General features: G+C 41.2%; 5 protein-coding genes and 1 long non-coding RNA gene across 16 annotated transcripts; 2 read left to right on the forward strand and 4 right to left on the reverse strand.

Moving 5' to 3' along the window:
• Positions 1–15,310: 15,310 nt before the first annotated feature.
• Positions 15,311–37,390, forward strand: XG (Xg glycoprotein (Xg blood group)). Its single transcript, XM_075094643.1, has 9 exons — positions 15,311–15,708; positions 26,731–26,772; positions 27,113–27,169; positions 31,041–31,076; positions 33,384–33,449; positions 34,396–34,452; positions 35,109–35,147; positions 35,436–35,555; positions 36,691–37,390. Exons 1-9 carry the CDS (start codon positions 15,651–15,653, stop codon positions 36,705–36,707), a joined length of 492 nt encoding a protein of 163 aa, XP_074950744.1. The 5' UTR covers positions 15,311–15,650; the 3' UTR covers positions 36,708–37,390.
• Positions 23,886–26,445, reverse strand: LOC142057840 (uncharacterized). The gene is made up of 4 exons (XR_012660771.1): positions 26,349–26,445; positions 25,730–25,922; positions 25,336–25,516; positions 23,886–24,534 (listed from the first exon to the last, which is right to left on the reverse strand). It is a non-coding gene; the product is annotated as an uncharacterized LOC142057840 (long non-coding RNA).
• A 3,051-nt stretch (positions 37,391–40,441) lies between the features above and the next one.
• GYG2 (glycogenin 2) lies at positions 40,442–63,966 on the forward strand. 4 transcript variants are annotated; one of them, XM_075094767.1, is made up of 9 exons: positions 40,442–40,830; positions 46,411–46,552; positions 48,285–48,459; positions 49,104–49,266; positions 49,825–49,951; positions 50,880–51,102; positions 51,688–51,828; positions 53,316–53,440; positions 55,305–63,966. In XM_075094767.1, coding segments are annotated over exons 1-9 (1,317 nt in total). In that variant the 5' UTR covers positions 40,442–40,610; the 3' UTR covers positions 55,306–63,966. The 4 variants fall into 4 exon arrangements, with proteins under 4 accessions (XP_074950868.1, XP_074950857.1, XP_074950849.1 ...); XM_075094748.1 differs by having other exon boundaries at positions 40,443–40,830; positions 53,330–53,440; XM_075094776.1 differs by lacking the exon at positions 40,442–40,830 and adding an exon at positions 42,599–42,623 and having other exon boundaries at positions 53,330–53,440.
• On the reverse strand, positions 60,305–85,814 carry LOC142057866 (arylsulfatase D-like). 2 transcript variants are annotated; one of them, XM_075094724.1, is made up of 10 exons: positions 85,739–85,814; positions 84,637–84,777; positions 83,800–83,921; positions 82,768–82,890; positions 80,846–81,269; positions 79,641–79,777; positions 78,705–78,839; positions 71,448–71,610; positions 70,513–70,634; positions 60,305–64,320 (listed from the first exon to the last, which is right to left on the reverse strand). In XM_075094724.1, exons 1-10 carry the CDS (start codon positions 85,789–85,791, stop codon positions 63,950–63,952), a joined length of 1,791 nt encoding a protein of 596 aa, XP_074950825.1. In that variant the 5' UTR covers positions 85,792–85,814; the 3' UTR covers positions 60,305–63,949. The 2 variants fall into 2 exon arrangements, with proteins under 2 accessions (XP_074950825.1, XP_074950835.1); XM_075094734.1 differs by lacking the exon at positions 60,305–64,320 and adding an exon at positions 68,105–70,376.
• LOC142057843 (arylsulfatase D-like) lies at positions 85,738–106,883 on the reverse strand. 7 transcript variants are annotated; one of them, XM_075094710.1, is made up of 11 exons: positions 106,332–106,626; positions 103,607–103,683; positions 100,809–100,958; positions 99,403–99,524; positions 98,091–98,213; positions 96,960–97,383; positions 95,903–96,039; positions 95,558–95,692; positions 93,535–93,697; positions 92,770–92,891; positions 85,738–85,808 (listed from the first exon to the last, which is right to left on the reverse strand). In XM_075094710.1, the coding sequence occupies exons 1-11, from the start codon at positions 106,350–106,352 to the stop codon at positions 85,798–85,800; spliced, it is 1,485 nt and encodes a 494-aa protein (XP_074950811.1). In that variant the 5' UTR covers positions 106,353–106,626; the 3' UTR covers positions 85,738–85,797. The 7 variants fall into 7 exon arrangements, with proteins under 7 accessions (XP_074950811.1, XP_074950777.1, XP_074950769.1 ...); XM_075094676.1 differs by lacking the exons at positions 85,738–85,808; positions 106,332–106,626 and adding exons at positions 91,186–92,322; positions 106,737–106,883 and having other exon boundaries at positions 103,607–103,672; XM_075094668.1 differs by lacking the exon at positions 85,738–85,808 and adding an exon at positions 91,186–92,322 and having other exon boundaries at positions 103,607–103,672.
• Positions 106,884–120,383: 13,500 nt separating this feature from the next.
• On the reverse strand, positions 120,384–135,881 carry LOC142057888 (arylsulfatase D-like). The gene is made up of 12 exons (XM_075094789.1): positions 135,782–135,881; positions 133,325–133,656; positions 132,990–133,091; positions 132,285–132,434; positions 131,161–131,282; positions 129,629–129,751; positions 126,852–127,275; positions 125,975–126,111; positions 124,593–124,727; positions 123,786–123,948; positions 123,369–123,490; positions 120,384–122,761 (listed from the first exon to the last, which is right to left on the reverse strand). Exons 3-12 carry the CDS (start codon positions 133,013–133,015, stop codon positions 122,391–122,393), a joined length of 1,773 nt encoding a protein of 590 aa, XP_074950890.1. The 5' UTR covers positions 133,016–133,091; positions 133,325–133,656; positions 135,782–135,881; the 3' UTR covers positions 120,384–122,390.
• Positions 135,882–143,197: the final 7,316 nt, after the last annotated feature.

The raw sequence follows: 143,197 nt of genomic DNA on the forward strand, positions 1-143,197 counted from the left end.
CTGGCTTGATACTCAGGAGGTAGAAAAAGTCTTCCAGCTTCTTTGGGGCTGGAGCAGTATATTTGGATGTCTTTTTCTTGAATAGCTGGTATCTGCTTTCATAGCTTTTTCTTTTTCCTAGTTCATCTTCCTACTTTCACTGAAGTATCAGAAATATTCCAAGCAGTTGTTATAGCTGTCCATTTGTCTTACAAGCCTCTGCTGCTGAGATCACAGTACTATATTCTGCTGTGAAACCAGTTTGTATCATGAATATATTGAGTTCGTGTGTTTGCGGTTGGCTGGGTAAGCAGCAGTAGCTCTAGTAACTGACCTAATACAGCAAGATAGAATGTTCTTTTCCTAAGGGCTGACAATGAAACTTAAGCTACCTGCAGTGGAGAGCCCAGAATGGTGACAGCTGCATTTCGCTGTCTTTTAGGAAGTTCAGGAGACTGGTCAAGATCATCTGTGCTAATAACTTAACCACCTTTATCTTGTTAACCGCTCTTAGGGGAAAAGATAAGTCCTATAAACCCATGAAAATTAATTTTTAATGCCAAGGTATTAAATCCATCACTTGTTCATATAACTTTCATACCGGCTTTTGTGCTCCAAGGCTTTTCTTCACACTTGAATCTTGTAAATTCTCAGGATTGGAGCTGTACCCCTGCTCATTTTGTGGTTCATTGGAAAGAAGGCTGGGAAAGCATATTCTGTGGATGGCACTAAGAAAGCATGCAATAGCATTGGCAAGAATAACAGACTAAGTGCATTATATTGACTGTAGCAATATATGTTCTGGCCCTCCAGATCCTTTCTGTAGAGACAATTTTTTGTGCTGTTCCTTTTTTTTCCAAAGAGCTGTGTGGATGGTGGTTGGAGAAATAGAGAAGAATGTCTTCAGCCCTGACTTAAAATATTCTAGTCTGATGCAGGAAGCAGAAAACACACCTCAAGATAGATCAAAGACATGTTTATGGCTGTAATAAATATTGGTTTTGAGTGAGAAAAAATAGTGTTCTTACTGTTGCTTTCATCTTCTACAGGCAATGTTGACGACTTCAGCTTAGAAGATGCACTTGGTAATTATTACACTCTTGCAAATTTTGGGGAGGTAGGCGGGAAAATAGTGGCTGTTCTTATGACTTGTTTGATTGTGAGTATCACTGCATGACTGAGCACGACACCTTCCCCACACAGTTTGTTTAACCTCAGTGGAACAATTCAGCTCTGGGTATGTCAAAATGTTAACTGCATAGAACTGAAATTTGTCTTTGGGAACACTCAGGGATTCGTCTCAAGGGGAAAATGTCTTGCCGATTAGACTTGATCTTGTTCTTTTCATTGTATATACATAGGCTTACATTTGTCCTTCATGTATCTTCTGAACAGTGTATTAAATAGTATTTAAACTTTTTTTTTTTTCCTAACCGTTCCTGACAGAAGCTACAAATGAGCCTGTTCCATCTCAGAAGCCAGCATCATCGGATTCTGGTGAGATCTAATTGTGTTGTAATGCCTTTTACTGTGAAGTCAAGTGTAGCTGTACATACTAATTTGAGAGCCTGAATGTTTCAATTTAGTGGCACACAAAGTTGTGATATTTTTATAAAAGATGGCAGTTCCCTAACAGCATTTTGGTCACAAATTTACTTTGTGATTTCACAAGCTTAAAGACCCTGTGAGAATCCTTTCTGTTGGCTTTCAATCTGCATGTTTTGAGCTTGGTTACCTTGAGCTGGCCCTTTGTATGTACCACAATCATCAAAAGCCACGTGGAGTTTGGCAGAGAATGCCCAGTAACTCTGTGGTGGTTTTCTATGGGCCTTTACATTCTTAGTGAATATATTGTGAGGTGCATTTTGTGTGAAAATAGTCTAAAACTAGTTCATGGAGTTGATTAAGGTAACAGACGGCACATAAAAATAATTGCAGTCTAATTATGTTTATTTACCTTCATTTTTAAGGGTCTAGATCACAAAAACTGGGTGTATTTCACTCATTTCATAGCCAAGTCCTACTTGATTCATTGCTGTGTCTTCGCTAGATGGCACTAATTCTGTAAACTATTACTTATGGAAGTAGTTTATAAATCTGAAGTAATCTCTTCCTTTCCAGGAAGTAATTATAGTAGCACAAGGAAATACTAATCTGTTTGAAATAATATGAGGGAAGGTATTCTTTCTAATGCTCTTCAGCTCTGCAATGTGGGCAGCAGCAGAAACTGCTGTATTGTTTTCACTTGGCCAGTAAAAGGTGCCTCCAGTTAGGGAGATAATGCACAGTAGCTTTTTGAGAACCATCACTAGACCTGTTGCAGTATAGACGGCTTTCCTAACACAGGAGATACAGCTGTAGGACTGTAGCGCTGTTTGCTGCTCTGTTTGATTTAGCCCTTTGAAGTTTTGTCTCTCTTAAAGCAGTCTGTTTCCAACTACTGACATTTTTGAAATCGAAGTTGGCTAATTGAGAAACAGTAGGCTGAATGAATCAGATGGTTCAGGTAAGTGAAGAGAGAGTAGCCTTTATAGGATGGCAAGCCTAAGTTGGGGTCTTAGAACTGTGCTCTGGAGGTGCCTGTCTCTTTACTTTGAATATACCGAGAACCTAAGGAGAACTGATCTGACTTGTACTAGAGCTGGGAGGAGACAACACCATGCAAAATCAATAAGTAGCACATGGAAGAAATGGGCCACTGGACTGGTTCAGCTGTTGCTGAAAACACAGTTTTAGAAAACTTCTGTTGGTATATTAATTTGATGTAGGCAACAAAGACTGTGAGCAAACAGTACACAGATAATCACTAAGATCTCTTATTCTTCACACAAGTAACTTTGGCCACTTTATTCTTGTCTGCAGATGACCCCAAGCCAGGTCCACCTGCAAATCCCAGAGACACTGGTAAGACTGACCTAACAGGAATTTCTAAACAGTAGAAAAGTATTTGCTAATCTTTCCCAGTCCCTTTCAAAGTGACTGTATTGTAGACTGCTTTTGATCTTTTAACCTTTTTCTTCCTAAATCTCTCTTGTGTGTGTAGATAACCCCAAGCCAGGTCCACCTGCGCAACCTAAAGACACTGGTAAGGCTTCTAGGACAAGTTCCTGAATTGTGACATGGTTTTACTATCTCAGTTAAACTTACAATAATTGCACCATGTTAACTGGCTGCTATGTATGTCAGATGTTGCACTGGGTAAACACTGAGGACTGAGGAAAAAATGTCGTGCAAATAAGCTTCGCAGCAGTCTTGAAATTCCATAACAAACCTGTTGAGTCACTTTCCTTTCACTTAAAAGTGGGATGAGATGTGGAGGAGGAAGGATGGGACAGAGTGTGTGTGCTTGGGGCAGTGCTGCTCTTAGCTGCCTGTGGTGGAGCACCTGTGTATTGGATTGAGTCCTTTCATCTTTACATACTGAATCCCTGCTAGTCGTCCTAGAAAGTCAGTAGTAAAAAAGCCTGTGAACTGTATTCTTAAAGCATCTAAATTAAAGGTAAAGTTCAAAGTTAAAGGTTGGTTTGTTTGGTTTTTTTTAGTTTTTCTTTTAAAGGCCCCAGTCAAGAAATACAGTTCTTTTGTGTTTGAAAGGTAGGCTTAAAATACATGTCATTCCCTGCTTGATGCACTGTAGAGGTCTTCTCTAAATCAGAACAAAACAGTTTCAGATGGATGCAGCTGTGATGATGCTATTACCCAGGAATATGGTGGTAAAGGGTCCTTACCTGAAATGCAAGCTCTGGTTCTTGTTCCTTCTCCTGCCTGATTTGCAGCAGATATTTGAATTCAGGTCTTGCATGCAGTGCTTTTGCCACCCAACTAAAACATCCTCTGATGCAATGCATTTAGTTTTGCTGCTTGAAACAAATTTGCTTTGCTAAACTAAAGATTCATTTGGTAGCAGAGGGAAGGAGGAGAACTCAGGCCCCGTGAGGTAGGGTCCAGTGGAAATGGAGAGGGACTGGTTCAATATCCTGCAATAAACAGAGGAGGGAATTACATTTGTATCTTCCCATTGTCAGGCAAATACAGCAGCCAGCGGAGTGTGGCATGTAGAACTCTTGGGGTTTGTTTTGCTGGTTTTTTTTAATCTCTAGCTACTGTGTTGTAAAGGTTCAAAAGATTGGTTGTAACTTAGAAGCCCAGTTCTAAAGAAATGTTCACGGGTGCAGCCTTGAAAAGGAAGGGTCCTTTCCTGCCCATGTCCTTTCTCTGCTTTAACAGGATAATGAGACTTGGGCTGTTTCACTTAAGTATCTTACAGGGCTTTTCGCTTGCTTAGCCTTTGACTCGTGCAGTACTACCTGCTCTTGGACACTGACTTCTTGCGGTTGTTCAGGAAGTCCAGAGGCAACAGTGGTGCTATCAAACTGTATAGTGCTGAGCTGAAGGGACTTGAGATTGGTATGGCTTTTGAAACGTGAATGTGTTGAGATTATGACGCTGAGCCTAAAACCACCACAAACTCAGCTGAACTACCTAGAGAAAACTTCCATGTCATTATGTGCCTTGAGGTGTCTCTTCACTGAACTTAAAACATGTAAGGTAACATTATTTTTACTTTTTTGTAGGCAACCTTGATGATTTGGATCTATTAGATGGCAGTTTACCAAAAGGAGGAGGCGGTGGTAGTGGCAGCAATGGTAAGATAGTGGATTGTGTTTCATATTGATCCTATCAATATGAAGGATTTGATAAAAGCTTGCTTACAAGCTGGTTAACATGGTCTAACTTGTAACACTATTGGTTCTGGTATCTGAAACTTAAGAGCATACCTTCCAGTTCAAAAGGAATGTGTTCCATCTGTGCCAAAAAAACCCAGATAATGAAGAGGTAAAACTGGTCTAGGAATCTTCAATGACTTTCACTGTTATGCTAAGAAAGATGGGTTTTAAAACTGGGATGTGAATGTGGTACTTATTTCAAAATTCACCACGAATACAGTTCTTAAAGGCATCCAGGTGTTATTTTCAGACCTTCTGTGATATTCTCAGTTTCTTTTAATTCTTGTGGTTGGGAAGCCCAGGGGTAGGCCAGAAGAGGATCCACCTTGTGTTCTCAAAGATTTCTTCCATCCCACAGGATGAATTGATCCTTAGACTTCCAAGTGATGTAGGTTATATCTTCTCTGAGTAGTATAAAAACCAAGCTTGTTTTGACTAACCTGCCATGCCTCATTGTTACGGCACAGCTCAGTACAGAGGTGGTCACTGGGACCAAGCTGTGGTAATGGTCATCATTAGGATAGGGTTAGTTGTCCCTGTGTGCATTACTGCAACTTTATTATTTCCAGATCAGAGTCAGGTTAAGTATCTTGATGTGACGTTGAGACGTGCTGCTGGTTACTGACTTCGTCAGAGAGTTGTCCCAGACAGAGATTACTGAAGCTAATTTTTTTGGAATCTTTCACCTTCCAAGGTTCATTTGGGGCAGTAACTTGAAAATTGGCAGGAGCAAGAAGCATCTGTTGAGACTTGCGTGGTGTTTTCATCTGCACAGGTTCCTGCTTCAGTGGTGGAAGTTGCATATTGCCCATCTGTGTCTGAAACTTCTGTCTCATTTGTTAAAAGAATTGCAAAAATATTTAGTAAATACGGCTGGGAATTTAGGAAAAGATAGTTGTTTCCGTGGAAATACAGTTGAATGTTACTCTGAAATTGTATGCTGTTTCTCTCCACTGAGTATTCTGTGGTGGTGGGCAAGCTGATTAAACCAGATTTCACGTGTGCTGTGCTCATTTTGTAGGAGTACCAAGCTCCCAAGGCTGGAGTTGGCATCACCATGAGCTGTGCTTTGAAAATAGAATGTTTTAGTGCCAGAGACCTTAGCAGTACGGATGTAATAGATGGCTCATATTTTTGCATGATTAACTGACAAAAAGGTTGTCAATTATGATATGACTGTTCTTTAGACATGTAAAATCTAAACCTTTTTTCTTAATTTTTACAGAACGAAAGGGCCCAAGTCCAAATAATAATGAAGACACTGAGGGTAAGTGCATAACTTTAGTGTATGATGGTGTTTGCATGCCTGACGCTTATTTTCTGGGTTTTTCTGTATTGCTAATATTCTGCTAGAATGGCCACTGCTGGTAGTGGGTTTCAGCTTAATAATTTTTGTGGAATCTGGAATTTTACTTTCAAGCTCTGCTTTCATAATTCTTTAAAATCTCTATGTGGCAAATGATTCAAAAGTGTTAAGGTCTCAGAGGTGCTGGTGCAGTCACTGCATGCGTACCGCTTAGATTTGGCTATGAAAGGATAGCTGCTTTTAAGCAGTGGAACTTACAACAGGCATGCTTAAGTTGTTTAACAATAGGTATTGCTAACAAATCAATGGTTATAAAATTAGAGGATTCACTTTTCATTATTCACAAAAACAGAAAGAGTCGATTACTACAGTTTCCTGTAATAATTTCAGTTTATTGTTTTATTGGAAGAATTCACAGGGTTTACAAGAGAATACAAGTTTGACATTGCTTTCAAATCTGAAAATATATGCAAACCTCTTTTCTCAGCTTCTCAGGGAGCAATAGCTGGAATTGTAAGCGCTGTGGTTGCTACTGTAATTGGAGCAGTATCTAGTTTCATTGCTTACCAGAAGAAGAAACTCTGTTTCAAACAAAGCGGTAAGAATTCTAAATTAGTTTTGTTTTCTGGTGCCTAAAGAGATGTGACTTTGTATTTATATGGGGGCTAGAAATTAATCTTATGCATAAGGTACTTTTAATAGCACAGTGAATTTGTGTTCACAGGGAGTAACCTCTCTTACTAGTCATCTAAGACAGGGTGTCTGAACTGAATTAGAGACCGTTTTCATGCTGGAAAACGCCTTGTCATTTCTAATTTTGTAAATCATCTTGCCTTTGTGTCTTTACAAGGTACTTGCCTACATATTAGGTTTCTGACAACTACCTGGATGTTCATCCCCAAATGATTCTTTCTTCTGAAGTTGTCTATTGCGTGCTATCTACATCCTTTCCACTTAAACAAGATATAACTTGGATCAGAGAACTTGGGGTGTACTGTGGGATATAGGTGGGGCAGAAGCTTTGTTTTTGCCCTTTCTAGTCTTTCTGAGTGGTTGATGAAGGGAGATGATAGAGCACCTGTTCAGCCAGGCACTGCTATTTTGTAATTTGGGAAGGTTGGAAACTAAGTAACATCTATCATGCACATCAACATTAACATGCAGGCAACACAAGTGAAACTCAACTACTCTCAGCAGCCCAGTTTTTTCCGTGCTGTTTCTGCTCTCAAATTATCTCTATTAATGAAGAACTTTGAGGATAAGAGAATTCGAATGCTAAATGCCTTTATTTCCCAGCAGATGAAGAGAATGTGAATATGGACAGCCATCGGGGAGCACAATCTGAGCCACCTGGTAAGAGAAGGGTCTAGATGGAAGTTCAACCTTTGGTGGGGATCCTATTAGATGCACTTTATAGACATCTAACTTAGTGGAGAAAATTAATTGCACTGTTTTGTTTTTTTTTAAAAAAAAAAAGTTTGTAACTACCATGACAACTAACTTAGAACTGAATCAAGACTTCAGTTCTGATAATGGCCACTCTTCTCTGGTTTTTTTATTCTTTGAACAGATTGGTTTATTGCCTTGAGGAGACCTTGAAATACAGGAGCTTAGAGAAAGTAAAGAACTGAATTATTTCTGCAAAAGTCTTATTAAAGACAATTAGGAAAACACGAGCCTGATCCTTTAGTGTGATTTATAACTGCAAGTAGCTGACAGGTGTTTCATTAGCATATGTTATGTCTGATCAGAATCTGATATCTTTTTTGATTGTAAACCCATACAGAACCCTGCAAGAATCCATATTAAAAATGTTAATAGTGTTTGGGCAGAGATTAAACTACACTGAAGGCAAGGAGGACTGAACTTACTAGCGTGTTGTTGTAACTAGAACATTCTCTGTCGTGTACAGAGAATGATTCTTGTATGAAAGAATCATCAAATAACAAATCTTTCTACAATGGTGACAGCTGCGGAAGGATCTCTATTAAAGCAACAAAAACCCTAACAACCTCACCCTTCCAAGTATGGTTGCTAGGGCACTTGGCTGATGGAACAGGTGATTATTTCTAGGAAAGCCATTGATAGATCTGGAGGAAACAGTATAGGTGAATACTTGGCCTTCTAGCCCTTGTGACTGGTCAACAAAGGAAGAAGCCATACACCCTCATGCTTAAGTTTGTTGAGTGTCTTTGAGACACTGAATATTAAAATCTCAAAGCAGTATAAATTTTCAACATATTCTTCTGTAAGCTTAATCTAAAACCCACAGAACTAGGGTTTTTTTGTTATTTATTTATTTTTTTTAATAATGTAACAAAAGAATTTTTATACCTTACTTCTTTCAGGTATTTCATCAGTTTGCTAAAAGCTTCCATCTGGCTCATGATCCTTTTTATAGAGGTTTTCTCTTTAATCTGTTAAATAAAACCTCTCAGGGAGAAAGCATTTTCTTGTGACTGGCTGTTGAAGTCAGGACTGGAGATAGGCATGTGTCCTCAATTCAGCTATGCATTAGTGAAGCAAGCAGTATTGTCCAAAGACCTCTACCAAAGGCAGTTAACATATGAGTTGGAGTCAGGATATGCTAAAATTTTGGCCAAGATTCACCAGAGCTCAGGTGTGAAATGCATCAAATGACGCATCCTTTATTTTAACTGATAAAGTCAAACGTGGGGTATTATCATAAGTGATTACTCCTGCCTATACATCCCAAATTTCATACCTCTGTTATATTTTGCAGGCAAGCATGAGCATGTTTTGAGCCAAGAAACTGGGTACCATGGTCAACATGGTGCTAATTCTGATTTAAGTTCTCGGAATCAGCAGACATTAGCTCTGCTTTTGGTAATACAGTGTTGAGGTACCTACATAGCTTCTAGTTAGAAGCAGTCTTGCATTCAGGCAGGTCAGGTGGCATGAGAGAACAGGTTTGCGTTTTTAAAATTTTATGTAGACTTATCTTTGACTTCCTGAAAAAGTGGATAACCTAGGCTAGTACTTTCTTTCAATAACCCACTTTTCCCATCAGCTATGCAGACTGTACTCCATTTCATTTTTGCATCCACAAAACTGCAAGTCTGAAACTGCATGCTGGGTTATACTGCAAGTGTAGATAGCTACACAGATCTAGTAGGATGTGGTTATTTGAGTGAGAAATCTGGGATGTAATATACCCTTGGTATGCAGGGTACTGGCTACACAGAATCAGGCCTCTGCTTGCCTGAATTTAATCCACAGTTTCAAATGCCTACTGAAAAAGTCTGCTGTCCACATCTATGGTTATATAGTAATATATAACTTAAAATGTATACTAACTTAGCGTACTAATCTTGAGTTCTTTTTCACTTCTTAGTTCAGCGCACACTTCTGGAGAACTAAATTGAAGACAACGTGATGAAGAACTGGCTATTGAAACTGAATAGAGAACGTGCATTCTGCCTGAAAAAAATAAAGGAAACAAAAAAGCATAATAAAAAAGCAGAGTCTGAAGTTGCATGCGAAAACAGTTGCTGTATGAAACACCTCTGGCAGTGTGACTTAGACCTGAGTACTCCTGTATGGTTAGCCCTGTGAAGCATAGTTGCACACCAAGATGTGGCCTTAATGACAGGAGTGTAGAAGTATGTCGTGCCTTTACATTCTTTCCTGTACTCCTGTGACAAATGGGTGTGTCTCAAGTGCATTCAGTATGTTTGACTTTTCCTTACCTCTCCAAAAGCAATAAGTGATTAATGTTTTGTTACATCATTGCTTTCAGGCAGTGCAAACATTGTTTTAATATCCTGTATGCAGTGAGCTTACCAACCAACCAACTTGCTATATGGTGTGGGCACCTGAAAGCACATGGCTCACTGTGTGTGTGGGGGGTGCTGCTGATACAATCTGTGTAGCTGCCTGGGTCAGCCACCAGGGAAGAGATACTTGTTCTTGCGCATCCAAGAGACAAAAATTCGGAGTTGTGTTTTTGCATTTTTTTTTTGTTGCATCTGTCTGGTACAGATTCAGAACACCCAAACTAGTGCACACAGACCCTTCATCCTTTCTGGCTTTTTCTGCTTAACAAGTGCTGAGCTGGTCAGATGTGGAAAAGCCTGATTAGCAAATCAGAACCGTAACCGGATTTTGTACATCTGATGTGATTGATATTTGGCAGGTGTCTGAACAGTTGTGGATGAAATAGTGGGGAGTGGGGATTAACATCTTCAGACTTCCATAAGCGAAAACTTCACAGAAAATAATGTGATACTTTGAATTTGGAAGGCTTATCGTACGCATTTAAAAGGCAGAAACAGTACTACAATTCAAAAGTACGTAACAACAAGACTGATGAGAACAAGCCAGCCTCACTCCACAAGCATCCATTGAACAGTATAAATAACGTATGTGTGAAGACTGCTTTTGGACTTGTGAAGGATTGCCATCGGGATGAGGGCCCATGATTGCATCCTCAACTGAAAGCACTTGTCAGCTTTGCTGTGGCTCTTGAAAGCCACAGGAAGGTTTCAAGGATCTGTGGAAACATGGAAAACTGTGCAACTCATAACTCATAAGTTAAAGGACTAAGTCTGGAATAATAACTAGTTCTGTCTGGAAGGGATAGTCTGACCAGTCCTGTTGGCTTTCATTCTAATTGTTTCCAATTTACATGCAATTTTACAGTCTGTCTTACTAATGTGCTTCAGCCACCTGGCAAAGTTCTACCGAAAGATGACATTTCATGGAACGTCTTGGAAGTCATTATGCATCTGGATATTAAACATGTAAATATATCTGTGCATTCAGATATGAATGTATGCCAAGGATAATTCATTTAAGAATTTCTTGTACATGTTTCTTAGCTTGCAACAAAGCTTTACATAGATTTTAGTATTTTGTTATGGAATTAATTTGTAAACCTCTTTTTGCCCCACTTCGGCTTTTAGTATAAAAGTACTAAAACCTCTAAGTGTGTTTGAGGGTGGAAAATTGATTTTTATACAAACATTTGATCTATGTAAATGCACAGAAATGAAATGTACTGCTTACCGGCTTGAATAAACAGGTATCTCATATCAATGCCAAGTGTAGAGAAAACAGAAATAAGCCAGTGTTTGTTACGGATAGAATGGCAGGGGAAGCTCAAACGAGCTAACCAGACTCTTGAATCCTTCTTCAGCTTTTGCAAGCCTAAAAATTACTTATTGAAACCTCCTACCAACATTGTGATTTTTCTAGAAATAAATAAAGAAAGAAAGAAAGAAAATGTTTGTATATTTTCCTTCTTAGTAGCATTAGAAATACAAAATTTTGTTGGTCTACCAGCAAAGCAGTCTTCAAAGGGAGTTTGTCTTCCTGCTCCATCAGCAAGTCAGGTTTATTTCTTAAAGACATTTTAATCATTTTAGGAGGATGTTGGCCAGTAGCAACGAAGCTGTGAGCTGCTTTCACAAGGCACTTACCAGTGCAAAGTGCAGAGAAGACATCTGTCTCTGTGAAGGACAGGCGTGGCTTTTGGCTTTTGAATTTGGTAACACAGAATCTACTGAAAATATGCAGAGCGATAGAAGGCTTAGTACGGGCAAACTTAACCATGTGTGTGTTGAGAAGGAAGAAAGACTGGCTGCTGCCACCTAGGAAGCCAGGCTAAAGAGAAGGCTTGAAATTTCAGGCTGTTCTTTTGCAGTGGGCAAGAAACTGGCAATTTATGGGTTTCTGTTACTTATCTGTGGATAAATCTGTTCACTTATTTTTCAGTTACCAGGGTATTAATCGCTACGTTACTATTTGTCTCTCTACCCCTTGATACTTTGATCTTGTGCCTTCCTGGCTCAACTGCTCTTGCATTGCTTTACTAAATATCCTAATTCATTAGTTCTCACATTCATTGGGTCAAGAATCATGATCAATTAACAATTATTCATCATCCTACTAAAATATTTTTATGGCCATCTCCCACGGATCAGCTGCTGCCCACTGTGGTCTTACGGGCTGTCGGTGACTTTCAGATCCCAATCTGGGAATTAACATTCTAGTTTCCGTACAGGTTTCAATCAGACTCTGCAGTGCGATGAAAAATTCCTGTCCTTTCCAGGCCCAAACTGCAAGTTCACTCCTGGTGAGGCACCTTCACCACTGAATTGAGTTTAAATGGATGGCAATGGAGAGCTCTGCAGTATTCCTGTGGCACACCCTCCCCGGTTCCATTTTTTTCTCTAGCCTACCTCCTTTGAGGAGGAGGAGTTACCTTCAGCTATAGGAGGAAAAAAGCAAAGCAGGGTCTTCTTCTAGGATACCGTATCACTTTAGCTTCTACAAGGGAGCTGAGGTGGCAGTTTAATTCATCCTAGCTCTCAGTGAAAAGGACTGCTTGAAAAATGTTTTGACGGTTTTCAAACGCAATGTCCATTTCAAATGCTTATCTAAACTTATCCAAACAAATCCACTGGGCTGTGGAAATGAAAGCAGGCAGTTCTTAAGCATAAAATTTGGCAGATTTTTACTGTAGCTCCTATTCATGCTCATTTCAATACCTGTGCCAAATTTTGAATGCTGAGGAAAATTCTTTCTGTTGCACTCAGCTTTCAGTGTACTTTGGGCTGAATTACACTCCCAGTTGTCCATTTCGGTATTTTTCTCGCTAATTGTTTTAAGCCACTATCTAAGCGGTGTGTTTTTCACTTGACAAGGTTATGAAACAAACCTTGACCTTTTTCCCAAACTGAAAAGATTATTTTCTTTTTGCTGTTTTCTGTTACACAGATGTAAAAGACACATTTGAAAGAAAGCGGAGAGGTGATTAGGAATAGGAAAAAGACTTGAATGGAGCAAAAATACAGTTTTTTTTCAAACCCCTGCATTTGAAGTACTTTAAGAACCACAAGGATAAAATACTAAAATGCGTGTTCCTCCATCTGCTTATGAAAAACCATTGAATTTTTAGCTAGCATGTAGTGATTTTATTCTTCCATTGCCAAGAAATTGTATCAGTGATTCACTTGTGTATTTGGCTTATATTTACATTAATGTCTAATATTACCAGATGTTTCAATATTTTAATTAAAATGCTTCCGTTTTTATGACAAAAGATGAATGCTGTAGGATATTAGTGGATTCCCCAGTAGTTCTAGTGTGTAATTTGGTTCTTTCATCTCCGATAGACTCATACAGCAGGTCGCCGTGCCAGAGAGCGCAATGGCTAACCTCTGCCCACAGGAAGGATGGGGCTGTAACTGTGGTCAGCTGTGACTGCCCTCTTCTTCTCTTTTAGCTTGTCTTACCTAAAAGAGGCCCTGATGAGCTAAAAACAGATGGTGTAGAGAATAGACAGACACACTGGCTCCATTTTTCCATCCATTTGCTATTTCTTAAATATATGCTTTTTTCTTGACAGAACAAGCAAAAAAACAAAAATAGGCAAGTCATCCACCTTGTCAAGTGAATATGACGCAGAACTGTTTTCCCTTTAAATAGGAAAAGATGAGTCAATGATTTCTCAAAGTGATGATACTGCAGTTTATGGTCAGGTGTAAGGCCTTATATTTGTTTTTAATATATAATATTGTTCACTTGATATCTCGGGCAATCACTTGCATGTCTTTTGACAAAGGGAGCTGAGGTTAAGAGGTTCCTGCAATGCCCCAAGAACAGAAGCGGGGTAAGTATTTGAGACATCCCGACTCCAGTGCAGGTCCACTCCTTCAGTTTGCCCTGCCTGTGCCACCTTCATACTGTTTTTATGCAGTGAGACAGAGCAGTAGCTGGCTTCAGAAGAACTAGCTTCAGAGGAACAAGACAAGGGGTGTATCAGCTTCAAACTTAGTTTCAGAATCTTCAATATCCCAAAGAACTAGTATCAGCAGAGAGACAAGATTAAGGAGATCTTCTGGGAAGACTTCACTTACAAGCACAACTGTTTTGAAGGAAAGGTACTGAACATTCGTGAGCTGCTTGGACTTGCCTGGGACTAGTACATAGCCTGGCTAACTTTCCTGTTCCCTTCAGGCAAATTCATCACTGATACGAAGATTAGCACATGTGTGCCTGCTAGTATGGAAACAAATAAACAGTGGACTTATGGGATTGCTCATGTCATGGTATAATTCTTGTTTTCCCTGGCTGACAAAGTCACCTCTTAAACCTAAATCTCCTTAACTGTTCTGAGATTGAGCAATTGGCTCCGACAAGGAGAATTTTGATGCATAAAATGAGCTATAGAGCATCTATTACTATTTTAAAAATAGCTAAGCAGTGTGATACAATAAGCTAGGCCTTTAGAAACAGTTCTACTGGTTCAAATTTGGCAGGGGAGGGGAAGCTGACCCACTTGAACATCAAGCTTCGTGAAGATCCGGTATCATTGGGTTTTATCAGTCTAGTTTATGCTGTTGCATCAGTTTTCTTGTAGTTAGCATAAAAGGATGAATTCAGTGCACACGCTGTATGGTATGTTCTAGGTAACTCAACAGAAATGCACTTGGGGCCAGCCTGTGCCCCACATCCGACTCGATCACCCAGCAACACCACGAGCGCACAGATCGGCCTTTCATGGTAGCAGAGTATTTGCTGCCCTAGTCAAAAGAGTGCTGACAAAAACGCCTGCAGCTTACCCCGCAGCAAAAGGGAGGACGCACGCCAGCCTCCTTGCTGGCGCCAGGCGATAGTGTGAGGGTGGCAGTCCAGTTCAACAGACAAGTGCGCTGGCACACGTTTGCTAGAGAGAGGCTACAACAAAACTGGATTTAAATCACATCAGTGATTTTTAAGTATGTTCATGTATGGATGGGTACATGATTTTTTGTTCACTTTCCAAAGCTTTGTGTTCTGGCACTCAGCACTATGAGACGTTTCTCCATGTGGGATATGCGTGGATGTTTATATTTGAAAATATATCTAGATCAATGCAAAAAATCATGGCAGACAACATTTACTTTGTGGAGACAAGCATCCAACAGGGAGCTGAGCGCTCTTCACTTTGCTAGTCCAAAATCACATTTTAAGTTTCTAAAATTAGGGGGTTTTGTCATCCCTCTGTGGACAATTCCCAAGTCTCTGAAAAGGACTTCCTTCACCCAACAGCTTGAGTTAGCAGTTAGGACTCTGACAGGATTGCTTTTATCAACAGTTATTGCTCAGCCAAAAACTGAGCAGGGAAGCAGCACTTTGAGGAGAGAGTATATCTGAGACATGTTTTTTCAAGCACTCTTCAGAGAAGGCTGGTCTCCTCTCACAAGCTACTTGAGCTCCCACAGCACCACACCCTGCTTTGAAGGTGAGGATGTCAAACAGGTTGGCTTTCCCTCCGGGGAGGAGGCGGATTCAGGGTGTGCTGGCTCCCTGCTCATTGGGTGCTGCCGCTGGTTCCCTGGCTCTCCATGCTCCCTGCCTGGGAGATAAATAGATTTCTTAGCGGGCAGGTGGCACCTACGGTGCTGCTCAAGGCTTGGCCGTAGAGGGGTCGTCTGCTATCGTTACTTGTCTAGCAGAGGTTTTTAGGGACTTCTCTCTCTTCCTTGCTTAATTGTGATGGTGAGGGAACTGTTTGGACAGAGCTGCTGATCCCAAGCATCTCCCTCAAACCTTGGCACTGCAGTTGCAACATCTACCGTCGTTGCTTGGAGAAAAACAACCAGTACAATCAAGGCACTGCAGAGAAGACCATGGGGAAATTCAGAAGTATTCTTTTGTGCCTTGGCTTTCTTCTAGTCCAAGTAAGAGGTAAGTGACTTTTGCCTTGGCTTATGTCTAGTGTGAGATTATTAAAAATGAAAAAAGAAATGCCAGAAACCTAAACCCAACCCCTAAAAAATATGCTTGTTTATTTAGAAATGCTTGCTGGCGTTACTTTTGTTGCTACTCTTTCAGAAGAAGCATTCAAGAGTGTTTAGTTAAGTACTTCTGCAGTTTCTAAAAAGATATATATCTTTTGGATGGTAGCTCATAACAGCCATGCTAGTTGGAGTTTGTTTGTCATAATTTCTTATTTTCTCTTTAGTGTTGCTCCCCTACAATTATTCACAAGCTTGGACTTGAGTATAAACTTTTTAAATGGAAGTTGTAAAACAAGAGCTTCCAGGGGAACTTAAAGTTTCCAAAGAGATCCTTAGTCAAATACTAACTTCATGTTTTTAAAGTTTTTCTTTGTTATTGGTATTTTGAAACATAGTAGTTATATTGTTAAAACGAATTCTGATTCAGTTTAAAGATGCTTATGCTTTCATATCAGTGCTCATGTTTTAATTATTATAAATTAATAATTTATTAACCTTAGCCAACATATTCCTGAATATATAAAATACACACACACACACACACACATTTTTTTTCATGCAGAATTAATGAAGAATTGAATACATTTTGTATGTATTTTTGATGAATGAATAGCAATTGGGAAAATGCAGTCCCTTCATATTGAGTTGTTTTTCTATATTCTAACATAATTTTCTTTTACCAAAACATTGTGTAAAACTTTTTTTGACATCAAACCAAATAGGATCATCCTCGTGTGCATCTCCTATGTAGTGTGCTTGTAACCTTTTGGCTTTTGTAGATCAGCATTGCTTCAAAAACTTGTAGCGCAGTGTTTGACTGCAGGAAGAAATCAGTCATTAACCACTAGTTCCAAAATTGCTGCTGCTGCTCATCCTCCCACCACTCCTGATTTAAATGGAGTCCTTAGGAGATCTTGCAGTGATGGGCAGTGAAAAAAACCTTGCATTAAATTAGTGCCATAGTTCCATTTTAACAAATGAGGAATTATTTGGAGGCCCCCAGCAAGTAACGTGGAATAGAAACAGCAGAGCAGGACTGTGCTGGCCTTGTGAACAGCAATGATTCACCTGGTGTCTCATCACTGGCATGCAGACTTTCTGGTTCTGGAGGACTGTCTTATGTTGAATATTTCTGTTCAAACAATCTGAGCATGGGCAAGCCAATTTCCATACACTCTATCACTTTAATTAGAAGGACAGTCAGCCCAACCGTTCTTGCTTGACACATGTGCTAATTTAGAGCCAGTTCAGGCCCTGCTTGGCGGAAGAAGTCATTGCTGAAGGCTGCTGTGGGCTTTGGCCACAGTCTTATGACTGAGGAAACTATTTAATCCACTTTAAAAAGCAAAATGAATTCTCTTAAGTCTATGGCAACAGCCACTGAATTTTATCATCAAAGTATTTACCATGTTTCAGGGGACATTTACAGGAACCACTTCTCAATCCTAATGAAGACAAGATATGAGAAAGGCTTGACCATGCTGGTGAAAAGCTGGTCTAAGTTCTTACGATAGGAAGGTCTATGGCATGATCCATCTTTTTATATGCAGCCTTAATTCTTATTGAAGCTGTACCCATCTGTGGTAGCTTCTAGAAACTACTGTGCCACCACGGCCAGGCCAGGCCAGGTCACATCACTCCCCTTACCATCTAGCATTTCCTTTATGTCTGGCTATCTTCAGTTAGTTGGCTAGACTACCTTGATGAACACATCTCAACAGAAGGGTGGCACAACCAAGGACCACATTGCACAAGGAAAGTGAGACCTGGTACAGTTCAGAATCTTACATGCTCACTCCAGTCTTCCACACTTTCATCTGCACTCCTGGCTTTTGTTACTTCCAAGCTTACACAGGTTACATGACATCTCCCATACAAATTGAGCTGCAACAACTAATTGTCAGAGCAGCTTTTAGCCCAACCCAAATGAAAGAAACTTCATAGAAACCTCTTCCACTGAAGTTCATGCTAACGCCCCACATCGGTTACCGCGGCTCGGCTGACCTGTGGCAATTCAGCCTTGGCTGCGCCCACACTGCCCGCTTACGGTGTGGTAAGGCACAGCTTAGGGCCTAGTCTCCCAGTAACTGAGATCGCGCACCTGTTTGAAACATACTGCAGGTCCCGTTTGGGCCATGCACCTGTGTGTGTACCTGCAGTGAGGAAGCAGTGTGGCCTCAGGGCTCTCTCCTACACGGGGCTGGAAAGCAGCGGAGACTCACTCTGATCTGACTGCTCAGAAATGCTCCTCAGGTTCACAGTATAGATATAATCTACATATCCGTGGTCTTTAAGACCAACTGATAGGTCACATGTTTAGTCAGTAACAAAACCAGCACAAAGGCTGATGATGTTTAAGACACGCCGACTTTACTGCATCAAGCGTTGCATGCTACGCAGGTAAAAGGAACAGCATTTATTGCTAGCCAGTAAACAATGTGCCACTGTCCAGCTAAGGCTTATGAAGATGTTGACTCAAAACTAATTGTGTTCTTGGTTAATTAGCTAGGCACTTTATGGGGAGAAAATTACAGACCTGTTTGGATTTGAGACACTATATGACTTAGTTTTATGAATAATGTCGTTTTCACTGGAGTTAAAAGACAGAATGGGAGAGATGAAAAACACAGTCCTGTTTTTCTTATACCACTCCATCGAGCTCCAGTCCTTGCTGTTGCTCCGTGTGAGGTCCCTGCGTACATGCCGAAGCACTCGTGGTATCAGCAGGGATGTATCAGACAATGAATTCTCTTGTTGCTGGGTGCCAAAACTCTTCCACTCCCAGTACCAGAGCTGCTGTCATCTGTAGGCATGTCAGCGCTATCGTCCAAGGTTCTGATTACAGTTTGATAAATAGACATACCTGAACTGGTTGAAACACTAGCAACAGCAGAGCTGTTGCCACACTAGAGCTTGGGAAGAGCTAACAACCGTTGTCGTTACTCAGCTTCTCGGGTTCACTTTCCACACATTGCTGCCACATTGCACGCCTGGCAGCGGTGCCCAAACTGCCTGCTTCCAGTACGTATTTCTCCCTCATTTGCATCAGCGATTGTCAATCCCTTTCCATCCCATTCAGGGTAATAAACAAACAAAAAAATGTCCTAATTCTTTCAAGATTAAAAATCAGTAAGAGTATGCCTTTCTGTGGCATTTTGCCTTGTGGTTAGGAGGAGAGAGATTGAGATTGTTTTGATCAGTGCCTTCCTGCTTTTCCACAGGGGGGCTGACATCTATGAATGCTATGGGAAAATGCTATCTAAATTCTGATCTGTAGCACAATATCTCATGAAGGCAAATAGGCCATCCCAACTGAAAGAAAGGGCTCGAATGGTTATGAAAATATAACAGTTCCATTTCCACTGTATAAGCTTTGCCTGTCACCAATGCATTTTTTAATTCCCGAGGAATTTATTTAAAAAGCTAAATTGCAGCAAAATATTTTCAAAGGGCAACAATGCTCCAGATTAAATGAAAACAAAGACCAGAGCAGGCACTAAGATTAGCAGACAAATTAAAGCGAAGTCCCTCCTTATGTCCTAGGTCTTATAACAGCAGTGGTAAAGGAACCAGGAGTATACACTCCACACCAGGAACCATCCTGAGTTAACAGCAACAAAGCCTCCTGGATCACAAACTGTATTGCATCAAAACTGCAATTCTGCCTTGCAGGTTACCATTGAGATATGAGCAGGTATTTCTGTTCACAAAGATCATACAGACCATTTTGTTTCCTGAGCACGATGGTAGCAAAAAGGCAGCTGGCTCTTTCTTCAGAAATCCAACCCAGATTTGCAGAGCATTCTGCATGCCAGCGCTCTTGATTTCTGTTTCCTCCAAAGGCTGAGCCGCCAGATCCTCTTCTGAGTCTCCTGCTTTTGAAGTTCAGATACTAACTGAGGCTCCATCACCCTTTGCCCAGGGTCATTCAGAGAGGCTTCTCTGTGCACTCCGGTGGCATGTGCAGAGGCTTCTTCAGCTCTGCAAAGGGAGCCTAATTGCTTTTCTCAGTCCAAATGAGATGATAGGTGGCTTCTGAGAGTCCGCAGAGACTTTGTTGCTTAACAGACCTGCTTGCTGATGTCCAGCAACTCTTTCCAGCATTATTCTTTTCCAGAAAACACGTTCTTGATGGCACGAAACAAAGAAGATTCGGGCCATGCTTCTTCGCTGTCTTGCATCTTAAACGCATGTGCAAATAATGTGTACGAAATGCCCTGATCGTCCACTTTGACTTGGCGTTATTGCTAACCCCCTTGGGAGCAATATAAATAATTATGCCAATGGGCTACTGACTTCAGCGGGCACAGGATTAGTTATACAACAGAATTTCTGAGACAAATTCAACTCGATGTCTGTTACAGAATAGCACTACTGAGATCTAGGCTACCCGTACTGAGGAGCTAAAGGTATTTTGCGTGTATATTACCAGTGTACTTGGGATGAAGGTGGGATGAGGAACATTAAAAGACACTCTGTGAGCAACAGAAATAACAAAGCCTGGCATCTGCCTGACCTCTCGCGTTGCCATCAGCTCCCTCTTGTCTCTAAACTACCAGCTGGGGAAAGTGTGGATTAGCCAGCTGGTACTTAGGCAGTGAGCGGTCACTCAGAGAGCGCAGCACAGCTGTTGCTTGTGCCACACTACAGGGTTTCAGTAGGAAAACTCATATAGGTATCTTGTCTGAGCCTATCTACGTGCACAGTTCTCACGTAACGTGTCCATCACTAAGCCTGACACTCTCAGACCGAATGGCTGAAAAGGGCTGACAGCTTCCCGAACCCCACAGGGACAGAGAGAAGTTTTGGCTGAACAGCCCAGGCCGTGGCCTAAGCTCTGCTTCCTCGTGACAGGAAGCTGAAAACCTGAGTATCAGTAAGGTGTGTGGACATAATGTGTTCATCGAAGACCCCAACACCTTTGCTCTGCCTGTAATTTTACAGCACACACCAGCTTCTTCTGCACTCACCCTGAAACAAAATATAGAAAATTATATATATAATATATATTATATATATATAAAATATTTTTAATGTATTTTTTTTATGTATGCAGGACATATCCTACCATAAAGAACAGCAGCTACCTTTGAACAGCTGTTGTTTGTCCACAGCAAAGCAAACACCATCGAACTATAAGATTTTCTTTCATGTTTGATGAGACCATGCTGCACAGACCTAAAGCAGTACTGCCACTGTTGCTTTATTAGTCCATCTTATTTGCTGGTAATTATTTAAATGTGTTCTTGTATGAATAAGTGAGAGAGACCTTCTAATTTCCCTTTAATTCAAACTATAAACAGAAGTGGCCTAGAAAAAAACATGAAGCCAATAATCAGCTCCATATGCTGTGTTTGATGGACTGGAACGTAGATCTTAATTGCAGATTTTAAAGCATACTCATTTTTAACCCCAACACCAAGGGGTTATAATGGCAATCATTGTTTATAGAACAAAAGGGCCATGATGGGAAAAAAAAACTACAGCAACCTTAACCTCACCAGGAAATACGGATCATGACAGTATCACATCAAAGAAATAGTACCGCTCATTGAGATTTTGTCCGAAGTGTCCACTCTGGGGCGTAAACCCTTATGTTCTCCCACAACTCTTCTTACGTGAGTAATTTCCTTTAAACAAATGTAATTGCTTCCTGAATAAAGTTGGACCAGTAAATGGGTATGTTCTGAATCACACACCTGGGAGAACACATCCTATTTTCTCATTACATGAGAAATATGTCTCATGATTGTATAATAATCAGAAATGATCTATACAAAGAATAACTTACCATTTCAGCTGAAAAGAACATAAAATGGCTCCCATGAGCGATTTTGGTAACATATTGTTCCTTTTTAGAAATGTTTTGTTCTCATTTGTGAGTCACCCACTTCTTCCTCAGTCTCTGCCAGCTTTATAACATTTAAAGCTCATTGTATTCACAAAACAATTCTTATTTAGTTACACTGAAGAAATATTTTTTGTTCTTGATTTAAATAATGTAAAATCAACTTATTTTCCCCTTCTATCTAGCTCACATTTCTAAGTTAGTTGCTTCTAATTTATTTGTAACACAGGTAATCTCATCCCAATCATATGACTGCTAGCAATGCACTCAAAGCCCATTAATTTCGTCATATTAATGTTGATTTATCTAACACTCATGTGCATGTATGCATTTAAGATGTATGCCCACATACATGTATATACAAAGAGACACATCTCCTCACAGATCTTAGCTTCATTTTTAATACTAGACTATGCATCTCAAATGCCTGACAAGTTCTTCTCCTTTGTTGCAGAACCTGACTCTCATTTATCAATATTCATACCGTCTTATTTAAATGTGTGTCACTTTAATGGCCACAAGCTGTATTCATATGGATCCACTGCAGGACTGAGCCTACTTATGGAGATTAAAAATTGCAGAGTCATTCCATGGCAGCCTTTTGTCAGAAAACATCTGACTTCAGTTGTAATGACGAACAGGTAACATCCACCTGCAGAATCCAGCCTTGTTCCTTGTAAACCCTCCTCAGAAACTGTGGGACCTCAGACCCTTGTGATCAGGTGGCTCACAGTTACAGGGCAATGGATCCATTTAACATTTAGGTCACGAATTCAACAGTAGGCAAAAGACGCTGCTGACTGCATTTTAGTGACGGGATATTTGGGTCACGTTTTCAGAAAACTAATACGGGCAAAAGTTTGCAGACATGAAATGTGCATGTTCCTGAGGACACGACTTTGCAGGGGACTGCCTTGGTGGGGTAAGATGACCTCAGCTCTATGATGCTTCAGAAGGATATGTCTTATAGTCAAGGGAAGTTACTAAAAACTGGCTCCATGTGTCTGTGGCAAACAACAACCATAACAGTCTCCATAGTAGAGCAAGAGGACTAACAATGATTTTATATCACCAGCCTTCCACAAGTTATATTTGAAGGGCTCATAGAAAGTATGGGCATTAGTGACAGCAAATGTCCTACCTGGAAGAATCATGCCTGTAAAAATAAACATAGTAACTTTGAAATTTAAGCTACTATGTTTTGATGCTTGGCTTTATGGAGTCTGTTCTTCCCTGACTGGCTGCTACAGAGAAGTCTACTGTTAGCTTCTTAGGCCAGGTCTACACTTCAGATTTTTATAGGCACAGCTACATGTGTTGGGTGGAGATGAGGAAATTACATCCTAAATAAGGCTGGCAGTGCCAGCCAAGGTCCTGCTGTTAGTATAGTTCATTGTGTTTGAGCAGCTAGTATAGATATAACTAGACAGGTCCTTTCACGATACAAACTGTATATCCATCTGAAAGGCTTGCTTTCTTAGCTTAGCATTTTCTCATTTGCAGATGAGGACTGTTCTGTGGTGTCAGGAAGGAGCTTATAAGCATTTTCTCACATTCTCTGTTATGAATCGTTGTGGACCACCCAACCAAAACCACTATAAGAATAATTTTATTTCTATGTAAAAAAACAGGGACACTCCCAGAAGAAAGGCTAGAAGTGATGCCAAGAAATAGCATACTAGCCCAAAGCAGTAACAACAGCGATAACGCTGAGATAATACCTCCTGCACAGCTGAATCTCTTCATAACTGTATCCAGGTTAAAAAAACCCCAAACAAACAAGCAACAAAATCCACACACATACACACACAGCCCCACCCCCCAACCAAATAAAAAAACTCGAAGGAACAAAGCTGTTTCCTCCCCACTAAAATTTCTTTTGCTCTCATTTTCATCAGTATATTTCCAGCTGTTTCTATTATGCAAGTTAGTCCAAAAAAAGGCCATTTTTATATGTGGAAAATTAATTTCTTTCAGTCTGTTCTGCGAAGAAACTTGACTAATTTATTTCTGCAGTCATTTATCTCCAGAGTTCCCGGAAGTGACTGTAGTTCCTACCGAGCTAAATACTCTCTGAGTCTCTAATGTTTTTGTTTTGACACCCACCACTTTGCGGATGAAATCTGGGCTGTTCAGCTATTTAACCATCTGTTATCCTCCCAAATTAGATTCTTAAAATGTCTCAGAAACAGTAATGAGCGTTCAAAATTCTGATCCACAAAACCTTACTCCTTGTGGTCATTTGACATTATTATCAGAAAAAGTTGGGACGGAAGTCCAAGCAATGTTTTGGTTTACTGGAATACCATTTACCATGCTGCACAGATACCCACATACAATCTGCCCGTCTGTCAAGGTGAATATTTCCACAGCCAAAGAGATTTAAGTGTAGATTCCTGTCTTATTCTCAATCAGGTTTCTGTGTTGGTGTCTGTTAATTTTATTATTTGGTTTATCATGAGAAATAATAAGAAAAAAATCAATCTGAATCATTTTGGCAGGGGATTTTCAGGCTTCTTACTTCTCTTCTTAGATTTTCTGTAGTTGTCTTCTATTTCTCCCTTGCTGTCTCAGAAGAACACCTCTTGTTTCTTCCCACTTTTTCAGTAACAGAGCAGACATACAATAGGAGAGGGAGGCGTTGGTGTTGTCCAGGAGAAGGGCAGATGGTAGTAACTGTTTCAGTATGCTGTTTTGCTTTGGTTCTTATGCAATTGGAAGCATCTGCATCATCTTGTTTGAATTCCATAATCTCTTTTGATTAGATTCCTCCTTCTATTTTTTTCTTTCCCTTAACTTCAAAGAAATATTATACCTGGAAGTTTTCCAAAGTCATCCTTCACAAGACGATTTTGTCACATTCTCTTTACGGCATTAGGACCTTGGTAGCTGCTTTCCATATCGTTAGTTCCTGCGTGTCAGGACCTGTAACAAAGGAGCTGGTTTGGCCAACAGCTCTTAGGTGTTATTATTTTTGATGACTCAATCTGATGAGAACTGGTTTGAATCCTGCCAGGAGTATCCTGCAGCAGCAGGGCTCAGGTCAGACAGCCTCCTTCAGCACTCAGGATGCTGATGAAGAATTAAGGTTTATCCAGAGGGCAAAATCAAAGCACAGTCAAACTTAAGTTGCCTGTATTGTTGGTACTGAAGGAATGCTTAGGGAAAATATAATTTGACCATGTAAGTTGAGGCAAGGCCAGGCTGTGGGTAGGGGTCTGCGTCAGGATCAAATAGCCCCATGGCTGGGCAGCAGCATGGCTGTGACAGCCCACAGGCAGGGGCTCAGGGCCAGTAAGGGCTGGTGATGTCCTCAGGGCTCCGGCAGGAATACCTCTGAGGAAGCCACTTGTCAGTTGTATGTATTTATGTATTTTGTATTTGAACAAATTCATATAAAAAAAAAAACCTGTCAGGATTTTGTTACCCATCTCAGGACCCAGTCCAGAGGTGGACTTAGCCAGGTTGGCTGAGCAGCCAGGACAGGGGAAGGAGAGGTTCTTGGATGAGGTGACACTCCAAGATCAGTTCAAATAAGAGAGAAAATGCTACTCTAATAACACTAACGGGAAAGCTTTATGCTGTTATCTGCTTTTCATTTCCAAACACAGGATTGTTATAATATTTTATAGGGACAGGGCTTTAGAAGCCATTCACTATTTTGCATTCCAGCCTCATTTTATCTTTCCCGTCAGACACCAGCTATAATTAAGTTAACAGACTTACGTGAAAATCCTCATAGGAATCAAAATATTTCTGCTTTATGTTCCTGTGCTGATTTTTATCTGAGGATCACAGAGTGTTTTGCCACTGATAATTAATCTTTCCAGGAGCTCTTCGACACAGACAAGAGCTATTATTCAGGAACAGTAATTCATGTGAAGAATGCCATGAAGATGGACAGCACCTGTCAAGAACGGAGGGCAGAGCTGAACTCAGAGTGCTGTCATGCTGGAGAGCTTCTGATGGCCTTTCTCTGTCCCTCAGTTTCCCTGCTTGAACAATGATCCCTTTGTTGCTGTGAAGCGTTCAAGATTTACCAAGATAAACACTTCATGGAAGAGTTAGGTATTAAGCCTTTTAGACAGGGTAGTAAATAGATGCAGATCAAGAGGCTTACTTGATAGGGCGCAGTAAAACATTTCTGCTTAGGGAAGCGACGGCACGTCATGACTTTTTGCGGGTTCGTGCAGGCTGATCCTTGGTGTGCAGACACGAGGATGGTGAAGTTTCAGTCTGGATGAAATCTAATGGATACGTACTCTGCAGAGAGGTGTTTCACGGAGGCTGTGTATTAAAAGGGAAGTGGCAGACTGTAGAGAGTGGAAAGTAAAACTCACATGAATAACTCATGAAACACCTGAAACACTCTCATGTGTTTGTTCAGTTCAAAGTCCTATGCTTCAGTTTATACAGTCTAAATATTTTCCAGTTTTATTTACCTGCTAACTTCAAAGGTCAGGATGCTAACTGCCCTGCTGAGACATTTAAAGACATCATTGTCACCTAACACCGAACAGGAAGGGTTCTTTGCTCCCCTCTCAGATTTTTTTGAAGTACAGTGGAAACTAAGTTATGTAAACACATCTTTATGTATTTTACTGCTGGCACATGTTACAGGAGGAATAAAAAAAAAAAGTTGATTCGTGTTACAAGTGATCACAAGGCAGGCTTGCCAGTAAAGCTGCTCTCTGAGGCTGAGCTAATAAAACAATAATGAAGATATTAAAAGTTCTCACCTAATGATTCTGGCTTGTAAGTACCGTGCTGAACACTACTTTCTCCTGGCAATAGCCCTTGTGCCCTGTAACAGGCAACGTGTGTTCTTCAAAGGCATGTTTGCACAGCGGCTAAATATGGATAACATGAGATAGCAGCTTCTCTTTGCTCTACCTGAATGAATAGCTTCTTTGATTTACATGAGGCCATCTCACATGGTCATTCAGGACTGCATGGCCCAGGGACAACAGCTGACATCCTGCTCTGCGCCTGCTCCTGTTTGGATGGATTTTTCTTTTGCCTCTTACTGGTGTTCTGGCTCTGTCCAGAGCCCTCAGACCAGGAGGTCATGGAAACCTGCCCACTGACTTAGTCTCTTTCCTTCTGTCACCTTCCTTCTAGGTCAACATGATTTTGATTTAGCTGATGCTCTTGATCACCCAGGTAGGTAAATCTCCCACCCTTATTTTACCATGGCATTTAGACCCTATAATGAATCTTAGATCCTTTTCCTTGAGGGCCGGAATATGAATTTGGCTAGTACTTAAGTTAATGATACACAGAACTGAGAAATGCTAGGCTTCAATGTTTCTGTTATAAAATTAAAATTTTCTTTAAAGCAAAAAAATAATGGTTTTGAAAACATATCCCTTCATTTTTTGCTCCTGTTATGATACGTAAAGGTTTACTGAATGCATCTTTCTAGATTTGCAGATACCTTATGCTGATAAGTTGAAAAAGTTTAAGCTGTTATTGTTTACTGGTATGTCGTTGTGTCCCACAGAGGACATAATTACGAGGAAGCCTACAGTGATCAGAAGACCGACAAGGCCTGTGCTGAGTGAGTAATGAAGACAACGGGTCATAACTGATTTTAGATATGCAGAAACAGTCTCCCATGAGATTCTTGATGACACTTGCTAATGTACGGTAGCTGAGATCATTTGTGTGAATCCTAGCTGTCTTCTGTATATAAAGTAAGTGCTTTTTGGACAATTACCAATTACATGCCTTTACTGCTTCCAGTAAGGTTTTAGAGCATGACTGGCCACTGATGGAATTTATTTCCTGAAGATCTTCTTAACACTTTTCCAGCCTGTGTTGAACTCCCTGGGGAGTATAACTACGGGTAACTGTTGCTAAAAATGGGTAACTGCTCTTCTACTTCTTTTGCTATTATCTTTTCTTTTAGCATAAATATTCATGATGCCTGATAATGGACTTGGAAAAAAATGAGAAGGAATTTGGGTATTCTTTCTTCTGCCTGTGTATTTACTTAATATTATCTAGTATTGATTGCTATAAAGGCCTGTGTCAGCAGGGAAGAAAGGCTCTGAACAGCAGAAAAGATCAAAAGGTTTTACCTGTAGTCCTGAGGATGACAAATTACGATCTCCAACAAACACTTGTTATTGTTGAAAAAACCCAGACCCCAAACAACAACAAAACTACACATGCATTTATGATGGAACATTTTATGATAACATAGAAGTTTTTCAACTAAACTATACCGAAATAAATTTGTGGCTGTCAAACAAAATGCTTGAATCAGGAAATGCTGGATAACATTAGCCCACACAACAACTTTCAGACTTTTTCTGGTTAAACATTGCAATAAGTCTTTAGGTACACAAACTCAGTTACATTTTCCACATGATTCTCTAGCTTGGTCTTTGAACAAACAAGGCAGTGTTTTGCAAATGTGGTAGCTACTAATTCCTGTAATGGTTGCATTCTTCCTTCCCTGCTTCATTTTGCAAAAACCTGTGTTTTGCCTAAACCAGAAGTGTCTGTTGTAAAGTAGTGCTAAGCCACTGCCCTCTACTCAGCTAACTGCCCTGGCTTCCTTTAAAGTCTGTGGGAAGAAATCAGCATGTCTAGGGATGGCTCATATCACTCTAAATGTGGATTTGTTTCCATCCTAATATAGATATTTTAAGTAGGTTACTTGAACTGTGCCCTAAAAGACTCTGTCCTCAGTCATGTTTAAAGGTAATCTAGGGATGCCAGTTTCTACAGTGAAGCTGCCTTAGTCCGGTGAAAGGAATTTGAGTTTTAGGAACTCCTTAATCTGTTAGAGATATGACTGTCAGACGACTACTTGTCCTACCTGAATCAACTTCATTAATCCTCGGGAGTGAAGAACTCCATGTTTTCCAGACTGTTTTGGAATCTCTTTCTGTACTGAAGTGGATTGCAGGGAGTTTAAATGCAATTAAAACTAATTTGAAAAAAACAGTGTTAAAAAAATCAATTACTGGATTTGGAAACATGTGCAGAAAGATGATACAAAAGTATGTCCTAGCATCTGCCTGATGCTTCATCTTAACCTCAGGGTTTCCTCTATGCCTCATTCAGCCAGTATCATTGAGAAATGAGGCTGGCTGAGATGATGATTTTGGTTGATCCGGGGCCAATTACTGTACAAGCCATGTCCTCTGGGCATCACTTCCCACACAGAAACCTCTGCCTGAGTTGAAGCTCTCCTGTAGGCACCTCCCATCTAGTGTAACAAAGTTCAACACAAAACTTAATGGAAGGATGTGATGTTTATTTACAAAATCTCTAAATAAGTTGATTTTACCCACTCACATTCATCCTGCCATTGATTTAAGTCAATTTTGAATGAAATTCATGAATGAATTAATGATGAAGTTTCATGAAAATGAGCCATACTCTCAAACCCAAGATATGTGCGCTCTGGATGTCTCGTGAGTATGATGTGCAACACGGGACAAGGTATGCCAGATGCTGACACTTTATCCTGTCTCTGTGGTTCTTCTCAATCAGAAATGACAAGCTAGTTTATGTATAGAACTTTTATACCCTTTAGGAGTCATCAGCTATTATGGAGAGGTCCTTTGCCTCATAATCTTGCTTACTTCAGCGCCTCTGAACCCTAGGCCAGGATGCTGCCCACTATCTGGTTTTGCTTGTCTGGGGTACACCGAGTATGCCTACAGTCTATTCTCTGGGTGGGCGAACAGGAAAAGTAATGGAATAGGTGATATGCTGCAACCCTGGGCTTTAGAGCACCCTTCTGTTTTTCCTCTGCTGACAAGCCATCTGTGCTGTCATCTTATCGGAGCACAGGCCTGCTGGTTTTGACAGAAACAACACGTTCCTCAATTTTACTGCTGGGAATGGTGACTTTTATTGTCTGTTCTTTTAACCCTTTGCTCTGCTGTTTCTTCTGGTCCCTATGGACATTTGTTTTCCATTTGTATTTAATTCATACCAACCTTGGCATTTCTGCAACAAATACCTGCATGAACCCTCCAGAGTGGGACCCTGCATTTTACCTGAATTCTTCATCTCGATAACAAATTGAATCCAGTTTGCAATTTATTGCTTGTTACAGTGTTAGTATTTGACACATAAAGGTACTTTTGAAATGCAACCCTCTGCTGGCCAGACACAGACATTATCAACACCTGGCTTGACAAGAACAAACCGAGTCATGAATTTGATTATCTTGCTGCCAGATTTCCTGGCGACATCAAAGCGTTTCTGAGTTGTTACACAAATGAGACTAGATACTGTGCAAAAGCAGCTTCCCACTCCCTCTGGATATAAAGAACACATGAAGGCAGACTTCTGCACAGTGATGCATTTGGATGGCTTTTCCTGGGTTTCGGGAATTCTGACACAATTATAATGAAAAAAATATATTTGACTGAGTGTCTATCTAATTTTCTGTGGCAATAAGCATCGGTATAAAAATGTAGGTAGATTTTGCTGTCCCTTCTGATTCATTCCAGCACTCCACATTTATACGGAGCAAGAAAGGCATCCTTGGAGTTGTGACATCCATCTAATGTATTTCTGCCTATTACCTGGAGACCTTTCAGAGCTCACCGTCATTCCACACGCACCCTAACATATCACCCACATGCTCATATCCACACCTGCGTGTTGGAAATGGAGTTGCTCTTGTTTATGCATCTGCAGCTCACTGACAAACTGTTTATTGGAAGGAAAATTCCATCCCAGGTACAGTGAGACACGTGTACAGTGCTGGGGGAATGGCAGTAGCCTGTTGTTTCACTGCGTAACATGCACATGCAGACATTTAAGTATATTTTAAAACCTTTATAGCTCAGCCAAAGAAAAACCAGACTGTCACCCAACCTCAGACAGGCACGTATGATCAGTCGAAGCAAAAATTTTTATGTCACCATGACCCTTACATAAACTAGTTGATTCAATTCTCTCTCCCTAACTAGGTCTATTACTTTCCAATATTTGTTCTTCAAAAGGGTATTCAGTTTTTACAGTTCAACAAATTACACTTGAGCCAAACATGCATATACCAGTTTCAACCAGACACAAATGTTAATAAGTATATTTAAACAATAGCTACATTTTAGTATCTTAACGTAGCTAATTTTACTAATGTACTTGCAAATACATTAAGGAGGTATTGATCTTGTTTCCATTACGAGATTTATTCTCAGCTTATTTAAAGCAGGAATAACTCTATTGTATTTTGAGTAGAAAATACTGTATCATTTTTCAGTTATTCTGTGGGCAAATATTAAAATCTATAAGAATTTTCAAGAAAAGTGTAATACCTTATTTGAATTTGTGGGACTGACCTGAAAAAGTTGCTTGTCAAACATTCAGTTGTACGTTTTCGACTAAAACTAACATCTCATTCCCCACAAGAATTGTAACTCAGTTCTCTACATCTTCCTCCTTTTCATTTTTAGACAATGATCTGCATTTAGGAGATGCTCTTGGTGGGGGTGAGTACTCCCTCATTTTCTCAAATGTAATGGCTGGGGGTTTTTGCAGTCTTTTTCTGAAGTCTGCTTAATTTGTGAAGAGAGATTTCAAGACTGCAGGAGGAACTGTACTAATGGGAGGCATTACAACTCATGTACGTGCAGCCCTTTTGCCAGAGGCCATCATGCAGAGTGGGGAGAGCAGGCTGGGCTGTGTCTGGTGGCCAGCTACGGGAGCGTGCAGGCTGCCCTACCTGTGTGAACTAAGTCACCTACAGTTTACACTACCATGCCAGGCTACCACAGTCATGGCTGAAGAGGGGATGTTCTGTGAATGAATGGTCAGCTGTGATGGCTCAGGGTGGTGGCCTCTTGCAGAGGTTGAAGACAACAGGTGACGGCCGCAGTTTCTTCAGATACCAAAAATGAGTCTGCCTAAGAACAGGAATCGGAGGTAACAGTGGATAGAGAGAGGTGTGAGCTTGTTGTAGCTCTGCTGACCCCTAATCAGAAATGCAGGAAGGAAAGTTTCAGAGACGAGAACTGATGGACAAGACATAGCTTAAGCTTGAAGCGTCAAGCTGTTGTAACCTGCTATTACTTCCAGGTATTTCTAGAAACATCCAGAACTGACTCGGGAAGTACTCACCGTACTGTGCTGAGCTGTGTGGATCTATGAAATCCTTGACTTTGGGAATTTTTGCACCACATTTTGCTTAGTGTGTTTAGAGGGATACCAAGGATGTGAAGTACTCTAGAAAGGTTCTTGTACACCAAAATCACCTAAAATGCAAGTAGTTCTGAGCCAAAGCCTAAAAGTCCTCGTGAATCAAAGCTACACAAAGGAAAAATTACTTCTCAGCCCATTGCACAGAACCTCTCAATTACAACTCCAGTTGCAGTGGTCTGGTTTACTCATGTTCCAGTCTTAGAGAATCATAACTTTTGTATTATTCTTTCCCATTTCCAGGTTCCCCTGTGGCATTTCGTAACTGTCTTTGAATGACATGTTAACCCACACTTTATAAAGCTGAATCTAATTTTGTTTATAATTCCCATGTTTATACTTTCACTTCTTCCTGACCGTTCTAATTGTTCCGTTCTTGCAAGTTTTTAATGGGTACTTTTATGAGACGATGGGTTTAGTATGTTGATTAAATTATTCATGAATAGCTCAAGTATCTTCAGAAACCCCACCTTTTCATTCAGAGAATGGCAAATGATGTTTTTGCTCAGTTTTTATTTCTTTGCTCCATTTTTAGTTCAGGTTCTTAACTGACATTCATACACGGTATAATGGGATTAATGATATGTACTTCATTATCAATGGCCCTAAAGACATTATTTCTTCACTAGCTATGCCATAGCGTATATCTTCTTATGCTTAGAGAAGACTGAATAAGTGCAGCATCATAACAGAAATGAATAATGGGATCAGTAGTTTTCTGCTTTTGTGGCATGGTGAGTCTTAGTTTGTTACAGAGGGTTCTGGAATAGAACAAGTCTCTTATTCCGTTGACTGGAATTAATTGGGCAAAATCTGATTCAGCAAAGCTTTAAGACTCTCCCTAAAATCCATTGACTGCAGTAGACTAAACTCACCTGAAGCTAAACATATATCCAAATGATTTGGTGAATCATAATGTAAACGTTACTCACAAACAGAAGCATTATATTTAGCAGCTAAGCAGAAGTAAACATGATAAAAGGGCATCTGGAAGGTGAAAGAAAGATTCAAGGAGAGGGAGAGAAATTGGTATTTGTTTCTGTGACCTAACTTTGATTTTATTCAGAGCTAATTTCACTGTCTGGCTATAAGAGCAATTAAATAGGCAACCGAACTGGTTGGAGAAAAGACAGCAACAGGGGACATACTCTATATACGCAGAGCAACAGCACTGGGCATTAACTTTGGCAGGTTTTGACCTGAGTCAGCTCTTGCTACTCCAGCACCGTATGTGCAGTTTGGAAACTGCTATTAGTCATCAGATCTCCCTCTCTACCCAAGGTATCTCTTCCTAACACTTTGGCAAAAATTAAGGCCAAATAGTAGTACAATGTCCTAAACAACAAAGCTGAAGTCTGAGTTCATTTTTCACTGTTCTCATTTTAATTTTGAAAATATTCCCTTTTCACTTTCTAATTAGTTTTAGTAGCTAGCTATTTCTTGATATAGTGCTGGAGACTTTTTATCTAGTGACAAGGTCCTTTTCTTAATTCATCGGAGGACAAACTAGAAGTAGGTATAAAATCTCATGTTATCATACTCTTTATTTCCAGCTCTCAGTTTTGCCTGTCCAATTACCTAACAGTATTAATTATCAACAGGTGACATCCCAAGAAAACCTTTATACCCACCTCTTCCACCACGACCAGGAAGCCATATTAATTCTGGTAAGAATATTTTCTCCCAAGAAAATCTAGCGCTATGAGCTGTTCAGAGCAGATATTTTGAGTAGTTGACTCTCTTATTTTTTTTATTAATAGTTTTTATCATCCCTTCCCTCCATCTCCCTTTTGTAATCGCTCTTCCTAACCCTGTGTTTGGAAAGATTTTCTGAGTTTTAGTGTTGGTACCAAAAAGCTTTTATGTCTGCCCAGAATGTGAGACATTGACTCCTAAGTGGTACCAGACTAACACTCATCTTCTTTGCCTTTTCATTTTGGGTATGTATAGACAGAATCATGCTAAGGTTCAAATTTGACATCTAGCCACAGGGCGTGGATAAGCCTATATTCAAATCCATACTGAGATGTGCATCTAAGATGGCCCTGGGCCATACAATGGGTGGGACTGGGGAGATGGATGTATGCTTGTATTGCTTTTGAGAGTGGTCCCAGACACCCACTTAAATAAAGTGGAAATGCCACATCTGTCCCAGCTACCACCTCGTACCCCGTATATTCTTCTGGTATGATTGCAGTGGTAAGCTGTGGACAGGTCCTTCTGGAGTCCTTCTGGAGTCTTTCCTGGAAAGCATCTACTGAATTCCTGCTCCAGGAACCGCTGGGATTTGAGATGTCCATATTGCATAAGGATTTGTGCTACTGAGAGCTCAAGCTCACACGTCCCACAGGTGCTAACTCAGATCATCCCACAGGTGCTAACACAGATGCAGAATGAGTAGGCACCAACAGTTTTAGCACTCTAGCTTCCTGGTGAATTTGAACAGGTGAGCATTCAGTGGGAGAGACCTGATCCATTCACCATGTCAAAGCTGGGATTTCAAAGGTCCCTCACCCCTCCCTAGTACATTACAAAAAGACTGGACAAGGGAACTGAAGGGGTTACCATTGCTCAGATGATTTTACAACAGAAATCCTAATCTTTATCCTGCAGGAGGTTTTGATGACTCAGATCTCCTTGATGGGAAGCCTTTACCACCGCACATAACAGGTAGTATTTGCCAATTCTCCTTGCAGCTTCTCCCTAATACTCGTATCTTGCAACCGGCTGGTTGTGCTTTAGTGCTAATCTGTTTGTCACTGAAGGTATAGGACAAGACTTTGCTATTTTTATTCAGATTAGTTATCCTTATCCACAAACCATGGCTTTGAGCCTGAAGCTCAAACCTGAAACATAGTCCTAAACTTTTTGTAGTGTTCTGGCATATGCCAGACCCTTGCAGGATTAATCCCTTTGAATTCACCTAGGAGTCCCAAAGAAGGGGCTTCTGCCGAGAACTGAAAGTAGATGCATTGGGCCTATGATCTTAAGTTATTGGTAAATTATCTGATTGTCTGGCAGTAGAGAATAGCCAGAGTATATTGGCCTCCCACTCCCTGTAAAATCAGCTTGATGTAGACTGCTAAGTATTATCATTTTCTTAGAAGATAATATTCTTCTCCAAAACCAAAGTGTCAGGAGGATGGACGGTTATTCCTCCGGCCAGCGCAGCTGTCAGCCAGGACTAGAAGGGGAGCTCCTCTCTCACAGTCCTGCTGAGCCACCCCCTTTCGCCTTCTGTATGAAATCACACTTTGCTGAGTAAAGACTTTGTTCTCAAGTCAAGATGAAAACATTTCTTGATGAAACTTCACCCTCTGTTCCAGGAGAAGATGAGTACCATTTCAATCATGGAGGAAACACGGGTATAGTAAATAATTTATTCTATCATTTGTTTCTGATCATCATAAAATAGTAAGAAAATGTTAGTCTTATAAAAGTAGTACGTATACTAAATTAGGCTTTAAGACATGATTTTCACACCAGCTGTACTGTAACATAATTTATAGTCTTCTGCTAAATTTTATTTAATGAATTTCCAATGTTTCACTAAACAATTCTCACAGTTTGGCAAAAGCATACCTTAGCAGAGAATATGCTTAAGTCAAACCATTTCACTACCTCTGAAGAAAATTCTCTCACTCTTTCCACAGATTCAGGATTAATAGCTGGAGTTACGTCTCCTATAATTTCTGCTTTTGTAATATTAGTTGTTGGATCGATAGCGGCCTACTCTGCTTATAAGAACAAGAAACTTTGTTTCAAACCACATGGTAAGACCAAACTGGTTTCCAGTTTTCTGAGGTGATTTAGCACTGGAGTAGATGGGAATTTTAAACAATTTCAGTAGGGGCAGAAATAGGTCAGGGATGACGGCATTTGAAAATCTCATCCTAAACAACCTCACTGGTCTGTAAGAGATACTGGTAATTCATGTTCTTCATCAAGGACAAGTATAGGAAGCTGTAATTTGCCCGGAAGATGTTTGTACCTCACTTTATGAAGGAAATCACATGACGTGAGGTCTCTGCCATGGCTGTCATGGCCCTGTGTGTGGAAACAAGTCAGTGTGGACCAGATCAGCCCTGCCTGGGGCATTCTGATGTATCCTTTGGCCAGGGCCCCATTTCAGCTCTGGCCTGGGTGGACACATCTTCCCTGGCTGTGAGCCCAGATGGCTGGCTGGGTTTCCTGGACTGGCCCTGGGACAATGACTGGCCCATCCATGGGGCCCATTTGCCATCACCGCCCCTCCGTGTGTGCCCACCAGTGGGGAGGCGCTGGCGTGGGGTTCCCTGTGGCTGCCCTTGGCTCCTGGCTCTTCAGGAACAGCCCAGCCCTAGCCCTTGTCTGCCACAGAAGTCAATTTAAAACTCTTATTCATGTTATTTTTTCCATAATGGGTCTAACGACTAAGACATGAGTGAAAAGCAGGAGGTTGTGGGGAAGCTTCACAGTAATTTCTGAGAGATCTGGGATCCCCCTGTGCTTCGGAAAGCCTCAGCCTGGGGCTGCCATAGTGGGCTGGGCGCCGGCTGCTGCTGGCTGGGCGCCAGGAGAAGGCTGGGGCAGGGTGACACAGGACATCCAGCCAGAGCACGGCCCAGGGTGGCCCAGGGGAGGCCAGTCAGGACCCCTCCAGTGAAGGCTGTTTGTGCCCTCAAGGTCTGACAGTCACTTATTTTCCTCTGTTTCTATGGCCAGGGCATAGATAACTAAAGCATCAGGTCAGTGACCCTGTGGCCCTCTGGAAATGGGGAGTGAGCCAAATGGGGAAGGCTGTCTATATGTCGCTGGGGATACGAGGTTCCCACATGCTGCCTCAAAAGGACTGGAGAAAAAAAAAAACCCAGAAGGGCAAAGGGCATCTGTGGTGGAAATGCTGAATGTTCAATCTTCATGTTTCAGGTGGGGCTACAGTGTAAACCGCTGAATGAAGAATTGCCCTCTGATCACAGGCTCCTTTGGTTGGTGACATTAGGCCCATAAATCCAACACTTTTTTTCTACTTTATCATTCTGACAGAAGAAAATCTTCCTGTAATGAATGTTTTGTTGAGACATTGCAATCCTACTTTCTTTTACCTGACATCGCTTTTGCATCTTGAGATTTATGTTATAAAAGACGTGTTTAAAACATCTGAGGATGGTACTGAACTATCCGACCTGCATTCATAAAGGTTGGATATACATTTTGTTTCAGAAGTTATTTTAAATAACAAAGAAATCATGTTTAATACAAGCCAAAAATTGAAAGATTTTAGTTTGTGAGTATTTGAGTCACTGAACAATTTTTTTTCCTGTTTTCAAAATCGGCCAAAATACTTAGTCCTTCTGATAGAATAGGAATAAGGAAACTGCTGTTTCCATTCATGCATGTTGGGCATCTTTAGTGTATTTCTGTATTGTCTACAATGTTTAAGGAAAAGTTGGAAGTTGTATAAAAGATTACAAATTTTAATGCCTTTACTTGGTATTTATGTCTGAATTCTAGCAAAGTGAAAGGAGCTATAGATGGAAAATTCATTCTTAATTTGAAAGTATACCATGAAAAGAATATGTACATTGATGTACCACTGGTTAAAAAAAATAAAAATAAGAGAAACACATGCTGATTTTATTTATTTATTTATTTATTTGTTACTTAAATGGTGTTTAGCTCTTCTCTGAATCTGGAACTGGCCATAAATTTTGTTTCTCTTCTTGAAAATTTAGGTCCTGCTCTAGGACCCTTAACAGGGCTTAATCTTGCAGGCTGTATTTTTTTTAAGAACCACACTATTCATAATTTCAGTTAAGGGAAAATAGGTACGATGTTTTCAGAGTGAGTCCTTTAGAATGAGTCTGTGAGACTTTGTTCCATAAAATCTACGTCACCAACTTTTAAACTTCATACATGTGCAAAGGAACGGTTGATACAGTTTTGCTACCAAGGCTGTTTAATCTTTTTCCCTTGTTCCTGATCAACCTTGCTGTGCTAATGAATGTCCCTATGTAGACAAATCTATCAACAAAAGCTAACACTTTTGCAGCCTCTCTGCCTTCATTTAGCTAACTGAATCAGAATACTAGCAAATGAATGAAATGCAGATGAAAGCTGGCAAAACTAGTAGTTTACTGACATAATTCTGCAATACAGCCATTTTACCTAACTCTTTAAAGCATAGAGGAAATCTGTGGTTTTATCTTCATCTTATATGTGAAGCACGCTTTTTCTTACTGAAATTCCATGTAGATGGGGTAAATATCACTTTGTGTTTATTAAGTTGTCGAGAGAAAGACATAATTTTGAAAAACACTCTTTTCATAAAGTAAAATACTCTTCTTTCTAAGCTGTATTTGAAATGGATATATACCAGTTGCTAAGGAGACTACCACAATCTTTATTTTGATCCTGAAAGTAAGAAAAGATAATGTACATCAGTTTAAATGTGGAAATATCTTGACAACACACAAACAAATGAGCACCTTTGTGGCTATCACTTTGAACTTATGAATGATAACATATTTTTAATATGCTTTTCAAGGACACTTGATATTTCTTTAAAAAATACAATTTTCCATGTTAATAGTTAAAACAGATTGACATATATTTTGCCAGGCAGATGTAAAGTTTTGATTAATGGAATATTGAAGTGTTTTGTGCTTGCCACTTCCGTTGTTTAACTATGAAAATATGTATTTTGCTTCTTTCTCTTGAAAATTTTCAGTAAACACACACTGTGTTTTATCTAAGATGAATTGAGTTTTGTTTGTTTTGTTTGATACTTTCTGGGATACATGCCAGCTGATACCTTTTAAATACAAATTCACCTATGTCCCGCTAGGGAAAAGGAAGAAATGCTTCAAATTAAAGACTTGAGGGAAAAAAAGAAAGCAGCTTAAGAATCTTTTTTTTCCAGGAGCAGTGTCCAGAGAACGATCTATGTGCATTATTAATGTTTTTGCTTCTGAAATTTTATTACTGTTTATTTACATTTTTTCATAGGCTTTTCAAAAGAATTTCTTACTTGTGTTAATATTAGTAGCCAAAAAGCAGATTTCAGTAGGGAGAATTTGAGCAAAACCCATGAACCTGAATTGGTAAACCCTGGTCACCAAAGTGTTTATCCCTCTGAAGATTTTTGTCTCATTACATCAACACGTGACCAATATACCAGTGTGCTGGCACACTCTTCAGGGTAAATTTCCCTTTTAACTAGTATGATGATAATTTTGTAATTGTTGTAACAATTATTAGTTCAGACAATTGGGGGTTTATGTAGGGAAGCTCTAAGGTATTTAAATCTGGAGAGGAAGGAAGTAATATAAACTGGCTGTTAGACCATCAGAACTCTACCTTATATTATTGGTTCTGACGTTTAAGATCTATTCTATACTGTAAAAACGTTGCTGGCACACAAGTAAAACAGAAAATTATCTAAATGTAGACATCACTTTTATTACCAAGAAAATGCTTTTGTTGATTATAAATTCCCCCAACTGAAATAGATCTGCCAGTAAAATTATCTACAACAGAGACCTTGCTACTCATAAGCACATTATTTAGTTGACCCATCTATATAAGCAGATGATGAACACATTTCCCGAGAGTTTTGTTTCTGCAGGATAAGGAAAGCTTGATTGCCTATGCATTTATGTCCTCCCTTCCTTAAACACCTCACCACTACACGAGCAACGACATCCTCTTCTCCGGTGGACCTTTAGGATACTCCCAATGTGTGACAGAACAAATGCCACAGCTTGGAGTGGCAACACTGACCACTTGCAAACTGTTGGAAACAAAGGTTTAAATAGTTGAGTGGTATGTGCATTTTCTTCAGTGGCACACTGTCTTACACCACTGTCCACTGCTGAGTAGTTACTGATGTTCGCAGAACAGTTTCATGAAAAAAACCGCCTTGGCTGCACCACGTCAGCCTAGAACTACCTTGCAGAGACATGGCACGGCGGAATTATGTGTAACGGTTTGCCCACGTCTAAGCTACTGGCAAAAACACGCTGTGCGAATACATATGCATTTGTATGTGTATATTTGTGAAAACACTCGTAGCAGTCTGAATAGCGCGAGCTCTCTGAAAACACTTATTTGTCTCTCTGGGTGACAGGTTCTGAGGCCGTGCGTACCCACAGCGGTTATGATGGCTCCTGAGGAGTTCAGGGGTAGGCACCCCTGGCTGGCGGTGCCTCCCATGGCGCCGGGTTACCCTACGCCATGCCACGCCGAAGTCATCGTACTCGTGCTCGAAGATCTTTTTTCCACCCCGTGCCATCTCCACCATCAAAGGCGCTGAGGTTTCCCTCAAAGGGCTGCGGGTTAGAGCCTCCCTCAGCGCCTCTTTCTCCCTCCCCGCCTCTGCACAGGCGGGCGGGCGGCCGGCGGGGAGGCTGCGCCTCCACCGACGGAGCTCGGCTGGCGGGACGCGGCCCACACGCACCCCGCTTTGCCGCCCGCCCGCCGGGACCCTCCGGCCCCGGTGGGCCCGCCGGGGCTGCGGCGGGAGGGACGGGGAAGGAGGGCAGGGTAGACGAGGCCCCGGACCCCGCCATGGCGGCGGGGGCTCCCTGGGGCGCGGCACTGCGGCGTCGCGCCGCCAGGGGGCACCGCGGTGCCGCGGGGGGCGGCGGGGGGGTGCGTGGGGGCGGCCCCGGCGGGGCGGGCAGGTGCGGGGCCGTGCTGGAGGGGTGGCTGCCGGGGCCGGGCGCTGCCCTGCCTCGGGGCGCACGGCGGGGCCGGGGACGAGCAGCCCCCCCTTGCTGTAAAGGCAGCGCCAGGAACGGGGGGCGGGGTGGGTCGTGCCAACCCTCCCGAATGGGTCTCCGCCGTTAATGCCGTCTCTCTGCCGCTGCGCAGGAGTCCCGGCGAGTATAATTCACCGACGACTGTCTTCAGCAGGAAAGAGGCTAATCCCATTTCGCGATTTACCGGGCCCGCCGCCAGCAGGTGCGGCGGCGGCGCGGACGTGGGCGCCGCGGGCCTGGGCCGTGCCCCTGCCCCTGCCCCAGCCCCTGCCCAGCCGCCCCCCCCCCGCCTGCCGCAGGATGTCCGGTGAGTACCGCGGCCCCGGCCGCCGGGCCCGCCTGAGGAGGGGCCACCACCGACCCCCGCTTCGCCCGTGTCGAGCCGCCCCTCGGGGCCGGCGCTGGGCGCCCCCGGGAGCGCCTCCCGTCCCGCAGCCCGGCGCGGGCGGGGGTCGGCGCCGCTCCCCTGTGAGCTAAGCGCCGTCCTGGCGTTAGCAGCCCCAGGTCAGGATTTAAACCACCGGGCTGGTGGGTGGAAGAGCTGAACTTTACGCCTCCTGCCTGTGGGTGCAGGCTGGCCTGCCCGGGCCTCCCTGCGCGTTCCGGGTGCTCTGCGGGGCGGCGCGCTGCGGTGGCGCCCCGGGCCACAGGCCCGGAGAAACCTCTTGTGTCCCTTCTTAGCCTTCAGCGGCGGTCCTCTGCCCAGAGTCATCCCCAAAGCCGGGAGGGGCTGGTTCAGGGCTGACAGCACCGCCTGGGCGCAGGTGCCCCGCCGTTTCTTGACGGCAGCACCCCGAGGTTGGGTTTGCGGGGCCGTTGGAAGGGTGTCACAGACACACCTCGCGCTTTCGGCCTGGTGGATCCCCAGTTTGAACTCGTGTGTGTGGCACCTCAGCGCTGGGGGAAGACACAGAAAGGGAGCCTGCAAATTAAAGGATTAAAGGATTGTGGTTTTGTTTGGTTTGGTTTCTTTTTTTTCCTTTTTTGAAAGGAGGATGTAAAGACTGGAAAATCCTAATGTATTGTATCAAGTCCTCTGCCATCTTTGGACTGCTTAAGCAATTATGACTAAATTACAACTAATTTTTTTCAAACTGGTATCTTACTATTTTGAGACTAGATTTGGGTCTATGCTTAACTTGCACGTTTTAATATTGTTGCATCTGATTTTTTGTAAAGATTATTTACTACCTGTTGAATAACAAAATTATTTACTACCTGTTGAATAACAAAAAAGCAGAATGTAGCTGTTCTTAACTGAAAAATATTTAGTAAAAGCTACACAAAATGAGAGACACGTCTTCTTTTGTAGCCTTCCAAGATAACAGTCATAATCCTGTCTACTAAAATTCAGTGTCCTTTTAATAAAGGGTAAGATAGAGTCTGATTTTAGATCAGGCAGAACTTTGTTAGACCAAGAGAAATACTGCATGCCATCAACTGTCCACTTATATTGTGTTATAAAAAGGTCTATGTAAAGTGTTGGTTGTGCCACCTTCATCAGTAAAGTAAATGTTTCCACTGTTGGACCCAGACCGAGGAAGCATGGGAATTAAAATTGCCAGCTGTCATTTGATTACTATGGCAATAACTGCATCTTTGCTGAAAACTTGCATAATTTCTGATGGTGCTCTGACATAGGTTATTTATTTTACCTACTTTTAAGAAAATACTTCCTGACTGCTTTTAAGGTTCTGGGTGTCAGCTGGAACAGAGCTTTCTGTTCCCGAGTGCTTCTGATACAGTTGTGCCAGGTCAGAGAAGCGAGAAGGCCTCTAGCTTTCTTTATCTTTGCAGTAGTCTGACACATCTTCACTGAGACGTGCTTCTGGGGGAGGATGCAGGGGGACCTCTGTGTGGGAGGGGGAGTAACAAAATTGTTGTTAGAAAACATGTCGTGAGTTGGGGCTGTGGTATGTCGTTGCTGCTCGGGATTTCAGAAAGGTGCTTTGGGTTCCACGGGCACAGGTCCGGACTGCAGCCTGCCTGTCCTGCAGCTCGTGCCTGAAGTAGACCGGAGGAGGTGACAAAAGAGCAACAGATGGTACCAGGGAGGAATTTAAGAAAGCAATGTTACGACGTTGGATCGTATGAATGGCAGTACGTAGTGGGGACCTAACCAGCCTGTTGGAGGCTTTTAGCTATTGGTTCATCCACTCTTGTATTTATGCATAAGACAGCAATGTGATATTTAGCATATGCGTGTAGGAAAGTTGTAGTATATGAGCATCTGGTCTCCTGTGGCAATTTTGGAGTGGGCAATTTGGCAAATTTGAGTTGTCACTCTAGGAGCGACAGCTAGAGCACATTTATCCTTTCTCTGTCTACCAGAAGAAAGACCGAAATATGTTTAAAAAGCTGTGCCTAGTGAATTATGGAAAAAAACCCACCCTACTTAAACTTGTCTTGAAGCTGTCAGGTGCATGTAGTTCATTCAGTGCTTGTTATTACCAGACACTCCTGATTCTCAGTGGGTACCTCGTGTTTGTTCATTCCCTCTCTCTCTTTTCTTTGAACATCAAAGTGAGCACCACCCAGTCTGCTCGCTGTGGATTCTAAGTAAGGCTTTTAACTGCCCTAGAATTGGTTTTCCGGCCTGTTGAAGAATTTTGCCTCTGGCAGAATTGTCAGAGGTATGACTACTATAAGTAAGTAGCATAAGAAGTGGGTGATCTTGGCTAAAAAACTAACAAGTTTCACATAAAATCACCCTGACTGTGTGATTCCCATTACTTTTGCTGTCTTTTCTTTGTTGGTGTCTGTAGCTGCAGAGCCGGGTCTAAAATAAGTCACCAAAGTTATTAGCCTGAAAATCCTTGGTTTGTTCTGGGAAACTATTGTTAGGTATTAAAACTGGGGAGCCACTGCTGACGATAATGATTTCTAAACTTGCATCTTCATGTGCTATGTGGTATTTAAGACAAGAGAAATGAGCAGATTTATAAATTCATACAACGTGGTTTTAATGTGATAATAATCATACACTTACTTTTCTCATAATTCACTGAGAGTCAGTGGTATTAGCCATAGGGTTCCACAGCTTGAGAACAATTTGCTTGAAAACTTAATACTGTTCACACTAGGTGTTTTCCATGAAAAATCTTATTGTCATAATAAAGAATTCTAAGTTATGCATAAAGCTCCACTTAAAAAAACCAAAACAAAACAGTTTCAATGAATTTTAAATACCTACACTATCGGCCTTCAAACTCAAAAGATCAAATCTTCTTTTGCAGCTTAAAGTCAGTGAGTGAAACCCTGTGTACGTTAGATTTAATGCAGCACTGTCCTTGATTTCTGTTAAATGGGAATTTTCAGGTAAAGGGTTTACTTTCACAAGTTTATATCAAAATCTGATCCCTACTTTTCAGTTACAAAAATAAAACATTTACTTATAGGGACAGAGTTCTGAAGAACTTTCTAAATGAGGCAAGTCAAGTAACACTTCTTCCTTGAAAACAGGGATTAGATGAAAGAACAAGTAGCGATACAACCTTTTGGTTTTAAAGTCCCTACAGATCCTTAATGGATTAGTGATGCCCCTGTATGATTTTAAAGTAGCTAGGACACGCTTCTCTCTTGGCACCAGAAATATTTTAAAGTTGCATGGTTTCAGTCAATAGTTTGATTATCTATACAATTATCTCCGTAATGATTCACTCTGTTAAGAAGGCCATAATATGTATCCCACATCTGATTCTCAAAAGAGACAATTGGTTTCTTTTCTGTGTGAGGTAGAAGCTTGTATATGTTTGGCAGTTTGCTTCCTTGTGGTTCTGACCACAACTTTAGCCCGAGAGTTAGAGAGCATGAAAGCGTAGGCAGGATGTGGAAATTTGCTATGCTAGCTTGCTGAAGTATTTGATGTGTAGCTTGTGTATTTTTAGATGTATTACTTATGTAAAGATTCGGCTTCTGTAGCTAAAAGAATTTGCAGAAGGAATAAGAAGATTAAGTGTTTAGTTTTGTGGCTGTTATTTAAAACAGTATTTTAAGATTTAAACTCCCACTCATTTCACAGTTTGCTTTTATTAACCTACCCCCCACATTCCTCTCGGTAGTTGTTTTATTACCTTTATTTGGCTGAAGATGCCTGTTGCCTGACACAGATGTGCTTTTCTTTGCTGACTCTTTGTGTCTTTTGAGAATAATTTTATTGCTAAAGTAGCCTTCAGTGGCGTTTTGTTTTGTTTTTTATGTGTGCTTGTATTTATTCATTTAACCTCTTGGAAGGTTGGAGTAGGAGCAGTTTACTTGCACAGCTGTCCTTTGAAACCACTCCATGTAAGCAACTCCCTATTCATTGTTTTCTGGAACACCCATAACTTGCTCGAGCTGTTATGGTAACGGGAGATTTGAAAGCTCAAGTTTTCATTTGCTTCTTCTGGAAATTGTGATTTTAAATGTTATTGGGAGTTTGCTTAGCTGGGGGGTCTGCAAACTATTTTAAGTTTGAATGGATGATTCAGGTTTTTTGGCCAAGTTTAACACTACTGTGATTCTCCTGAGGTGCAGAGATCTGTTGCGGTGTCAACAAACATAAGGTGTATGTGCTTGATTCAAATTCAGGTCTGGCTGGAAATGAGCGGGAGGTAGAGCATAAAGGGGGGAAGAAGACAGCACACCAGTGGGTCTGCATTTCAGTCTGGATTTGGAGGACATGCCAAATGAAAATACCTAGTACCTGAGAGCTTTCACAGGCCCCAACCATACTTCATTGCGTACCTTGATGTTAGGTTAGAAGTTTGAACTCATTCATTTTGGCAGCCTCTGGCTGGGGCAGCCATGAGGTCATTTGTTGGGTTCTCTGCAACCAGCTCTGTGAGATTCTTTCCTTGTGTCTCTCACAGAGCCTGGAAACTGTATGACAGGGTGTTTTTGTTGTTGTTATTGTTTGGTTGTTTTAATTTATTTAACATAATTGCTTGTCCCTTAAGATGATGGTGGTTTTAAACAAGTAATTCAACACAAGTATTTACTGAAGCTCTGAAGGGCTCAGTGGAATTCCCCTCATCGGTGTGACCCACTTGTCTTAACAAGTGGTTAATTTTGCAGCCTAGAAAGCTGAGGTCTTCCGTCTGCTCTGAGGATGCTGTTTACCTTGCTGAATCAGGTTCTTGGCTCTCCCCAGGAGAACCCTGATAATGGTGGGGTTCTGTTAGAGGGCAGAGCTGAAGGAGCCCATACTGCTGCAGCCCTGGTATCTCTACAAAATACATTAGGTTTGCTGTTGTGCATGAGTGTAGCTTGCTTTCTTTTTTATTGTAACTCTTTTGCCCATGTGTTTCTTGACAATGAGAAACGTTCCTAATTTTCTTGGAGTTACTTGGGGTCGGGATCCTTAACTTCTGGGAGGTGTACCAATCTCAGTAGCAATTTCTCTGCATTTGTTCAGCCAGCACCAGTTACCCCCATATCAAGAGGACAGAGCAAAGAAGAATGCCTGGTGGGTTGATGCAGTGAGGTCATGGAAAGAAGGACATTTCTGGCTAGTACTTAACGTTCTGGGTTTTTTCCTAAGCTTTTGCCACAGAATAAACAGGAACATTTTCCTTGTTCGGCTTTTTTGATTGACATTATGTTTAGACAATAAGAATTGGGGAATTATTTGTTGAAGGCTAGTCCAAAAACTTCATACCTGTTATGTAAATCAAGCAAAGAAAAAAATCCAAAATTCAGAAACATACATTCTGCAGTCACATCCACTGGATTTTCCATTCAGTTCTGTTTTCTGGGGGCGTTTGGGAAAGAAAAGAGCTTATCACAAGAACTGCAGGTTGTTATAAGCCGCAGCCGGTTGGTTCACTGGAGGAGGGAGACTGTAGGAACCTGCAAAAAGAGCTTATGTTAAAGCTGTAAAGTGACTTTTCTGAATATTTGCACACAGTAACGGATCAAGCCTTTGTGACCCTTGCTACCGACGATGTGTACTGTCAAGGCGCTCTGGTTCTCGGACAGTCATTGAGGAACCATACAACATCTAGAAAATTGGCAGTACTAATTACACCAGAGGTTTCCAGTGGGATGAGGTAAGGATTCATGTATTTTTGGAGGTTGATAATATGGAAGAATAAACAACAGCATGAAAGATTTTAATAGGCTTCTTGTGGATTTCACAGCATTATGTCTAGAAGTTTGCCCTTGGCTAGCGATTTCTGAGACGAGTCCCAAATAACATCCATGATAAGATTGAAAGCCTAATAAGAATTCAGTTGCAAAAAGTAGAATTTGTGGCTGGAAGTTGTCTTAAGCCATTAATTGTGAACATAAGCTGAAAGTTTAGGAGCTAAGGTTTTTGTGTCTTGCTTTTGAGCCAAAATAAAGGCACTACTGTTTTTTCTTCCCCCAAGAGTTTCTCTTTGAGGAAGAGCAAGATATATAACCACCTGTGGCATCAGAACTCTCCAAAAACCTTAGGGGCTCAGCTTCAGATGACTAATCTTCTTAAAATACTGGTGCACAGCTACCATGATGAGAAATTAATTTATTTTTGCTTCTTTTTAATTTTTTAATCACTTTCCAATTTGGATTGTGATTCTACAGGCACTACAGATGTACAGAAATCTCATTAGATCTGTTGAACTCAAGCCCTGCTATTCGGAGGACTGTGTTGCTTATTAAAAGGAACATGACATGCCATAGCTACTTAAACTCTTAGTTCTGCTTTGGCTTAGGAAGTGTGCAAGCTCCTGATTTCTGTATGCCACTTGAAAGTATTTGCCATGCATCTGGCTCAAGAAACATATTTTCCCATTTTTGCTGTGATCGGATGTACAGAAATCTGGTTTTAATGGCTTTTTAAAGTATGGATTTTGTCAGAACACTGTAACCTTCCTGAGGGAATACTGTATACATTTGACACCTAGATGGATACTAAGTCCATCAGTTTTTTAACCCCCATTCAGTGGGGGGAAAAATCTTTATATTTTTTTTATCAAGCATAGCATTTAAAAAAAAAAATCACTGAACTATGTTTCTAAAAATCTGTACCTACTCTTAATTATTTCCCAGTTAACTCCTGTCCCTTGAAGATCAGTCAAGCAAAAGCTAATGACTCTGAAATCTAGATAATCAGCGCAGGCTTTTCTTTTGCTGTGTTTGTATGACATCCAGGACATTGTAGTTAGTAGTGTAATGTAAATAAATAAACTGTGTTTAAAAGGCTTTGTCTTGCATCTTGAAGGAAAATCACCTACTTTGGTATCACCTATAAAATTCTCATGAAAGACAGAAAAAAGATGTCTTCCTTAAAGCCTCATTTGACATGATCTGTAGTAGTGAGCAAGTATGTATCGCCTTTTTTAAAGGCGCAGTTTTGAAGCTGCATTTACTTGGGCATAATAGGTGCAAATTACTGCACTGACAATGCCTGCCACATCCTGTACGATGCACAGGGAACAAGTACGGCACTGTTCTTCAGACACAGTTGTACAGGATGAAAGCTGCTTTAATTTCTGCTGGTATTTCTATAGGATATTAAGTAACTAAAATAAGGATTGGTTTCTCCTCCACGCAGCACCTGTTGCTTTTGAGATGTGCTGGCCCTGTAATGGAAGAGGCGATGGCTTATGGCCTGATAGCTGCCACTTCAGCAGACTGTTTACAAGGGCTTTTCACTTTTGTCTTATTCTAACCAATCAATCTAGCCTTTGTTATTGTCATAAAATATGTTGTGCTGTGTGTCACTGTTTTCATGCCAGAAGTGAACTCTGATGAACCTCACTAAATTCCCTTCTTTCTCTCCACTGCTTGCTCTGGTAGGTCTGTCCTCCACAGCGTGTTTGACGAAGTAATTGAAGTGGATGCACTTGACAGTGCTGACTCAGTCCGTTTGGCTCTGATGCAGAGGCCAGAACTGGGTGTAACCTTGACTAAGCTTCACTGTTGGACTCTTACTCAGTATAGCAAATGTGTCTTCATGGATGCAGACACTTTGGTGAGCAGACCCGAAGCCGTGGAAATGTTTGTGTTTGCCTTAAAGAGCTACTCTGAGTGTGGGATGCTTCCTCATTAGGCAGCCTACTGGCCTATGAAGTGACCAGATTTGCTGGTGGTCACAAGGTCGCAGGAGCTCTGGCTGGCATGTTTTGTCAATGCTCAGAGTTTTGCTAGCTGCATAGAAATAAATGCTTTTTTGAGAGTAGCCTCAAGACTGTCCTCAAAAGATATCAGAAACACACTCTATGCAAATGGGCTTCTGACAGACTTTTAAAATAGAACTGTCATGTACTTTTGTTTGGACTTACTCTGGTCAGGAAGGCAGGCCAGTTTTAAAATGGAGGCATGGCATGTTATAATATTTAAAGGGACCTTCTGGAAGGTCTCTAAGGCTCATTAAATAATTTCACAGGGTTTCTGCTTTTATCAGAGAAATCATGGAGAACCACAGTTAATGTTTCCTCATTATATTAAAAATAGAGGTTGTGACCCTAGCATAGTTTGCGTTGCCACTGCTTTTATGCTCTGCAAGCTGTACACATGGCCAAACTAGCAGTTTACTCCACTGGTACTGATTTAGCTACTCATGTTCTGGAAAAACATCTGCTCTAACAATTTGTATTTTATCCTACTCTCTCTAAGGTGCTTTGCAATGTTGATGAATTGTTTGATCGAGAAGAGTTTTCAGCAGCTCCTGATTCTGGCTGGCCTGACTGCTTTAATAGTGGTGTATTTGTGTTCCGACCTTCTTTGAAAACGTACAACCTGCTGCTCCGGTTTGCTGCTGAACATGGCAGCTTTGATGGTAAGGGGCAAAGCTTAAGGGATGAAGTGCAAGACATTAGATTCCTGCTCAGTAGGTGGTTCTTCTGTAGCTTCCATGCTATCTGGCAGAATGGAGGAAGGCAGGAGTTCTCTGGGCTTTACGTAATTGTGCCCTCACAGAAATTTAAGGTGCAGCCCTTTGCTCCTTACACTGTACTTAAGACCCATTGACTTACTGTGGACTGTGCTTCCCAGAAAAGTGCAACGAAGGGACATTGTGTCTGAGTCTTGCTCAGTAAGTTTTAATTTTGCTGTCTGGTTTAGGAGAGAGCTGATCTTCAGTCTTCTGCTCTGAGGGAAACCAAAAACCCTTTCCTACTCCTTTCTTCATATATTACAATAGGACTCCATTTACACTGAACTTGCATCGGAGTGGATCAGGTATTATTCACTTGTACCTGCTCATGTGGCCATCTTGTCAAGTCCAAGTTGCACTCCCATGAACACACCAGTCTCACTCCCATCCTTGGACATGAAATTGTGACGTAAATTTGAGTGTATGCATAATTATGGTAAAACTGTTTTTTGTATTCTTCAGGAGGTGATCAAGGCCTGTTGAATAGCTTCTTCAGCAACTGGGCAACAGCAGATATCGGCAAACACTTACCTTTTCTCTATAACTTAAGCAGCAGTGCTGTATACACCTACGTTCCTGCTTTCAATCAGTAAGTAATAACACTTCTGACTGTAAAGCTCTGTAGTTTGTTAACAAACATTCCATTATAAGAGAGGAGAGAATAATAATGGCATATTCTCTTGATTATATATTACAGAAGTCAAAAATGATGTTATGTAAAAATCACGCAGTAGAAACTTAAATGCAATATGAGTGTCTTGCATCTGGACACAGAGGGTCCCAGAGTTGGATACACTCTCTTACATGTTGTTTCAGAGGAGCTTTTCTCATATTTAAAAAGATGTAGATTACTTTAGCATTAGGTTCTAACAACCTTACTTTGAATATTGTTCCCTTCTTTTCCAGTCAGTTCTATGGGAAACAGTTGGGTTTTTTTTTATTTTTTTTAAACCATATCTTAGGTTCTTCCATGAAACAAAATTTGTGCTAGTAATTATACGACTTCAGACAGCGCAGTGAGAGAAACTCTTCTGGAAGAAGGCAAGCTGCATTTAGGGTGTCATGAATTACTGTTCTAGTTGCATAAAACACACTTACTGGAAGGTGAACTTAGGACGATGTATCTATTAGTAGTTTTTAATATGGGATCAGTAATAACCAATTTTGTTGATTCAATGTTTGAAGTGGTATTTATTTGTGAACAGAGTAGGAAGGAGGACTGGAAATGGGACTGCATGAGCCTGTCATCTTGCTTCATGAGCTTTTCTACTAGAACCAGCAGCAGGAAGCAAATGGCAATGCAGTCTTTTGTTTTCGTGATGCTAAACAAAGTACCTTAAACTAGTAAGATAGAAAAAATATTAATAGATCTACTCATTTTGAATGTGTTGGTGTTGCAAAATGTCAAAATTACCTCACCAGTGACAGTAAGCGTGTTTCTTAAGCAGTTTATATAGGCAAAAAAAAATATTAATGTATAAGTAATGTATAAACCCATATGTTTAATCGCTCTACAGTTTTGGTAGAGATGCCAAAGTTGTTCACTTCTTGGGAGCGACAAAGCCCTGGAACTACAAATACAACCTTCAAACAAAGAGAGTTATGCAGGATGACACCACGTCTGGATCTTTTAATCAGCTGTCATTTCTTGCCCTCTGGTGGAATATATACAGTGCCAGTATATTGCCTTTGTTAGAAAAACTTCAAAAGATGGAAGAATCAGAATCTGAGGAACGCAAGGTAACTAATCAGGAGTTCGTGGGAATATGCTCGAATCCCAAGAAATATCTGAAAGTTATGTGTTTGCTAGAGGAAGGAATTGGATGAAAAACCATGATAGTTGTTGATTGGTAGTAGCAATGATTGCTGCTAGAAGCATCTAAACTAGCAGTTTAGAAAGGATTTTTCGTACTATTGGCTTTCCAAAGATTCCTCCCAGCCCCTGTCTTAATTGTTGAAGAGCCTGTATGGGAATGTATGTTTATAGATTCTGTGAATTAAACACAAAGTATGATACAAATTAGCCAGAGAAGTTAATCTGGCTCTGAAACAGACAGACTTTTGACTTTTTCAAGCTAAGCTGATGTAGACCATCAACTAGACCTTGAACTATCATAAAATTTACCTTTTCAGAACTGCATTATAACTTGTTTTATGAGGGTCATAACAAACAAATCGGATTTGTAATGGCAGTGTTTATTTTGAATTTATTGGTTTTTTTCCTTTAATGCTGAGATCCCTGTCAGGCAGTGGAACTGTTGTAAGAAAGATATTAATTTCCTGCAAAATTGCATTTCAGTGGTGAGATGTTCTTGTTTTTGTTAGCACTCTTTCAATGGAGTTGAAATTACACTGAAAAAGGTCAGTCCTCCTGTGGCCAATTCGCTGCAAATGCCTGTGCTTCCAGAGCAGACTTATGAAATATATCCCACAGCATGTTCACCTGAGGAACTCGCTTTTAAAGCTGTAAGTATGTTGTATATTACTATATGCAGTAATGAAGGAAAATGATATACTAAAATGAGATTTTCTTAAAATTATGCTTCTAATCTGGGAGATGATATCTTCTTCAGTTTAGCTGTAGCTATTGAATTTTCTTGCTAGCATCAGAATTAGCCTAAAGAGTATTTAATTTCTTTAATCTTGAGTCGCGCATGCATGGTTATCTGGAGGTTGAAAGAGGTTGCATTGAATCTTACACAGAGACTGCTTATTGAAAGTTGTTAGGTACTTAATAAAGTTAATATTAAAAAATTGTTACCAAAGTAATCTTTTGATTATTAATACTCTTGTGAATTAATATTTTAAAAGCTAGGATCTGTTCTATCACTCCTCTATAGAAATTATTGGGGTTTTTCCAGAAGTGTTGACTCAGAAAACTGTTCCCCAAATTTTGTGATTTGGGCAACGAGGAGTGTCTTTAAAGAATCCACTGACGAACACTGCAGGGGTCCTGGTTCTTCAGTCACTCTTCTTGTATTTTGGTGTTTCTGTTGCACTGACTCCCCTTATTTTATGCAGGAATTAAGTTGGATGTAATAGCACAGTGCTTCTGCAGCTGTAAGTCATTACATGTTGTATGATAAGCCATTCTAGAATTTATATTTATAATTTATTTGCAAAAGATGTGTTAATCCTGTGTGCCTCATGCATCTGACTCCATTGGAAATGCTCAAACCAAATGGGGACACACTTTCAAGATGTCTGTTTGGGGTTAAAAAATCATGATGTTCACTTAAAGTAATTAGAATTTAAATTTATTTTATTTTTTTAATTACTAGGATTGGTTTAGCAGAAGTTCATAATAATTAGAAATTAATAGCCTGATTCTCTTCTTACTTAGGAACGCCATCATTCCACTTTTTGTTGCTTAGCTTCAGTAGTCTTGTGGGATTGTTTTGGTTTTGGTGGAAGAAACTTCAGAATGGGGTCTGTGTACTCATTTATGTTTTGATATCTGGCAAAGGCAGATATTTGGGGCAGTATTTTTTGGGCTATCTATTTTACCTCTGTTTTGGAATTCATTCTCCTGTTCTCATTCTGTACATGTAAAAAGCTCCCGAGTTACACAGCAAGCCACTACCCTAAAATGAGATTTTTCTTGTGGAAGTGTGGCCTCCTGAGCAGTAGGCATCTACTGTAAGCTAGATTTCCAGGCTGTTTCTGTAGTCACTGAAAAATGACAGCCACTCTTGGACCTATTTTAGGATGAGATGAGATGAGCTGCCCTCTGGAGGTACTTATGCTAGATTGATTACAGTAGGAGCTTAGATTCAATGCCATTTTGATAGCTAAAGCTGGGTGAGATGAATTTTGTCCTTGGTGATAATGTGTTTCATTCCTTTTCCTCCCATCCCCTGCTTTCCCTTATGCCAAGACTGAAATCAATTTGTATTGTATGAATTCTCATGATAAGGAAACTATGAAAAAATATTCTCCTAATAAAACCTCAGTGGCTGTATTTTAGCAACCTGTGTGTGAAGTTGAACAAAGCGGTTCTAACGTCCATCTCTCTGAGCCTGACAGACCTTCAGAACAACTTGTATTTCATCCTGCGTTTCAGGAAGCCTCAGAACTGGTACACATAGCTTTCTGCATTGTACATCCGTTGATAACTGCATGCATGTCTTTGCTGCCAACATCATTTTGGGAAATCTCAACTAATTATGATGCAATGTGCAAATAAATTCTTGCATCTTTCAGCTATGTAATTCCTTAACTGCTTCCAGTACTGGGATACAATCCCTTTCTATTAGTTATACTTGTAGTTTTTAAATTTATATTTTCCTGTGCTAGTCCCTAAGTAATAAATGCATGGTGTTAATTTTAGCCCTCCAATACTAATACAAGCAAAACTGGGTGGTTTGGTTCTGGTTTGTTTTGGTTTTTTAACCTGCTGAAATGATGTTTCCAAGCAAGTGGAAAATGAATAGTGTACAGTGAGTCAGGCATGAAGCCTAAGCTACTGGGCTTTCCTTTGTGATCTTGTACTGTATTTATCTGTGGGCAGTGTGACAGCAGTGCCAGTCTTGGTGTTGATGAGGGCAGCAGATTGTCAAGGATTTGTATCTTGTAAGGTGTACAACACAGCCATTTTCCTAATGAGGCCTTCTCTATGATTGTGAAGGACTGCGGAGAAATACTTTTAAGACTGAGAAACAAAACTGTAGGTGAATCTGTAGCTCCTGTGCAGCCAGGGCTGTTTGAGCCCTAGCTAAGTTCTCCATTTCTAAAAACATGATGATCCCTGTCGTCTTGTTTCTGGCATCCAAAGCTGTTGGTAAGGCTTGCCAATGGCAAAGAAAGGAACCTTCATGCGTTACTGCAGTTACGTATATAAAAAGCCTCAAAATTAAATACCAAGTATTGTTGCATATTGGAATATATAAGGAGCAAGCATGCCTTTCAAAGTATTTATTCATGTTTAAGGCCATGTACAGAGGGGGACCCAAGTGGGGACACATATGGAAGGATGTAATGCCTAAGCATAGAGTGTCATGTGGGCTGTTTGAAATACATTACCTGGCCTGCAGGTGCAGGTCTGGTGCAAGTCCTGTGCCTTTTCTGCCCCAAACTGCATTTAGGCAGTTTAAGCCACTGATTTGTGCCCATTAAGCTCTATTCTGAAACACTTCTGTATTGAATTTGTGAGGGCTTCACTGGAAGGCCATTCTGGTCGATTTCAATGTTGTTTATAACATGAGATGAGTTTGCCTTGGAGCCTCTTGGGCTGGTACTGAAAGCAGGTTTTCAGTAGCTGCCTTGATTAGTCCTTGTTATATATAATCTTTATTACTGGTTACAGTTGTTGGGATGTTCGGGTTTTACTGGCATTGGTCAATCACGGACACAGTTTTTCTTCTATGTTGTTGGAATTACCACTAATATGTGTCTTGCATTTGTGCACCTATGATAACTTGATCTTGACCATCGTTCAAAATGAACTAGTTATTGGTATAATGAATAGTGTCAGTCTTTTGAATTGATTTTAATGGGTAACGTGTCTCACATCTGCTAAATAATACTGACCTCACTGGAGACCAGATAAAACAAATGACTAAAAATTCTAGGAACTTAGGTTCCTGTGAAAGCCTGTTGAAGAAAATTTGCACAGCTACATGGTTACACTTTATTGTAGTAGATCTTCTACTCTAAACAGGCTCTATTTGTAATATTCTCATTGTGTTGTTGCTGAGTACACCAAGATCTGCGTTAAGACAAGTAAAGTAAATGATATGTTCAAAGATGCTATGACAAGTAGCAAAAGCATCAGAAAATGAGATCACATTATCAAACCAAGAATGAATGTTTGAATACTGTTTGGTTTTATTGCTTTAACTGGGACTGTACAAAGCAGAAGTTTGACACTTAAGGTTTAACTTCACAGCACTGAAATGAGAACAACCAAATGACTGTTTTCCCTGTTTTGCTTCTTCCCACAGAATGAGGTTGCACATTCTGTTTCAGAGCTGTCTATTCACTTCAAACCAGAAGAACCAACTCCAGAAGATGAACGGAGAAAATGGGAGGAAGGGCGTATGGACTATATGGGGAAAGATGCTTTTGAACATATCAAAAAGAAATTGGATGCATTTTTATATTGAGATGGAGTGTACTGTAATGCCACCACGATCTATGTTTCTTCTATAAATGCAGTCCTTGAATACTTGGCTATCTTTGTAGTTTATTTGACACCAAAGTTACAGGTAGATGGACATCCTCATATATTTTGAGGGAAGATTAACAGATACAGACTTTTGTTTTATATATATTATAACTGCTAAGTGTGCCTCTTCATTACTGTTAACGTGTATCTCATCTTTGTTGTTCTCCCATAGTGCCTTCTGAAGTATAATGAATTATATCCTCTGAGTTCGAACTCCCATACTTATCACTCTTTCCTGCTTCTCCCTGTAGCACTCTGCAGAAACAGTTGTGAATGTGAAACATGTTGGAAGTTGAGATTATTTCAAAGGTACTTCTACCTTTTAGGAGGTGCTATAAAACTACTTAAATGAAAACCTTTTCTCTGGAAGACAAGTTAACACTTTCAAGAGCAACCGTAGCATAGACTTCAATATGAGAAGAAAGGGAGGAGATGAAATCCTGCCCTCACAGCACCCTGTGACTAAACTTTTTGAGTCAAGTATACTTAGGATTAGAGGAAATTCAGACTTTGTCCGAGACCACTAGTGGATGTTCTCACTATTTATAGGAAACTGCTCAGCTTCATCACCAGTGTGGTGAAGAGTGGTGTAAAATTTTAAGATAGGCTGATAATGTATGTTAACTTTTTATATTGTTGCTATAGGATACTGTTATTTTTAAAAATATTGTTAGCTTTACTTGCTTATTTGGAGTTGCATAGTCAGAGGAAGAAATGCTGACACTATGGCGTAAACCTTGTGGTGCTTTATATCAGTTTGTTTACAGTACTTCAAACTGCAGCTGACAAAGGCGTTCTCTTTCAGCGTGGCTTTGCCATATTGCAGGCAGTTTGAGTGCAACTGGAGACACAGTTGGCACTTGTTCTAGTAAACAGGCCTTTTGAAGATCTTTCAAACAATAGCTGTGTGTGGGAAACAATAAATCTGTGAGTGTAGTTCCAGGAAAAACCTACTGATGAGACTCCATTGTATTGAATAGACTTATGGGGGATTGCTTTGTGGATTTGGGTATTCAAATTTGACTAATCTCAGTACGTTTGTCTTAACAAACAAGGAAGAAGAAACACTTTGAAAGAAGGACGCTTGACAGGCATGCTAATGTGATAACAGATTTGACACAGTTATTCATAATGCCACTCAATATTAGAATAGGAATTCTGCAGTGCTGACGCAAGACTTGAAATGTGTTTCAGTCTTAATATGTCATCAATGAAAGAATCAAAAGTTCCCCTAAAGGAAGAAAAATTATGTTTGAGTATCTCAGAATTAATTTCTAATATTCACAATAGTGGATTTGCTTCTACTTTAGTGGGGTATTTCTGATTTTATCTAGTTCTTTATTTCTCATTTATTCTAAGCACTGTTAAAGTGGGGAGCTCTTTGGTGGGTCTGCTGAATTCAAGCTTCTAGTTCAAGTTAGATGTTGGAGTCTCTGAAGTTGGAGAGAGAGAGATGTCCAGAAGGTGATTCTTCCAACTGATCATAAAGGGACCCTTGATAGCCTGCCTCTCCTGGGTAGGTAACCTTCGCATGCTAACGCAGGTAGGTACATTCTAGCTCTTGCCGCGTGTAGCCCAGTGCGGCGCTATGTGGAGACTACAGCAGCTGCGTGTACTCTACTTTGTGGTGTTTGGTGTGCTGTTTATTGCTGTTTTTTAGTGAACTTCACAAGAGTCACAGAATGGCAGGGGTTGCATCTTGTCCAACCCCCTGCTTGAGCAGGGACACCCAGAGCAGGGGGCACAGGAATGCATCCAGGCGGCTTTTGAATGTCTCCAGGGAAGGAGACTCCACAGCCTCCCATGGGCAGCCTGTGCCACTGCTCTGGCACCCTCACAGGAAAGAACAAGTAAAAAAACCTGTGCACTTCAGAGAAAGTTGTCTGGTTTATAAGCATTATTGCTAATATAATTGAAACAGTGTTTGGAGACTATATAAAACTGTAGTCAACAATGTGAACTCATGCTTCATGCATCTGTACTTCTTACAGTAACTACTAGATCTTATTGGGCAGAAAAATCACTGGTGTGAATCAGTAACTGAAAGGTTTTAAAATAGGCATATGATTGCAGTAAAAGGAGGTGTCATGGAATGCATTTGAAAGTGCTGATGTAAAATGGTACTGCGTGTGGATTACACAGTGTTTTGCGAAGAAATGTAGTACATGAATGTTATGGAAATAAACAGAAATGGAAAGGACATGTGCAGTCATGTGCTTATCAGATGATTGAGAGGTACAGGTTGGTTGTGTAGTGCCAGGGAGTGTTATTTGTGACTGACGAGTTACTTTAATATGTCTTTCAATTTTATTAAATTGCTTTTGAGACATTAGCACTACCTGCTGAGCAGAATTAAAAGGTGTGAGTTATAATTATTTCTACAGACATACATAATTACAAGGTTTAGGATCTCTTGAATTAGCACAACAGCAGTCAGTTTATTGTATTTCATGGAAAAGTACAGCTGCGGTTAAAAACGCTGCCAGAGTTTTTGCGTACTGCTTTCACACAAAAAATGTTGACCTAGCTACCAAGTAATTTAGCGTCGTTGTGGTTTCTAGCACAGTACTGGTGTCACCAGAGTCTGAGAAGGGAAGGAGAATCTTGGGAGTGAATCCAGAATTTGCGAGTGCTGTGCTTTGGGCAGCATTCTTTCCTCTTACAGACATGATTCTGAAATACTGGGGCCACAAGCAGGTCTGGGGGGCGCTACAGGCAGCGTGTTGTCATGAATCACAGGGTTGAGGTTTGCCAAGTCAAATTGTGACTTGGAAAAAAAAAAAACTTTGCAAGTTTCACCTAGAATTTTCTTCCACGTTAGTGTCGTATAGCCCCAGGTATTTTTAGGGTAAATTAAGAAATGTAGGGTTTTGGCAGCACCATTCCTCACTAAACGAGACATGTTTTCACTTTGGCAGTAGGGAAGGCACTGTAGAATAACCACCTCAATGAAATATAAAGAGGAAAACATGGCAAAGTGAAATGAGAACCACCAAAGATCTTTTAGAAGCTAGTCTCTGTGTGTGTGTGTGGCAGAGAGTTTTGTCCGTATTGTTTGAGCCCTAGTGACTTTAGAAGCAGCTGCAAGGATTTTGAAAGGCCAGGCTGACCTATTGCTGCTCCTGTGGCAGACTGCATTTAAAGAGGACAGCTTGTTTTTAAAACAAAACATGCCAATTTTTCTTCTGTCATGTGCTTGGAGTTATTCACAGCTAGGCTTGGAGGGTAGCTTTATTTGCTATACAACAGTTTTATTGGGTACTCCTCATGTATAAACAGGAGCTAGTGTGGGTGTGCCACAAGGAAAATTCTTGAAAATTTTAGATGTGTGGGTTAATGCACTCTCCTAGCCTACAGGAAAAGAGGATTGTCCTTGAAATATCACTTTACTTACTTCCTGGTATCTTGCGAAGACCTATCCAATTGGGTTGTTCTTGGGAAACAAGTTTTCTTTGTTTCTCTGGTTCAGTCAGCTCGCATCAGTTGTCTTGTAAGGCTGGTATTTTGGAAAAAATGCCTACTGATTTTTTTTTACCTTGATTTTTCTGTCCGTGAACGAGAGGCTGGGTTAGTAGCAGGTGGCTTGGTATGTTCGCATCATCCTGGAAATGTCTACTTGTTCAACAGAAATAAGTCTGCACCATGCCTTTTTTTCCATAATGGTCTGATTCGGTTGTTTTGCTCATCTAAACTGTTTTGTTTCATATGACTTTGAAAATAACATGAGATGGGCCTGTTTTCTTAATTCACATCTCTCATATTTTTCCTTTTTTGTAAAGGTATTTAGGTCAGTCTATGCAAAACGTGTTTTATATATTTGATTGCTTCCAACTTGTGATTCTTTTAATACTTTCCCTGCTTCAGGATGGCATGATGTTAACTGCCTTGGAAAAGTGTTCTCTTTTACAGTACAGTGCAGGGTTCTGAACCATGATAAATAAAGGTGTTTTTCCTTTCGATGTGTAATACCAGAAACCGGTCATTTGTTTTGTTCTAGAGAGCTGTGATTTTTCAAAGCCTTCTCATAGTATTAAATGCTTGGAACAAAACTGATTGCATGTGATGGGTGGGTCCCTGTTTCATGTTTTTAGTTTAAAGACTTATTTTTTAAAACCTCCTTAAACTCTTTGTGTTTCCAAACCTTTCACTTACTGCTTTTAGCCAAATAGCAGCACAGAAGCCAGGGTTGTTTGGAATGTGTGACATCCCTGTTTATCTGAGAAATGTGGGGTTAGGATGGTTATGTATTGGGGTATTTGTTTTGTTTTAAAATATTCTTCCTTGCTTTCAAAAAAATCTTAGTAATGCAGTAGTATGGTAATTCAAAGACAAACTAGGTTTTTAATGAATTTGATTTTTACAGAGTTGTTTAGAGGTAACATTACAACATTCTACAAGAATTCTATATTTTATTCACCCTATATATATGTGTGTGTATTTTAACCTACCGTTTGGGGGTGAGCAGAAGTTTTTTGATACTTACTCCTTCCTTTTGGTCATTTATGTAAATGCTTCTCAAATATGCTCAGAGTCCCCAGGAATTTCAAGCTGGATAAACTTTGAGCTCAAATTTCTTTTCTCAGTTTATCTGTTACAATCATTTAGCATCCTCAAATGATGGCATGTTGTGATCCATACACTGGTGTTCCCTTGGGTCCCAGCAGAGCACAAAGCAACATCTCTGCTATTTAAACACAGTGAAGTGAGGTCTCTTAGAAGCTTTTTGTCTCACTCCTGAGAGACTCGACAATTACTTTGTTGAGTCAGTCTAATGCAGCGATTCCAAATGTCATTTAATAATGATCAAACTATTTAGATGGAAGTCAGCCTCATACAGCATGAATGTCAAACATTTATACAGTTCAACCACAGCTCTTTCAGTAAAAACAAACTTCATTTGTTAGGGAGTAACACTTCCCCCTCTATGGGGTCTATGTTTAACCCTGTGTTGGCACATTCTCCTATGGTTAACACTGATTTGGAGATTTGCCAGTTGTCTCAGGTTTTCCCAATAGGCCATTTTATGTGGTGTTGGTTCCCTTGTATGAAGGGAGTGGCCATGAGGAAGGAAGGGAGAAAGCATGTAACTTAGCTTTTATTCTTATGTTCATATATTTTGCAAAAGAGAATTATAGATGATTTTTCAAGCAAACCTAGACTTAGGAGTTTATTTCTTTCAGTATTATTCAAATGCAAACAGTTTTTGTAAGAGCTTTTTACCTATTAATGCATTTTATGTGGAAGTGTGCACCAGGACAACTGCTAAGTGCAGTGTTGGCTTCACCTGCTTTATGGAGAATATACATTTCCGAGGAGATGAGAAAAATAGCTGGTGCACAGCTTGCATGCTCTGGCTAGAGTGCGCACAGGCAGAGAAATGGCAACCACACTATGGTTGGGATCTGCAGAAAACAGGTAAAATAATTTACCTCCTTTCCCTGGTTACCACTGTCTCCTGAAATTTGCATCATTTCAGAAACATTTAGCTTTAGACAGTCAAAGGAATTTAGGGTTGAAAATAGTCTGCTCAGGGCATTCTTTCTTCTCTCTCCCTCCCCAATATTGTTTTTTTCTTGATGTTGTACATCCTATTCAGTGATTTCCTATTACTTTCTTCTCCGTGTCATCCAGAGGCCACCTCTGTGCGCACTGTCTGCCCTCCTCCTCCCTCTCTGTCTGGGGAGAGCCCCCTTCCCCCGTGCCTGGCTGAGGTCTCCAACAGTCACTTGACAAAAGCCAGTTACTGTATGCTGCCAGGCCTGTTTCCTCCCCGTCCTGCCCAAAAGCCCCTCCGGCTTTCCACAGATGCCAGCCAAGAAGAAATCATCTGCATTTGGGTGTCAGGAAGGCAGCAGATAGATTGACGTGAGTCCTCAGTGCCTGGCTCTGTATAGCAGTTCAGCAAATTTACCTTTCAGAGGAGGGAGGCGTTGCACAAATGTTTCATGTTTACTTTTATACGGGCTGATTTTTTTTTTTTTTCTTCCCCTGAAAGGTGAAGGGCAGGCTGGTGTGATGGATGTGGTGTAAGCCAATCCAAATGCACTCTGCTCATGTTTCTAGCTCTTAGCCCGGCTTTAAACTTTGGTCGAAAGCGTTTGCACTCTGCTTGGAGGTGAAGTTCAAGGGTTTTGTTGATGTCCTGGGCTTCCCAGTCTGTCAACAGGAGCTTCAACCTATGCATTTGTACTGTGTGGGGTGCTTGAAAGCCTTCCCATTCCCTGGTAAATGCTCTAATTGTGGCCTCCTCTGTGACTGGGCATGTTCTTGGGTATAAACAGGGTGGGGGTGGGGAGGGCAGTGAGATGAACTGAGAAAAAGCTTATCCTCATGCTTAACTGACAATGTACATGTTACTGAACTGACAGGCTTGATTCTAGAGAACAGCTTTTGGCTTTGTTCCCCCACTGAGCAATAAGATTTCTTCTCCATCTCTGAATCAGCCAAACTGGCTTTAAAATGCATGGGTTTTTATACTGTCTTATTTCTGCATGAATCCAGCGAAACGCGGCTGCTCTGGTTTCAATCCCCATCAGCCACAGAAAAATGTCAAATCTTCTGACAAGTTCTTAGCAATGCTGATGTGGATTTAAATGCTATCAAGCAGTAAGAACAAATGTATTTTTAGATACTTCTGTGAAGTCTGACATTGATGTGTCCTATCAGTTCATTTTCAGATTAGCCCTTTGATTCGTGTGGAATAATTTCCACATAACTTGCTTGGTGACCTTTTAGAGGAAAGGTAAAAGAGGAAATAACCTGGAGAAACACCCGGTCAGCTTTTTGGAGACTTGTGTTTGGTGCTACATCATGGTCACAACCTGTGCTGTTTAGAGCAAAATAACGTAGCGACTTACCACGCTGGTGATATACTACATCGGGGGTGTGAGTCAGGAGCGTACCTGAAAACACTGCAAAAGGCACATAGTCCAGGCACACACACTCTTTTGTCGCAAGGCTGGTGAAAGGGCTGGGACCTGCTGCTGCAAGAGCTGGGAGGGCTGCCGTGGGCCTCCTGATCTCCTCCCGTTTCTAAAAGGCAAAAAATGACACACAGACAGCCTTGGTACTCAACAGAGCTGCGCCAGTGTGGTTCTGCAAGGCAGCTAGCTTTAAGGAAACAAGTCACCTGAAGCAGCCTCTGTGCTGCTCTTGCCATCCCTTGTTACTTTTAAAATCTTGGTGACCTTTAGCTGTGTGGTAGAAGTGAACATAGAGTGTCTAGGAGGGCTTAGAAGTTTGAATCTGAGTCTCTGGCACACAGTCCACTTTTTATTGAAGCAGAAAATGAAGGAACCTCTGCTTAAAATCAGATTTGACACAAAAACCCTGCAAAACCATGGTTAGGATTATATATTGAGAGATGCATTTATTTAACCTCAGGGCAGCAAGATAGGATTAGATATTTTAATTCCCTCTCTTTCTCTAAAGACTGTACAGAGTGCTGACACTTGCTTGGCTTGGAGAAGATGACCTGTACGCTGAAGTGATTAGTAAGTGCAGTGAATTTTTTAACACCTCTCCCTGAAAACAAAGTGCTGTCTCACAAAACAAAGCACGTTTTTCATGGGGCGTAATAGCACCCTTAGGAAATCAGGAGCATTATCGCTGAAGTGGGACACGCAGCTTACGAACTGGTCTCAAGGATCGTGAAATTCGGGACCTATCTTGTCAAGGCAGCTGGGTGATGATTTTCAATGCTCTTGCAAGTAAGATCATTTAACGTGGAAAATGTGTGTCAGTAGGAATTGCTGTGCTTTGGCATTTCAGAATAGCTACATACTTCGCTGCTGGACTTGAGATGATAACTTTAGCTACCTGATTTTTAAAAAATACTTCTCGGTTCAGTTTTTCCTGGGAATTCTTGCATGAGAGATAAGAGGATGTACAGATGAGGCAAAAAATCGCTGTAAATCAGTAGGTGGTTATTTCTTAGAGGCTAATGTGTTTTGGTATATTTCCAAATTAAATGTGCAATCGTGCTTTTAAACACAGGACAGTTTTTTTCATTAAAAAGGTAAGGCCCGAATAGAGATCCCCACTTGGGCTCAGTCCTGTTGCCTTAACAAGCATATTACCTGACGAACAGCTGCAATTACAGTCTGCCCTCATTCGTCATTTACGAAAATTGAGTATCAGTAAGGAAAGAAATGTTGTTTCATTTATTTGGGTCTTTCATCCAGAATTATGCACTTGAGGGACAGATTATACAGGTGACTCGTAAGTGGAATATGTTTGGAGCATTTTCAATTTTTTTAAACTACATGCTTACTGAATTTCTGTGGGTAAGAGAAAAGGTTGAATAAAAAGCATCAATAACGTCCCTTTCAGTTATTCCAGTGTAATTCTCTGTATGACCATAGTCTTGTGAAAGCGAAAACTATTACTTGTTTTAAGCTCACTGGACTTTGATTTTTGGTATTAAAGCGTGCCATCTGCTCGGTTGTTTTCTTCATTGCACCAACAGAAGGGGAATGTGCCGCAGCATGGCTGCAGCCAGGGCTTCCATATATTATTGTAAGGAGACAGCTGTTGTGGGACTGGAGTCAGTGTCTTGCGATGCTCTTCTACAGCTTTTCCTATTCTCCTCATTACAGTGTCGAACAAGGGCTCTGTGTCAGCTGATAGAGGATTTGCCTCAGAAGGATCTTGCGAGAGATCAAACAGCAGTGGAGGGTCATGATAGGTTACACCATCCCCGAAACATGGGCAAATTCCTCTTCCAAAACAGGCCCCGGAGTCTTCTGGCTGGAATACTGGAGTAGCATAATGAGCTTTCCATATGGCGCCACCTGTCACAGAAGAAGCACATTTGAACAGCTTAATGGCATTAGGAGTCAGGGGAGGTCCCTGAGAGATTGGTTCACGTTTTAAGTGACCTGCTTTGTCGTTCCTAGGGCAAGCTTATGTCGTGCTTGTCACGTACAGGGAAAGGCTCTTTTGGGTGCTGGCAGGGATTTGGAACGGCTTTTGTGGCTCACGGGCACACCTGGGCTCTGGGTAGGTGCAGGGCCATATACGTTATGCGGATGGTGAGGTCTAGAATTTTGGGTGCAGAGGGAGTCTCTGCCACTTTCTTGTGTCCCTTTAAAACTCTGTGTGCCTTGGGGGGCGGCGGATGGGGAATGTAGCCCCAGATTTCTGGGTGCAGGTACCGGCAGATGCTGTACATCTGTTGTGTACAACACTTCTTCTGTTGGCTCGGTACACTTGAGCCAAGAAGAGCACCTGGGCAGAAACTGATCACAGCTCATTTCCATGCTCACTTTCCAGCACGCTTTCAAATACGGTGGTATTGCAGGCCATGAACACAGTAAGATCTGGAGCCTAGTTTTTAAGTTAATATGATAAAGGCAACTAGTTTACAGCTTTAGAGCTTGTAGTTTATCAAGCTCTTGTACTGATGGCTAAATAAGTGCAGGCCTGTAGCTTGTAATGAAGAAATGACAAATGACTAGGACTAAATCTGAACGCAGTTCAACAGGGGATTTTCCTTCCTTCTCCCTCATCTTTTTTCCCCTATTCCTCGCGCCGTTTTTAGAAGGCACTACACTGAACTCGGAGACAAGGACGTGCCCAACAAGAAAACAGCAATTAGATACGAAGTCAGACAAAAAGGAGAGGAGAAAAAAGGGGACATTGAACACTTAGAGCCACTTCTGTAATGCATTGAGCTGACAACTGTGTTGTCCCTATGTGGCATTTTCTGTTTGGTTCAATGGAGCCAGCTGAAGTTCCCTTCCTTCTATTGTCCCTGGAGGTGTCCTTCATGAGTGGGAGTCTGCAGCTTTAGTCATGTGTCTGTGTCGTGTCACTAGTGCTAAAACATATGTTGTTAAAAGATAAAATTTAAAACTTCTTAAAAGGTGAGGGGAACAAATAACAGATATTAAGGCTCAGATAATCTTTTAGCTTAAAATCTCCAGTTGCTGGCTGGCTACGTATCTATTTATTTCCACCCCATGTTTTCCATGTCCTGCTAAGCTACGCTACTGCACTTCCGTGGAGGAATGATGTCTCAGTGCTTCTCAAATATTTTGGCATAATGCATTTAGAAATGTTACATATTTTAGATATCTCCACTTCTGAAACTGTGAAAGGATGCAAGAAGGCAGATTTCTTAAAGGAAATGGGCTCACTTCCTGACAGCTTCCTGAGGACAGGTATTCCTTAGCTCTGTTTGGGGATGTGCTGTGCCTGCTGGCTGGGATGTGCTCCACGTCCTTCTGCTTTTCTCTCTCTGTGACTAAAAGGATATTAGTCTCGTGACAAAAATGCAAGCCTCTGCTGTCATGTCACGGTTCCCTGAGCACAGGATTTGGGTCTTACGTCTGTTGGTCAGGTAGCATAGATACTTGTTAGAAGGAGTGAAATAAGTACTCTCATGGCCATATGCATTTTTCTGATTAGCTGGCTCCAGTCAGAGTGCTATTGTGATATTGCTAAAATAACAATTTAATAGATAAAAATGAGATGGACAGGTAGACTTATCTAGCTATAGGTAGGAATTTATGTGATCAATGTTCAGAAAAAACAAATTAAGCAGTTCCTCTTTTCCACAAATAGTTGAGCCGAACTCCCTGTAACTTACATGCTATAGGTCAGCTCAGAGAGTGAGTGTAGAGTGAGGAGAATTGTTCTGATTCTGCAAAATTTTAACATCTGCTTTTCACAGCTGCACATAATTACTGGAGTTGCAGAGTGGGAGAGGGCCAGGTCCTTTCTGGGAAGGATACAGTGAGGCTGATTGTAATTAACCTGTCTTGGTGGGCTGAGTAGACAGCTGGGTAACAGAGTGATCAAACAAAACAAATGAAAAAGGTGGTAGAAGTCAGTGTTGATGGAAGCAGCAGGGGTTTCAGTCATCTCCAGGAGGCAAACAGGGATATGCAATTTGCTACTGAAGTAGCTCTGACAGAATTTGAAGGATGTGTGTGAATTTTAGGGCAACATGTTAATATATCCAAGGGAAAGGAAACCTGCTTCTTCAAACATCTCGCAAAACCATCTGGTAACAATCAATCAGTTTAACGAGCAGAAAGAAACGGACTGTCACTAATAAGCCTTATTGTGGTGTGGCAGAGGAAAGGACTCTAACATACAGGCAAAGGATTGTTTTGGCTTCAGTGAAGGTCTTAATTGATGGGTCCTTCCTGGGTGTCATCAAGACACAATGGCTTCATACCTAGCCTGTCCAACAAATAGAAGTAAACAGGCAATTAATACGTAATATGAACATGATATACTTGTAAATGAGCTCAAACAGACTCTAAAAAGTCTGTAATGGCCGTTGGAGCAAAGAATCAGAATGCCTGGCTTCGCTGAAGGTTGAGCCCCATGGTAATGTTTGATGAGGCATTCTTTCACATGCGGAACGTCGCATTGTTTTCAGCCCCTTGCCATGCGCAGTTGTGGCTCAATGGGGAAAAATTGCAGGAAGGCATGTGCATAGGAGATGTAGCTGTGCGTGTGGCTGCATGGGAACACAAAATACACCTTGCACCTGCATACTGTATCTGTGTTTATGTTCCAGGCAGTGTGGGCTATTAGAAGCTGATCTGTAAAGCAGAACAGTTATTGATGGCTTGACATCCGTGCTGTGTTTGTCTGGGGGTGTTTTACTGGGGGCTAACTCTTGTCTGGTCCTACCTACACAACATCTGTTTGCAATGAGAGCATGTTAGGTATGTTCCTGGAGCCTATTTTACGGTTTAGTTTCATCTAAACTGAAGTCATGATCTCCAAGCCCATTCCACAGTGCACCCCAATGCACAATGAGTAGCTATGCTTAAGAGGAGTTTGCTTCAAAAGCACACTTCTGAGCTGAACTAAAATTCTCACTCAGACACACCTTACATAGCCTAGGAGGACAAGAGGTGAAAGCTAGGTGAGGAGAATGGCAGTCCTTTAACCTGAAAAGCACTTCTTCAAACACATACTCCATCAAGAGATGCATTCAGCCTTGCAGCTAGGGAAGCGCAGCATGACTCTTCTAGCAGGAAATTTCTCAAGGAGCTGCTGCAGTCTGACAAAGCTTTTCGGCCCAGAAACTTTCTCTGCCCAGAAAAAATATGCATTACAAAGAAAGGAAGAGGGATCTCTGAGAATAGTGATGGATTTAGAGGCATAGGAGATTTGAGTTTCTGACTGCTGTTCTCCTTTAGGTAATGCAAAGGGCTGAATGGGGTCTGGGTTAGCTGCATCAAGCGTGGAGTTACCGGCTGTTCTGGTGTGGGACCAGCTTGGCACCAGTCTGTGTCAGGTGAACTGCACACCTCTCACGGCAGCTCTAAGAGCTGTACCCTCATTGTCGGTCTCCGAACCCCTGGTCTGCTGAGTATTGGGTACCTGGTGTTTCTGCCACGCGGGGGCTGTTGTGGGCTCCCTGTCCCGCTCTGCTGGTGTGTGTTAGCTCAAACCCCCGGCCTGGAGCTCAGGGAGTCGCGCGGTGACAAGGCTTTAGAAATAAAGCCGCCGCACACAGGGCGGGCCCTGGCGAGGGCTCCCGGCGCCGTGAGCCCGGGGCGGCCCCCCGCCTGCGGGGGCCGGCCGCCGCCCGGCGTGACAGCGAACAGCGAAGCCGCTGCACCTGCGCCGAAAAGCTGGGGAGGCTGGATTGATTTTTTCCATAACCTGCTCGCCTGAAGCACTCCCGTCCGGCCCCACCGGCGCCCCCCGAGCGCGGGCGCCGCTGCCGCCCGCCGGTTGCGGCCGTTGTGGCGGGTTGCGGCCGTTGTGGCGGTGCCGCGCTGCCCCCTGGCGGAAAGCGGCTTCCTCAGTGGGACCACCTTGCTTCGTAGCGCCGGTGGCATGGGGTCGCGCCCAGCCCCAGCGCGGCGGGAGCTGCCGGAGGCAGGCCCGTCTCCTTGGGGCTGCCCCGGGCTCCGGCTCCACAACAGCTCTGCCCAACTGCAGCAGCCCCAGTTAGGGGGTTATGGAGGCCTTACCACGCAGCTACAAGGCAGAAGAGCGGGAGCTGCAGTTCCCTTCTCTTTTTTTTTCCTTTTTTCTTTTTTTTTTTTAAATAAATGATCCCTTTCCCAGTTATTAGACAAAAGTGTTATCAGCATCTTCTCTCCAGTGAAAACAGAAAATGAGGATGCCCAAGAGGAAAGATAACCCTTCCTTGGAGGCTTGAAGGTGCTCCGCTCCCTGGAAGAACTGGGTTTATAAAACACCCTTGTACATAGCATTTTCTACCATACAGCTCCTCAAGCAGTGCATGGGTTGGTCTGGATCTCACGCTGAAGGGATTAGCTCTTCAACTACTCTATGGCTTGTATAGCGTACACATTTTTTCCTTGAATGAAGTACCCAGATTTATCTCTGGGAATCAAGAACCTTAAAATAAAATTGCAGCACAGCACCTGGCATCAAAACTTTATATTTAGTCCTTAGTCCCTTTCCCCCATGCTTCTGGTCAGCTGAGGGCAGTGACCTCCTGCCCAGGAGTCATGCTTCTGTCAAACATGGTGTGACAGCAAGGGCACCGACCTCAAGGTTAAACTGGCAGCATGAGTAAATCTTTAGTGTCACAACGCTGGTATGTATTTATTCAGGCCAACAAGGCAGACGGCAAAGTTCTCAGCCATTATCCTGGGGAGGGGTGTGTGTGTGTGTGTGTGTCTATCTAGGGGAACAGAGACGTCAATTTTGAAATACTTGCAAGTACAAATAAGTTTTGTAGTCTTCCAGTGTTCACTGAGCAAGGAGATTCTTGGCTTGATACTATCTATACTTGATACTGTCTGATACAATTACAGTATCGTAAAGAAAATGTAAATGGGCATGAGAAAGATCACCCAGTTAACACTGTGACATAAGAAGGATTTCCTGCTGGGCTGCCTAAGGTTATCTCACCCCACGGTCAGCACTCAACAGTGGGCTTCCAACAGCCAGCGCCTTGTCAACACACCAGCTGAATGTGAAAAGCTGCTGGTGGTGGAGTGCCCTAGCTTGTGTAGCTATTATCTTACTGCAGTCTCTCAAGATCTCAGTAATTCTTCTCTCCACAGATAGGGAAAGCAAAACAAAAATTAAAGAAGGGGTTCATTCAAGTTTCTAAAGGATAGGAAGATGAGTAGGCATAGCCCACTCCATTGGCTTCTGCATTTCTCCAGCTGTGCGGAATTAAAGAAAAAAAAAGGAAAAAAAAAAGTACAGCACCACCACAAATTATTACAGTTATACTTACTGTCACATCATCCAGTCACAGAAGGTGCAATTCCTCTCAAATGACTTTATCAAGAGGGTGATTTTTATATCTGATATGGTCAGTCTCAGCTCTCCTTTTAGTCAGTGGAGAGAAACTGGTGTGACTGATCTAGGATAGGTGTGCCAGTCAGAAGGAGGTGAATCACACCCTGTAAACATCTGCATCTATGACTATAAAACAAGAAGCTCAGATCCAGGCACCTGTCACACAAATGCCATCCTCCCTTCTGAGCAGTGAAAAGGATACAGCTACCAGGATACAGTCACTGTCCCATTTTCTTTTACACTGTAATGGAAGGTGACATCAGCAAAGGCTTGGTGCTTGTTGAAAGCTCAGGAGAGCATTACAGCTGCAGCCAGCTTGTCTAATGCCACAGCTGAAAAAAATGTAACAAATAAGATAGTGCTACTGAAAACAAACTACTGCTTGAGATGAAGGCCATATGTGTGCAGTTCCTTTTTCTTCAGTCTTACACAAAAGCTGATCTTGAATGTTTTTGCTGCAAAACAACAGAAGCACTGCAATGACAGGGAGATTCTGGAAGCTGTGCTACTCAGGAAGTGACACCCTTCATCTCAGACAAAGCAGGACAGCTGAATGCGAAGCCATTCTGCACCTTGCGGAAGTGAGCACCTGAGGCAACAAACTTCCTTCAGATATATGCACGTATGTTTTTACGTGGCACTTGTTCCATCATCTCTGACAATGACTCTGATCTCAGAGTCATTACATCATCTCTGATATGCAGGAGGGGGTTGTTCATACTCACTGTCCTTTTGGTGCCACCGCACTGCATGCAGAAACACACCGCAGTAGTGAAACATGAACTCGTGCCTGGAGTGCTGAACTGTCCCCCGCAGCAAAGGCAGCAAGGTGTGCCCGTCAATCACCCTGATAGAGAGGGCGGGAGTCACCAGACTGCTTAAGAATTTCAGTCTGCAGCTGGACCGTGAGCAGTACTCACTCTCCATGTGTGCACCATTAGGATTGCAAGGGTCATTTCTAAACCAAGCTACTGTTTAGATAATGAGCCCTGGGATTTTTTAATTGTGTGGATGGGTGGAGACCAGTGATTAGCAGTTACTAGCAATTTTTGCAATTACAGATAGTTCACGCATCCTGCCTGGAGAGCTAAGTCACCATTACTGTAATTGTAAGTGATAACCATAGTGAAGCCATGGTTCATAGCTTTTAATTTTGCTCCCTGAAACAGAAGCCACTGATAGCTCTGTGAGCTTGAGGCTTCATTTAAAAAAAAAAAAAAAAGGCTAACAGTTTAGTTATACACCACCAGTGCTTTTATGCTTTTTTGCGCAAATGGCTTAGCCACCCACACGCTTGCTTGTGTTCTTCAGAGGAGTCTAACATAGATGCTACAAGTTGTTTGCTATTGAGGAAGCTGCTTCTCCAGTACCAGCAGCCAAATGCAGGCCATATGCCATTTGCTCCACCCTCCCTACTCATGAAGAACCAGACTTCCCAGTCTTAGAAAGGGCCTGTCCTAGTACTCTAATAGGACCAACCAGCTTTGTGACTATCTGCAGACAAGATGAGGAAAATCTACACAGAAAGCAAGCTAGAGAATTGCCTGGTTAAAAAACAAACAGAATTTAACCTGTGGCCGTTAAGATGCACGACATATAGTCAGCTTCTGTCTAAATCAAGAAAGGGGCGCAAATATGGGTTACGAAGCCACCTTTGTACCTGTCCTGAGGCACCGCTCCTCCAGCGAGGTGAGCCACTGTTGGGAAAATGTCCATAAGGCTTGTCAGTTCATTGATAACTGTCCCTGCAGGCAACGCTCCTGGCCATCTAACTATTCCTGGGACACGGATCCCTCCTTCCCAGCCTCCCATGCCTTTTCCACCTGTTAGAGGAGAGAAAAAAGTATCAAAAATATAAAACAATGAAAGGTATTAGACATTTCTTATGGATGTGTAATAAAAGGTTTTAAAACTTTCAAGATATTCAAATAACTTAAATGAAAACACACAAAATCCTGGAGAACAGTAGAATGACTACAGTGTAAATCCCATTCTTCAGAAAAAAAGTATTATTAACCTCTATTTTATACTGCTTTCTCAGGTGGTACATATGGCAGCTCACTACTAAGCAGTATTTTTGGCAGAAGAACAAGAATTCCATCCTTTGACACCTGAGAAGACATTCTGACCCATAATTTTAATTGAATGTCATGTCTGAGAACGATCTCCACACTCCCTAATAAACAAAAGAAAAGTCTGTTATTAATACAAAGAAAAATCTGACTTGGAGTCTATGAGAGCTTGTGGCCCCACCTGGTGCCTGAGGAAGAGGAATTAACACAGGGAAAGACTGGTTGTCAGACAGTTCGCAATCAGAGGCAGCAGGAACATCACAAAATGGTTTGCAGTCTTGGAGAGCAGTGAGGGGCATTAGGATAATGTGTGATCACCCTCCAGGCGTTTACAGTCCCAGGGATGCTCTGCGGTGGTCCCAAATGGAAGGGGGTGGAACCCAGGTAGTAAGTAGAGTACCCCTCTACTTATACTGCAGTGATGAAGAATTTCCATCTACATTTCTGTTGAAGTTGTCCTGAGGTAACCAAAGAGTCTTTCTTGGTTTCTCTTGCATTCCTCTAGTTCCACCAGGCAATGGACTCTCTTATAAGTCAAAATATTGTTTTGAATAGCATTTCAAAGAGAGAACCATTCATTAATTACAGAAATGAATTACAGATGTCAAGGATGGGGATATTAATGAAATAGTGGTTTAAAGCCAGAACTCCAAGGTGGGAGCCCAGTTAAAAAATACATATATATAAGTTGCAAAAATGTTGAAGCTCAGGTATGTTTAGAATCATATAATCATTAAGGTTGGAAAACACCTCTAGGATCATCACGTTCAACCCAACACTACCATGTCTCCTAAACCATGCCCTGAAGTGCCACATCTACACATCTTTTAAATACCTCCAGGGATGGTGACTCCACCACCTCTCTGGGCAGCCTGTTCCAGTGCCTGACCACTCTTTCAGTAAAGAAATTTTTCCTAATATCCAATCTAAACCTCCCCTGATGCAGCTTGAAGCCATTTCCTCTCGCTCTATCACTAGTAACTTGGGAGAAGGGACCAACACCCACCTCACTACAACATCCTGTCAGGTAGCTCTAGATAGCAATGTCTCCCCTCAGCCTCTTTTTCTCCAGGGTAAACAACCATAGTCCCCTCAACCTCTCCTCAGAAGAGCTGATCTCCAGACCTTTCACCAGCTTTGTTGCCCTTCTCTGGACACGCTCCAGCACCTCCATGTCCTTCTTGTAGTGAGGGGCCCAAAACTGAACACAGTGTTCAAGGTGTGGCCTCACCAGTGCCGAGTACAGGGACACGATCACCTCCCTACTCCTGCTGGCCACACTATTCCTGATACAAGCCAGGATGCTGTTGGCCTTCTTGGCCACCTGAGCACACTGCTGGCTCATGGTCAGCCAGCTGTCAACCAAAACCCCCAGGTCCTTCACCGGGAAGCTTTCCAGCCACTCTTCCCCAAGCCTGTAGTGTTGCACGGGCTTGTTGTGACCCAAGTGCAGGATCCAGAACTTGGCTTTGTTCAACCTCATACGATTGACCTCGGCCCATTCATCCATCCTGTCCGGGTCCCTCTGCAGAGCCCTCCTACCCTCGAGCAGGTCGATACTCCTGCCTAGCTTGGTGTCATCTGCAAACTTATTGAGGGTGCACTAGATCCCCTCATCCAGATTATTAAGATATTAAACAAGACTGGCACCAACACTGAGCCCTGGGAAACCCCACTCATGACCAGCCATCAACTGGATTTATCTCCGTTCACCACAACTCTCTGGGCTCAGCCATCCAACCAGTTTTTTACCCATCGAAGAGTACACCCATCCAAGCCATGAGCCGCCAGCTTCTCTAGGAGATACTGTGGGAGACAGTGTCAAAGGCTTTGCTAAAGTCCAGGTAGACAACATCCACAGCCTTTCCCTTATCCACTAGGTAGGTCACTGTCATAGAAAGAGATCAGGTTGGTCAGGCAGGACCTGCCTTTCATGAAGGCACGCTGGCTGGGCCTGATCCCTCAGTTGTCCTGCACGTGCCTGGTAAGCTCACTCAAGATGAACTGCTCTATAACCTTCCCCAGTACCAAGGTCAAGCTGATAGGCCTGTAGTTCCCCGGATCCTCCCTCTGGCCCTTCTTGCTGATGGGTGTCACACCAGCAAGCCTCCAGTCATCTGGGACTTCCTCTGATAACCAGGACTGCTGGTAAATGATGGAGAGCGGCTTGGCATCTCCTCTGCCAGCTCCCTCAGTATTCTTGGGTGGATCCCATCCGGCCCCGTAGACTTGTGAGTATCCAGGTGGAGCAGCAGGTCATAAACTGCTTCCTCCTGGATCGAGGGTTTTATTCTGCGATCCACCCCTGCCTTCAGCTCCAGGGGCTGAATACCCTGGGGGTAACTGGTCTTGCTGTTAAAGACTGAGGCAAGGAAGGCATTTAGTACCTCAGCCTTTTCCTCATCCGCAGTTGCAGTGTTCCTCTCTGCATCCAATAGAGGATGGAGATTCTCTTTGATTCTTTTTTGTGGTTTATATATTTGTAAAAACATTTTTTGTTATCCCTTACAGCAGTGGCCAGGTTGAGTTCTAGCTGGGATTTTTCTTGCCTAATTTTCTCTCTGCAAGACCTAATGAGGTCTCTGTACTCTTCCTGAGTTGCCTGTCCCTTCGTCCAAAGGCGGTAGACTCTCCTTTTTTTCCTGAGTGTCAGCAGAAGCTCCCTATTCAGCCAGGCCAGTCGTCTTCCCTGCTGGTTCATCTTGCGGCACTTGGGGACAGCCTGCTCCTGCGCCTTCAAGACTTCCTTATTGAAGAAAGCCCAGCCTTCCTGGACTCCTTTGCCCTTCAGGACTTCCTCCCAAGGGACTCTCTCCCAACCAGTGCCCTGAACAGGCTAAAGTCTGCCCTCTGGAATTCCACGGTAGTGGTTCTGTTGACCCCTTGTGGAATAACCGCTGGAGGTGACTTAGAAATTAAATTTATGTTTTTAGAAAAGGTACAGCATCGAAGAAGCTGTCAGGGGGAAGTGCAGCTACTATGTGAGGAATCCATTCCACGGATGTTCCCTAGTAACCTTAGATGTCAGCAATGCCAGGAGAACTTGGCATACTGGTCCTAAGAGGAGTTGTCTGGAGGGTGGAGTGGTGTGGAGGCATCACAGCCAGGCTCTGTGATAAACGGGAACTCGAGGTACCCTGGAGCTGGTATGCTGCATATTTGCTACTCTGGGCCAAGTCAGTCATACTTTTGACAAAATGCTGTCCTTTTGGTGAACTTTGCTCATTATAATATCATTATAATACTAAAACACCCCTCCATCCCAAAAGTTACCCACCTCTAAGGTGCAACCACCCCTCTCTGGGCATGCACATTGAATTTCTTCTAGTCTACACTTTTAAAAGTAAAGCAAGGAAATTTTACACCAGTCAAAAAAAGAGGTATGTATGACTAGAGTCACTCAAGCTCCACCTGAAAGATAAAAAAATAGTATAAAATGTGTGAAGAGAAAGAGGGTGTTGGGGAAGATACCATTGCGTACAACCCTGACTTCTGGGACCAGTTGACTGACTGGGCCTCTCTTCCCCCCCATTGGGACGCCTTTGGGTAAGACTAAAACATTTGGTTATACCAAGTGTTTTCCCAGAAAATCTTAGAAACCTCTCTATAGCTTCACTTTAAATCTTCAATGCATCATATTTGCTTAATGCACTTGTAGCCTAGCAGTGTTACTAATTTTCTTAGTATTTGTGTGTCTTGTAACCAGCAGTCTTATCACTGATAATCCAAAGTACCTGTGTATCTGTTGCTTTAATAAATCATACTATACGTTAATCTAGTAGTGATCGTTCTCATTGAACATGACCGGCCTGGGCATCTGCCAAATTAATTACTAACAACAAGTACTCTGATGAGTGGTTACTTCTACAACCCTTAGAAAATAAACCATTGACCAACTCTGAGACTAAGACTGGGCTTAGCTGCACCTAGACTCCTCTCTGAGACGGAGTTTAGAAAGCAAAGGGGTCCTGTCTGAACCTGTGACTCAACAGTGGGATCTCCCCCTAGCCACTCCCCAGACTCCCACAATTAACGCAACACCCCTCTACTTACTTCGCCAAGAATCGAGAACTCAATCGTATTGTGGTCTCTAAGCCCAAGACAGCCTCCAACCACCACATCTCCCACCAGTCCTTCTCTGTTTGGGAATAGGTCAAGCGAGGCACATCCTGTCATAGGCTTACTTACCAGATGCATCAGGAAGTTGTCTTCCACACACTGCAAGAACCTCCTAGAATTTCCTCTGTGCTGTGTTGTATTTCCAGCAGACATCTGGTAAATTGAAGTCCCCCACTAGTACAAGGGCAACCGATTGTGGTACTTCCTCCAGCTGCTTCTAGAACTTCATTTACCTCTTCATCCTGCTTGGGTGGTCTATAACAGAACCCCAGCAAGACATCTGCCTTTTTGGCCTTCCCCCTCATCCTTACCTATAAACACTCGAAATTATCGTCAAAGTCGCTAAGATCTATGCAATCGAAGCACTCCCTAACATACAGAGCCACCCCACTGCCTCTCCTTCCTTGCCTATCCCTTCTGAAGAGCTTGTAGCCATCCATTGCAGCACTCCAGTCGTAAGAGTCATCCCACCATGTCTCTGTGATCATGACTAAGTCATAGCTATTCCACTGCACAAGGGCTTCCAGCTCCTCCTGTTTGTGCCCATGCTGCGTACATAGGCGTAGACGCACTTGAGCTGGGATATCGATTTCACCCCCAACCCTGGCATGCCACCCCTGGGCTCCTCTCTGGTGGGCCTGGCTACATCCCCCTTCCCCCTTCGAACCTAGTTTAAAAGCCCTCTTTAAAGGTTTATGACCTTTGCTCTCCCTTGTTCCTCCTATCAAGGGCAGAAATGACAAGTCATTGCTGGAAAGCTGGAAAGCGTTATGGAAAATTGGCAAAAAAACCTTGAAGCTCAGCTAATAAATCAGCAGCTGAATGGTAGTTTATACTAGCCTCTGGCTTTGCTAAGTAATGCTGGGCTTTGCTATGGAGGAGGTGTGCTCATAGTTACAGCTGAGCAGCAAGGTTCCCAGAGCTTGGTTTTAAAGGCTGACAAGGAGGCATGATGGATTATAAACAAGGCAAGTCCAGCTGCTTGTGCAATAACCTTTGTGCTGGGTGAGATTATGGTATCTCATGCTTTGTTATTCACTAGTAGCTGTTCTCATTGTTCATATGCATGGCTTATTTATCTTCTTATTTTTAATATCCTATTAGCAATAGCAGCAGTGAGTTCTACAGGTATTTATGAATTAAACTAAATTTTAAAATCTTTTTTGAGTTGTTGCTAGGTGGTTTCACTGGGATGTCCCCTGTTCTGCTCTATGTGGACATAAATGGGAATACCTTTCTGTTGTTAATATCTAAACTGATACTCTATCTTTCCTTCTCTCTAAGCAGGCATAATTTCATCATTGTCCTTTCATACTGAAATCTGTCTGATCACATTCACCTTCCCTCTCTGGACCTTCATGTTACTAATACACTTCTGTTAGTCTAGCAGAAGTGAATTTCCTAGGTTAGGTTCTGAGCTATTCAAGTGAGGCTCTTGGCTTTTTTGCATCTGTTTCTGGTATGGAAACTTTGTATCCAGAACTGAAGGCTAATTTAGCATTTAGGTCTGTTCCTGGATGAGTTCCCAGCTGTATCAAATATTCTTTGTGTGGCTTATCAAGTAAGTTACTACTAGACAACGTGCAAGACCAACGCACCCGAATCTTCTTCTGTAGGTAAATAAGCGATGGGAGCAGTTTTCAGGCTTCATTATACAATCAGCGCCAAGCTGTCACAGTGACTTTTTGAGGCTTGGCAGTCTGGAGGGAGTAGGTTTAACAGATACCATAGGTCTTCATTTCCATAGAGCTTTTGTCAATGTTGCAAACCAGTCATAGAAAGAGAGTTTAGATGAAACATCTATATGACAGATGAGAAACTGGAAGACTATATAAAGAAAATAGTCATCATGATATCTGCCAGTGTTGACATAGATAACTGTCTACTGTGAAAAACAGAGGGCTGTTTTGAGAGAGTCTCCAAACAGTGTGTTCTGCATCTGCCTCAGGGGAAGTTCAGATTGGACCTTAGGAAAAGGTTCTTCACTGAGAGAGTGGTTAGTCACTGGCACAGGCTCCTCAGGGAAGTGGTCATGGCTCCAAGCCTGTCAGAGTTCAAGGAGCATCTGAACAATGCTCTTAGTCATATGGTTTAGTGTTAGGTAGTCCTGCGAGGAGCAGGGAGTTGGGCTCGATGATCCTTATGGGTCCCTTCCAACTCAAGATGTTCTATGATGCTACAACATTTTCAAGTAGTGCTTTGGGTTATGGATTAGATAGTATGCTTGCAGTATTTAAAGACAACATGGAACTAGAAGGGGGTACAAGTGTACTGGAGTCAAAAGAAAGGATGCATGAGGAGGAACATAACAGCACTGAAATGCATGGTGACCTTGCTCCTATAGGCTGTTGCAAGGAGGAAAGGAAGAATCTCTTCTCTGTAGATTGGTGAATGGGGTGAGATCTGTTGCTTAAACTGCAGCAAGGAAATCTAAGGTAGGTACCAGGAAAAAACCTCCAGTAGCATAGGCAATGGAAAGTGGATTATCTGGGAAATGACTGAGGTCTTTAAGAACAGGTTAGACAATATAGCTGTCTATAGGAGTACCTCTGGTGAAAGTGATCCTCTCTGGGGCTGAAAGATGAATAGCTGATACCCTGAATTTGCTCCAACCCTATAATCCAAGATTATCATCCCAGTTTAGTAAATATAGTCTATCTGGATGTATTTTATGATTTTCTTTTTAAAAGGAGGCCTTATGCGTGTACACACTATCAGACTTTTACCTTTATAGATCCCATTCCATCCACCCAACTGGGCATTTCCTCTGTGAGCCTCTAAGGATCCTCCATGATCAGATGCAAAATAAATGAATGTGGTATTCTTCAAGCCTTCTTTGTCAATAACATCCAGAAGCCTGCCTATAAACAAAGCAAAACACCATCATTATGTCCGGAGTGCAATCAGATTTGTAAGCCTTGGCTCAAAATTCAGTGAAGACTGAGTCTTTCCATTTACCTGCATGGGTTCTGTTATGAGCTACCACAAGCATTGCAAAGAGTAATCCTGCATTACAGAAATAATAACAGCCCAATGGAAAGCTGCTGAATGTGTCCAAAATTTGTTTGCGGTGACTATAAAAAAAGGAAAATAAAAAATAAAACCAATTGGAAAATAATTTAAATAAATTATCCTTTTATTCGAGCTACTCAGAATACTCTGACAGTTTTATGCTGTAAATTCTGGGTCAAGGATTGCCTCTGTTGTCAGGAGGAAAACTCCACAGAGTGCAAATCAAACCTAACTTCATAAGGAAGGTTTTCAGTACTGATAGCATCAAATATTTATACAGAATATGATTTATCTTTGATCGCTTGTCCTCATCACTTACTTCATCAAATATATTCAGCAAGAACAGCTTCTGTACAAATGTCACACATTTTGATTAACCAAGCACATTTGATTATTTGACTGCATTTAATACTGCAGCACAGAAGTATGTTAATTAAAAAATAAAAAGAACATTCTCAGAAGAAAAGTTTGGGCTTTCCTATTAAGAAAGAAAAAAAGAGGTGTGGGAATGGAACGGCAATCTCTGGAGCTGAGTATCCAAGACAAGTTCACTGATTTTTGTCGTATGCAAAAGGGAGTTCTTTCACCGCCCCTTTAATTTCTTTTCCACATTCAAACAAAAGAAGGATTTTCCTCAAGACCACACTTACCCACCATCCAGTCCATCTCCTCTACATTATCGCCATATAGCCCATGCCTGCTTCTTCCTTGAAACTTCTCTGTGGTAATGAGAGGGGTGTGAACATGTAAAAGGGAAACAAAGAGAAGAAATGGTCTATGCTTGTTTCTGAAATAAAAGAAAACAACAGTAACTTCTCTGCAAATTGTCACTCAATCCAAAAATATAGCAGTGACATGGTAGTGACTACCTTAATAAACATTAGTATTGGGGACTAAAATAAAAATTTTTGATTTTGACATCTTTGCATTTTTGAGGTTTTGGGAGACAAAGCAGATTAAAACACGCCTCGAAGATTTTGGTTCTTTATCAAGACCAAACCAGTAATGAGCTCTTTCTTCTTCTGGTTCCAAACTAGGCACGTGTAGGACATTAAATAAATAACTAGGAAAGTTTACAGCCAAAAGACTGACACACTCTTAGAGGCAAGGAGAATAGGTCTTGCTTGCTTAAAATTAACATGGATGTCACTGAGCATCTGAGATATCCTCACGGAAGAGGCAGATATGACACTGCAACCATGGGTGAACCATATCCCTTTAGCATCAGGCCTGGCAGGATATCCTGGGAACCTGAGATTATCTATGCTCAGAGTGTTACAGAAGAGATTTACCTTACCACCAATTTCCCTTAAAAAAACCCTGACAGAAATAGTATAATCTTATTGAGGGATATGCCCAGACTTGACACATGAATACTTTTAAAGACTTAGTGGCTTGTTCAATGCCAGTTGAAGCTGCTCAGCAATGATGGTATTGTAAATGAAGGGCATCCTTGGAGAACAAAATAAAACTCGCTATCACCCTCCTGTTGGTAAAATACTAACTTCATCTGACACTTTCCATGACAGACCATTCATCAGGCTAAGATAATTTTTCTGTTCCTACTGGTAGAAGGCCCAGTCCTTGGCCAGGCACCTTTTGTATTAGGTGAACAAAGCATACACACACACACACAAAAAATCATCTTCCTTCTCCTGAGGAGCTGACAAGCTACGCATAAGACAAAGGACAGCGGCTGGCTGCTGAGAGGTAGGGGGATGCCAGAAGACAAGTTACTGGCCAGCATCAGGATGGGCAGCTCAGCATGCCAGCTGCCTAACCTAGTGGTGTGTGACACAGTAATCACATTATTTTTAATAAAACCTTAAAACGTGATACAATTTTTGTTTGTTACCTTTCAATGAATGAAATGGCCTCCTTCAGCATATTAGAAGTAGTTTTTTCTAGATTCATTGGCTGTTCAGTGATATCATGGTTTCTCATCAGGATACAGTTCCAGTACTTGGTGAAACCATAGCTGGAGAACCAGAAGATAAAGTACAGGAGACCACAGATGGCCAGACATATGATTATTTTCCATTTTACTGAGAATAAACCGGTAAGTTTCCCAATAAAGAGCGTAAGCACTGCAAGGATGATCATCTGTGTGTAAAGCCAATATGTATCTTGCAAAGACTTGGCCAGTTCAGGATCATCTGTGCCTTGACACTCATTCAAAAGGGTGAAAGGCATGCCGTAAAAATAATCAAAGCCATGATTTAACGGATGGTGGCAGTGATCACAGCGGGATTTGCAGTTCACACCCATATGCCACTTCCCTGAAATATAAAACAAAGATCTTAAATCCAACATGGTTACGCTTGGGTGTGTCTACCTGTATTTCTGATAGGTTGGCTGCACTCCTCAGTTAAGGTGCAGCCAAGGGAGGAGCTGGTGGGGAATGGGGACAGACTCTCAGGGAGCAATCATGCAGTGGCACTTTATCTGCCTAGAACAGCTGGTTTTCCTCACCTATCTGTTAAAATTCCATGTAGGACAATGGTCCAGCTCAGACCCGTCCCTGAATAAGAACTAGGGTTGCAACAGTTGGTACTTATTTTTTCACATGATAAAGCAGCCATTCATTAATGGGTAGCCTGACTGGGAGAAACAGGAAAAAACCTTGTACCAAAAGAAACAGCTAAGTGCAAAAATATTAACTAATTTACACACAAGTTTTACCTGACCTTCACAGTCTGAGAACAAATTTCAGGAAGAAGGTGTACATATTGGCTCTGTGTGTCTATATTCATCATAAAATGAACAGCAGAAATAGGCCATTCCAATTATCCGGTACAGTTGGACGTATCAGAATATATCATATGGTGGTAATGAACCTTAATGAAGTTGTATTACAGAGCAGTGTAATTATCCTGACATTGAAGGACGGACAGTCTGTAACCATGGGCTTAGGGGCTATTAGCTAGACAAATAACTTTTGAGAACTGCAAGCCAGCTCTGTTCTCATGTAAATGAGCGTAGTTTTGCGGTGAGCTAGGGGAAGTTCACCCCTTTGCACAGGCTTGCGTGAAGTCAGTACATCAGTAAGACTCACTTCATTTTAGCAACTGAATGACACCTCAGGGTGCCAGAGACCAGCAGAGGTGTGAAAATCACAGTAACTACAATTAAGCATGACACCTTCGACTACATCAAAAAGAGTTTAAAAATGAGAGGTGCTTGAAAGACACAACCTTTAATCACTGTTCAGACAAAATTAGCGAAGAGTTAATAGGATTTTCTTTTTTGGACATGTATTCTGATCCAAAACCCACTGAAGTCAGTAGGACTTTTTTGGCTTTTTTGGCAGAGCTTCTTTTGGCAGAAAATAAGGCACTTTTAGAGTCTTAACTGCGATAATAAGCAGGATGTGTAAGTACCAGAAAATCTAGCCACCAGATATAATTAAGACCACTGTGGTGCCTGGGTACCAACTGGCACACAACACTGTTCTGCTTGAATAGATCAGTGAATATCTCAGTTGGTTCCTCCTAAAGCAATCTCTACTGGGCAAACAATTCTTTCCTTTGTTTTTACTTCAGTTTGCAGTGTACATCTATATATTCGATACATCCTCATTTTGGATTTAGCACATACGCTGTGCTGACACTGGGACTTGTGGATAACATTCTAAAAACCCTGCTGATTTGGAAAGTTATTGCATACAAGAAACTCTAGTTTAACTGATCCTAGATCTTTTAGAAAAAAGAAATTCACTGAAGCAGCCTTATTTGAATAACAAGTAATCAAAAGGTTGCAAGTTGCTATGTCTCATACCTATAAGTGCTGTAGTATAACCTTGCTGGTGCAGTATTCTGGCAAAAGTAGTTTCGTTTGGTGGGAGCCCACCAGAACACCCGTTCCAAAAGAGAACCTGCCGTTCAGTGCCAGATGCCATACCTAGAGAGAAATAATAGTCTTTAAAAATAAAACAAGCCATATTTCAGATTTCCGGTCTTCTCAGATTGTCCTTCCTATTGAATAGGACTCAGTTACCTAAGCCCAGTGGCTTTTTATAGGCTATTTAGATTTTCCAGCTGACACCCAGAATGATGCCTCCTCCAAGTCCCATGCCATTATCTGCTAGCCCAATGCAGATGCCTCAGCTATGCTGGGATGCCTACAAATGGCACCAAGGTGCTTGTGTTTGGACATCAGCCAACCTCTTACAAAAAAGTTCCATCAAAATATAATGTTAAAAAAAGAAAAGTGGGAGGAAGAAAACAAGTTTTGTATGGAACAAAAGGCTTATGGAGTCAGGGGTACACACTTCTGAAATTCCCAGTTCATGGTTACTTTTCTCCTTTAAGAAGTCAGAATCACACCAGATGAGCTACACTGGTTATTCCTGCCATATGCGGTGGCTGAAGTTTTGTCATGAATTTACACAGTTGAAATAAATCTGTTTTAAAACATTATTGTTGAGAACTTTCTCACAGTCTGACACATTTCACTATGAAGAAGTTTACCAGGATATTCAAAATATTACACTTTACTTAATATAACCTTAATACCACTGAACATACAGCGTTTATGCAATTTTCTTCTTCATGTTTTTACCTCTGGGTGGTTTGTGCTGTTTGGGTTTTCATCCATTTTTATATTGTCATTTACCTACATTAAATGTGCTTTATGTGGGGAATTTCCCATAGAAATCAATCACTAAATCTAGTCATCTTTGTTTTTGCCTATCTCACTGGGACCCCAAACCCTTAGATTAACTAGTCTTTAAAATGGTTTATTTAAGGGGATTTTCAATGGCAATAACGGCTAGACAGACTGCAGTGAACTGTTAGAGAGAGGCCCAACCTGATCTGATGGGGTATCTGCCAGTCAGGAAAGCTGCTCTGCTTGGAGTACAGACAGCAGCTGCAGCAATGTGCTGAGTAAGTCTCACTCCTTCCTTTGCCAGGCCATCAAGGTTAGGGGTCCTAAAGAGAAAAATCCCATTTTTGATAAAAATGCATTCCACATAATTTTGTTGTATCCAGCTCCTCCTAGTTTTGTCGAGGACATCACCATCAAATTTACAACTCTCTGTTTATCTACAGCTCAACTAGGAAAGCTCCGTGTTATACAATTTTTGAGACACCTTGACTCCTTATAAATAATTTTTTTCCATTGATAAATATGTTTTTATTAATAACTAAAATGAAAAGAAGTATTTCAGGTCTATCCCATTATCAAACACTCATATAGGATAGTGAAAAAGATTCCATTAATAGATACAGAACACCACAGTTTCCAAGACTATAATGGGTTAGAGTAAACACAGGATATATATACAATCATTAGTTGTTAGCTCCTGTTAAACGCTAATCTCAGGGCTTGATATTTCAACCCTGGAGTTGTCAAAACTTATAAATTATACACATGCCTGACAAATACAGTGCATGGACATATTTGCAATGTTCTGACTATATGCTGAAAATTAGAAGTCCAAGAAAGTTGCTCAAACATCCCTGTATAATTATTACTCCAGTAGGAATTACTGTAGAACATCTATTTTTCACATGGTTTGAAAAGACGTGTATCTAGATAAACTAATCCATTAATAATGAATTTTCTAATACTAAGCATCATCAGTGTCTTTTCCACTAAAATTCACCAGGAAGGGATAATTTATTTCATAGTCCACAGTCTTACCTTATTGTGTTGTTGCCATAGCAACCCACATCTCCAATACCAAGATCATCAGCCAGTATCAGTAAAATATTGGGTTTTGAAGGATTTGATACACAGGTTCTTGCAAACAAGCATAAGATTAGCCAAATGTTTAGGCAGCTCCTGAAATTCAAAGTAAAGAGGTAATATTAAAAAAACATTGTACAATAGACTTTAAGCTATTGAAGTTTTATGAGGACTCAGTACAGATGCAAACAGCTACCAAGTACTGCCAGCAGATGGAGCTCCTGAATAGTTACAAAAGTTCTCGAGTTCTCTAATTTGGTGGGGGGTTTTTTTTGGTGGTTTTGTTTTGGTTTTTTTTTTTTTTTTTTTAATTCGCACAGGAATTTTGCATGTGCATTTCTTTGAGATTTGCACTGCTGTCGGCAGGTATTTCCAGTGCAGAGAGCGGTTGGATGCTTGCAAGTCTCCTGAGGCACCCCTCGTACAGGGGTGTAGGGCAGTCCTGTTAAGGCTCCTGGAATGAGTGGAACACGAGCATGGAGGCGGTTGGTGTGGAGGCACGCTGGTACTGGTGGCAGTGCCTTGACTGTTGCATCCACTGCACTCAGTGCTACACACACCATGGGGAAAGCGCTCCTTCAAGGTTGCAGCAATGGACTTAACCTCGCGTATCTTCCTAGAAGACCCTAACAATATCTCAGCATGTCTTAATTGCTCAAGGTGTTTGCAAGAGGCACTTTACTAAACACATGAGGTAAAGTACACGTGCTAGAATGTATCTACTCACTGCTAGTTCATTAACAGATACTCCAGTGTGATAAATGCATAGTAAACGTACTATGTGATATATAATATATACTCCTAAACCTCCATGTCCTATAAAAGCAGGATGAAAGGCCTTGAAAGACCAATAGCTCTAAACCTGTATTAACTGCTCTCAGATTCTCAATGAGTTTCTATTATTTAAAAAAAAAAAGAGAAAACAAAAAACAAACAACCAAATAAACCCTCCAAAAAAACCACAAGAAAACTCCCCAAATCAGAGAGAGAGATACCTGTTTAAGTTTCCTTAAGCACAACATGTACAAACCAGAAAAGACCCTCAGTCTTTTCTTACCATTGTTTCCCCAGGTAAACTTCATGGCTCCCCCATGTATGAAACAGGTACATAGTTGGTTATGTAAATTCTGGTGGAAAAAGAAAATAATAATAAGTAATAATAAATAATAAATACAAAGAACAACAATAATAATAAATCAGAGCTCAGTAGCTCTGGTGATCTTGCCTGTGAGGCTGGTCGTTAACTGTCCTGCATTACCGCAATCATACTGGCGCTGCCTGCGGCTGGCTACAACAGAGGTGGACTGAACAACTGGGGCTTGATCGCGCAGGCCTTATGTTCCAGAACGCGTGCTTGCAGAGCCCTGTTGAACTGATGCTGCAAGGCTAAAAGGGCACTTCTGAGGCCAGGTAAGGTCAGATAGCACAGCATCCAGTTTTTGCAAGATCCAGCCTGTTCCCAGCTGCCAATGCCTTCAGGGGGGTTTGGGAGTCTTTGGCAAGAAGGCTAAATACCCATGGCTTTAAACAAGTGTTAAAGGTGCCAATTACTCAATACACGCACAGAACTCTGATGTTCACTGAAGGTAAGGGTTTCACCATGTTACAGGCAGGAGTTAATGGTAAGTAAAACTAGTATCCCACTCTTTACGTAACCTCAAGTTATCTTTAAGGTCAGGAAAATAATCTAATCCTTTCTGTGAGCTTTGAAACTACAAAAAATTCCTCAAAGAAAAGCCATCATGGAAAGTTATATTTGCAGTGTAATTCTTTGGGAAGGGACTGTAACATTCTTAGGTCTAGATGCCATCTAGTACATTCAAGGAGGTATTTCTATCCAAACGTTACTGACACCTATCCAGAAACATAACTATCATTATGATTATTTCCCTAAAGGACTTCAAAGCTTAATGCCATTTATAAATTTAACAAGCCAGTTTTTCTACCTGCCAAATCTACGAACTCAGCCTGGACTTTAAAAACCTAGAAATAACCTTTCAGTTTCTTAACATTTATTTTTGTCTGGCAAGGCAAATTTTACGAGTGGAAGCAATTTCCTATGCTTGCTGAAACAGAGAGCACAACCAGTCCCTTTGGACAAAGAGTGGCTTGGGAAATGCACTCCTCTTCCTTGTGCATGGCCACAGACTAAGGGATCTGCAGAAATTGTTGCACTGGAATTATGCAGTCATGCAGAAGTACATGATAAACTGGCTCCACAGGGACTAGCATATGCTCATCTTCCTGCAGCACACTGAAGTAAATTAGAGATGACATTTATTCCTTCACTGCGAAAAGAGATAAGATCTGAAATATCCCATCCATGTGAAACCCCTATGTTTCCACACTTCTTTCCATTTCAAACTAGCACAAGAACAAAGATGTTGTCAGCTCTATTAAGGAACAGATTCAAGCTAATAAGAATATTTACTTTCTGTAACAACTAAAAGTGTTTTTGTTAACATAAAGTCACTTCTAAACACAGAGAACGGAAAAGTTCCATCATGACTAACGAAAGACACATGTGGGTTTGGTTTGTTTTGTTTTTGTTGTTTGTTTTTTTTTTTTTCCTTTCAAAATCAGCATGTTCTGTAGTGGAAAAAGAATAACATTTTCTGAGAGAAATTTTCTCTGCCGTTTTGGTACTTAAGAGCATCATTGTTACCTTAAATATCTGAATAACGCCAAATTGGCCAGAGCAGAGTATAGTCCTGCCCTATGCATTTCAAACAGTGAGCCATAGGATAAAAACCAAAATTAGAGATGCTGTTATTCTGATCAGGCAAATAGTACAAAGACAGTCAGAACCTAGCGTCCACTGATGATTTTCCCAGGTAACATCTAGGTGCTTGTTTGGCTCTATCTGAGACAATATGGGAAATAAAAAAAAAAGCAGCTTGATCTCTATTAGATGTGGAATTTCCCATGGAGTTGATGATGCTTCCCACTCTCTCTTGGCAAGATTCTGCAAGACAGCACTGAGAGCTCATCCTCCCTGCCTGCTGGCTAAGTCTGAGATTAATGGGGAAGCTGCAAGATCCCTCTGACCCAATGCATTGGATGTTTGAAGCAGGACCTTGCTGTGAATGCAGATGCCAGAAGCCTAGTATCATGCTTTAAAAAACAGGCTCTATTCACGTAAAGTGAAGGACACACTACAAGGAGCTTAAATCTTTCATTCTTATGGTAGTGGTGCTCAGAATTGCAGCCCCGCAGCAGTTCCCCTGAAGCCCTGATGAACTATGGCGTCATAGGACAGAGCTGAGGTGACGATGTTGCTCTTGCCTGAAGACATTAACCTGTAAGAAGGAAGAACTGGTCCTTACCTGTAACTGGAATCTCTTTATGGTGCTTTAACAATGGAGGCAGAGCTCTGCCTTCCCAGCAACTGGCAGGCAGTGCTGCTTTTAAAGGGCTTGAGGTACACGACTAAGCCAAAACTATTGTATTGAAAATGTTCTCAGCCTATGCTGAGTAGCTGAGGGTCATCACAGCCCCTGTGAGCTGCAGTAGAGCAAAGGAACCAGACAGAACCGGACATCTAAGAAATCCCTTGATTCCCCGTGGGCATTGGTAAGCTTTCCAAGCTAGTACAACAGCTCTGATACCTTCCGCTTTCTCCCCACAGATTCATGTAGCACAGCCAACTGGTGTTGGCAGGCACGTTGTTACTTAGAGACTTTGTACAGTCCCTCAGGAAAGCTGTAAATTTCAAACCAGGGAGGTGCAGTGGTGGTATTAAAAGATATTTGACTATTAATAGCAGTCGCATGATTAAAATTAGTGCTTCCTGATTCACTGCAAGCCATTTTAGGAACACTAACCTTATTAAAGGACAAGAAGAAACATCAAACTTGTAAAACTAACAAACAAAACCCCAAACCACCAAAAAAACCCCAAACCCAAACCCACAACAATTTAAATATGTGTTTTCACCTTTTTCTATTAGGGGCTGATTCCTTCTGAAAGCAGACCTCTCACTGACATCGCTAGGAGTGTCATGAACCCTGTACTGGGCCTGAGGGCTTTGTCTAGTTTCCTTAGCTGTTAAACGAAAAAAAATCCTACTAATCCCCAAATCTAATATCAGCCTCTAGAAATCAGCAGAGTTACAGAAATCCAAAAAACCATCAGACAGTAATTCATTCCCTCGGTACATCAGTATGTCACAATAAACGATCAAGACTAGTAAAAACGGCCAACCCCTTTTAAGAATGTGGGAAACAAACCCTTGTCTCAGTTATTCTTGCTCTGAAATCCCTCTTGCTCCTTGGTGAGCTGAGCAGTCCTGATCCTCTAAGACGTGTATGGGAGGAAGCCGGCTGGGACTTGCTCTTTTTCCTCTTACTCTCCCTTCCCCCACTCTCCAGCACAGAAACCGCCTGGGATCCCTGCCAGCAACCACCAGCGAACTGGAACTGCCGTGCAGGTTTTGCATGAATTCCAGGCACAGTACAAAGTCCTTATTCTTGAAATACTGGCACAATGTGGCTACTGCCTTTGCTAGATTCCCTGTCCAGTTAATTCTGTGCAGATCTGTATAGAGCTCATCACTCTCTATTTCAGTCCCTCAAAAGAGATGGTATAAATATGATGCACCACTCACAGCCCCCAGGGTTTTCTTTCTCCCACCTACTTTTCCAGCCTTCCAGGCAGGATAACAGGACTAACTTGTCCTCCCCCTTCTGTCACGTTCTCTTTTCTTCTTTGTTGCATTTTCAGGAAAGGTGGACTTACCTGTGCTGAAGATATTAATTGCACTTTCTTGACCCACCACCAAGAACTGGAAGTTCAGTATTCCCCCCCACTCACACTTCTTTCAGAACGTAACTCTGTTATAATACACTTTATGCTTCTAAAAGTCTTAAGCTATTACTTAGAGGAGCTCTCACGTATTTGTTGACATTTCAGTTGAATACAGTGAATGCTGAATTTAACACTGTGATCTAAAGAAGTCGGTAGGAGTCAGTGAGGTGGAAAAATGAAGCGGCTCAAACTACCAGGTTTGTATAACACATGGCAGGGATAATCGTGGTTGGAAGCAGTCTTTTATTTGTTGACCTCCTTGCATTTATGATTATACTCAGTTATTTTTATCAGTTTACAAATTGGGCTACTTTTACTCATACCTATTTGACTATGCTACTTGTTTTGTACAATTACTTTTTCCTGAAAAATTCTGTTTCTCAAAAATTTCATCGTGCCTTGGGAAAGATGGATCTTTAATAGTTGCCAATAACATAAGCATTACTTTCCACCTGTCTTTAGTCCAAGTTATGACTAAACTTTTCTTTCAGCCTTTCTAGACTGTTTACATCTTTCTCACCATGTGATCCCTACCGAAGATGTGCCCATGCTGCTGCTGGCACGCCTTAAGAAAACCAAAACAAACCCCAACCCCCCCCCCCCCCCCCTTTAAATTTTTCCCTGATAACAAAATGCTATCTGGAAGTAGAGGAGGCATTCTGCTAGCACAGACCTTGCATCCTCTTCCTCATGACATTAGTGACATTAGTGACCCAATACAGGGATAACTGCTGTGATTACTTATTGTCTTCAGCAGAATTAAGCTTTAAACCAAAACTTTTTCTTTTTTCTAAAAAAAAAAAAAAAAAAAAAAAGCTTTGTAACGATGAAGCTTAGACAGTATTTCCTCCTCTTCAGCTAACCAGTTTTTCACTGCACCTGAGCACAGGAAGCTGCTGCTAACTCACGGCTACATACAGGCAAATTCTCTGCCAGCAAAATTTCAGTTTTTGAGTCATTGCATGCTTTATACTGCTGCTTTCTATGTGGCTTTTTGCACGTCTGAGTACTAAAAGCAAACACTGGCATTCGTGTAGTCCCTTCTGCCTTTGACAAGTGAATTAACGGTAGTGAAGAATATAAATATTCAAATGACAGAAACAATTGTACAGATTTCTGTTCGTATGTCACACTTATGAAAAAAGACTAAGAGGTAAAAAGAAAATTGTTAATCACCTAAACTAGCTGCGCAAGTAAAACATTTGCAGGGATAATTCCTGGGGCAGGGATGGGACACAGTGACAACAACGACACAGGATGACAACAACAAAACCCAAACTAATCTGTTTTCATTTACTCAATTCAGCCCGCAAGTCCTTTAGGGTTCTAGCAGCATGCTTATAATAAACTCTGACTTCATCCAATCTTGCAAAAAACCCAGTTGTTAATACAACTCAAAGCCGTAAAACCTCTGCAATATCACTACAAATTTCAGTGCAAAGTCACGTCTCCTTAGAAAGTCTGGCTAGGGTCACACCACTGCCGGATTTTTGTTTTGTTTGGGTTCCCCACCCTCGCCCCTCCCTTGGAGGGGGACACTGGTGTTTGGGGTTTTTTTAACTAGTATTGCCAAGACCCTTTTTTAGAATTTGTAGTTTTTAAACGTATGTATACTGCTACCAAATATTTTTGAGCATTAATTCCAATACAACTTTCAAATGAACCTTGTTTTTCCGGAACTGACATTGAAAAAGTGCATGCTATTAACGCAAAACATTTTTTATTTGTATCTTATGGTCAACAAAATTGCTTTTTGCCAAGTTAGTATGTACCAGGACCTCTTTCTGAAGAGCAAAATGGTTCTCTCTCTTTTGTAAATGTTGCAGAGTTGTGCTGGACTTAAACTTTTTGTACTTGTACTGTTTGTGATATATGTTATTGTTACCCAGCTAAAGCTGCAGATCTGTTCAAAAAGCTATGCACACCTTGAGGCCGATCCTTCACTAAAGCAGATTCACTGTGTGTCAAGTGTTGCTCAACATCTCAACAAGATTACTGCAGAGGTAACATAGAAGTACAGGAAGCAACTATTATGTTTGGATAGAGTATGACTATAATTTGTGCACTGTAGGGGCACAACTATGAACATCTAGAGTTCTGTGTAAGTCTAGTCTTTCTTACTGCTGCCTGCTCAGCTCCATACACTAGGCTTTCTGCAGAGTTCTCCAACTGTCTTCCCTGAGCGGGCATAAATTAGGCAGAATTTACGCATATACCACTACAGCCGTCTCTTACACGTAAATCTGCAAAACCAGTCTCCATTCAAGACTTTTACCACACCAGACAGGATTTCCTTAGACTTTTGGATAGTGGTGAAGAATGAAGGGGGAAAAAAATCTCTGATCAACTTTCCTTTTCTTTATTTTCACCCAGTTTTCTTCTCAGAGAGAGAAAGGACACAGTTATTTTCCAAAAGCTTTGTCAGCAGAGGACTCAGTGCCACAGGACATGTTGGTAGACATCCATCTCACATACTTTGTGTGCTTTCACCTTCCTTATCACACCAACAGAACGGGAACGTCCCACAGCAGGGCTGCAGCCACGGCTTCCACACAACATTGTACAAGGAGAGCTGCTCGGGGGCTGGAGTCAGTGTCCTGCGATGCTCTTCTATGGCTCTTCCAATCCTCCTTATGACAGTGTCAAAGAGGGGCTCGGTGTCGGCTGACAGAGGTTTGGCTTCTGAAGGGTCTCGCGAGAGATCAAACAGCAACGGAGGCTCATGATGGGTCACACCTTCCCCAAAACATGGGCAAATTCCTTTTCCGTAACAAGCCCCAGCCCCAGGTGGATGAAAGACTGGGGTCACATAATGAGCCTTCCAGATGGCTCCACCTGGCAGGAAAGAAATCTTATGGCACAACAACAAGACAATAAAGGAAAATGGAAAGTGCCTTCAAACAATAGTACAGCTGTTTACTAAGGAGACATCTTCTCAGACACCCTGGCACCCCTATCAGCACAAATCAGATTCTGTGTGGAGTACTGATTTGAAGATGGAAAACACTAGAAATACGAAGAAAACCATATTTAAATTCCAGTGTAGCAGTGGACAGCCTGTGTTCCTACCCCATAGGTTTGTTACTTACAAATATTTACTTGCTGTAAGACGCGTCCAGCTACCCAGAGTCACTGGTAAATCATGCACAACAGCTTCAAGAATCTCAGAGATCAGTAGTGATGAACACCCATCATGCAATAAATTTGTCAATTAGCAAGATGACTATCAAGAGGAGAAAACTCATGTGTTGCAGTTACCATGGAACAAACTTTTACACTTACTGTCCTTTTGGTGCCACCGCACTGCATGCAAGTAGGACCCACAATAGTGGAACAGGAACTCGTGCTCTGACTTTTGAGCTCTTCCTCTCAGTAAAGGCATCAAATTTCGTCCATCAATCACCCTGATGTAATGTGGACAAGCGTATTTAGGCAGGGGCAAACCTGACAGCAAACTGCATACTTATCACTGTGCGTTGGCTGCGTCAGTGCTTGAGACAGCATACAAAATAACTTGGTCATAGATTGAGAGGAGTCTGCAGACTTCCAAGCCAATAATTCAATCCCTAGATTATTATTTTTTTTTAATAGCTGGGTCAACTCATTCCATTTAGCAATATGTAAACAATATTTAGAGCTTGGTCTAGTGGAAAAAAGTAATTAATTTAGGAAATCAATACCAATATCATAATTGTTTAATAATTTTCAAAGGAGCTTAAAGAAATCTGTTAATCAAGGATGGGTTTAATGACTTTAGGAGGTATTTGTAAGCGTCCATAAGTCAACTCAGTTTGTACCAAAACAGCCTCAGCCACCAATTCTTTCTTGAATGAGGCTGAATCTGGGTTTGGAACTAGCGCCTGGTCTTTGGCAGGAACAACTCCTCTGGCCACGAGTACACCTGTGGGCATATCTGGAATAGTTTGCTCATTAGTTTAAAATCTCAGACCAGGCTTAAGGCTAAGCAATATTATGGGATCTCTAAGGATGATAAGAAGCACAGTAAAGTGTTAGTAGTTAACTCTCCTATTAGAAACATCTCCATACCTGTCCTGTGGCAATGTTCCTCCAGCCAGATGAACAACTGTGGGATAAATATCCATAAGACTCGTAGGTTCATCAATAACTGTGCCTGCAGGTAAAACTCCTGGCCACCTAAGTATTCCTGGCACACGGATGCCTCCTTCCCAGCCTCCCATGCCTTTTCCACCTGCAGTGAAATGAATCAACATATGGCATTTCAGAGGCAAACACACACCTCTTCATTGGCTCGTTGCATTTGAATGTACAGAAAAAAGATGCAGTAATACACTGCTTATCCAATAAATTCGGCTCTTCATTTGCATTGGAATTCACATACTTTAGAAGGCCTCAAAATGTCACATATAACACATCCAAATCTAGAAAGACTTTGACCACAGGTGAGGGTAGGAATAATAAATCTACCTTTGAAAACCTGTGTTCAGCAAAAATAAAACAGCTTCAACCTTCTGTTATCCTCCATTTCGCAGGTTGCCTGCATTCACCTGTGTTATTGAAGAGCTTCCTAGCAAAAGAACAGAGGAGGAACTGGAAATTGGAAGAACTCACAAGGCTGAAGAAATACTTGATATTATCTTCTTTAAACCTACACGAGACTTATGAATTAGTATCCTATTTTAATAAAAAGCTAACAAATTTTTTATTCTCTTTATAGCCATGGATTCCCTTCAAAGTATGTGTCCTTAACACTTATATTTCCATACGCCTTATGCATATCTTCCTTTTTTTGAAATCAAGATTTGGACCTAACTCTCCCAATGCTTAATGCAACATCTCACCTCAGAAGCAAAAAACCTGAACCTATGAAATTACACTATATATGCTTTACTTCACATGACAGGAAAACATCTTTTCTCAACTTGCTACTAACAGAAACCAACCTAATAAAGCATCCTGATGCTGGGTGTATGAAGAGAGTATTTACCTAACTCCCAAAGCAGAAACCTCTTTTAATTCACATAATCAATATGAAAAAAAAACATTGTCTTTGTTAGATCCTGTCAAGCTTATGAATCAGTCTCATCATCCACAAAGAGAAGCAATTCCTCAAGCAAAAGCAGGGAGTGAGATGAACAGAGTAACTGAAAGCCCTTCCCCTCCATAAGGGCCAACAAGCTCCATTGCTCAGCAGCAGAGTGTCCACCTCATGGGAGCCAAAGTTCCATGTCTTTGACCTCTGCTGTGCCCCGTGGAGCAGCTCAAGAAGGTTCTGAAATGGAAGAAACCTCTTTTAGGAAAATAAAAATATCAAAAGCTTGGGCGAGGGGTGGACGGTTCATTGGTGATAACAGAGCCTAGGCCCTGACGCATATTGTCACATGTTCATGACAGGTCATGGGACGAGGTAGTCTGATGACACAGGGATGTTGGGGTAGATGGGAGGAAATGCAATGAATGCATATTCTTTTGGCTTGAAAAAGCCAGTGCACTGCTCAGGAGGTTGAAGAATGCTTCACAGCAGAAAGGGACGAGCAGGAGGTAGAGAGTGAGATCCTCTTAGACCACCAAGGACATTTGGATTTTATTACAATCACTGATTCTGGGTGGAGTATAAAAGCATATGGGGAATAAATTGTAGCAGCAAGTCATGACACAATGTGCCCTTACCCTATTCTGTATTGATTAGCTAGGCAGCAATGATTTATGGAACATAATGAGAAAAAGAAATAAGCAAATCAGGAAACAGTCCTATTGTGGAGAGAAAGTGGGGGGAACGCATTGGGGTGGGATGGAGGGAGGAGAGAGAGAATTCAATATAGAAAACTATCACATTTTTTCCAGTGCCTTTTACTTGAGAACACCAACTAATTTGCAGGTATCAAGCGAGACAATACCTTTGTCAAGGAGATGTGTAATAATGCTTGCACTTTACTGAAAGAAACGGTAACTTTAAGATTAGGGCACCTCTGTATGTCACCTATATTTGAAGATAAAAAAGCAACTCATTCCAGACTTGATAGCTTTAGCCAGGCAAGTTCGTTATATTTCTGATTGTGACATTCATGTAAAGTCATAGTGTTTTTCCTACCTTTATAAATGCCATTCCAGCCACCTAGCTGGGCAGATCCGTCCTGAGCCTCCAAGTGTCCTCCATGATCAGAGGCAAAGTATGTGAATGTGTAATTTTTCAAATCTTCTTTGTCAAGCAAATCCAGAATTTTGCCTTAAATTTAAGAAGAGAGACAGCAAGGTTCCTATTAACCAATTAGAAAGATCAAGCTACATTTATGTTTTAATAATAATCTTTTGCAATACCCTATAAAAAGTTTTTAATAGCTTAGATTTCTGTAGGTGTTTTGGCCTTATTCATTTTCCTGCTTTAAAATACACAAGTGTATATGTCTGAAGCAAATCCTTCATGAAGAATACTTACCCACCATCCAGTCCATTTCTTCTACATTGTCTCCATATAAACCATGACGGCTCTTCCCAAGAAATTTTGCTGTGGTAAAGAGGGGGGTGTGAACATGTAAAAAGGAAACAAAGAGGAGGAATGGTCCATGCCTGTTTCTTAAAAACAAACAAAAAATAAAAATAATTTTTGTGGTGTGTTTAGAATATTTTCAAAGGTTTCATATTCATCCATGCACAGGCACACACACATTGGGTCTAGGCTGTACCCACATCTAGTGCATCCCCATTGGCCACAGTTGACCGTTTTCTTTTTGCATGAAATGTAGTCAAGAAAGATCCTTTTCAGCCAGATAGTTTTAAAATCCTAATGTGTAAACAGGCAGAGCATGTTCACAGTGCTTAAATTAATTAGGTGGTGAATTCTGATGCCTTTTTAATTGAATGCAATTGGATACAGGCTCATATTTACTTTAATATTTGTGGCTTTTCTAAGATGGCCACTTACAAATTTCAGTATATTTGTTTTCACAAATTTTAAGAAAAGAATAGTTACTTTCCCTGTTTCACAGAAAGACACTTGACACACAGAAATATTGTAGAAGGCTGTGCAGGCAGAACTTGAATCTGGAAAGATGAATGATCTTACTTGGCTTCCTTCTCAATCCATAAAAATAGATTTAAGTGTGTTGAGATTTTCACACGAAATAATTTTGTGCATCACTCGCATTTTACCTGGGTGTTTTGTAGAGTTTATGAAAAAGAGCACAAATAAATCTTGTAGAGTGAAGTGTAAAAATGATCTTGTTAATCTGGGAGCAAATATAGTAATTGCAGATTACAGGGCGTAGTGAGATGGTTACGTATTGTTTGGTTAAAATCCATTTCATTTACTGTAGCTTCCAATGTGAGACAGTTGCAATTAAAATTTAAGTGGATTGGATTTCTAAATAGAGAACTTGGGTACGAGTTTCAAAGCAGTTATCATGATACAGCTATAGTTACTGGAGAAAAATGCCCTAATCCAAGTACCCAGAACACCCTGGCCCCTTTAAAGAAAGCTACAGACAACCATTTACCTTTTGATAAATGACACTGCCTCCTTCAGCATGAGGGAAGCAGTCCTCTCTAACCTCATTGGCTGCTCAGTGACATCGTGGTTCCTCATCAGGATACAGTTCCAATACTGCACGAAGCCATAACTGGAGTACCAAGCAATGAAGAAAAGGCTGCCCGCCAAAGCAAAACAGGCAATTATCTTCCAGCGGATGGAAATCAAACCAATGAGTTTTCCAGCAGCGAGAGTGATCACAGCAAGGGTAATTATCTGACTGCAAAGCCAAAGCTTAGCTTGAAGGGCTACGTCCAGCTCCGGAGGTTTGTTTTCTTGACAGTTGTTTAGAAGTGTGAAAGGCATACCATAAAAGTAGTCAAACCCATGATTTAGAGGATGATGACAATGATCATTGAAGGATTCACAATTTACACCTTGATGCCACTTTCCTGAAGGTTTTAAAGCATGGAAGAAATTAGAACATTGAGGTAGACGACTCAAAAGGAGCCCAAGGTAGCACCATCAGCATTTGCTTGGGAATTATGGGAGTCGCTCCGTTTTTCAACATAGTATCGATGCATTCTCCTTGTGCACAAGGATGCTGGGTGAAACCAGTGCTGACCCTGAGGTTTGTTGGGTTATGTTATTGCTCAGTAATTACAGACTCAGAGAGGAAGACTACAGTTTATTAGCTTGTAATTCAATGCAGCCACATCAATTTCCAGCACTTGGAGATGACAATGAATTTGGCACAGCTGGCTCTTTTGTTTCTCTGCCTCTTGCCTCCTAAAGGCAGAGGAAATACTTAAAGAAACTGTTTTGTTTGGAAAAATCTCTACATTAACAAAACCCCCACAGAGGGCCAACCTTTGAAAAATCTTAGGCCAAGTAAAATAAATGCTCACTCGTTATAATCATGGGACAGTTTTCCATTCTTCCCATTTTGGATGCCCTGTACAGGCATTAACATTGTCTTAAAACTCTTTAGACTGCAGTATTTTCAGTTGTCTTGCAAATAAGAGGTTTTTTTACCCCTCAAACTTTTGAAGAGGATTCATATCTGTGACTAACGATCATTTGGGGCAAATACAATCCCTAAATTCCTTTCATATAACTAGTTCTTTCTCCAAGGTCATGCTGAAACATTTCCCCTTACCTATCAGTCCAGTGGTATAGCCTTGTTGCTGCAGCAGCCTGGCAAAAGTAGTTTCATTAGCAGGGAGCCCTCCTGAGCCAGCATTCCACTGCAGTGCTCGGTACCTGTTGCTGGACACCATCCCTGGCAGAAACAGCTGCAGTCATTTCTGTGGGCTTTTCACTTTCTGCCATCAGATTAGGCTGCTCCCTCCAACCTCCATGTCAGGAGCTCAACCTGAAGCCAGCAGAGTTCCTCACAAGACATTAAACCAAGCATATCTTGAAGACAGTCACATCAGTCTAAGTACTTCAGGCAGTCAAGAGTTATATTTCAAGACAAATACTGGTTGGCACCAGTTTTACATCAATGAAACAAATCACTGGTGACAGTATATACTATGTTTTATTTTCTGCCTTTCTGAGTAACTGTGATAATTTAGTCTCTCTGCTCTTCATCTGAAATGAGAGCAAACTGTTGCATTTCCCTACCTCAGGGAGATGTTGCATCACATTAGGGGAGCTACAGTTCACCCAATGCAAACTGATTTTGCACTTAGCTCTCAAAGAAGGCATCTAATTTTCCTATTTAGCACCTAGGGAGAGTTGGATATCTTTGAAGTCCTCCATAAAGCAACTTAGGTAGGTGAGGAATGGATGAAACTATTTTTCACAGAAGTTTTGTGACTTTCTGCACTTGTTGGCAATGAACTCGTCCATTTCTCTTGGGAACCCTGTTTCAAGCCCTTATCCTCTAACCATCACCATCAGGAGGAATTCCATCAGTTTGCCCTAGGCTGTGTTGCAGTAAGGAAGTGACAGATATTACTGCTGTTGGCATTTCTCCATACCTGTCTATTTTTATCATATAGAACTCTTGCATCCTATAAAGTCAGGCTAAAGATCTGTCAGCTGGTGAGGCAGTGGTTCCCATTCAGAAGTTACTTATAGAAAGTTTGAGTCTCTAGCAAGTGTATCTTCTATCTCAGGTTGAGGAAATAGCTGAATGGTTTTAAACTAAAGGAGGGTAGATTTAGACTGGATATAAGGAAAAAGTTCTTTACAATGAGGGTGGTGAAACACTGGCACAGGTTGCCCAGAGAGGTGGCAGATGCCCAATCCCTGGAAACTTTCAAGGTCAGGCTGGACGGGGCTCTGAGCAACCTGGTCTAGTTGAAGATGTCCCTCCTCATTTCAGGGGGGTTGGACTAGATGACCTCTAAAGGTCCCTCCCAAGCCAAACCATTCTGTGAATTCTCCTGTTCCAATACTTATCAGCCATTGTAGTACCTCAGCACCATACACAGAAATCTATAATTCGGAATGGGCCCAACCTGATCTAATGGGGTATCTGCCAGTGAGGAAAGCTGCTCTGCTTGGCGTGCAAAGTGGAGCTGCAGCGATGTGCTGAGTAAGTTTCACTCCTTCTCTTGCCAAGCGGTCAATGTTCGGGGTCCTAAAAAAGAGTTTCAAGTTTAATAGAAGCAACATAATCTGACACTTATTTTAATAAATTGCCAAGAAGAACTAGAGCCTTTGAACAATTCCTAACAAACAAACACACACAAACCCAAATAAAAAACCCACACCAACCAAAAACCCCAAACCTCTTCTTTATGTACTCCAGGACTGATACAGTAACAACGGGTGAAGTGGGTTATAGCCAATGGAAAATCCAGGGACACAGCCACAGAATGCATTTGGCAACACTGAAAAGAAACCTAGGCATTGTTGGTACTGTTTAGTTTGAAAATAAAACTGAAATGGAAAGACCTATCTAAGAAAGGCTGATATTCTTCTGTTCCACTACTTCCAAGAGATCACTTCTGCCAGCACACTTGGACCCTAAGTTTCAGAGTTCATTGAACCAGAGAATATCCCAGGGCGTCTGGAGCTCTTGGAACCAAGACTACTGTTCCACATTTTAAACATGTGCTATTTACTTCATAATATGGTGATATCTCTACATAGTTACATTTGTATGGGAGCCTAGCTCTCCTAGCAGAATGGACTACAACACCATGAAGAATGGAAGAGACTCATCCTAACCGCCGGCAGAGGATGACAACAGAGGTCCATAAGCACATTTTTCTGCGCAACCCCACCAGTATCACGTGAGGGAGATGCACCCAGCACATGCCAACAAATGTCTGCTCCCCACTTGGAGGATGTTAGTTGAGGCTTGTAAGATGCGTGCTCAATGCCCATTCAGTTCTGCTTTGCCTTTTTACTTTTGAAGGAATGTTATCACTATTTTTGAAGCCAAATAATCACGTAATAAATTATGTGGGACAGTCCACCTAATTTGGATTGGAGTGTTTTGGAGGAGATGGCAAGCAAGCAGAAGAGGGATTCTGGAAAAGCACTGGGTGGATAGAGTAAGGCTCAACTATGCATGAAAAGGAATAAAGAAATTGATACATGAGAAGGAGAGAAAACAGTAACTGGAATACTACAACAAGTGACTGGACAGTTAGCACATGGAGGAGGGGGTGGAAGGAATTCCCAGAAAGAACCTAAAAACCAAAATGAAAATATGGGTTTTGTTTTTTTTTCTCCTTTCACTGCACACTGTTTACTTGGGTCCCAAGCCAATGTGCATATATACAAGTACTTAAATATACATTTACTAGGGCCTTGGATTAAGAGATTAAGAATATTTTTTATTTTATAGTTAGGCTTAATTACCCAGGATAGGTGTTCTATAGTGTTAAACATATTGTACTGAGAGATCTTTTACCTTATACTATTGTTCCCATAACATCCTATATCTCCGATGCCAAGATCGTCAGCCAGAAAGAGAAGTATATTGGGTTTAGATTCCATAGCTGCAGTCAAACCAAACATGTTCCAGAATAAATATGAAGGCAGTGCCATTAGGAGGTACCTCCTGAAACACAACAAAATAACTTTTTACTTATGGGACTTGTAAGGGTTGAAGAGTCATCGATGGGAGCCCTCTGGCAGCAGAGCTGAAGCATAAAACCCAAAATAGTGGGAAACTTTGTTTCTCAGCTCCGCTTTCAGTGACATCCTTTCTCCCACTGACAGAGGACAGAGTTCTACTTGTTCCATTTCTTCCTTCTCTACCACCTAGATCACTCTAGTCAGAGAGGCTGCGGTAGCCTTTCTATAGCCCAAGAAGCCAGGCACAAGTGAAGCCTGTCATCTTATTCATTTGGCCCAGGAATCTTCATCTTGAATCAGTTGCATAGATTTCAAAATGTATTAAAAACCTCAAAGAGCTGAAAAAAATTAGTGTTTCTAAGTTTCATGAATTCTATGAAAATTCAGGTTATGCTCCAAAGTCACTCTGGTATTTTCTGAATATCTTGTCTCCAGTGAATAAAGCAGTTTTAATTGTGTTTGGAAAGGAAGTAGAAAAAACTAAAACAAACTCCCCTCCAACTCAAGAACATTTGAACATGAAGCCACCTCCTCTACCACCATTCTAAGATGCCAACCAGGCCCTGTACCAGTGTCAACTATATTTAATAGCTGCAGAAAATGGAATTTACATTTTTACACATATTTACCATGCTTTTCATCTATAAATATGCCTAGAATGTTTGAAGCTGTGTTTTCCTCTGAGTAAATGTTGCTTATCCATAGCCTTAAAACCTAATCCTGGATTGATATTTCACAGAATTATCACTGCAATATGTACTACTTTTGCAGGACATGGGGCAGCAGCAGCTCTCTACCACAGACTGAGAAAGCTCCTGCAAATCGTTCCAGGATTTGCAGCTTTGGTGTGAAGATCTTGTATACAGAAAAACATGGTTTTGAATGAACAGGGAACCATCACCTCTAATAGGTAAACACAACACTCAAGATTTTCTGTAAACATGACTGTGAACTCCCTGTTGTAAATAAGTAACCAGTTGCTATGGGGATTTAATCACCCAAGAGCAAAGTTCCAGCTGGGTTTTTTTTTTTTACCTTCTACTACTAAGTTACAACAGTGACTTACAGCATTGTGGTGAAACCTTGCTTTAGAAGCACAGTGAGAAATTTCCATCTCTATACTTGGATTGCTCAAAAAGGAGTAATTTCTATTTGCCAGTGTTGTATCTCCTAAGAGTTACAGGGCATTATACTGGTGTAATGAATCCTTTCAGACCACTAACACATTGTTAGAGCTGCAGGGGTAAGGTCTCTAAGGACCCTGGAAATAAGCAGCCCCACTCAGGCATTCTTCTTTCCAAGCTGGGGACAAGAGTAGTGCTCATCACCTCTTTCTGTTACATTAAAAAAAGGACAAGAAAACAAAAAAAGGCAAATGATGAAATCTGCCTTTACTGACGTCTGCAGCCCCATCCTAGCAGTTTTCTTCTCATTGTGTTAAGTGCTGGATATTTGCTGGTCCCTGCGGTAAACCTGCTTGTGGATTAAGAAAGGGTCAAGAACAAATTCCATCTCAGGTAACCTACTGCTTATAGTGCCAAGTCCACATCCTAAGCTGCTATGTAGCATTACTGTACATTATAAAACAACCATGCTTAGCGCTCACAGTGATCATCTTTTGCAATACACGGAGGAAGAGTGCAAGCATGTTTAGTTACTAGACACTGATAACTCTTGAAAGCAATAGGGTTTAAAGAAAGTAGAAAAAAACCATGCATATAGATACATATGACTATAAATAAATAAATATATATATATATAAAAACCTTATCAGAACTACTTAGAAAGCTATTTTTGGAAATGATAATTTAAAGGCATAGCCAGAGACTTCCACCTGGGAGACAGATCTCTTTGTTTAAAAGCATGAGGACATTAAATAAGTACGTAGTTAAGATGGTCCTAAAAATCATTTGACACCTAGTATTACTAGTCATTTTTACAATATCTGCTTAATGAATCAGGTAAGTGCAAAACATTAGGAAAATACAGGCCACTATTTAGGTAACTTTTACTTACAAGACTTAATATGGATTTACACCATAGTTGAGCTTCCGTAAGTTTATTGACGATGATCTTCTGAGGACAGGTTAGAAACCATTGGCACAGGCAATCAGATGTTGAAAAAACCCTACTGAACTATGAAATCAGGTGCCTGTACTTGCCTTAGAATGATTTTTTAAGGTGATACTGCCATATTTAGTGCGTCCCTAGAGAATTACAGCATTATGAGTTTATAGCATCCTTTTGTAAAAGTAATCTGCTCCTCCTACAAGATTTCACAGGGAAGTTATATCTATGTAAAAGCCTGGCTTTTACATATATCTATGTAAAAGCCTAGCTTAGACTACTTCTCTAAGGGAGAGTCAAATTTGGAACAGTCTGGGGCTCACAATGAGAGAGGAATTAAAAGTTAGAGCTGGGATGGGGGGTGGGAGAGAACAATGGAGTTGAATTTCTTACACGGGGGTAAGGAAGGGAATAACAAAGAAAGCAAATGAAGCATCAGGAAAAGTGATTCATTTGAGCCCAGTGTTGCTCGGGGAACAAAAGGTGGGTCAATTCAAACAAAACAAGTTTAATTCTGCAAAGTAGAAATAAATACACACAGGGAGGAGCCAGAAATATGTTCACCTGAATAGAACGGCAGCAACGGCTGAGCAAGGTAGCGGTGCAATCATCTCCTGGTACGCAGTGATCCTGAAAATAAGCTGAGTTTATAGTAAGCAACAAATTGAGCACAGTCACCAGCATGATGCTGGAGGAAAAAGAGAACCCAATCAATCTTTATATCTCATTATGAAAGAGGGACTAGTGAGATTTTTTTACCTCAAAGACACAAGTACTGATGGGGTCAAACTGTACTGACCAAAAGTGGACCATTTTCAAAGTGGAGTTTGACAACCGGAGAGGGGGCAGAAAACCACATATAAATGATTAAAGAACTTAATCAAGAACAAGTCAGTAAAAGATTAATTAGTGTATAAATTCATAGAGAGAAAACACAGGTCTTCAAAGCTCATCAATTTTGCTGAAACAGAGCCAGTATTTGGAAGGTGAAGTCAGCCAAATAAAGCATGCATTTTCTGCAAGCAAGCCAATTTATTATTCAATCATGTTTCCAAGTGGAGTGCAATATAATCGTGACCGGGTACCTTAAGTGGAAGAAAGAAAAGTATTGTAAAGAAACACAAGTTATGGGACTCCCCATAACGGGCAGTCAGACGACATCTAACAGTTCAAGGTAAACATGATCAGAGCAACAATCTGATATAAACTCCATAGTATTTTCTCCAGCAGCCACGTCGTGAGACATCTTTTTCTAAGCTACCTAAAGGAGTGCAATTAAAGCTAATTTTAGGACTCTTACCTAAAGAGTTCAAATAATCCGAAGAAAATGGTCTTTGACTTGAAAAAGCTGCTTCTCATCAAATCATTCCGTTTTAATTTCAAGACAGCTTTTAGTTCTCACACTAATAAGCCACCCCACTATATAAATTCTACTTCATATAATCCCAAAGTTATCTTAAAATACTGATTTTACAGATTGATTAGTCTTTGCACAGACAAAGGGGACTCTGATTATATGTGATGATACGAAGTTATTCTCAGCAGAAGTCTCCCCAGAGAAAGAATCACTGGAAGCAACAGTGGATTTCCCAAAGTCTAATAGAACTGGTTGTTTCCCAGCTGAGAGCAAGCACGGTCTTGCTGTAACTACCTAATTTCAGCGGAAGGGTTCTCAGATGTCGTTATTAACTAAAAACATTATTACTTCTTTTACAAGCAGAAGTACACAGCATCAGTTATTCAGCCTAGTACCTCCACATAAAAAGTTATAGGACCCTATAATAATTCAGCCTAAACCTTTCTGCAAAATGAGGCCAAATCCTGCAGAGCCATAAACAGCAGGAAAAGAATTTGCTTTCTTGTTTTCTTTGTCTAACTTCAGATACCGAAATAAGTTATTTGCACACTAGTACAAAACCAAAACAAAACCCCGAACTCCTGACCACTTATTTAAATGTAACAAAAGTGAATTAGAAGTATCAGTACAAACACTTTCAAGTAACGGGTGGAGGTACGTCACTGCTTAGCTGCTAGCCAAAAGTAAACACTCAGTTTCCACCTTCTATATAAATATACTACCCAACAGGTTAATCACATTCAACAGTATATTAGAACATAATTAAAAATACTAATTTCAGCTTGCATTACAGCTCTGGAAGAAACACAAGCAAAATGCAACACACAACACACTGTCCCACCTTCTCCCTTTCCCCCCTCCCTCCCATAGCTTCTGGGCATCCAGATGTTCAGAGGGGAAAAAGCAACAAGTGGGTAATGAGTGAAACAAGGAAAAAAAAAGCTCTCAGCTGGTGTGAACATAGTCACTTTCTCAGAGCTTGCAGCTGGTGAGCCAGAAACAGGTGCTGTTCATCAACCATAAAACAAGGGATGTCCTTGCAAGAAAAGTAGAAGCCAAAAATATGGGGATGCTTAGTGGTTTGACTTTTTTCCTGTCTATTCTGCACTCTCAGGGAATCAACTGCAACAGTGCTCATGGGGGGGGATATAGTTCTTACCGACCCGGATAATATCAAGAGTTGTTCTCTGTTACCATGATTATAGCATGGTCAGTAACCAAAAGTTTTGTAGCAAGCAACCCAAATTTTATTAGTTTATTATAGCTACCCTGTTCTGGCCTTGATGCTGCACAACAGCACCCTGCCTTCAGAACAACAGCAGATAGGGATGGTCTGGCCCTAGGCTTTAAATTAGCTCATGCATTTTCACATCATGATTAGCACTCCTTGGTCTAAATGATCTAATTGTGCCTTCTGGCTTCAAAGTATGCAGCTTGGAACATGCTGCTTTCTTTACAGCTGTCTCCTTCCCTGGAGACATTCAAACCCTGCCTGGAGGCGTTCCTGTGCCCCCTGCTCTGGGTGTCCCTGCTCATGCAGGGGGGTTGGACAAGGTGATCTCCAGAGGTGTGTGATTCTGTGTGAGACAAGAGTAGAAAATTGGAGACAGAAACAGGGCAGGCAAATGAGATAAAATGAGTGGCAACCAGGGGCACGGCTGCTAGAGAAACAGTGCAGATCACATGGAAATAATCTGAAGGCAAATTATGCTTTGTGTATGCCATTGTAAAGGCACAGTAACTCTAGCAATAATAACAACAACAACAACAACAATAATAATAATAATAATAAAGCAGAATACCTTCCATTCAACACCTAACCCTCCAAAAGCTGGATTTTGGCTTGAAATGCTAAAGAGGGAAGGAAAAATGAGAACATTTATTATTATAACCCCTCTCCTCCCCCCAGACACATATTCTAACCCCACTCACATGTTGTTTTTGCCCTCTCATCCGGAGGTTAGCAGAGGAAGATGCAAGCAAAAGTAAAGGCAGGACGCTGTCCAAGGAAAGCACAGCTTTGTGGGGCAAAGGTCACTGTTTCAGCACAGCTTCCCAAAAATGCCTCGTGGGAAAGAGGTTGGATGTCACTCAGGAAAGCACTGCCACCGGCAGCAGCCCTGGCTCCGGCCCTGAGCCCCACTGGCTACACAGTACCCAGGTACCAGGGACTCTGCAGTAAGCAGCGGCAACTCCACCTCCTGCTCGAACGAATGTGTCAGCTACGTGTAAGGGAGGGAGGAAAAAGTCCTCCCTGAGGGAAATGTGGAGGCATGTTTGGTTTTGGTTTTGTTTTGTTTTGATTTTTTTAGTAAAAAAAGCTGATCTTTTACTTACCGCGTAATTGTTCTCTCACTGCAGGATCTTTGCTCTTGCTTTCCTCTTCATCTCAGGCTGATTTTGTTTGTAAAGAGGGTTTTTCAAAAGCACACCTTGTGTATTTGTATCAGAGTAATTGGTGGGCGTCAGTCGCCTTTAAAAATCTGGTCAAAGGCTTTTCATCCCACCTGCTGTAGGGGAGGGCTTCCCTGCCTGCTCCTGGTAAGGTGCTGAATAAGGAAGAACTGTTTGAAGCAGAAGCTGGAAATACAGCTCCTATACAGCCTAGGCCAATAGAAATAGCTTTAGCAGTAACTGAGTGGAAGATCGTAAATCATGGTCAGTGAGACCTTAGGCTACATCACGCTGTGTGGAGAACCACCCGATGGATGGAAGCGTGATAGCCATGGCTAATGCAGAGGGTGAGCTAATTAGCTGCCTTGAAATCAAAGAAAATCAATCAGCATAGTGGCATATTGGTTGTATGCATACTAGCCCTGGCAGCCTGTCTAATCCCCCATTATTTTATTATGTCTATGTATGTTTCTCTGTCTGTGAGCTCCCTCCTGCGCCAGTACTCATGTGGTTGTACAGTCTGGCTTGCCATGCAACTTCACAGGCCCATGGGGGCACCGGACCCCTCTTTTTACTGGCTATGTGTGCCTATGGCTGTTTAAAAAGAGGGTACAAATGTGTCATACTGTAATCCACAGAATAAGGTCTTTCTTATTCAAAGAAAGACAAAATAAAGGATAGAGGTTCTTCCTGTAAACATATTATTGCTCAAAGGCCAAAATAAATATTAATAGAAAATACCATGGTAAAGTACAGAAAATAATCAGAATTTATTAAATAGACTTTGATAAATACAATGTATGGATACAATGAGATCCATGGCATCATCAGTGGGTGCAGTGCATGAGTCTCAAGGAGACTACTAGTGACCTAAATGTTTATCCGGATATAGCAGTAGTAGTTGCACCATTTTCCTCAAGAACCAAGAACTTCAGCCCAAAGAAGTAATTCGTAGAAGTAATTGAAGGTGGCAAAGAAATGAGAGGTCAAGGAAGGAGCCTTCAGATCAAATTAGGACAAGGACACTTGTGAGAAGGATACTTGCATGCATCAAGGAGCAGATATTAAAGTAAAGCTTCAGAAATACTAAAGAGAAAGATTTTTTGAGGGACGTGGGAAGAACTAGGTGGAAATGGTACAACTCAGGAAGCAGCAGAAATTATCTGGGTTACGAACCAAGACTGAAGGAAAGAATCCACTCTGCAAAGACATGGTGAAGAAAGTAGGGATCTGGTTTTGGCCCTTTTACTCTACTGCAGATCTGATCACACCACTCCCAGCTCTCACACCTGTGGCAATCTCACTCTATCCAGCCAGAAAGGCTCTTCCATCTTGTCTCTCTGACCACCTGCCATAATCAGAAGCAGGGTGAGGTAATATGGTGTTTTTAAAACCCTCCTTGTCAACAGCATCTTCAGTTTGGCCTCCAGAGAAAGACTGAAATATGGTGAAATACCGCAACTTCAGTACCTCCTGATTATGAAAATTTTTCCTTGATTTCTCAAATTCTGTCATATAGATTTAATATATTTTTTTAAAAAAATATTTGCTATTTTGACCTTAATTTTGTGTGAATATTTCAGTATGTATTTTTGTTCATTTAACCGGTTTTAGTTAGCTTACATTATACATATCTGTTCTTTCTTTTCCCCCACAGAACTGAAAAGTGCATTTTTTAACCTTAGATACTTTTTTTTTTTAATTTGTCCAGTGTTATTCATCATGTCTTTATAGGTTATTTTGACATTTTGGTGACTTTAATACCTTTAGCTTGGGGCTTGCAATAAGGCTGTTTTATTGTTAGTCCTTAAAGCCAATCTATTTGGCAAGCTGAGTCATATAATCACTCTGAATGATGTGTGGATCCCCAACATACAGGAATAACCAAAGACCAGCTTTAAATTCAGCGCCCCCAGTCATCCAAACTTAATGAATGGCCCTGTTGCACAGAGCCTAAACATCAGTGTTTGCAGGAGCTGTATTTTCAATCGCAAAAAAAGAGCCTGCAAATGCCAACAGAGAGCACTTTGTGAAGGGAGCTCCTTGTTAGCAGTGTCTTTGCTGCCGTATAGAGAAACCCAATGCCAGGCCAAGACCCTGTCACACAATGCAGAGATGGAGAATGGGCTGTGCCTCTAAGCGTTAAAGATAAAAATTCATAAACTTTTTTTTTTGTGTTTGAAAATATTCATCAACAGTCAGTGCTCTTCTGAATAGTGAAAACTCACAGGTAGTAATAAGGTTAAAATGACATTTGTCTATCAATCAGTTGTATGAGTATTTGAAAGTCCCATCTAGCACTATTCAAAATCAGAGCCTACTGAGTAGACTTGTTGGTACATTTGCATATTGTAACAACTGAACAGTCATTGCACTTGAAGACACTTATTTAAGATATTAAATGCTTTAAAGAAAATTTATTAGATATAATCAAAATATGGTGTCATGGTTTAAGCTGGGATAGAGTTAATTTTCTTCGCTGTAGCTGGCACAGTGCTGTGCTTTGGGCTTAGTGTGAAAACAACGTTGATAACACACAGATGTTTTGGTTGTTGCTGGGTAGCGCTTGTACCAGTCAAGGACTTTTCCAGCTTCCCATGCTCTGCCGGGTGCACAAGAAGCCGGGAGGGGAGGGGGCACAGCCAAGAGAGCAAATCCAAAGTGGCCAAAGGCATATTCCATATCATGTAATGTCATGCCCAGTATGTTACCTGGGAAGGGCTGGCCAGGGGAGGGAGGCAGCAATCGCGGCTCAGGGAATGGCAGTGTCAGTCGGCGGGTGGTGAGCGGTTGTATCGTTTGTGTTTCTGTGTTTTTTTTCCTTTATGCTATAATAATTATTATTATCATAATCAATACTGTGATGATTATAATTTTATTTTAATTATTAAACTGTTCTTATCTCAACCCACAAGTTTATTGTTTTGCTTTTGCTCTTCCAATTCTCTCCCCCATCCCACAGGGGTGGTGGGAGTGAGCGAGCGGCTGCGTGGTGTTTAGTTGCTGTCTGGGGCTGAACCATGGCAGTCCTGGGTCTGATACACCCACTCAATGCCATGCTCTTTGGCCCAGGTGTCTATGAGGTTGTTTCAGAAATGAGTCCCGTTGTCTGACTCAATTCTCTCTGGGGTGCCATGTCGCCACAGGACTTGTTTCTCAAGACCCAGGATAGTGTTCCGGGCAGTGGCGTGGGGGACAGGATGTGTTTCCAGCCAGCCAGTTGTTGTTTCTACCATTGTAAGCACATGGCGCTTGCCTTGGCGGGTCTGTGGGAGTGTGATATATTCAATCTGCCAGGCCTCCCCATATTTATATTTCAGCCATCGTCCTCCATACCACAGAGGTTTTACCTGCTTCGCTTTCTTGATTGCAGCGCATGTGTCGCATTCGTGGGTAGCCTGCACAATAGCATCCATGGTCATGTCCACACCTCAATCACGAGCCTATCTGTATGTTATCCCTTTCCTCCACCTGGCTGGAGGCAGGGCCCCTCTATTCCTGAACATAGTATTCGTCACTCACTTCTTGTAAATATGAATCACAGGTGTCTCTATTAGGATCAGAAATAAAATCAGCACTCTACTTCTCTGTCCGGGGAGTTGCTTACTGGAAACTGAAGCAGCAGCTTTCCTGGAAGAACCTCACTGAGTGATTGTTTTTGTTTGCAGCTCACGTACCCGTGCCTCTAGAGTCGAGGTAGGTTTTTCCATCCCACTTGCTCATGTCCTCTCTGTGGTCATGCAGGTAAAACCATAGGGTGCCTCGTGGTGTGTATCCTTTCTCTTGAGCAAAGGGACGCTTACTCCTAATGGCTGAGATACTGGTCTGTACTGGTGGGGAGCAGGCCACATCTTCTTTGAGTTGCTGGATGTCCCGGGACAGCTTCTCCACAGCTGAGACAAGGGAGGGAGAGAGATTTGCTTTGTAATCCCGCAGTCTATCAATCACCTCTGCCACCATTGGTGCCTCGTCATCTTTCCAGGACATCACTGCCAATGAGTTCCCATGCATCGATGGTGCGCTTCGTGCAAACTTCCTCCACATGGGTCATGTGCACTCAGCTTCATCTGGATCACTGGATGACTGTTGATTGTCTAGGTCACTATAAATCACCTCAAGCATGGCTAGTTCCCTCTGGTACTGGATACCTTTCTCCATGGTCATCCATTTTCCTAGGCAAAATACAGTATCTTCCTTGAAGGGGTACCTTTCTCTCACACCTGACAGGAGTCACCTCCAGAGGCTGAGGGCTTGTTTCCCTTTTCCAATTGCTTTGTCAATGCCCCCTTCCCTAGAGAGGGATCCCAGTTGTTTGGCTTCCTTCCCCTCTAATTCCAGTCTACTGGTCCCGTTATCCCAGCATTGGAGCATCCAGGCAATAATGCGCTCACCTGAACGACGGCTGAAATCTTTTGCATATCTCGCAACTCACTCAAGGATAGGGATCGGGTAGTTTCCATTTCTTGTACACATTCTTCCTCTTTCTCCTCCTCTCCTCATGATGGCCCTGGTTCTTCATAATCTCTTTCTAAACGAGTTGACTTTCTCTTCCAAGTTTTCTTCTTGTGTATAGGGGCAACCGATACTGGCACGGGTTGGTCCTCTGATTCAGCTGCAACGCTTGTCACCGGGGTTTGAGTAGCTGCAGTGTCTGTTGTGGGGGTTTGAGCAGCTGCAGTGCTTATCACTTTCCTTGTCTTTGTCTTTTTAGATCCAGAGACTTTCTCTTCCCCTTTGGGGTACTGGATAGTGTTAAACAGGCCTCGATAGGCATGAGCCAGGCCCCAGCACATTGCAGTGATTTGTATCTCTCTGGGATTGCCAGGGTGACAACATACTTCCTCCAAATATTTTACTAATTTTTCAGGATTCTGCACTTGTTCAGGGGTGAAGTCCCATGTCACGGGGGGTGCCCACTGTCTTAGGCATTTGCCCATACTATGCCACATACCCTGCTATGCGTAGCTATCAAGCCTTGGGGCAGATCTCTGGATGATATTCTTAAATTGCTTATTAACCTTAGATAGAACTGACACCATCTGCCAAAGCAATATCAACAGATATATCTTAACTACCCAAGAATGTTCAAGATACTGGAAAGCTGTTGTCATGAAAGAGGAGACATTATAGAAGATGGTAGCTAAGGTCCCATTCTATATTTCCTACATAAAAAAACTCAGAGGAGGAGCTATAATTGCTGATTGTATCCGTGAGGTGATAGCCGATGTACAGTAATGGCTTCAATATAAAATTCAAATACCAAAAAAAACTCAAGGCCAATGTTATAAAAACAGCTCTCCCAGGCAAAACATCACTAATCACTGCAGGCCACAGCAGACCACAAAAACCAACACCAGTCTTTAACAGACACAGCAAATACAACAAGAGCATGGTGCAGATCGGATAAACTAATATTGAGAACAGTCTTTGCTGTGACCAGCAACTGTTATTACCTCAACCCTTTGAGCCCCATGTTGGGTGGCAAAAAGGACTGCCGTGGTTCAGCCCCAGACAGCAACTAAACACCACGCAGCCACTCGCTCACTCCCACCACCCCTGTGGGATAGCGGAGAGAATTGTAAGAGCAAAAGCAAAACAATAAACTTGTGGGTTGAGATAAGAACAGTTTAATAATTAAAATAAAATTTTATAATATTGATTATGATAATAATAACGATAATGATACTATGATAAAAAGGAAAAGGGAAAAAGGAAAAAAACCAGAAAACACAAGCGATACAACCACTCACCACCCGCCGACCGACGCTGCTGGTCCCTGAGCCGCGATTGCTGCCTCCCTCCCCCCGCCAGCCCCTCCCAGGTAACATACTGGGCATGACGTTACATGATATGGAATATCCCTTTGGCCACTTTGGATTTGCTCTCTTGGCTGTGCCCCCTCCCCTCCCGGCTTCTTGTGCACCCAGCAGAGCACGGGAAGCTGGAAAAGTCCTTGACTGGTACAAGCGCTACCCAGCAACAACCAAAACATCTGTGTGTTATCAACGTTGTTTTCACACTAAGCCCAAAGCACAGCACTGTGCCAGCTACAGCGAAGAAAATTAACTCTATCCCAGCTAAAACCATGACATACGGTAATTACATTATTAATTGTAGATCTATTAGAATAACAAACCAGTCTCTGCCCTTCAGCAGATCTGTGTTGGTTTTTCAGCTATGATTACAGATGCTGTGATAGCATTTCTTGACATGTGACTGGAAGGCAAAGAAGAAAAGTTTAAAACTTCAGAGACACACGTCATCTGCACAGCAGGTAAGATTTCCTGGCTTTTGATTCTTTGCAGAAATTACTGTGTTTTTGTATTGTGGCACCTGCCCTAAGCAGTACTGCCAGAAGTGGGAAGACTGGAAGTCATGATGAATCCTTCCTGCTGGGAAGTGCTGGGCAGAGAATACAAAAAGCCTCCCTGTAGTTCTTACGTGGGTCAGAAGCTCAAGTACAATCAGATGTGACTAATTTGGTGGGCCCATGACTGAAGTGAGCATGAAATACTTGCTACAGGATGTGCTGCTCTGGAAGGCCAGTCTGCTCCTGTCTTGGCTGCAATCCTTTAAAAAACTTTTGGTCTCCTGAGTAAAAATAAATATTTATTTGTCTAGTCTGGACAATTTTTTTCCAAAATGTGAAAATTTTCAGTGCCTGAAAATAGTTAATGATCATGGAACATTCAGGGCAACGTTAGCTTTTGGAATGAAGACACAATATTATCATTAATATAGAGTCAGTCTTACTTTTGAAATCTTGGCTTAAGACAATTAACTTACTGATCATTCATTTCCCAGTCGTTCAAACAGAAAAACAAAATGCCCCAGAAACAAATATATTTGCAGGGAAATTTACTTTTAACTTTCAGTAGGTGTTGCTGCCTCCCTCAAGATGAGAAATAAAGTCCTTTCCATCACCACTGGTTGTGCTGTAATTTTATGGGCTTTCATTATAACCTGTGTCTGGTTTTACAAATCAATAATGAAAGTAGGTGGCAAAGAACAAGAGATCAAACCCAGCAAGGCAGATGACAGTTTTCCAGCTGACTGAAATCAAGCCAGTAAGTCATCCAAAGGCAAAAGTGAGTGTAATGAGGCCAATCATCTGATTTATAAAGCTAGAGCTTCACACTGAAGGCTCTCATTAGTCCTGGAGGCAATGTTATCTGACAGCTGTTTACTAAGCCAAAAGGCAGTCCATAAAAATAACTAAACCCATCGTTCAAGGGGTGATGACATCAGTCCCTGTGGATTCACTGTAGCACCTTGATGGTGGCTTCCTGAATATATGAATGTTTTAAAATATTAAGAACCAATATTTAAAATCAAGTTTCCTTGCTTAGAAACTGCTAGCCCTTAGCATTGCTCTTCCTTTCCTTGGTAAGGTTCTACAGAAGTTGGAGGACCTCTGCATTGCCGTGCAACATAGGTCACACACAAGAAAGAGGTATAAACCAGAATCTTGAAGAGACCACATTTCCAAGGCAAAACAGAATATCTCTGCCTTTTTTTTTTTTTTTTTTTTTAATTCTGGTAGCTTTAAGAAGTAGAAAGAAAATATGTAGTAAGCAAAGGATAAAATACCATTCTCGTCTGAACCCTATCAGTTAGAAAGGGATTATGAGATTTCATGCAGTGAATGAACATAAGTAGCTGGTTTATAAATAGTTTAATTGTAGCAATGATTAATAAGAAATAGATGAACTGCCTAATGGCAGAAAGTCAACTCTCTAAATAGCTCATGCGTTTGACTTTTGGAAGTATCCCAGTCTTCTTCTGAGGCTAGTAAAATCCTTGATGAGAAAAGAAAACCGAGAAACATTCCTGTAAAGGATGCTGAAGTGTACAAGAGAAAAACACCAAAGCACCAATAAGAAAACAATGCTAACTGAAGTTGAATCCTGAAAAGCAAGACCGTAGTGTTTGCTCTTTATATGACATTACCAGTAATTTACTTAGGGATAATATTTTTTTATTACTATTTTTAGAGAGGGTAAAAGTACTTAGTTATAAAATACTATGTTATAACGTAACACAATGGAAATTATGCGGCAACATGTTGTCCATTCCAGTTTCGTGGTATAGACAGAAGCTGTGTGAGATTTTTTCTTACAACCCTGATTTTGATGTTTCTAGGGGCTGTCACTGATTGTTGATATTTTGCTTTGGCCCTGAGATGCTATTTGTCAGAAAACATCAGTCTTGCTTGAGATAGTGCTCAAGCATAGACATCACAGATCGCAACTTGTATATTCAGGGACAAGATGTTAATCCGTGGGGCCAACCAGATTCTCAAAATGTTGCATCATGGTCTCCACAGAACACTTACCTTGAAATACTGAAAACTATGTCATCTTGTTGGTGATTACATGCTGAAGTCAAGCTGAAGCACTTGACCAATGTGTGTTGAGGAGAGTTCAAAACCAGCTTAAAATTATTCTTATTATTCTAAAGCAAAAAAGCAACTTCAATACAGCTTTTTTTTAAAAAAAGTAGTAATTATTTTCTTTTTCTTCAAATTCTTCTTTCCAGTAAAACAGAAAAATATTGTATGACTAATTTTTAATTGAAGAGGATCATTAGATTTTCAACAGCTTTATTTGCATGCTCAGATGTTGCTTGCTACTGTGTTTGAATACATTTTCAGTCTCCAAATTTAGATTTTTGGGGTTTGTAAGTGTTATTGAAATCCAGTCTTGAATACCATCTACATCATCTTAGGCTATGACCAGTATAAAAGCAACCAGATGAAAACCGTATTGTGGCTAAGCAATGAAAATCAGTCTTAACAAATGATTTGCACTGAAATAATAGTGCATCAATCAGGTGGAAAAAAAAGAAATGTGGACAAACTGATTAGTATTTGACAGGATGTTTCTGATTTCTGCTTTTGTACTAATGTCCTATAACTTCTGAAGAACCTTCCAGTGGTATTTCTCTTCCTGAAGGGCTAAATCTACAAATGGTGTAATTTGGTGTAGTTAAATATATTTAATTCTATATCTAAGCTGAAGGTATCTTTTAAAAACTGAGGCTATGCATGTATGCTTATAGAAGAATACTAGATGAAATGAGTCTTTTGCTCAACAGCAGTGAGATATTAGTAAACGACGTACTTTACGAAGCACACAAAAGGTCTGGTGGCAGAAAACACTGGCCAGCTGCCTGGCTCTCACTGGCATCTTCAGTCGATGTCAGTGGGAGCTCTCAGCATGAGCGTGGAGGGAAGTATGGGCTTCGCTCCTCCAAGAAAGTGCACATTGAAACCATTGCAGTACCAGGCACTAGGCAGCTTCTGACAGAGGCGTACATAGTTACCTGATTTTTGGAGCTTTCTAAGGATTTCAGTTTGACAGGATAGCTTCTCCTGAAGGAAGGAATTTCAGAAAATAATATAGTAGTCAATCTGATGGCTCTTTTATGGGATGAACAAAATTTGATGCACAGCTAACAAAAATGGGTCTGCAAGCCAGCCATCCTGCCTGTAATTCTCCTGAAGGGAGCGACCTTGGGTCTGCGTGGATGAGTTCAGTTTCCTGCAGGGCTAAGTGATTTCATGTTTCTGAATGGGAGTAATCTGTTACCAGAAATAATATCCACATTTATTCACATTTCAGTCTTTTTTGTTTGTTTGTATTTTTGAAGGCTGCACATCAGCAGAGACTACTGCTGTTTTCAACATGTGGGCTATCTGGCCTTCACTTGCTGTGGCTGACTGTGACACCAAGATGGCAATTAACCCTCTCTCCCTTCACGACACACCATTGGGTCTCCTGCAGAGAGACAGAGCAGGAGACCATCACAAGGGACACAGGGAGTTTCCTAGAGCTGGAACAAAAGCAAGAGCTTTACTGCCTTCTTGGTGATTCCTTGAAAGCTAGTCAGATGCAAGGCCTGGCCCCAGTTTCATGAAGAGTTTCAGAGGGAAATAAATGAGGAAGGGAGGGGCAACACAGGCCAGATTGGGGACATATGGTATCTCGGTTAGTTAGCAGATATAGAAGCGGAATGTACCTTTCTTGCAATGAGGAAAACACTTCTATCTTGATAAATGCAAGGCTCCCAGGGCAGTGTGCCCATTGGCACAGAAATGTGCAGCATCCCACAAAGATATCAATGAATTATTTGTATTTGGCTAAAGAAAGCTTCTCATGGGCTGTTTATCCAAGCTATCATAAATAGACTAAAGCTGGGAGTATAAAGGGCTACTGCAACACTTATAACACAGGGCAAAATCTCTCTTACCGGCATTCTCTATCCTTGGAGGCTATTTAGTCAACCTTTTACCAGTCCCAATGTAATTGTTTCACCTAGAGTATAATTAATGTTTTTTTTCCTCCTTTTCATGTGACTATTTCATTCTGGCACCAATTTTGTTGATACGCTTTGCAAAGCTTCCAATGGTCTTTGCTCCAAGGACCTGTAATCCAGGGCTGTTAACAGCAAATCCAGTGTTACTGAGAATGAAGGTCATCTTGAGCAGCGTAACGCTTGGGAGCAGTAGTATTCATTGATGGTGTTTCTATCTAATGAAAATGTGCTAGTTTATATAAGACATATGATGCCCTGTCTTCCTCCCTTATGCCACAATGGATGGTTTGACTCAGGGAAGCAAAGTGTTATGTATGTGAGGACCCAACCTATAAATTCCTGAGGCTAGCAGAAATCATATGATCTATTTTACATATATGAAGAGTCTGTTAAGCTTACTTTACTGAGGAGTGAACAGAGCATTTATCTTTTTATCTCTCTCTTCCTCCCCCTCCCCTCCCCACCGCCCCACTACCTGGATTGTTTACTTATTTATTATCTGGATTACTTTCTACTGCCTGGTTAGCTCACAGCCAAGAGCTCAAACCCCCCACCTGAGATTAAGCATTGTTGGTCCTTCTAAGACAACAAGAAATTCTATTTCCAATAAGATAGTAATAAAGCTGTTCATACTTCTTGGCCAAGAAAATGAGTTGATAACTGGTGAGACACTGGAACAGGGTTGTGGATGTGCCCTTCCTGGAAGCGTACAAGGCCAGGCTGGATGAGGCTTTGAGCAACCTGATTTAGTGGAAGGTGTCCCTCCTCATGGCAGGGCAGTTGGAACTAGATGATCTTTAAGGCTCCTTCCTGAAATGCCACTGAGGCAGGGAAACCTGGGGGAGGCCTCCAGTTTGTCCTTCCTGGCTTCTCTGCTGAAGGCAGGAGATCTGTTTGCATGAAGAAGGGAAAACCTAGTGTTCCTCTGCACTAAATTTTACCTGTGGTGCGGTTGAGAACCTGACGTGGCACTCTGGTACAACACAACTCTTGCCCTGGCATTCTCCATTTAATAGAGAGTACACAAAACTTGGATTTATTAACTCCAACTGCTGCCACAAAGAGAAAAGTACAGTCCTACTGTAACCAAAGTGATGAAATTAATCAACCAGGGATGTTGTTATATTATGGGAACATGGAGTGTACGAATCAGTGTATTTGTTGATCTGTATTTTAGTCCCTAGGTAATCATTAACGTGAACAAAACAATAGACAATGTGCTTCTGTCAGAAAAGGATGACAAAATGTGGTTCCGTGTAGTGGACCGAGAAAACTGGCCAGGGCTGCCAAGATTAAGAACCAAGTAGGTAAAAGGTAATTCCGGCAGGGGGAGATCGCGAACACCGACTCACGGACCACCGACCCAAGTAATACCACCTACTCAAAAGAGAACAATGGAAGAGGACAACTGAGCCTGCGCAGTAATTTACATATGGAATGAGCAAGTTTGTACCGGTCAGTAGAAAGGATAATAATGAATGTGTATGAATATGTAAATTTTTGATCTATAAATTGTATGGGAAAGGTGTATAAGGTAGGGAACGGTTAGGAGCAGTGATCCCCTGTACATCTGGCACTGTGAATAAAGAACGCCTGCTCTTTAATACTAAATTGGTGTTAAAGAGTTGTTTCTGATTTTACAGCATTTTTCAGTAACACTCCCTCTTCCAGCCTTTTCCTAATTCCCAGAAATACTTTTACTCAAGCTTGATGCTTGACATGTAGCACAGAATGTGAAAGTGCTTTATTTTTATGCTTTGGCTTTGACTTATTTTTTTGGGGTTTGGAATTAGGCTGAAGAGTTATAACTGATACTTGTAAAGTCCCCTTTCAGTCCTCCTCATATCAGTTTATGTTGCTGGTGATACAAAAAGAAGAAGAAAGGGAAGCAGAAAAGCACCTATAAGCTACTTTGCTTTGACGTTTTATAGATCTTATATTCACCCAAGGCTTTAAGGTATTTACAAAATATGTGACATATTTGTAGTAGTTACTTAACTTAAATAACAATTTATAAGATACATAAAATGACTACTTTTATCATGCTAGTATGGTGATATAAGTAACAGCAGTCTGCTTCCAAATATTATAGAATTTTTTTTTCCTATGGGAGCTTTTTCTTATCCACAAGATTTTATTTGCTGTGTACTTTCTGAGTTATATTTCTCAGGATCCTGTAAAACAAAGAGGAATAGCATTGTTCTTTTTGAACTTCCTGTCGGGTGTGGTAACAATAAAAAAACTAACAATCTATAAAAAATCCTAGTCTCAAATCTCCTGAAATCAGCAGTTTTCACTGATTTAATTAAGCTTCCAAAAAGCTGAAAATGTTAAGCAATGACAAAAAAAAAAAAGCTCAAAGCACAGGTTGCAAATGTAAATAAATACTAACTCTCAGATCTTTTAGTTTGCAAAATAAATCTGGATGCTCTCTCCACACGGGAAAAAGCTGGTAGCCCAGCTGTGAGAAACTGTGACTCTCACTGCCACAATGGCAATATGATAAATGAAAAAGGGGAAATATCCTGAAGATGAAAAATTACTCTAAAAAAAGACTTTCAAACAAATTGATGACAAGAAGAGGTTAAGAACAGCAGAAAGAGAAAGCGGTTCCTTTGGTATTCATAGAATGTACAGGAGATGGTACCTTCTTTGTAAGTGAATACGACTGCCCTGAAGAAATACCTGCCTTAATGACACACTTCTTGTTCAACTGGAAAACAGCCTGAAGGACCTCTAACAGTGGCAAATATTTATGGATGTCCATTATACTTACTGTCAAGGAGACTATTTTGATGCACTACTATGTTTTTATCTAAAAAATGCCATTCTAAGTCTGCCACAAGTGCCTGTAAGCCTGTGCCATGTTTATCAGACTACACGCAATACAGGCCAACACAATACACGGAGACGATGACTGGCCACGTCAGTGTCCTCTGCATGTGTGTGTGTCTCTGGGATAAGTGCTCAGCTTCACCACAGGTTGAACCGCACAAGGAAAAGCAGCAGCCGTGTCCCCCAGCACGGGCAGAGGCCCCGGGTCCCCGGGCACTGCGCTGGGCTCCAGCAGCCGGGCAGGAGGGTCGTGGGCCGGGGTGGCTTGAAGGAGGCGGTGCTGCTCCTATCACTTAACAGAGATGAAAGTAAGGGTAGAATTCCCAAGGAAAAAGGAAATTAAACTAATTAAAAAAGGTTGTTTTTGTGCTCAGCTGCACAAGAAAGCAGGATACCATAATCTGCTGAACCCAAAAGAAAAAGGCAGACACTGGTTTTGTCAAGGCAGCCTTTATTATTGCTCATGACCATTCCACAAGTGATGTCCATGTTAACAGGCCCTGAACATTTGCTGATCCCATGGCACTTTGCATATCAGCAGGCCCTGATAACTGTGCTTTCACAGGCAAATGCCCGTATCCAGGGCAGATTCTAGCTCCGATGCCTTCCTGTACCTTCTAGCTCCAAATGGATATCCTACAGTACTGTGATGTATTTCTGTGCAAGAAAAACTGGTTCGATCAGATGAACAGGTATTATACCCACGTGTTTTCAAAGAGGATGTAAAATCCCAGATACTAAACCAGCTTGAGAATGGAAGTGAAGTCTTGGAAAACGACTGCGAAAATTGAAAAATGCCAGTCTGATTACAACGATTTAATGTAAAGTAAACACTGCACAGTGAATACGAAAAGAACTTTAAATCTAGCTGAGAAAGAATCAGTGAAATAGAATATATTAAAATGAGAAATAAAGCACACACTCTTAACAATGGAGGAAATTAGGGAATAATTCAGTACATGTGAAGTGGTGGATTCACTTCATCTCTTGACGTTTTCACAGTACGACTGAGCACCTTTCTCATCACTAGCACTGGTGGAGCATCTGGGTGAATTACAACAGTCTATGAAATGCATTAAGTCACAGCATGTAATAAAACTTTGCTTTTAAGCTGCATGGCTTTGTTACCTGCAGATTTTCTGGTGGCTGAATTGTGGGAAACAAGGGGGAAAATAAAACCAAAATAAACAGAACATTTATCAAAGGAGATGAACAGTTGAAATGGGTCCTAGCATGATAGTTAGAAAGATAGTAAAAAGCATGTGAAATAAATTGAATGGGCAAATTATGTTCTCAGATGCCTACATATTCAGATATACCAGTGTAAACTTGTCTGTGTGTACAGATATATACAGATATATGCCCTACAAAGAAATGCTGGGGCCACTTAAATAGGAACAACTATTTTAACACAAAGAAGAGAAGACCTGAATTTACAGCAGCAAAAGAGAGAGATATAAGTAAATCTAGCTGTTCAGTGGGATGAAATTTAACTTGTGAAGAAAAAAAAAACTTAATTCTGCATTTATTTTTTAATAGTAAATTAGAGTTTGTTTTCATACTTAGTATTGGGCATCTTTCAAAAAGTCTTTCTGAACCTACTACTTGTTAGCAGGAACCATTTATGACTGAGATATGGGCAGCAAGGTGACTCGTGCAATCCTGTGCCCAAATGACTGAACTATTTGTCAGTGTGGCATTTCTGTGACCATAAATGCCACTATGCCTGTGCCAGTGTTCTCCATCAAAAGAGGCTGACTCCAGTCAGAGGAGACCCATCCTTCTCAGAAAGCACAGACAGCAGTTACCCAGCTTGTCCCGTTTCCAAGCTTTATGCCTCACCCAGGCAATTCCTCCTGATCCAGAAGCCCCAGGCTAATCAGCTGCCATCATCACTGCTGCTGGAGGGACTAGCTACAAGGAAGGAAGGAAGCTACTTTTAAAGGAGATTCTGTGAGGAACTGTTGGAAAAATTGTCTTGGAATTATTCTGGAGGCAGTAGTCTGCACAAATTTTTTATAGTGTCACCTTATGCATCATTAGTAAGGATAACAAAATTAAGGGAGACCTCAGTCCCTGAATTAGAAATTCAGAACCGAAACCAAAACAAATCTTCTAGGTATACTTTCATAAACAACAAAACATTATTTATATCATTACTTGTACAGCTCTAATCTTGGTGTGTGATTCAGTGCATTTGAACTATTCATGCAGTTGTCAACAGACCCAAGTTGAAACATGCTCTTCATATCATTCTGCCTTGCTTGCTCCCTGAAAGTGTCCAGCCTAAAGCCACCTTTACCAAATAGTGTTCTATTCACTGGAACAATTACCTTGTAAAGGCTCTATTAAAACAAATAAACAAACAACCCACCAGTCACCAACCCCAAAGGAAACACTCCTGATCTAAAAACACATTTGAGGAAGTAACTTTGGTTCTTTCCTTCATAGGTCAGCAAGTTTATTATCACCTTCCTTATCACACCAACAGAACGGGAACGTCCCACAGCAGGGCTGCAGCCACGGCTTCCACACAACATTGTACAAGGAGAGCTGCTCTGGGACTGGAGTCAGTGTCCTGCGATGCTCTTCTATGGCTCTTCCAATCCTCCTTATGACAGTGTCAAAGAGGGGCTCGGTGTCGGCTGACAGAGGTTTGGCTTCTGAAGGGTCTCGCGAGAGATCAAACAGCAACGGAGGCTCATGATGGGTCACACCTTCCCCAAAACATGGGCAAAATCCTCTATCATAACAAGCCCCAGCCCCGGGTGGACGAAAGACTGGGGTCACATAATGAGCCTTCCAGATGGCTCCGCCTGGCAGGAAAGAAAGAAGGCTTGCAATGACACTGATGATTATCACAAGGCATTAGAAAAGCAAATGGTTTTCTAGAGTTTGTTTCTGGTTGCATTTCAGCTATACATTTATTGGTTGATATAGTATTGTAATTTCATTTAAAATTAAGTGCCACAGAATTAAAGAAATTTTGTAAAACAATTTCTGACATTAGAGAATTTCTCTAAAATTTTCAGCAAGCATCAGTTATACCTGACTTTGTTTTTTATGAAGACATGAAAAAAAGATTTGGGGTTTCCATGGCTTGCTTCCTTGTTAAGGTAGCAGAAGGACAGACAAAGGACTGAGGCAAGGACATCTCCATGAGACAAGAGGGCATGGACTTCCCAGGCCTTACATTCAGATAGAGAGGTGGGCGAGACCCATCCTGAGCTCCAGTAGCCGGCCCGGCATGCCATCTGCCTCAAAGTCACGAACAAACTCTTTGTTCCATACAATACACACAATACTAGTAAGGTCTTTACTACCTTACACTTGGAAAGCTGCAATCCCAGAAAAAATTACGTGAGACAAATCTGCCCTCCTGTAGATTGAACCCAATTCCTGGGAAAGAATTTCTGTACTCACTGTCCTTCTGGTGCCACCGCACAGCATGTAAGTGAATGCCACAGTAATGAAACAGGAACTCATGCTCTGAGTGCTCAGCTGTTCCTCGCAGTAAAGGCATCAGATCCTGGCCATCAATTACCCTAGCAGAAAAAACAGAGGCCATCAGACTGGGGTAAGCTGTACAGGGTTGCGTTCCCTCCGCACACCTCTTGCTGGAACTGGCAACTCTGACCGAGGAAGATGCTTGTAGAAGATTGCAGGTAGATGCTGAATCTCAAATGTAGAGAAGAGGCAACTAAGCTGTGGTAACATTTATGTGTCTAGAAAAGGAGCAGGAGTGAAAAAGAAAATGTGCAAACACTCAGAATGTGTTTTCAAACTAGATTTTTGATTGCCTTGGGAGAGAAGGAGGAATAAAGGACATTGTGTTTGTACCTGTCCTGGGGTAACACCCCTCCAGCCAGATGAACTACTGTAGGATAAATGTCCATAAGGCTTGTAGGTTCATCGATAACTGTGCCTGCAGGTAGCACTCCTGGCCATCTAAATATCCCTGGGACTCGGATTCCTCCTTCCCAGCCTCCCATAGCTTTTCCACCTTTCATTAAAAAAAAATTAATACATTGTCATTAAAATAAATGCTTCATTTAAAACAGAGACATTTTAGACACATGTTATTGTATTATCATAAGCTGTCTAATGTTACCTTTAACAAGCCTTCTTTGCCCTTTTGGTTATACCATTAAGCTCCTCTCCTCAGCGTCAGTGAAAGTGTGTGCAGCATATCAGACCCCTCAACTGACCTCATACGCTTACTCCCTTCTATTGTTTTACAAACACATTGCCCCGTCACAAGTCAGTGTGGATAAAACGCTCAGGCATGAAGTGATTTCCCAGCCTAGTTCTCTTTTTTCTTTTACAATCCTATGACATACCTGTTGTTGTTAAAACAAATGTTCAGATGTAAGACGCAACTAATATTTAACAAGAAGTTACACAATTCTAATCAAAATTAACTTGTAATCAGTTGCCTCATGAGGAAATGCCAGTTTGAGAACTCCTGCTTCTAAAGAACACCTGCACATATTAGAATTGCCTGAATTTTTTAATGCCTGATTAGAATGACACAAATTTCCTTCTTAATGATAAAACACTCTTACTCCTTGAGCGTACAGTCTTACCTAAACTTTACGGGTGTGCTGAGTACTTTACTGGGCTGTCGCTGTCCCTGACAGCTCTTACCTCTGTATATTCCATTCCAGCCACCCAGCTGCCTTATGCCTTCTTGTCTTTCCAGCCATCCACCATGATCAGAGGCAAAGTAAACTAGTGTAGTATTTTTCAAGCCTTCCTTGTCAATAGCATCTAGAACCTGGCCTGTAAACGCAGGAATATGTGTCTATTAAAACGCAAAAATATCAATTACACTGCATTCATCAATGTAATTTCTTACCTATGTAGGGCTGCTTATTGTTAAAAAGAAGCATTTTTTAGGATCAAGATTTGTAGTTCTGATTTCACTGTCTGTAAAAGCACAGAAAATTTGTGTTGTGCTGTAACCTCCTTATAATTAGTATTATCACAAAGGAGTGCAAGAGCCACAGTCACAGACCAGAAGCCTGTATTGTAAAGGGCAGAAGTGCCATGCGCTGTAAAAATATGGAAAGAAAGCATGATCTAAGGCCCCCAAAAAGTCAGATTCTACACTTGTGATGGCCATTGTAAGAAATGAGGAAGAAATGTCATGTGTCCTTATCTTATATTGTCTAGACCACAGTTAGTATTTGGATTAAATTACTGGCTGGATATAATATGCATTAATAATATAGTTCTTTTTTATTTACAAGTCATTCTTGAGCTGTTTCTGATGTTCTTAGTTATATTTGTGGTGTGTAAGTGTTTGACAGGTAGGTTTGAAAACCAGTTCTTTCTGTATGTGTACCTGATTCTTATCCCTTTTGCAGTTGTGGCTGCTTTTCCTCTGCCGTGACTGGGTGATAAACAAGTCTCCTTCCCCTCCAGAAACCAGCTGAAAAATAACACGAATCTGATTTCTGGGAGCATCTCAATTAACATTTATGGACATTTCTGGATTTGTGAGCAGGCTCAAAAATGTTCAGTAATCTGCTGAATGCAGCAGTCACAGAGAAATAACCTGCTGGTTTACGCCTGGAATTTATTTGATTGTCAGTTCTATCACCTTCTGATGTGTGCTACTTAGAAATAGATAAGGCATGATCATAAGAGGCTGAAATTACCTGATCTTCAATAATCACAGAAAACTAAATAATTCTCAGTTCATGTAGTATTTAGCAAGAAGATCAGGAGAGCTCCTTGACAGGAGCCAACGTGGCATGGCTAAAACTGGTAAATGCTAGACAAGAAAACCTGAGTGAACAGAAAGGTGTATTTGTTCCAAGACTGGACAGAATAAAAAGTCAACACTATAAGCCAGTAACTGTGCTCATACAAGTCTGACAGATGTTCATGAAAAGCTTAGGATATTTTTCCTTCTTGCTTTTAATTCTCTTCCTTGTTCATTTAAAAACGACTGCATTTTTATTATATATTCAGACCCAGGTATGAGGTAGTTGGAGACATTGTAATTTGCTTCAGTGACTTACCCACCATCCAGTCCATCTCCTCTACATTGTCTCCATATAAACCATGGCTGCTCCTCCCAAGAAACTTCTCTGTGGTGAGGAGAGGGGTGTGGGAGTGTAAAAAGGAAAGGAAGAGGAGGAACGGCTTGTGCTTGTTTCTAAAAACCAGGAATCAACATTTTGTTATTAGGGAGGAAGGTTCTCAATACATACAGGGGTCAGTCATAATGGAAAATGATACTATGATTTGTGCGTATACATATTTCAACAATCACCTCAGAAACATCTCACCTTGTAAGGTATTAAAATCCAGTGGTTAGGATCTGACTGATAAAATAATCTTTGGCCTATATAAAATGACCCTCTTTACTCCCTGAATCATACATGGAAAAGTTTTGGATTGAAGCTCCACTTTGTGCTATTGCAAACCACCACAGTGCTGCTGAAACGAAGGCAGCAGGTTCATCTCCTGCCAGCTGTTGCCCACGTGTCAGTCCATATGATAAGGCTACCTTACATCTCTACTTCTCCTTTCCCAGCCCACACACATGCATTTCTTCCATCTGCTGCTATCCCTTATGGCTGTGATGTTGGTCTCATTGACGGAAATATGCATTTCCTCAAAATAGCCTAGAAATATTTGATCCCACATATAGAAATTTGGAAATGTTATCAGCTTTAGTAAAGCTAGGAGTAACAGACATCCTTAAGCAGCAGCTGATTTTTTAAATAATGTGATATCATTATGAATATTATTAATAATTAATAGGCATTACAGTACTTATAATCCTATGTAATGTTATGAAAATTATAAAGACTTCACATGGGAAAGTGTGGTTTAGAAGTTGCAAGGCATGCAAGAAGCAGAAAAAATGCGATCAAAGGAAACACACTTTACCTTTCAATAAATGAAAGGGACTCTCTCAAGACAAGGGACGTAGTCCTGTCTGTCACCATTGGCTGCTCAGTAACTTCATGGTTTCTCATCATAATGCAGTTCCAGTATCGTACAAACCCATAACTTGAGAACCAGGATATGAAGAACAGGAGACTAAACCCAGCAAGGCAGGTCAGCGTTTTCCAGCGGACTGAAATCAAGCCGGTCAGTCGTCCTAGGGCGGCGGTGAGTGTAACGAGACCAATCATCTCAGTGTAAAGCCAGAGCCGTCTTCTAAAGACTCTGTCCATCTCTGGTGTTTCCATTGGTTGGCAGTCACTTATTAGCGTAAAAGGCATCCCATAAAAATAGTCAAAGCCATGGTTTAAAGGGTGATGGCAATGGTCGTTGCGGGATTCACAGTTAACACCTTGATGCCATTTCCCTGAAAATAGGGAACATTAAAATGTGAGGAGATAATACTTAAGAGTGGGCTTTTCCTTGTATAAAACATTTCTCAAAAAATGGTTGGTTTTTTTTCCTATTTGTGATAACTTCTCCCTACACATATATACTGAGTATGTAGTGATATAATGGGATAAATCTTACAACTGATGAAAGTAAACCTCTAAAATTATAAATTTCCAACAGAGTTATTGGTGGTCTGTATACATATTCATGCCCTGTAGCTTTGATCAAACATAAAAAAACTGGACTAGGGAAAAAAGGGAACTAGAAATTGAGAAAAAGTCAGGTTTTCAGAACTGAGCAAAAATGTACTGCCGTCCTGAGACAAATTCACAACTAATTCTTATTGTGGAATAAAGAACTCTGTACTCATAGAGGATATTATCCTAAAAAAATGGTTCACTATGTTACCAATACATATACTAGCAGCCAACCCTGAGTAATTTTTAATAGAATTGCTGTGTACTACAACAGGAGCAGAAAAAAAAAAACTACTTCAGAGGGAAAAAATTGCTGCTTTTTTGATAGAAATATAAAGAAAGAGTGAAAAGTCTATTATAGGTGGATAAATTGTTTTCAGCTAAAAATCTCTACTCAATTTACCTCTCGACATATTGAGAGCCAGTGATACAATGAAAGAGGTTTGTAATCAATACATAGATGCATTGGTCATAAATACAGTTGCAGCTAAAGTATCCTTGGTCCCACATCAACATGCTATAAAAGACTCAAATCTCCAGAAGATAAACTAAGTGTATAATTAAGATAATCTTTGAGGGCATATGTTATACAACATTAGCTTTCTGACTGCAAAGAATCTGCAAAACATTTCCCAACAAAAAGTCTCATCAAGCTGCAGGCTATTAATAGGGTTTAACTCTGCAATTAGACTGGTTGTGCTCAGAGCAAAACAATCACAAACCATTCAGGTGAGACTATTTAGTGCTCATTCAGCTGTGGTCATGTGGGTAGATGTTTTGTAAGATTTCTTGCTTCGTGCCTTGAGTGTAGAGTCGTTCTTGTGGTTGTTGGGGTTGTTTTTTTTGTTTGTTTTTGGTGTCACTTACCACCAGTGCTTTCCATCATTCCCTAAGGTGCAATTAATCAGAATCTGTCAATCCAGTTAAACTAAGTGATACTCTTGGTGTCTATGGTGTGATTTTAGCCAAGATGCCCAGAGGTGAAATGCCAGTCCATTTTGCTAGCTAGCTTCTAGGAGGGACACAGCACAAAATCCCTGCAGGAGACAGGGAGACTTTGGCGAAGTGGAGATAAATCTGATTGTTTTGTTAGTGATTACACATGCTGAAGCCAAGCTGAAGTATGTGGCTAACAGATGTGGGCTTTTTTTATAAGCTGGTTAAAAGAACTAAAATAATACAGCTTCAAAACCAACAGGAGAAGATTCAGTAATACAGGACTTAAAATCCTTGGAGAGCTTCGTTTAGTATTGTCCTGTATAGTTTAGATTTATTCTGCTGAATGAATACAAATCTATTCCTGCAGACACTTTTATTAGTAAATTCAGTTTGTTTGTGCAGCCGGTGTTTTTATGTGTCAGACATAGAGTTTGGATACTGACATTTAGGTGCTCAGTTGAGGTAGGGCAAATAATAGCTAATTATTCAGCTCAGGAACATTTGTGTTTTATCAGTCTATGGAACTATGTGATGTACCTAAGATAAATAATTATATGCAGCTGGATCATGACCAAAAGTTACAACTGTATTAAAAAAAAAAAGTCCTGTAAAATATAAAGGAAAATGGAATTCTTATTAATGCTGAAGGAGGCAACATTTTGTGGGCTGTACTGAAATCTTGGTGAACTATAGTGGCAAGCGGCAATTAAATAAAAAATAATTGCTCTGTTTGTTTTTGAAAGGCCAAATCCTGTGCTATTATGAACTGACTCTATTGTTTTAAGTAGCAGCTGTTCCCTTTTGTTGTGAATCTGCTCTGAGCTGTGTAAAGCGTCGGCATGCAGGTTTCAGTGGAACTCATATTCTTGTTTTTTATGAAACAGCATTGGAAAAACTATCATACACCTGGTAGAATAGTATTCAAGAAATATTAACATATTTTCCATTTTCTGTTTTAACAACTACAGCTGTGCTTGAAAGAAGGTCAACAGTAAATATTATTCTCTATCAGATGCATATTATTTCAAGAGAGATTCTTTTTGCTCAGGATTTCTTCTTACAAGATATTCTTAAACCAGGAAATGAAAATATTGTAACTGAGGTATGAGCAGTTGCTAACTAAAACAAATGGTTTGGGTGAGACATGTAGGTGAAACACATTCTAGGCCACCTTCAGAAGTGTCCCCTTACCTATCAGTCCTGTGCTGTAGCCTTGCTGCTGCAGTATTCTGGCAAAAGTGGTTTCGTTCGGAGGAAGCCCTCCTGAGCCGGCATTCCAAAAAATAACACGGTAATTGTTTATAGCATCCATCCCTACAAAATACAATAATAAATAAATTTAATAAATATAACTGGTAGAGTACTTCTATCAAACACCTTTCCTTGTTTCCTGGTTTTGTTAGTATTATAGTGTTAAGTGTTTACTTAATGTTGCTTGTTTGGGGAAATTAATCTAGGACACTGGACAAGAATAAGAAAGAGTTAAGTTTCTGCATTGTATAATACCTGTTCTTCTTTGTCTCTCATAATGGGATATTTTATTTTATTTATTTTATTTTATTTAGAATGGCAAAGCTGTGTTGATTTTATATGCGGCATCCAGGCTGTATGAAGTGCACTTACTTAGTGTGCTGTGAGGGTAGGGAGACTTCAGCCCTCTGTCAGCCTCAAACTCCAGCTTGCATAAGGCTGCCTGGGAACCCAGGATTTCCCTGCATGGTGGCATGGCTGGCATCCAACTTCTGAAACCCACAGAGTAGCTATCTAGCACTATAATCTTCTCCTCACCTGCAGGTTTACACCCTGTTATTTAGCATTATATACTGGCGTAATCCCATCATACAACATAATGTGAAGTTCAATCTGTCATGGAAGCGTTGAATGTGTCCAGCCCTGTTGTTACAGGGGGAGAGAGTCTGTTCAAGCTCATGCGCATTTTCAAGCTATCTGTCTAGGATGACATGTCAGCTTTAGAATGCCTCAGGAATGAAGGTACTTAAGATCATTTGCAAGAGAACAAGCATTAGAGAGTCACTGTTAGAAACATGTAGGGCTACTTGTTTTTCATACCTCTTCATCTCAGTGATGCAGTTTGACAGGATAGTATTTTTTTCTTCAAAAACAGAATTTGGAAAAATAATATAGCTGTCAAACTGTTATTTCATAGGATGGATCAATTCTGACACATAGGTAACAAAGCTTTCCTGTAAATGACTTGTTCTGCACCTCGACTAGAGGAAATGGACACACACCTGCATAGATCTGCTCTGCTCTCTCCAGGGCTGAGCTGTTTCTGATACCTGGTGAGAAGTCACTCATGACAGAAATTAATGTAACTAGTGCTTTAGAAATGTGTTATTATTATCTGTGTTTTGTGTAATGACTTCTTTGAACGTGACAATTTGTACTACCTCTATTCTGACTGCAATCTGTGCAGTAGAGCACCAAAATGCAACAGAGGTTACGAGCTGGCGGGGAGAAAGCTGCTCTGCAGAGCTGGTTCTTATGTGCCCCAGATGGTTCCTTGTACCCCATAAATCTAGATGCCACCTCAGAGGTACTAGACCTAACTGGTGTGTCTTTGTGTGCCTCAGTGAGGGATGACACACCTGTGGCACCCCTTCTATTTGCACACCCTCATTTCTCATGTGCCCGTTGTTAAGACGTTGTTCCTTTCAGCAATAAAGAAATGTTTAAAGGTTGCTTGGTTTTGCAAGGCAAACCTGATCGGAGGGGATATCTGCCAGTGAGGAAGGCTGCTCTGCTGGGGGTGCAAAGTGGAGCCGCAGCTATGTGTTGGGTCAGTTTCACTCCTTCCTTTGCCAGGCGATCAATGTTTGGGGTCCTAAAAATGCAACCATCACTGTCAGATATCATTCAGAGGATCTTCAAGGGAATGGGGATGAGGAATAATATACTTACATTTATTTTGGGAAGTTTCTTCTATCTGAAGACGGCCAGGAAATATTTTATTTTTTAATTTTATTTTCATTTTCTCAAGTGAAGGGGAAAGATATTTTTTTTTCTTTCTGATCACTATCTGGATAAATTTCAAGCCAATCATTCCTTGTTTTTTCCCAAGTCCTATGAAGGGCCTTGCAGAAATGTACCCTACTGCTCTTGAAAAGGAAACTTATGCCTTGGGGATGATGCTATGCTGAAGTGGAGTCCTGGCCATGCAGAGCCCCTTCAGCCACCTATGGTCACCCGCTACCTGTCAGAAACTTGCCAGCCGGTGCCGATCAGGCTGAGATTCTAAGAACTCTGCTGGATGAGGGGAATGAACGTACCAAGTTTGGTTTTGTTCAAAGAAGTGACAAGCTGGCAGGAAGTCAGCAGGCAATACCATGACATGATTTTCAAAGAGTAGGCAAATTCTATGTCCTTGGGTCTGAAAAGAGAAGTGTTTCCTAGTAACATAGCTCACTGCAGCGATACATACTGCATTTTGATGTGAGACTGGGGAAGAATGGCAAAACAGAGTCAAATGAGGTAACGAGGCCTGATATGTTGAAAGATGGGACAACATTTCTATCTTCAGGCATGTGCAGGAGCTTAGTGTTTCTAAATGTCAGGCAATTAAGGAATACACAAGAATGGTGGACATATTCCCACAGTAAAGCAGCTCAGGACAGCAGCCAGAGCTGGCCCTGGGAAAGCCCCCTCGGATGTGAGATAATCCTGGTAGTGCTTTACATTTACTGTTAATGGCACCCATGGGAAATCCTCCCAGTTCTCTAGGAAATGAACTTGAAGAGAGCTCAAATAGCTGATGATGGGCAGAGGATTGCAGTCTTACATTAAATAACAAACCAGCTCTGCTCACTGTTATGCTCTGTTTCCTTACCTGATAGTATCATTCCCATAGCAACCTACATCCCCTATGCCGAGGTCATCAGCCATCAACAGGACAATATTTGGCTGTGTGAGGGTTGCAAGCTGTGTCAGTGGTGGCTGCAGAAGCAGACCAAGAATCAGCGGTGTGACCAGAGATATCCTGAAAGACAGAGGAAGGAGAGAAGCCAACGACCAGGTGATTCATCCCTGCCACTGCAAGTGGCTGAAGACCCTCCCGTATCAGCTTGACTGCAGACCAGACCATGATCTGCCCAGGTCAAGAGGGTGTGTTAAATTGTGATCATTGGCCCAAACAGATGTCATGAAAAGGAAAATATCAGGACCATAACTTTAAAACCTCCTTTTCTGATTGTTCTCAAACTTCCTATGAGCAGCGTCACTTGGGAATTTACATGTGACAGATGATGTGTAAGTTATTTTGCTTTAGTGGCTTGGGGTGTTGTTTAGAAGTTGGTCTGGGAAACTGAGAATGGGATCAACTTCCTCTGACATTCTTCTCACTAATACCGGAACCTTTGTGTTTTGAGAAAGTTAGGAACAAGAAAAACAAGCAAACAAAAAACAGTCACATTGTGAGTATAATTTATAGATAAACAACCCTACTCTTTTATAATACAGTATTATGTCATTATTAAACTTCACTCACTTTAGATCTAAGTATGATATAACAATAATTAATGAACTTCTTTCTTACCAGTAAGATGTTAGTTGCCAAATCATTTCTGCAGTTGGAGTGTTCAGATCCTGCTAAACCATGAGAGAGCACCTTGTCATGTTTGCATCTTCGTAGTAGTCACTGCAATAAAAATAGATAAAAAACTTAATCAAAGCCTGTCAACATTCTCTGTTTTATTTACTTCCATGCACTTCAGATCAGACCATAAATGAAAAAGAGTAAAGGCATTAATATTATTTTTATTGCTAGCACATCTTCACTTAGAGGTATTTGTCTTTTTGTGTAGAGTTTATCTTAAAATAGCAAAATAATCCTCTTTTGTTACACAACTCAGCTATATGAAATATACTTACTGTTCAGAAAGAAAGAGAAGAGCTTTTTAAAATCCAGTCCTCAGTATAATTTATTTTTCTGTAATCACAGAGACAGTAGCAGCCTGCTGCTTCTTCACATAATGTGCCAAGTTTCCTTTCAGGCTTGTAAGAGAGATCTTTAGTTGTAGAAATTCCAGTCATCCTATTCCAGTGATGACATTTCCTTAGAAGACACTGAATTTGTGACCTCCTGTTGTTTGACTCTGAGCTGAGCCTTTTCGTTCTTTGTATGTGTCAGATTTCTGTGTGATGCTCTTTTCCCCCTCTCTGCACAGCTTTCTGCAAAGGTTCCTCTGGGGCTTTCTCTTTCACTGCCAGGACAAGACAAACTGTTTAAAGGCTTTGAAGTAAGGGCCAAATGACCTTGGTTCAAAGGCTTTAAAATAGACTCCTTTCAAATTTATCCCGTCTGCTTGAACTATCCCAAGCATCTCAATTTTATAAATTATATTGGTTTCACATTTTATTTTCCAGAAATGATAGCATTTAGCAGCTTAGTTAATATCCACATTTCTTACATTTTATTTATCAGCACTACAGGCCTCAATGAGAAAATTTAAATTTCTATACTTAGGAAATTGGCATTCAAACAGATCTAAACATTTAATTACAGGCACCAATGCTAAATAATGTAGATGCAGCCTCGCTATCTACAGACACTCAGACTTAGCTTCCTGCAGTTGGATTTATGCCTGTGCTGCATCCTGAGTAGGTGTAGAAAAGATACAGTATAGAAAAGATACTGGAAGATGCCTTAGCCATCTTTTACATACACATACTATGTGCCTCCAAAACAGTTGAAATAAGTGGGAGTTGGAAATATTCAAATTTAACTGTGCAATTGGTTGTCACTAACTGCCTGTACTTCACAGTAGAGATATACTGATTCAACACACAGGCTGGAGCTTAAGGCTGAGTTTCTTCAGAAGCTGCCTGTAAAATAGCACGTAATATACAGAAAACAGTTACTGCACCGACTGATATTGTCCCCGTGAAGCCATTTCCTTAGTGAGATGTGATGAGAGTCCAGTTAGAGAAACTTCAGCAGCTCAAGTGGGAACAAGAAGGACAGTGAAAGCATCTTGCCCTTTTCCTCCCCTTTCTGAGAAGCCAGAGGAGCCCCAGGTCCCCGCACTGCAGTGCAGCTCCTTGCTCAGCCCCTGGCAGGTGGGGCAGCAGCAAGCGCCCACCTGATTCAGCCACCAGCAGTTTGGAGGATGACTTTCTGGGGGCCTCTTTGGGACCACTTTTGCCAAAGTGGCACTTAAGCCATGCTAAAAGCAAACTGTCCACTTTGCAACCTGAACTGAATTCAGCTTAAAGCAAAACTTCTCCCTCCCCCATTGTTTAACACCCCCCAACAAAGTAATTTAGATTTTATCCCTTTCTTCATCCATTTCAATAATCCAGGGATGAATAGCTTGCATACATTTCATATTTTACTGTTTTCCTTCGCTGATTGAACTTTTGTAATCTGTCTTTACTTTCCTATGAAAATACTCACAAGATGGTGAAATCCCAGTTCAAGCCAGTTTGCATAAGAGAAAATATTCATAATTTTAGATTAACTCAGATTCACATTTCACAAAAACAGTACCCATTTGTGGCATCAGTATGGCAACACTCAGTGAAAGGTCTTGCAGGTAATTCCATTCAGTTTGGTACTGTTCAGACTGTGAAAATGCCTTCTAGAAATTCCTGTTCTGTAGACTTGATATAGATACAATAAAAGCCAGACTCATTATAACAAGTTGCCTGCAGCTGACTTTGCCTGCACTTTGTACGCAGGCATGTATGAGAAAAAAGTTGTTGCAAAGGGAAATGCCTTTTAAAAACTTCCTCCAGATATTTTTATCTACAGAAGCAAAAAAAAAAAAAAAGAAAGAAAATCGAAATGCCCATTAAAAGTTTTCCTGTGCATTTCCCAACATAGAAAGGGAGGAATACAGTACCTGGTCAAGTTACTGTCAAATCAGGCAGCTGATAGACTGGAGCATGAGCTTATTTTCAGTTGACTTAAAACCATTCCAAATTTTTCAGCACGAGGACTGCTGCTACAGCACAGCGTCTAACATCTGTTTCTGAAGGCAGTCTTTAAATCTGCCCTAGCTGCTCATGCGCACTTTGCCACAGGAAAGCCGTGTTATACCGGAGCTTCCAAGCGGCTGGATAGTCCAACTTAGCCCACAGTCCCTTAATCTGCACGTCCCACTGCCGTTTGCACAATGATGACATTCATACATGCCTGAGGGTCGGGCTGGGGAACACCAGAAATGTAGCTAAAATGCTTTCTGCCCGAGCAGCGGTTTCTCAAGGGAAGGGAAGGACCTCCTCCTTTCAAGTCTGAGACACTCCAATGAAAGGCACTATAAATAACAGTTCCCTATAAACCTCTCCTCCTTTCCACCAAGGAAAACAGAAAATTGCTGTACTTACGAAGCAGCAATTCTTTGCCTGTAGAAATAGAAATCTTCACTCTATGGCAGCCCTGAGTGCCTGCAGCAATGACAAGGCCATCTCCGCACACGCAGTGAGAAACAGTTTTAGGGTGTGGAGAGGAAATGCCAGCAAGAGACCTGAATTTACTTTTGCAGAAAGTGAGTCATTCAGCTTCACTGCTGAGTGCTGCCTGTTTCCTAGTCATCACTCAAAGGGTCAAAATAAGATTATATACTGGCTAATGCTTTCTTTTGTGATTTTTCTTGTTTGAGTCCTGCTGTACTGAGATTTTTTGGAGAGCATGAGATACTATCAAACAGCAATCTTGCTTTACTGTCAGAACTTGCTGTGTTTTCATATTTTAAAAGAGAAGGGAGACGGTGGTGGTTCATCACCCATTGCAGTGCTTAGGTTGGTTTGCTAGTGGAGCACCTCTGAGGCTAGGTACAGCACCACAGGTGTTCCCTGCCCTCCTCTCTCCCACCCCAACATTTCCATGATGGAGTGGTTACAGCCAACACACACCAGAGAAGTGATGTGTCTGGTTTTCCTTCTCTCAGTGCCTGCTTCCTTATCCCCACCCACGTTGTATCAATCTCAGCCTGTACCTTTCCCCTTCACTGTGCCTTTAGCTCTTCAGGATTCACTAAGGTATGCAGCATTTCTTGTTGTCTGATGCCCTCTGCTGCTTTATATTTTCTAAAAAGAAAGCACCTTCTGAGGCACTGGGTTTTTCTGTCCAGGTTGCAACCAGTCTCAGGTGGGCCCTGCTGACTGGCAGAGTCCCTCTTGCAGTTGGGGTGTCCTCCACAGCTCTCCTATTCTCCTCGTGTTTTTCCAGGACCTCTTGCAAATTCTGTAGGAGTTGTAACAGGGAACCAAAAAGTATAACTGCTATGTTATTTACTAAATTTAGAGTAAAGCAGAAAATTTAATGCACGTCTGCAGTTACACTGCAGGGACACATCTTTATTGTTTTGTATGTAGCTGCCTTCTAACACGGAGAGAGCTAGACCAGATCACTGCTGTAAGCAGCACTTGTTGAAAGCTGGCTGCTGGGAATTACCTGCCCGGGCACAGATCTGGTGTATTGAAGATAAAGGAGGGAGGGTAGCGCTTGTGGTCTAAAGACTTTCCTCTCACAGTGACAACTTGTGCATATTTTGGTGTTTGATCTTTGAAGGAGGGAAAGGTGAATGCCCTCTCACTGATGCCACGTAAAGAGGGCATTTTAAAAAGGCCTAGACAAAGCTAAATCTGTTCCCGGCCACGGCACTAACTGGCTCTACCTGTTTTGGGGAAAATATTTAGAAAGTCCGTACTCCTTCAGAATGTGGAATGAATGGAGAATTTTGAAGAAACTTTGCATACTCTTGTCTTTTACCTTCATCTTCTTTAAACTGAGTACTGGAGGAAGTAGCGCTCACTGACCCTATTAAATTACAACATTGAATAGTTGAAGGCCTGAGTTAGTAGCGGTTTTTTACTAGGATATGAGGCTCCCTCTAGTGACTAATTTATTTTTCAAATCTTGTTATGTTTCAGAGGACATTTGATTCACCTTTCTAAAAGTCATTGCACAGTGATGTAAAATGATGTTATTTCTTTGAACGCTGATTTACACTAGGTCTTCAAGGCCTGAATGCCCAGAAGCAGTTGCAGAGCCTTACCTGTTGTCCTGGAGCATGTAATCCAGGTTTGCAAGACTGGGAAGGAACCTGGTTCGTGCACTCCAGGACTGCTCTGCAACGTTAGCCAGAGTGCAGTCAGTGGGGGCGAGTGGTCACTTCAAAAGTGCACTCCTTGTCTGGGGTAAAGCAGTAATTCTGGTGCCCCAATTCCTGCCTAAGGCTCGACTTAGAAGGCTGGTGCTCACAAGTCTCAGAGAATGATTCAGACTGCCTACACACTATTTAACCTCTCTAGAAAAGTTAAAAATCAGTGTGTGTCTCCATTTTTGAAAAACAACTTGCGGTGCTGTCTAAGCATGACAGCCTACTATGGCCAGTATAAATGGTAGGGCCAGGAACTTGCAGGTAGGCATGATCTAACTCTTCAGCAGAGTGGGATAGGAACTTAGCTAAAAAATTGAAACCTTTTATTCTGGATCTCGCTCCCATGATTTTTGGTGGATTTTTTAATTTTTTTAACTAAAAGCCAGGAATAGGGTGTATAAAGAACACTTACAACAGGAACCATGCCTCTTGTTTTCCCTTTCTGCAATCTCATCTTTTATAAAAAAGATGGATATTAGCTTTCTTTAGAGTAGCTTATAGCTTGTTATAACGTAGTTAAAAGCAAAAAGGGACATGACCACTCTGTCCAGCTCAGGAAAAACTGCTGTAGATGTTCTTAAATGGAAAAAAATTAGTCTTCTCCTTCTTGTGCTTGCCTGCACAAGAGGGTGCTTGATACAGACTCTTGAGGCCCTTCTGCTGGCCTTGGTCCTGCAGGTTTTTTTGTCACAGGTTTACATCTTCCTTTTTTTGTTGGCTTATTCCCACTCAGGAGCGCACAGCCCTTGTGTTGTCCCACAGAGGTGGCCACGTCTCTGTATGCTGCTCTAGAGGGGCACCCGCCTCCTCTAAGTACCTTACCGTCATTCCCGCTGTTGACCTCTCTGGACAATGCAGGCCATGCATGCAACCATGGCAGTCTGCATGGATACTGCTTTTTAGGAACAGTCACATGTGAGTTAAGTGCTTAATAACAGGCAGGTGGTCTCTTGTCCTCTCTTCCTTCTACTGCACTGAAGGTAGTGATAGCTTAATGTGTGTGAATACATATGTACGTACCAGCTTATTTAAAATATTTCTGGTTTTTTTTCCTATGGGAAAAAAAAGAAAAATAGATTGAGAACAGTTTTTAGGTAGTCGAGGTTGCTAGACTAAAATTTACACTGAAAATATTAAAACCCAACCCAAACCAGAGTCTTTCACAAGTATCAATATAGAATGGGGAGATCTGAAAAAAAACCCACAGATTTTTCTGACAAGCTATAAAATACACAAACCTGATTTTTATTTTGATAGCTGGTGGAAGTAAGGCACATATCTAGCATGTTCTTAAACCCCCTGCCCTTTAAAACTGCTTAAATCTGTGAGAGGCTGGGATAAAGCACAATAGTGCATCAGGATCTGAAGGTATTACCTCATCCCATGTTCTGCTGCTTTATGAATTTTCCAGCACTGCAGGTGGTGTTGCAGATACCAAGAGCTATAGTCTCAGTGGGGTGCTATTCCAACCAGAGGGGATGGTTAGAAATCTACACTATTTTGTTTCAGACTGCTTTCTGCTGCTGAGACTAAATACATTCACATAGGCAGAGACTATCTAGAAAAATTACTATGAGAATTTTGCAAAATATTTTTACTAGCATGATAATTTATAAGATAACATAGTGAAAAACCACAAGCCACCAGTGTAACTAAATAAAGACTAGATAAGGCACTCACAGGGTGTCACAGATTTTCAATGTTTTTATAAAATTGAGCAGTACAAAGTCAGGAATGCCTTTGTGCTAATATACTTTATCAAAGATCTAGATGAAGTACCAGAGGCTTTAGTTCCTATTGCTTATTAATTAGCAATTAATAATAATGGGTATTAATAATTGCACATTATGTAAAATTCTAGTAAAATAAACAGCTTAACAACTTTGAGTATTTCATATTCAGGTCAATTTCTCTGTCTTCCTGGAAAGTTGTCATTTAAACCCATGATAGAGGAAATCTACAGTTCAGCATCCACAGAAGTATGGAATCTTAAAAGAGAAAAGGTCTTGAAAGGCCTTAAAAATCTGGAAGCCATACCATAGAGCAAATGCTGCATACAGATTGCATATGACTTGCAGGGGACATAGAAACACTGATGTTTGTCTGCAAACAGACCCAATGGCAAAGTGAAAAAGAAACTCTGGAGTGCATTTTGGTAATGGTTACTATTCTAGATTTAGAGCCATGATGCTCCTTGTTACTATAGTTCACAAGTCAGCTTAAAAATATCTTCAGTATTTTTTGGGCAACTGCCACAAGCTGCAGTTTCTGAGTTTAGCATTTTGAAAGCCATGACACATTTTGATTTCAAGCCTACAAATTGTAATCGTCACCACTGAAAAAAAAAATGGCGAGAAAAAAGTAGAACACTGACCTGTAAATACAGAGAATTACAAACACTTCTTTTAAATCTAAGTCCTTTTAAAAAGTATTTTTGTATTCCAAGCTTGCAAAAGAGCACTTGTCTTCTTGTCTTTCAGAACTGAGGATCGACTTCAGAGTAGATTCTCTTGCTTATTTAAAATCACAAGCCACATAAACCATCCATTGCAATTACAACAGTTGAGCATCTGAACAGCTCCAGCACTGCAAGAAGGAGACGTGCCAGTTCATCACAAGGATATTGTTTGCGCTCTTAGGGAATGCAACTTTGCGCCAGGAATCAATGGTAGGAGCATCCCTAATGAAGCCACAAAGAGCGAGCTTTGCCCTGATGGTCTACACAGAACAAAAACATGGATTAGGAAGCCTGAAATGTTTCTGTATCAATGGCATCCTTAAGCCAAGGTTGTACTATAGACTTCTGCTGGCATAGCTATGTTGGTCAAGGGTGTGAAATGCATTTTTGCCAATGTACTGTGGGAAAAAAACGGCTAAAACTAAACTGCTAGAAATTATTTTTATTTTTGGTACAAGATGCATCTTCAGCAGAACTGATTGGCTGATACCATATTCCACCATGCCATTTAAGTGCTCTGAAAATGGATGCGGTCTCGTGCTTTTCACTCATGAATGTGCTCTTCTTCTAACATCTCACTTTAACATCTGTAGCCTTGGGGGGAGGTAAGTAGACAAACGTATCAAAATACCTGTGGAATTTTTGCTTGTACCTTACATGCTGTGATCTGGAATCCAAATACTATAGCATCTGCAGCGCTGTAAAAATTCTGAGTATTATATTTCGCTCTCTATGCCAATTACCTATCAGTTTATGAAGTTCTAGATTTAATTCCTTTTCCCCCATGTGTACATTTTATTTTAATATGTCTGATTTTCCTACCCATTCCCTCCCTCTTGGCTTTTTGTGGTTTGTAATTAAGTACTGTAAACCCCCCTTTTCAAGGGCCAGTGAATTAAATTATGCCACTAGTGTAGCTTGGGGAAGGTCACCACTACAGAATATACCCATTAATGTAATTAAAAAGCTTTATCTTTTGCTCCTTCTATATATATATCTACTGAGTCATTAAGAAATGTCTTTGCAATTGTGAATTCTCTTTCATTTTCTTGCTGCAGAAGTTTAAGTAGTAACTTTACAGCTGACGTTGTATTAAGCAGATTTTCAGAAGCAGAACTAGAATTCCCTTCTTCCATTTATAAAATGAACAGTCTCTAATACTTGGCAAAATACTTCCACAGAAAACAAGTAAAATTTCCTTGTGTCTTACATTCCACATATTTACTAACTACAGCACTCATTTAAAAGTGTCTTTACTTTTAGTTTTATCCTGGAATTTACCAGCTTGGGTTTACAAATGAAGTGGATCAGATTTCCCACAAACTGCAGACGTACTTCCTTCCTTCCCATATTGTGTTACAGCCACTGGCCATTTTCAAAATATTAAACAAACCAAGAGTTTCCCCTGTAGTTTTATAACTTAACTGGTCTCCAACCATAAGTGCTCAGCAATACCAGGTACTTTATTTCTGCTATGCTGCCAAAGCCAATGTTTGTCTCTAGGGGCTCTCCTCGCTTTTGATCATCAGCAATATGGGCTACATCTACATCCAGATTTACCAAGGGGCCAAAGAGGCTCCAGGCTCTCCATTCATTCCCAGATTTCTTTTCTTCTGCAAACCCTTTCCCCTCCTGCCCCACCACAGCCCCACAGCACACCCTGACCCAAGCCCCCTTGTTTCAGAGTCTTTACTAATACTAAATGCTCACTTCACTGCAGAAGACCTGGAGATTCATGTGCTCCCTGAGCAGAGTCTTGACTTTTCTCCAGCTCTCTCTTCCTACATACACCCCTCTGTGGGGAGACCCTTTGGTGTTTCAGAGGGCCTGGGCTGCCCAGGTATGTGTATCTATCTGACTATCTATCTCTGCATGCGAGAAAATTAAAAGCAGAATATTAGCAGTGGAAGCAGGTCCAGATGCAGTAATTTGGAGAATATTTGTTATGCTACAGAGCTAGCTAGGTTGTTAATAGGTATGGAAAATGTATCTGAAGAAATGCTAATTACCACAACCAAACAATTTTGTGCTCCGAAGAGAAGATTATATGAACAGTGTTTGGTATTACTTTTATGTGCAAGTTGCAGGCATTCATTAATGTAGCAACTGTGATCCAAAGTGTATTGACAGCTTCCATATACTCAGACCAATAAAGAAATCTTATTATTCATTATTTAGGCTCTGATATTAAAAACCAGCTAAACTTTATTGTATTTACTGCAACATACTATAAACTCTAAGGCAGAAATTATCTTAAAGGGCAACAACTGAAGAAGGTGAAATAAGGAAGGTGTAGTTAAGATAAAATTATTTTTGTGCTCCTATACATTTATTTTAACACATTTTGGGCATACGGCACATGCATGGCAGTTATTTCAGTTATCCCAGCTTGTTGGCTTAGTTTAGCCAGAAAATCACGTAGGGATTTAAATGATGCAAAACATATAATAAATCCAACTAGAATATACCCAGTACATCACAACTAATACTCTTCAGCCTGATGAATGGTCAAAAGCCTTGTACATAATCTCCAGGAAAACAAGACTTTTAATACAAAAATCAAGTTTGCATTTTTTCATTTATTGGGTTGAACTATAAAATATGCTCAAATGATCTGGTTAGAAGCCACATGCCTTGCATAAACCTTAACTTTTTCTCCCTCTGCTAACAACATGTTGTATATGTATTACACTTTCAACCTGAGATTCTTAGTTGAAATATTCTATGTAATAAGTAACAAGCAGTTATTTGAATCATGCCTCATTTTCTAACACTAATGCACACTCTCGCTTGCTGCAGCCCTTATTCCAGGCTAGGCTTGTCAATATGGACACTTTGGTACTTGTGGAATCCTGTTAGATTTTGGTGCTTTAAGTGCTTTAGTATCCTATTTCAACATAAAAAGTCATTTTATCTTTCATTAAGAACTTCCAAATGCTTAAATATCTTCTGGCTAAAATCTTGGTGATGTTTTTAAAACTTACTGAATTGTTTTCTGAGAGTGTGTTTTCACCACTAGAGGGTAGAGAAATACAGCATTGGCCAGCACGTAAAAATGCCCTGATCTACAAGGAAAATAACACTTGCTTTGTTGCTTTTAGGATCCAGAGGCTCCTCCATCATTCAACACGACTGTTCAGAGGGAGTAAAGTTAACAGAATACAGCCCCCAGACAAGAGG

Source organism: Phalacrocorax aristotelis, chromosome 1 (assembly GCF_949628215.1).
Source record: "Phalacrocorax aristotelis chromosome 1, bGulAri2.1, whole genome shotgun sequence".
In the NCBI taxonomy this organism is placed as follows: domain Eukaryota; kingdom Metazoa; phylum Chordata; class Aves; order Suliformes; family Phalacrocoracidae; genus Phalacrocorax; species Phalacrocorax aristotelis.

Excerpts from the sequence above, each read along its gene's own strand:
- XG (XM_075094643.1), top strand. The coding sequence starts at position 15,651 with ATGGGGAAATTCAGAAGTATTCTTTTGTGCCTTGGCTTTCTTCTAGTC. Across the intron at positions 26,773-27,112 it reads TGATGCTCTTGATCACCCAG|AGGACATAATTACGAGGAAG; the intron begins GTAGGTAAATCT and ends TGTGTCCCACAG. Across the intron at positions 35,148-35,435 it reads CAATCATGGAGGAAACACGG|ATTCAGGATTAATAGCTGGA; the intron begins GTATAGTAAATA and ends CTCTTTCCACAG.
- GYG2 (XM_075094748.1), top strand. The coding sequence starts at position 40,611 with ATGCCGTCTCTCTGCCGCTGCGCAGGAGTCCCGGCGAGTATAATTCAC. Across the intron at positions 51,103-51,687 it reads CAGAATCTGAGGAACGCAAG|CACTCTTTCAATGGAGTTGA; the intron begins GTAACTAATCAG and ends TGTTTTTGTTAG. Across the intron at positions 53,441-55,304 it reads TTCAGGAAGCCTCAGAACTG|AATGAGGTTGCACATTCTGT; the intron begins GTACACATAGCT and ends TTCTTCCCACAG.
- LOC142057866 (XM_075094724.1), bottom strand. The coding sequence starts at position 85,791 with ATGTACCTGTTTCATACATGGGGGAGCCATGAAGTTTACCTGGGGAAA. Across the intron at positions 81,270-82,767 it reads TTATACTACAGCACTTATAG|GGAAGTGGCATATGGGTGTG; the intron begins GTATGAGACATA and ends TTTATATTTCAG. Across the intron at positions 78,840-79,640 it reads GGAGATGGACTGGATGGTGG|GCAGGCTTCTGGATGTTATT; the intron begins GTAAGTGTGGTC and ends CTTTGTTTATAG.
- LOC142057843 (XM_075094662.1), bottom strand. The coding sequence starts at position 106,352 with ATGAGAGGGCAAAAACAACAT. Across the intron at positions 103,684-106,331 it reads TGAGAGGGCAAAAACAACAT|CTTATTTTCAGGATCACTGC; the intron begins GTGAGTGGGGTT and ends CTATAAACTCAG. Across the intron at positions 97,384-98,090 it reads CTATACCACTGGACTGATAG|GAAAGTGGCATCAAGGTGTA; the intron begins GTAAGGGGAAAT and ends TAAAACCTTCAG.
- LOC142057888 (XM_075094789.1), bottom strand. The coding sequence starts at position 133,015 with ATGATTTGGCAACTAACATCTTACTG. Across the intron at positions 132,435-132,989 it reads TGGCAACTAACATCTTACTG|GATATCTCTGGTCACACCGC; the intron begins GTAAGAAAGAAG and ends TCTGTCTTTCAG. Across the intron at positions 127,276-129,628 it reads CTACAGCACAGGACTGATAG|GGAAATGGCATCAAGGTGTT; the intron begins GTAAGGGGACAC and ends CCCTATTTTCAG.